The 144,179-nt window shown below is 32.5% G+C and overlaps 5 protein-coding genes across 5 annotated transcripts; 2 read left to right on the top strand and 3 right to left on the bottom strand.

Moving 5' to 3' along the window:
• Positions 1–3,195: 3,195 nt before the first annotated feature.
• On the top strand, positions 3,196–30,039 carry LOC127734585 (asparagine--tRNA ligase, cytoplasmic-like). Its single transcript, XM_052244536.1, has 18 exons — positions 3,196–3,313; positions 4,710–4,792; positions 5,659–5,727; positions 7,471–7,563; positions 8,178–8,267; positions 9,140–9,218; positions 10,193–10,263; positions 10,764–10,850; positions 11,155–11,241; positions 13,055–13,111; positions 13,653–13,730; positions 15,001–15,078; positions 19,804–19,925; positions 20,438–20,573; positions 23,454–23,567; positions 26,401–26,532; positions 28,952–29,083; positions 29,621–30,039. Exons 1-18 carry the CDS (start codon positions 3,298–3,300, stop codon positions 29,750–29,752), a joined length of 1,656 nt encoding a protein of 551 aa, XP_052100496.1. The 5' UTR covers positions 3,196–3,297; the 3' UTR covers positions 29,753–30,039.
• Positions 30,040–35,456: 5,417 nt separating this feature from the next.
• Positions 35,457–64,272, bottom strand: LOC127734583 (recQ-like DNA helicase BLM). Its single transcript, XM_052244533.1, has 25 exons — positions 64,170–64,272; positions 61,666–61,954; positions 61,155–61,234; positions 58,725–58,891; positions 58,029–58,075; positions 57,357–57,534; positions 57,051–57,115; positions 56,209–56,357; positions 55,131–55,834; positions 53,766–53,837; positions 52,990–53,193; positions 51,849–51,967; positions 50,234–50,347; positions 48,169–48,267; positions 47,462–47,610; positions 46,186–46,323; positions 45,442–45,571; positions 44,830–45,025; positions 44,165–44,352; positions 43,153–43,282; positions 42,367–42,584; positions 39,559–39,688; positions 38,587–38,778; positions 37,299–37,423; positions 35,457–36,080 (listed from the first exon to the last, which is right to left on the bottom strand). Exons 1-25 carry the CDS (start codon positions 64,190–64,192, stop codon positions 35,811–35,813), a joined length of 4,176 nt encoding a protein of 1,391 aa, XP_052100493.1. The 5' UTR covers positions 64,193–64,272; the 3' UTR covers positions 35,457–35,810.
• Positions 64,273–70,936: 6,664 nt separating this feature from the next.
• Positions 70,937–77,170, top strand: LOC127734592 (60S ribosomal protein L36-like). The gene is made up of 3 exons (XM_052244548.1): positions 70,937–71,069; positions 75,958–76,092; positions 77,057–77,170. The coding sequence occupies exons 1-3, from the start codon at positions 70,968–70,970 to the stop codon at positions 77,141–77,143; spliced, it is 324 nt and encodes a 107-aa protein (XP_052100508.1). The 5' UTR covers positions 70,937–70,967; the 3' UTR covers positions 77,144–77,170.
• Positions 77,171–90,845: 13,675 nt separating this feature from the next.
• Positions 90,846–93,033, bottom strand: LOC127734589 (uncharacterized). The gene is made up of 2 exons (XM_052244545.1): positions 92,901–93,033; positions 90,846–91,841 (listed from the first exon to the last, which is right to left on the bottom strand). The coding sequence occupies exon 2, from the start codon at positions 91,806–91,808 to the stop codon at positions 90,894–90,896; it is 915 nt and encodes a 304-aa protein (XP_052100505.1). The 5' UTR covers positions 91,809–91,841; positions 92,901–93,033; the 3' UTR covers positions 90,846–90,893.
• Positions 93,034–100,893: 7,860 nt separating this feature from the next.
• Positions 100,894–109,088, bottom strand: LOC127734591 (homeobox protein orthopedia-like). Its single transcript, XM_052244547.1, has 3 exons — positions 109,011–109,088; positions 107,452–107,699; positions 100,894–102,428 (listed from the first exon to the last, which is right to left on the bottom strand). The coding sequence occupies exons 1-3, from the start codon at positions 109,072–109,074 to the stop codon at positions 101,883–101,885; spliced, it is 858 nt and encodes a 285-aa protein (XP_052100507.1). The 5' UTR covers positions 109,075–109,088; the 3' UTR covers positions 100,894–101,882.
• Between the last annotated feature and the right edge of the window lie 35,091 nt (positions 109,089–144,179).

The raw sequence follows: 144,179 nt of genomic DNA on the forward strand, positions 1-144,179 counted from the left end.
TAGAATCAGATGAGCGACACAGGCTCTTGAGAGCCTCTAGTTTTTATTGCAACACATTTAAGGATGATAGAAATGATATGTTGTCTAGAATTACAAAATTTAATATTTAGTTTAAGAACTTAGACATTCAAAACAAAGTCACTTGGCTGTTTAGTATAGAAAACGTTGATTTACTTAAAATCGGAATGATGTATTTTTTTTTACAGATAAACATCTCCCTTAAGATTATCAAAGAAAATTCATACAGCAAATCATCATACTTTTGATATAAAATTGAGAATGGAAATGGGGAATGTGTCAAAGAGACAACAACTCGACCAAAGAGCCGAAGGCTACCAATGGGTCTTCAACACAGCGAGAAAATCCCGCGGAGGCGGGCTTCAGTTGGTCCCTAAATAAAAATGTGTACTAGTTCAGGGAAAATGGACGTCACACTAAACTCCAAAACATATAAATGAACTAAAATTAAAAAAAAACAAGACTAACAAAGGCCAGAGGCTCCTGACTTGGGACAGACGCAAAAATGCGGCGGGGTTAAACATGTTTTGTGAGATCTCAACCCTCCCCCTATACCTCTAGCCAATGTAGAATAAACAAACACACAGCAATACGCACAGTAACACTAAGTTTAAAAGAAGTCCGAGTTTACATCTCTTGCATTACTTATGAAGTAACCTAGTTGAGAAATAAAATGTCTTTGCCTAATCACTCATTGGAATAAGTTTATTGGATATTTTTCAAGATGACATGTGTATCTCTGCGAATGAGATGAAATATATTTGTGCTATGAGCGATTAATTAATTAAAAAATTGTAAGTAAAGTTATTGAAAGTCAACAACAATGATATGAATAAAGATGTCAACATACTAGCCACAATAATAAACTGTGGTGTATCACACCGTAGCAATGGTGATTCGGACGATCCTCCTGTTTTTACTTTGGAATAAAAATTACTATTAAAGACTTCTCAAGTCGAGATTCAAATGAAGTTTGAATATTAAAGTCAGATCGACCTGGCCCCTTCAGAGATATCCTGGCTTCGGACCTGTCTATACAATGTCAAGCTGTACATCCTCCTGTGTCTGAAACAAAGTTGTTAAAAATTGAAAAAAAAAATCTGCCATCATCACCAATTCTCCCTAAAAAAAATCAACAACATTATTTTGTGACATGAGACAAACACTGACGAGGTTCCTAACTTGGGACAGGCACATGAATTGGTGTCGTGGTTTAACTATGTTAGCTCACTTGGCAATAAACGCCAATTCACCGTTTCAGAATCTAATGCATTCAGTCTGGGTAATATTTAAAAAGCGTACACCAAAACGTTGTGATTGGTTTAAAACGTACTAAACAATGGAAATGCAACCATGCAATGACATACCGTTATTTTCATTTTGGTGTACGAACAATGAGATCACCCATACGGTCCTTTAGATTCTGAAAAGGTGAATTGAGCGTTGCCATCACCTCGCCTCCGTTACCGTAAACTTCTTTAAAAATCGTCTTTTCTGAAACAACAAAACCAATTTCAACCAAACGTTGGTTTGAATTATCCTTAGAGTATGTAATATATAAAGCTAGTGTTTTTTTATTTTATTTTCTGGCAGTCAACCAACATGCCGGCCGCCATGGCTAATATAGCACACAAGGGCTAAATGCATTTATTGTCTTATATCTTGAAAACCATAATAGATGAAAATCTGACAGCCGGGTAAAAGTTCACAAAATGGCTTGCTTCCTATTTTCATCGAAATATTACCAGCTGACCCCTTACGGGGCTATTGCGCTTAAATGACGATTATTTACTTATTTTCGTGTTTCTTGTCTATTATCTTAAATACTATATAAGATAGACAAAAATTGTTAAATCAGCAATACAGCTAGGATCTACAAATATCCTATACTACCGAAGCCAGTCAATGATTCCTTATTTATAAACGGTATTGACCTTAAATTAAATTGTTTGACTAATTTTCATAGTTTTGCCAAAGTTTCTTGAAAACTATAAAAGATACGCAGAAACTGTAAATAGAAGAAATGATCAGCAACACCTGGGACTAATAGATAAAAAAAATCGTCATGGCATATTTTATCCACGTGAGAGACTGGTGGCTCTTAGCTTATGAACCTCTTGTTTTAGACTTTTAACCGCGTTAAATCTAGATCGGTAGAACATGTGTGAGTTATGTGTATTGAGCATGAATATACAATACAAACCAGTCCAGGATCAAATCAAAATCAAAATCAAATAAAATGTATTCAAAGTCGGTAATAAGCATACAATAAGTAAAACTTAAGCTCTTTAGAGCTCTTAAAACCGACATACTAAAAGTACAAACATAACAAATAACATCAGACAAACATGCAAGAACACAGATATAAGTTTATCAATGCATATACACATGCCAATCAAAGCCATAATAGCAGACATAAAACATAAATTAGCCGGCAAAGCTAAAAACTAATAAGCACTAGTTTGTAATAAGTACATATATATTAATTAATCTCGTATGGGTCTAAAAAATATAATGCAGAATACATGGAATATTAAAAGTGATATAAAATGAAAGCACTAGTCATGCTAGTAGGACATATTCAAGTTAACATAATAAAATTATTTACCTATTTAAACTATTCTCTGTTAAGGGATCCGAACAAGAGTCCACATGTCAATGAGTCCTGTTCAGGGTCCCACAACAAGGAAATCTCAAATTTAAACAGATCGTTAGTATAAATATAAATATAAATTTAGGAATATGACAGTTAAAATTGTTTTCCATTCGTTTGAGGATATTTATTTTTATGCCACGTTGTTTGAGCTTTTGATTTTGTCATTTGATAAAGGACTTTCCGTTTTGAATTTTCCTGGAGTTCGGTTTTTTTGTTATTTTACTTTTTAGTCTGCATTTAATTATTATCAAGCTGTTTCTCGACTGACTACTACATTTTGTTCATTGAACTAAGCGTTGAATACAAGCGGATTCCAGTTTATTTAATTATCTGCATGATAAAAACCTTAATTTCTCTTACTTAATTATATTATATAAAAAGATAACTTGGCAGAAGAAAAGGCAATTAAATATATTATAATATTGCAACGAATGTTAATGCACCACCACACCCCTAACCCCAACCCCAACTTATTTTTAAAATGTTGAGTGGTTTAAGGGAAGTAATCTCTTTTTTGTTCACACCGGAAGTGAATTGCATGTGGTTTCATCATCATACGGGACCGGTTAAAAAGGTAGACATACGGGCGTAAAAAGTAATAACAAACGTCAAGGAAGGCGATCATGGCTTCAGCAGGTGGTGAGTGATGAAAGCAATAGTTTCAGATTACAAATTATTTGTTTGTTTTTATGAAGTTAAGAATAAAAATCGCTCGTATCACTTATAAACAAGCCCTAAATAATTTTATTCAGATATGTCAGATGAATATTAATGAATTTTAATTTAAATAATTACTAATGCATTTAATCAACAGACTGACAGGTTGGAAACAACCTTCCAATTGGGGAATAGTTCCCCAAATGAGTTAACTATTCCTCAAGCATTATCAAAAACAAAGTTCTAGCTAGAATTTCAGGGGACCTGGGACTAATTCATGTACATGGTGCCATTGGCATTGATGGGACTTTACACTTCTAATAATTTTGAACAATAACTGATTGGTTCCTTGTCCTGAAGCTACTTATTTACATAACTTTTGATCTGCACAGAAACAGGTTGATTAAAGTACATGTGACATGGGATGTACATTTCACTACACAATAAATGAATGAACATTCCATAGTAAATGTGTATTTAATAGTTAGAGTAACAGTGTATATATGGTATTATCATGATTATGTTTTGTTTAAACTGAATTATAATTGTCTGTGTTATAATATATGCATAAGATTTTCTCTGTTATACTGGACTATTGTTTATTGTTATTGAACTAATGTTTATAACTTAGTTATTTCAGAGTTTTGTCAACTCTGGTAATATAACTATCAGCATATCAGAACCCTAGAATGTCTCATCTGTTTATTTATACACCAGAGAGACCCCTTTCACACTACATGCAATTATTCTGTAAAAAATATGTCTCAAAGATTAATACAGGTGTTACATGTACATGTGAAAAAAGATGAATAAAATTGAGAATGGAAATGGGGAATGTGTCAAAGAGACAACAACCCGACCATAGGACAGACAACAGCAGAAGGTCACCAACAGGTCTTCAATGCAGCGAGAAATTCCCGCACCCGCAGGCGTCCTTCAACTGGCCCCTAAACAAATATATATACTAGTTCAGTGATAATGAACGCCATACTAAACTCCAAATTGTACACAAGAAACTAAAATTAAAAATAATACAAGACTAACAAAGGCTAGAGGCTCCTGACTTGGGACAGGCGCAAAAATGCGGCGGGGTTAAACATAGAAGTCTATTATAATGTGCTATTAGAAGATTATTAAGTATGTTGAAATATCTAGAGGGTGTATCAATTTAGCTAACTATTTGACTTTACCTAAAAAGGGAAATGGTCACATTCTAGTATATTTTATGAATTTTTGACCATTTTAACATTTCTAACAAACCACCTGCAGCCAAAAGGTGAAATCTATGCAGCTCTAGACAAAACTCTGTCCATAAACCATGTACCTATATATACATTTGGTGACCCAGAACATGAATTAAATCTCTTTTTAATTTTAGAGGCAATTTATACATCTGAGAATTTAGGTAATGATGAATCTGGTGATGGAACAGAGAGTAAGCCATTCAAGACAGTAATACAGGTAATAATAATATTTATAAAAACAAGTTTTTATACGACAGCAAACAAATTTTGGGGTCGTATATTGCTATCATGTCGTCGTCCGAAGACAATTGGTTTCCGGACAATAACTTTAGTTTAAGTGTATGGATCTCTATGAAATTTAATCAAAAAGTTCAATACCACAAAAGGAAGGTTGGGATTGTTTTTGGGGATGATGGTCCCAACCGTTAAGGAAATTGGGGCCAAAAAGGGGCCCAAAAGAAGCATTTTTCTAGTTTCAGGACAATAACTGGTGTATAAGTATTTTGATTGCTCTGAAATTGTACCACAAGGTTTAATACTACAAGTAGAAGTTTGGGATTCATTTGGGGGGGGGGGGGGCATTTTTTTTCCTTAAGATTTCAGAAATTGTCAATTTTCCAAAGAAAAATTGGGGGTCACAATTTATTTGCTAATTCTTTGCATAAAGTCTGAAAACAGATTTACTAAGTATTGCACAACAGCAAGAAATCTTTAATTGAATATAAATTCAATTCATATATTAAACCAATTTCAAGTTCTTTGACTACATTTATTCAGAAACCTATAAAATGTCAAATATTTAATTACAATCCAAATTCAGACCTGTATCAAGCTTAAATATTGTGTCCATTTTTGCCCCAACTGTTCAGGGTTGGACCTCGAGGTCGTATCCAGCTGCGCTCGGCGAAGCAGTTTTTTGTTTTTTGTGTTTTGTTTTTATTTTTTGGAGGACAAGGTATTAGTAATTTTCACTTACTGTCAGTTTGGCCATTCCTTCACCAAAATCTACAAGCGCTTATTACTTCAGTGATATTCCAAAAATGTTGTACCTGAATGTTGATAGTAATGTTTGTGTATTTTCAGGCAATGAGGCATACTGGTGTGGAACCATTCCCAACAATAATGGCTGATTGTGTGAAAGCAGAGGGAAAGGTAAGTTGATTGTCAGTTATAATGCTGTAAAATTACTTAATTCTTAGTTACTGTGGTACCCAAGATCTTTACATTTCAAAGCAAAGTAAAATAAATTTGTATGTTTCCTTATACCCAATACATGTAGTCATTTATTTTAAGTCTACTCTTCACTTTAAAGGTAAATTCTAAAAAATGGAAATATTATTAGAATTAATTTCTCTCAGTCTGTCTATATCAGACATTATGAAATATGATAACTTGAGTTTAGGACATGTCTGGTATAATGCACATCACTCCAGCATGTTTTTCTCAAACAATCTGTTGTTTTACATGTACATTTTGTCCGTACAACAAAATGACATTTGGTCAGACATTATTTGTTAGTTTGTCAGGGTTTCAGCTAGGATTTTGAGGGCTTTAGTCACTTGCGCGAAATGAAAATCAACCTTATTTTGGGTAACAATAAGGGACCAAAGATATGTATTACTAGCTATACTTCTTTGAAGTACTTAGGCATGCTCAGACTGTTATTGCATAATTTGATAGATGTGGTGCTTAAATATGAAGATTATAATTAGATCTAATAAGGATCCAGATTTATAGTTTACAATTTTACTTAAGTTATTTTCAGGGGACATTCCTGATCAACAAAAGTTTGTTTTCTTTTTTTAAACCAGGAATCACAGCATAAATGAACTAACTGTAACAACTTTTTCACTGCATAATCATTATCCTTGCAAAAACGGTTAAATCGATATTTGGCATTCCTTTCTATATATAAACTTGGAAGCAAGGATTTGTACAAATCCTTGTTGGAACGATTCTAATGGCTGCACATTGTAAATTTATCAAGAATAGATCACGTTTACTTTAGATTTTTAAACAAAACAAAAACGAGAAATGACAAGAGAATAATAAATTCAGAATGAATCCGGATTCATCTACAGATTGGTTCGTGTTTAACAAAAGGCAGGAAATTATCATATTTCTAAAGCAAGTTGCTTAGTAAGAAATATATTTGTGTCCTTCGTTATGTCTAAATTATAAGAATACTTTCACAAATGCGCAGTACATAGTAAAGGAAGCACCTGTTTGACTCGTGGAAATATTTCTGAACGTTTTGAATAAAGTTCTTTCTCTTTCATCGAAATTGTTGAAAGTTTTTGATGAAAATTTATATAAAATATGACAAAAATTCGATCAGATTGTAAATGACGAGCACTAGCAAAATCACTGTAGTTTGTTGAACTTATTGTCAGATAACATACACTGTACCTGTATAATATTTTGAAAAGTTTGTTTACTTATATATGAATACAGTGAGGTATGGGGTAAATGTTAATAAGACAGCAAGCCAGTAGCAAATAAATTAATTCCCTCAGACTGAGTCTGTAATAATAGTTTTCTCAACAAAAGATGTTGTGTGCTTAAGTTGCCAATTTGTTAGGCTTAAAGTAAGGTTTGCCATAATAATTTCAAATGGAGCTTGAATACAATGAGGCATTTGGATATACAGCCTATTTAGGGGATACATATATATTTGATGTGGACAAATGACAGTTTTGATTACAGTGTATTAGCAAATTATAACAATCTTGAGAAGCAAAATAACAACAATTTTATTGGACATTCATAATTTCTTATTTAGATTGGCAATAAATTCCAGAAATTAATATTTCACTCATATTCAGGACCAGCCATTTAAAACAAAAAAAGTATTGAATATTGTAAAAGAGTAATTTCTTTTCATTATTCTAACAGCAGTTTGAGCCAGTATCAAAATCCCAGTTGAAGAAAGTAACAAAGATATGGCAAAGAGAACAGAACAAGTCTTCAGACAAGGAGAAAAGAGAGGTTTGTATGACTGGTTTATTATCTAGTTGTAATTTTATCACGGTTCATGTATGGAATCCAGCTAACATTATTTGTAAACTTTATGATAATTATGTTCAACAATGGTCTTGACAGGTAGCCAGCATAATCTTTTTCATTAATAGTTGTTATAATTACAGATCTGGCAACTATTCCTCAAGGAGTAAAACAATACATAAAAGGGATATCAAAAATAACAAAATCTATTGGACAGAACAACAGCACATGTGCACCAACCATCAACATGATCAACACACAACTCTGGGGGATAAATAGAGGTACCAACAAAGACAAACAACAACAGACAACTCATGGTACAAATAGCTTGACTTGGTTCACACACAAAATGTGGTAGAATTTCACAAGTTTTACCTTCACCCAAACCTCTCCCTTTCCCTATCTAAAACTGTCAGAGGATTTTGTTTAAACTACTGATTGCAGGTATTTGTAAACTGTCTTTTTCTAAGAAATGTCATGTAAGTAATTGTTGCTTCTGTAAAGTATGAAAACAACACTGCTGCTTCTTTTTGTCAGCAAGTCTTATTTTATTTGTCTAAATATTGTCATAACACATGTAAATGTAAATCCTTTTTTAGAAAGAAGATATGGAAAAAAGAATGAAGAATTTAGAGGAAGCTAAAGACATCAAAATTGCTCAAGATGAAAGTTTGCCAGCCCCAAAAAAGGTACTTTTTATTTCAGTTTTGTAAGCTGTTTTTGACAAGTCTGTGTTACTTGTACATGTTAAGATGGTAGTTTTGGTGTAATCTATGTATTTTGTTGGTTACGCTGTAGGTAAATTTGTTTTGTTGCTTTTTAGCTAACCTTTCCAAAAGGGACAAGTGAGCTTTTATCATACTTGAAGTCCCTCGTAGTCTTTGTCGTCCATTAACTTTTACAAAAATCTTCTCCTCTGAAACTACTGGACCAAATTTAACCAAACTCGCCTGCCAACCAATATGGCCCACATGGCTTAAAATAGAACATGGGGGAAAATGCAAGCTTTGTGTATTATTTTGTAAAGGGCTATAAATAGAGAAAGTCTGACAGGTGCAGAAATGGCTGAAATCGTCAGAGGACTCGTTATTGGAGTTATTGCTCTTTAATGATGGTTTTTACCAATTTTTTGAATTTTTGCCTATTATTTTGAAAATTATAATAGATACATAGAAACTTTTAAAAGCAAAAATGATAAGTAGGACAAGATCTACAATTATGTCATCTTGACTGAAATATTCAGTTAAATCTTTATATAGCTATTGCCCTTTCATGATGATTTTTACGAAAAAGTGGCTATTGTTGAAGATACAGGTGAGTGACACCTCTTTGAAGCCTCTAGTTTATTGTCATTTGCTTGCTGGCTCTAAGGGTCAAACTTTGCAATTTATTTCGTAGATTTTTTTAATATCTGTGTATGAATGTTCCTGTTGCTGATTAAAAATATCTGGTTAAACAATATTATTGTTTGGTTGCTTAATTTGTGTTGTTTGGATGTTGGATAATTTGGGTTAAGTAAAATACTTTTTATTATTTAAATTTTTTGTGATTTTTTTTCCAGATAAAGATTAGAGATACTGTTACAAACAGAAATACAAGAGTAAAAATTAGTGGCTGGGTACATCGATGTAGAAGACAAGGTAAATATGTTTGTTGGTGGTGGTCTTTTCTTTCAGTAAATCACATCTTTCTACCTAGTAAGGAGTCAAAAAAGGGTTCAAATTTTGCAAGACACTTAATATTTTAGAATATTTATATGTTACCTGAGTATTGTTGTTATATTCCACAGATCTACTATTGGTGCATTATAGCATGAATGAAAATTTGTCAATCTTTAAAAATTAACTGTAGATATACTTAGCTCAATAAAAATGAGCTGCCAATCAATAAGCTCTCTCTCTCATCTCAAACTTACAAACCAGTAATAAATTTAATGCAGAATACAGTCAAACATATGAACAGAAATTCTCTCTCAAACTTACAAACCAGTAACAAATTTAATGCAGAATACTGTCAAGCATATGAACAGAAATTAGCATATTATATATTTTGATACCGAGCATTAAGACTTCTCTTTAGCTTCAATTATATGGGTCAGATGTCATCATAAATGAGTAGTTATGAATATTTCTTTGTTTTTTATTTTGATTTATAATAATTAATTAATTTGGTTTGTTCTCTATTGATTTGCTGTCTCAGAAGTAATGATGCTCATCCTTTACCTGTTGCTGATCATGGTCCATAATTTATAACAAGAAAATCAGTTTTTAACTGAGAAATTCTTATTCCAAATAGTCTTACTGGCGCAAAGAATGTGTTATGAATTCATATAGTATAACTTGTAAAAAATAAACTGTATTTATGAATCTGTGAAGTCAATGCTTTTTACTTGACTTTTGGTGTTGTGATTAGTCAAAAAGGGAAAATTTCAGGTCTCATGTTGCTTTGGTTGTTTATAAAATTGTTTAAAAGATTATTGCAAAACATTGAAGGAACACCAAGTTTGAGCTATATGATGATCTGCCTGTGGATGATATACCTTAATATAAGTTTAATAACTCTTTAGAATGGGGTAAAAGTATATATGTATCAGATATTTACTGTTTTTTTTTAGGAAAAAATCTAATGTTTATAGTTTTAAGAGATGGTACAGGGTTTCTACAGTGCGTTTTATCTGATACATTGGTAAGAATAATTGTACATATACTTTTTAGAATTGGTTCACCTTTTTTTGCTTTTGCCTTTTAAAGATTGTAAGTATGATTGTTATTTTTGATAATTTTTAAAAAGAAAAGAATTTGGATAAACACCAATGAGAGGAAGCAGACAAACAGCAGAAGGCACAAACTATATCATACATGTATTATATTTAATGAAAAAGCAATTAAATATTTTTCTGTCTTATTTGTGGTGAAATGATCTTTTTATGTAATGCTTAAACACTTCTATGCCATATAAAATATCAAAGGTTTTAACAAGAATCTGAGAAAATATAAATATGACTGTTCTGTCCTTAATGGAGACTAATTCTTAATTTTTGAGAAATACATCATGTATATAACACTGTGTAGACTATGATAAGTAGAGAATTTTAATCTGAACACAAAAGACTAATTATCAAACATCAAAGATTACTTTCTTGAAGATAATTTTTTAAATATAATAAGTCTATTCTTATATTACAGTGTCAAACTTATGATGCATTACTTCTTGCCACAGAGGCAGCTATTACTGTTTGGGGTGTTGTTCAAGAAGTTCCAGAAGGAAAGAATGTGAGTTCGAATCATAATAGAAAGATTAAAAAGGTTGAATATGAATAGAAAAAATGACAAACTAGTTTAAGTTGTTTGTCCTGTGTGTTAGATCCTTTTTGTGTTAATGCAATGTGAACAAATATTAATCAAGTGGTTTGAAGTATATAAGAAACTTATCTTTAAATTGCAAGGCTATGCTATGAGATGTTTTTCAAGTCATCAAAATCATTAACTTTTTTTATTGTGACAAAGCTGAAAAGTTATACATGTTTGTCCAAATTATTTTTGTGTTCATTCTGAAATAAGACACTAACTATTTTAGGCTCCAGATGGACATGAATTGACAGCAGACTATTGGGAATTAGTTGGAGCTTCACCACCAGGTGGTGCTGATAACATACTCAATGAGGTATATCTTTCTCTTTTCTGATAATGTAAAATAGTAATTATCAGTAGTATAACTATCATAGAAGGATTGTATCGGCAAGAAGTACCGTAAGGCTGTTCATTCAAATGGAACTTTGAAAGTACTTTAAACATTGGTATTTATAACATTTTTTATTCCTTCAGGGGTGTGGAAATGCTATTCCCGACTGTCCTGACTCGTACATTTGACTGACTGGACAAGCAATTTTATGGGTCTTTGTTGCCCTTGGACAAGTAAAAAAAATGTTGCTTGACAATGTTAATTTATATAATCATATAGAAAAGTCCTCCAAATTTATTCATCGAAGTAGAAAAAAATTGAATAACAAGGCGAAAGCAACATGTTTAAGTAAAACAACATCAATAGGCTATGATTAAGAAATAGATTGATTATCAAACAACAAAAAATAAGTATGCGGACCTGGGTTTCATTAATATTCTGCGATTTTTTTTCCCTTAACCTGGGATCGTCGATCAGGTTATAGCAACGATACACCGTAAATGGTCATTATTAATTTCGAGCTCTGATTTCTCAAGAATGAAAACTAAATGACCGGTCGAGTTGGATAAGCATCTTTAGATAGGTAAACGCTCGGAAGTTGACCAACAGGGAAGAGGCGCCTAATAAAAAATAAAATTGTTGAGCAAAGAACTTGGTTTTGACGAAATCAGAAGCGGCAAAGGACAAATAGTATGAAAATAAACGGAATAACGGATTTTTTAAGTTCTGTAATGTTTTGATTTTGCTTAATTATCTAAAAAAATCTCAAATTTACAATTGGTCTACCAAAAGTTTTTTTTGGGGAAAAGGTTGGGGGTGCAAACAACAATTCTATAATTTATCAATTATTTGGTTTTCATCTCTTCATTAACTTTAAAACTTTGCACTTGCCTACAGTGAATAGAATATAAGTCATGATATAATCTCCCAGGTTCATGTAAGCTAGCATTGAAAAACATAGCAAAATTGGCCTCTAGATTCTTGTTGTTTTTTGGTTGGTTTCTATTTCATTGTTGTATACTTACTTACATTTTTATCATTCTAACATACAAACAAAGACCATGAATACCATTTTCATTGTATTTTTAAAACTGTTTTAGACACATACATGTTTAGAGTAAAATACATCTTTTTCATTCCAAAAATCATTCAGAAATCAGGGCAAGTTGATTTCTCCCGACAAGTAAAATTTACAATTTCACTTTCCCGGGGACAAGTGGTCACAACAAATATTTCAACACCCTGTCCTTACAATATATACCTTTGTGCTGACAGTAGCAGCCGCAGGTGAGAAACTGGATTCCACAGAACCCTTTTACAATTTTTTTCCATTTTACCTTTTGTTAATTCCATCAAGATAATAAAAGAATTGTTGAGCTTTCATAAAACTGGTGTAACCCCTTCACATTTTTATGTGCCTACATTCACTTCAGTTAAATGATAAAAAAATTCAGTTGATGATTTATATGCCCTCATCGCTAGGTGAAGGGGGCATTAAGGTTTACCCTTGTCCGTACTACATCCTAAAATTGGTTTTCATTCTCAAACTTTTAGTTTGCCTCAACCAAAAGTTATGAAACTTATACACAATGCTTATTAACACCACATACAGATAAAGTTCTAATTTTGTTTGCTTCTGAATCACTTGCACCATTCTCCAGTTATGTCTCTTAATAGATTGACCAATTGCTAAATTTGCCATTTCCACAAACAAGTGGGGCATCTGAGTCCGATGGACACAATCTTCTTTTATTTGAATACAGTATAATGAATTATCAACAATTTATAATTATAGGAAGCTCATGTAGATGTACAGTTAGACAACAGACATATGATGATTAGGGGAGAAAATGTAAGTATTTCAAATTCTCTGCACCATATGAATTTTGAACACAGTTTTATTTTTCAAGTAAGTTTTCATCCAAAGATATTAAATTGTCTTGAAATTGAAATAAACTGTTCTTACTGTCAAATAAAAAAATGTGAAAAAGCAAATTGATATCTCATATGTGTCTCCAATAGAATTTAGTTAACGTGAAATTTTCCCAGTATTCAATTATATAGGATGAAATGGTTAGCTGAGGATCATTGAAAAAATAATTGCACATTTACCTTAAAAACAAATAGTAACTGAAAAGCTTTTTTGTTTGAAAAAGATAGGAAATTATATGAAATCATGTAATAATTCTCTTCAGAAGTCCATTCAGTGGATTTTTCCAGTTAAAATACACGGTTATGTTTTATGTTTTCTGAGATATAAGGTAAACTAGGAATTTAAATGTTACAGACTTCTGTTTTATATATTTTATGGGCAGCTATACATTGAAATGACTACAGTTTGTCTTGTTTAAATGAAATAGTCCCAACATAGAAGTTTTTGATTCTATTTACAGACGTCACGAGTGCTACGAATGCGATCTGTGATAATGCATTGTTTTAGAGAATTTTATTTTGAGAAAGGATTTGTTGAGGTAAGCTAAGCCATGTCGTAATACTCTGCTCTGACATTTTATTTTGAGAAAGAGTTTTTTGATGTAGTGTAATAGTTCAGTTCTAATTGACAGTATCGTAACCAACTATATGTACATGTAGGTAGGATAAAGGTATATGATACCAAATATTAATGTAACGTGAGGGTACTCAAATTACACCTACTTTGACAGTTTTCACCTACGTTTAAGATCCAGACAAAAGTTTCCATTATGTGTTTATTTTGTAGATGTATCCTTAATTACTATATAGTTTCACTAATTTAATTTGGAATCCATACTGAATCATAGAGTTTTGCATCCATGCTTAAATTCACATCCTTGAAAATCGAATAACTGATGATCAAATAACTGTCAAGAAATAAATGCCTCTGACATATTTTAATTGATAATCTTTAAAAGTTGACTTTTTGTGAACATTTTCGTAAATTTTACTTTTTCTCAGGATTCATCACCTGTTGATATATAATGTGACCGTTTTGTGCATATTTTAATATATTTAGCTATGTTGAAAGACGTGTCAAATGGCAAATTATAAAAATACAAATACTTAGTCTCTTAAGAAAACTTGTAAGATTTCTACTGCTTTTTTTTAAAATGGGGGCAATTTGGGTACTGTAATTTTAAATCTGCTAATCAAGAATCTCTTGTTTCTAAAGTAGATATGTCTGGTTGGTACAAATCCAGACACAGTTACTCCCACCTGCCAAATGGTTTTATGTACCATTTTTCTGGCAATTCATGTGAGGAGACAATCTTTATAGCCGAAAAAGATAGGAAAAGTTAATAAAAACTTTAAAATTTTGTCAGCCAAAATGTAAAAATTCTGTGAAAACTATGTCATCAAAAACGAATCACAAACATGATCTGTAACTTGCACACTTATAAATAAAAAATCAGCTACAGGTAAAACAAAAATATCTATAAAAAATGCCATAAGGGGGAGGTAATTGAAATTACTTACTTCAATATTGCAATATATTGTAAAAGTCTCTCATTGGTGCAACTCTTCCTAAACAACTAGACAAATATTGATGAAACTTTCCACACTTGTAGAAAACTACATGAGAATATAAATGAAGGAATATAATTCCCAGTCCCACATGTTTAACCAGGTTTAAAGGGAGATATCAAAACTATTTACATCAATATTGCAATATGTGGTTATAGTCTCCTAAAAGGGGGTAGGTATTCTTATGTGAGTTCACGCACAGTTGTAGCTATATATATATAGTTTATTATATATTTTTAGGTAACGCCTCCATCCCTTGTACAGACACAAGTAGAAGGAGGATCAACATTGTTCAAACTAGATTATTTTGGTGAAGAGGTAAGTTATTAAACAGAACCACCATTTTTAGCTCACCTGGCCCAAAGGGCCAAGTGAGCTTTTCTCATCATTTGGCTTCCGGCGTCCTGTGTCCTGTGTCCGTAAACTTTTACAAAAATCTTCTCCTCTGAAACCACTGGGCCAAATTTAACCAAACTTGGCCACAATCATCAATAGGGTATCTAGTTTAAAAATGTGTCCGATGACCCTGCCAACCAACCAAGATGGCCGCCATGGCTAAAAATAGAACATAGGGGTAAAATGTAGATTTTGGCTTATATATCTGAAACCAAAGCTTTAAGAGTAAATCTGACATGGGTAAAACTGATTATCAGGTCAAGATCTATCCGCCCTGAAATTTTCAGACAAATCTGACAACCCGTTGTTAGGTTGCTGCCCCTGAATTGGTAATTTTAAGGAAATTTTGCAGTTTTTATACGACCGCAAAAAAATTTTGTGGTCGTATATTGGTATGACGTTGGCGTCGTCGTCGTCGTCGTCCGGCGTCGTCGTCGTCCGGCGTCGTCGTCCGAATACATATTGGTTTTCGCACTCTAACTTTAGTTTAAGTGAATGGATCTTTTTGAAATTTGACCATAAGGTTAAATACCACAAAAGGAAGGTTGGGATTGATTTTGGGGGTTATGGTACCAACAGTTAAGGAATTAGGGGCCAAAAAGGGGCCAAAAATAAGCATTTTCTAGTTTCCAGACAATAACTGTGCAACGGTGTATGGATCTCTCTGAAATTATACTACAAGTTTCCATACCACAAAGGGATGGTTAGGATTTGCTTTGGGGGGTTATGGCTCAAACTGTTTAGGAATTAGGGGCAAAAAAGGGGGAAAAACAAGGTTGTCCTGGTTAATGGACAAATACTTTAGTACAAAACATAATTTAAAGCAGTGTAAGGGAGATAAATCAAATACATCATTGAGATTATCTCCCTTACACTGCTTTTAAATTATGTATAAAGTAATGGTTAATGAACAATAAAGATAATCTAAAACAGTGTAAGGGAGGTAATCCAAATACAACGTTTTGGTTACTTCCCTTACACTGCTTTCAAATTATGTTTAAAGAAATGCATATTTATAAAGGAAGACCAGTAAAAATATCTGCAAATGTTTTCATCTTTTTTTTTTACAAAAAAATCCATATGAAAGATTTGACACTATATTTTTATTAATTCTATTATAAAATAGATTAAGTTAGCACTATGGTAAATTTAAATGGGTAATTATGGTTGCCAACTCCATTGGAAATTTGAATTGAGATTATGACCATATCTTGAGGGAAAGAATTTTTTGGGGGGAAAAAGGGGGGGGGGGGGGATAAAAAGAAATTGTGGGGGGCCAATTTTTTCTCATTTCAGATTTCAGAAATTAAAAAGAATTATTCTTCAAATATTATTTTTTTTTCAAATTTCAAATATTGAAAAATTTCAAGAAGTAATCTTTAATTGCACAGTATGGCGCATTAGATTTGTAAAATCTTTGATCACATTTATTTATTTGTTATGCCGAATCTAACAGTGTATTTAGATTTTTAATTTTGGGTCCAGTTTTCAAATTGGTCTACATTAATGTCCAAAGGGTCCAAAATTAAACTTTGTTTGATTTTAGCAAAAATTGAATATATGAGGTTCTTTGATATGCTGAATCTAAACATGTATTTAGATTTTTGATTTTTGGCCCAGTTTTCAAGTTGGTCCAAATTGGGGTCCAAAATTAAACTTTGTTTGATTTCAACAAAAATTGAATATATGGGGTTCTTTGATATGCTGAATCTAACCATGTATTTAGATTTTTTATTTGTGGACCCCGTTATCTAATTGGTTCATATTGAGGTCAAAAGGGTCCAAAATTAAACTTTGTTTGATTTCATCTAAAATTGAATTATTGGGGTTCTTTGATATTCCAAATCTAACCGTGTATTTAGGTTTTTAATTTTGGGTCCTGTTTTTTAAATTGGTCTACATTGAGGTCCAAAGGGTCCAAATTAAACTTAGTTTGATTTTAACAAAAATTGAATTCTTGGGGTTCTTTGATTTGCTGAATCTAAACATGTGTTTAGATTTTTGATTATGGGCCCAGTTTTCAAGTTGGTCCAAGATAGGGTCCAGTATTTAAACTTTGTTTGATTTCAACAAAAATTGAATATATGGGGTTCTTTGATATGCTGAATCTAAACATGTATTTAGATTTTTGATTATGGGCCCAGTTTTCAAGTTGGTCCAAATTGGGGTCCAAAATTAAACTTTGTTTGATTTCAACAAAAATTGAATATATGAGGTTCTTTGATATGCTGAATCTAACCATGTATTTAGATTTTTTATTTGTAGGCCCCGCTATCAAATTGGTTCATATTGAGGTCAAAAGGGTCCAAAATTAAACTTTGTTTGATTTCATCGAAAATTGAATTATTGGGGTTCTTTGATATGCCAAATCTAACCGTGTTTTTAGATTTTTAATTTGGGTCCCGTTTTTTAAATTGGTCTTCATTGAGGTCCAAAGGGTCCAAAATTAAACTTAGTTTGATTTTAACAAAAATTGAATTCTTGGGGTTCTTTGATATGCTGAATCTAAACATGTGTTTAGATTTTTGATTATGGGCCCAGTTTTCAAGTTGGTCCAAGTTGGGGTCCAAAATTATACTTTTTTTGATTTCAACAAAAATTGAATATATGGGGTTCTTTGATATGCTGAATCTAACCATGAATTTAGATTTTTTATTTGTGGGCCCCGCTATCAAATTGGTTCATATTGAGGTCAAAAGGGTCCAAAATTAAACTTTGTTTGATTTCATCAAAAATTGAATTCTTGGGGTTCTTTGATATTCCAAATCTAACCGTGTATTTAGATTTTTAATTTTAAGTCCCGTTTTTTAAATTGGTCTACATTAAGGTCCAAAGGGTCCAAAATTAAACTTAGTTTGATTTTAGCAAAAATTGAATTCTTGGGGTTCTTTGATATGCTGAATCTAAGCATGTGTTTAGATTTTTGATTATGGGCCCAGTTTTCAAGTTTGTCCAAGTTGGGGTCCAAAATTAAACTTTGTTTGATTTTAACAAAAATTGAATATATGGGGTTCTTTGATATGCTGAATCTAACCATGTATTTTGATTTTGGACATTGGACCATAATAGGTAAATTAAAAAAATTCAAGTTCTTAGACCACATTCTTTCTGTGTCAGAAACCTATGCTGTGTCAAATATTTAATAACAATCCAAATTCAGAGCTGTATCAAGCTTGAATGTTGTGTCCATACTTGCCCCAACTGTTCAGGGTTCGACCTCTGCGGTCGTATCAAGCTGCGCCCCAGCGAAGCATTTTATTGGTTATTATCTTCAATATTATTATAGATAGAGATAAACAGTAAACAGCAATAATGTTCAGCAAAGTAAGATCTACAAATAAGTCGTCATGACCATAATTGTCAGTCAACCCCTTTAGGAGTTACTGCCCTTTATAGTCAATTTTTAACAATTTTTCGTAAATTTTTGTAATCTTTTACAAAAATTTTCTTCTCTGAAACTATTGAGACAAATTTAACCATACTTGGCCTTAATCAATAATAGGGCATCTAGTTTAAAAAATGTGTCTGATGACCCGGCCAACCAACCAAGATGGCTGCCATGGCTAAAAATAGAACATAGGGGTAAAATGTAGATTTTGGCTTATATCTCTGAAACCAAAGCATTAAGAGTAAATCTGACGTGGGTAAAACTGATTATCAGGTCAAGATCTATCTGCCCTGAAATTTTCAGACAAATCTGACAACCCGTTGTTAGGTTGCTGCCCCTGAATTGGTAATTTTAAGGAAATTTTGCAGTTTTTGGTTATCTTGAATATTATTATAGATAGAGATAAACTGTAAACAGCAATAATGTTCAGCAAAGTAAGATCTACAAATAAGTCGTCATGACCAAAATTGTCAGTCGACCCCTTTAGGAGTTATTGCCCTTTATAGTCAATTTTTAACAATTTTTCGTAAATTTTTGTAATCTTTTACAAAAATCTTCTTCTCTGAAACTACTGAGACAAATTTAACCATACTTGGCCTTAATCAATATTAGGGTATCTAGTTTAAAAAAATTGTCCGATGACCCCGCCTTCCAACCATCATGGCCGACATGGTTAAAAATAGAACATATTGGTAAAATGCAGTTTTTGGTTTATATCTCTGAAACTAAAGTATTTAGAGCAAATCTGACAGGTGGCAAAAATGTTCATCAGATTTAGATTTATCTGCCCTGAAATTCTCAGACGAATCTGACAACCCTTGTTGGGTTGCTGCCCCTGAGTTAGTAATTTTACAGAAATTTTGCAGTTTTTTGTTATTATCTTAGATATCATTATAATGTCTAATATCTAATACTATTAATTATGATTTTAACCTTATTTTGCATGATTTCCAAAGCATCAGTAAATACAGGTGAGCGACACAGGCTCATGAGAGCCTCTAGTTATCTGCATCACTGATTTCTGATACTTAGATATGACATATTGCTTTGACAAACTATGTACAATAGCATGGATGAGCTGATCAAGCTTGTAGGATGTGTGTGTATATGCCTGTTGAAAGTGTCTGAAGATGTAACCAGATTAAACCTATATCACCAAGGAGTTTTATTTGTAATAAAAATTGTTGATTTGTGAAACTATTTTATCTCAAAAGGTATTTACAATAAGTGATGGCTGTAGATAGTGTTTTTACTTTTAGGCATATCTTACACAGTCATCACAGTTATATTTAGAAACAGCTATACCAGCGTTGGGTGATTGTTTCTGTATCATGTCATCATTTAGAGCAGAACATTCTAGAACCAGAAGACATTTATCAGAGTAAGTCATAATACTGAAATATTTTATTAACTGATATTTGAATGTTGTTTTACCATTGATATGCCCATTTTTGTCTTTGTAAAATGACTGGAATGAAACATGTCCTGTCATCAGATGCAGTATTATGAAAAGTGAAACAGAATAATAATTATTATCTTTCTTAGGTTTGATAATTTTAGGTTGGGATACCTATATTGTATATTTGGAAATAATATATGACTGATTGATTTATTGATGGTAGCTTAACGTCCAGTGGCAAATATTTCATGCATGTTCAGGAGGAGAAATAATTTATGACACTAAAAGAATGGTTTACAGTTTTGCAGTTGTTTGAGTCCATTTATTGAACTTTTTGGCTAGATAGGCGTATGCTATTCTCAATGAGCTTTAATGTTGATACAAGAAAAAATGGCTGATATGACCGTCCCTTGTAAGATTTGAAAAAAAAATTCCACATTAAGAATGCTTTCTCGGCAGATAAAGAGTTTTTCATGTTAACTGTTTCTTTACAGGTACACTCATATAGAAGGGGAATTACCTTTCATAGATTTTGAGGATTTATTACAACATATAGAAGATTTGATCTGTGGTGTGGTTGACAGAGTGATGGCATCACCCTATGGAAAGATAGTCAGAGAACTTAACCCTGTAAGTCTCATGTCAAACTTTTCGATGATGAGTATTTTTATACGACCGCAAAAAAATTTTTGTGGTCGTATATTGGTATGACGTTGGCGTCGTCGTCGTCGTCGTCCGAAGACACATTGGTTTTCGCACTCTAACTTTAGTTTAAGTGAATGGATCTCTATGAAATTTTACCACAAGGTTCAATACCACAAAAGGAAGGTTGGGATTGATTTTGGGGGTTATGGTACCAACAGTAAAGGAATTAGGGGCCAAAAAGGGGCCAAAAATAAGCATTTTTGTAATTTCCAGACATAACTTGTGTGTTAGTGTATGGATCTCTCTGACATTGTACCACAAGGTTCCATATCACAAAAGGAATCCTGGGATTGATTTTGGGGGTAATTGCCTCAAAATTTTAGGAATAAGGGGCCAAAAAAGGGGCAAAAAACAAGCATTTTTCTAGTTTCATGACAATAACTTGTGTGTAAGTGTATGGATCTTTCTGAAATTGTACTGCAAGGTACCATACCACAAAGGGAAGGCTGGGATTGATGATGGGGGTAATTGCCTCAATACTTTAGGAATTAGGGGCAAAAAAGGGGCAAAAAACAAGCATTTTTCTAGTTTCAGGACAATAACTTGTGTGTAAGTGTATGGATCTTTCTGAAATTGTACTACAAGGTTCCATATCACAAAGGGAAAGCTGGGTTTGGGTTTGGGGGTAATTGCCCTAAAAGTTTAGGAATTTGGGGCCAAAAAGGGGCCAAAAAACACATTTTTCTAGTTTCCAGACAATAACTTGTGTTCAAGTGTATGGATCTCTCTGAAATTGTACTGCAAGGTACCATACCACAAAGGGAAGGCTGGGACTGAGTTTGGGAGTGATGAATCATAAGGGGGTTCAAAATATTTGGGGGGGATTTTTTTCTTTTAAAATTTTCCATTTTAAGTTGGTTATTTCTGATTTATATTTAAAAGCAAATAATAATATATGGTAGGAGATACACACTAAACAGGATGTGTAAATTATTATATAATAAGTATTGTGCAATAGCAAGAAATTTTTAAATTGCACAGTATTGCACAATAGCAAGAAATCTTCAATTGCACAGTATTGCGCAATAGCAAGAAATCTTCAGTTGCACAGTATTGCGCAATAGCAAGAAATATCCAATAGCACAATATTGCGCAATAGCAAGAAATTGTCAATTGTACAGTATTGCGCAATAGCAAGAAATATTTAATTGCACAGTATTGTGCAAAAGAAGATACTTCGTATAAATTGCTTATTTCTTGACCAATTTCAATGGGGTTTTATTCTTGAATTCTTGGGGTTCTTTAATATGCTGAATCTAACCGTGTATTTAGTTTTTGGATTTTGGGCCCCGTTTTTAAATTGGTCCACATTGAGGTCCAAAGGGTCCAAAATTAAACTTTGTTTGATTTCATCAAAAATTGAATTATTGGGGTTCTTTGATATGCCTAATCTAACCGTGTATTTAGATTCTTAATTTTTGGTTCCGTTTTCAAATTGGTCTACATTAAGGTCCAAAGGGTCCAAAATTAAACTTAGTTTGATTTTAACAAAAATTGAATTCTTGGGGTTCTTTGATATGCTGAATCTAAACATTTATTTAGATTTTTGATTTTTGATTCAGTTTTCAAGTTGGTCCAAATCGGGGTCCAAAATTAAACATTGTTTGATTTCAACAAAAATTGAATATATGGGGTTCTTTGATATGCTGAATCTAACCATGTATTTAGATTTTTGATTTTTGGGCCCCATTATCAACTTTGTCCACATTGAGGTCAAAAGGGTCCAAAATTAAACTTTGTTTGATTTCATCAAAAATTGAATTCTTGGGGTTCTTTGATATGCTGAATCTAACCATGTATTTAGATTTTGGATATTGGACCATAATAGGTGAATGTCCAATTTAAAATTTTTAAGTTCTTAGACCACATTCATTCTGTGTCAGAAACCTATGCTGTGTCAAATATTTAATCACAATCCAAATGCAAACTGTATCAAGCTTGAATGTTGTGTCCATACTTGCCCCAACTGTTCAGGGTTCGACCTCTGCGGTCGTATCAAGCTGCGCCCTGCGGAGCATTTTATTTTTTTATATGTAGGGTCTAAGTAGCTGTGGAACCGCAGCTCATAGGTCCTTATGATATTTTTTGACAATTTGCGGACCATAGAGCTACGGATTTTTCCTATTTCAAAACGTTCAGAATTGCGACCCAGGTTCAGGTCGCACTTATTTTCTCAAAAATTTATTGTTTATCTTTTCTTGTTTTTGGTGACGTCACGATGAGATTCAAAATGGCTGAACAAAATAGGTGGAGAATGTATACAAAAGGAAATAATTAAATGATAGTGTCAAGGAAATGAATATTCAAACATAAATAAATAGGTCATATCCTAGAAAAATATCTAACGAAACAAACTATATACATTGACAAGCTATGCAGAGGCGATGAACAATAAATTTTTGGGAAATAAGTGCAATTCCGAACGCTTTGAAATAGGAAAAATCCGTAGCTCTATGGTCCGCAAATTGTCAAAAAATATCATAAGGACCTATGAGCTACGGTTCCACAGCTAGGGTCTTAAGATAATAGTATTATAAAAATTAATTATCTTCATCAAAGATTAAAGTGGAATGACAAATTTAAAACAAAATTATTTGCAATGTTAAAATGAGTAACATTTGAAATTATGAATGCATGACATGTAGATCAAGATGATTCAGAACATTATTAACATGAACTTTAGCCAGATAAAAATACATTTCACTGCAATTAGAAGGGTTTATTTAAATACTCTAGCTACATGTGTTGCAAGTCATAGATTTTTATGTGAAGTAAATTTGTAGTTCCAGATAATATATTTTTCAGAACTTTCAACCACCTAAGAGACCATTTATGAGAATGAAATATGCTGATGCTATAGAATACTTGAGGAACAACAACATAAAGAAAGATGATGACACATTTTATGAATTTGGAGATGTAAGATTTGAATTTTTAAAACATTTTTTTTTAGTAAAAGCAGACATAAGGTTCGAGCAAAGAATTACAGAAAAATTCTGAGACCAAATGATGTAGAAGCTAGTAACTATAGGTCACAGTACAGTAGTTGTTTTTACAGAAATAACAAATTTCTGCATGCTTTAAAATTTGACATTTGTAGACAATTTTAATAATTTCATTTCCAACTTTGGCACATTTTTGTCGAGCCTGCAACATTTATGTCATGAAAGAGAGACATAGCGATCCTAGATTCCGTCGTCAAGGTTTTTTTTTTACATCAATAACTTTGTCAAACCTTTGTGGAATTTTTCGAAATTTATTTTCATTTTTCCGTATTTTACTGATACATGTACTTAGTTTTTTTTGCAGTTAACATTCAGATTTAGTCTTAGGTTAAAGTTTTTCAGACGTCAATAACTTTGTCAAACCTTTATGGAATTTTATGATAATTAGATAGAAGCTTGTTTCTGACCAAAAGACAGTATCAAGAGCGAAATTTTGAAATATTTATTTTAATTTTTTCGTATTTTACTGATAAAATGGAGTTAAAAAGGAGATACAGTCTGGGGCTGTTTTTTTTACAGTTAAAAAGGAGATACAGTCTGGGGCTAGAGTTTGTTACACATCTTTTGCTTTGTCAAACCTTCATAGAATTTTATGAAACTTTGGCAGAAGTTTTTTTATGATTAATAGTTTGTGTGAAGCAAACTTTTGAAAATATATGTTTTTCATTTTCAGTATTTTTTTTGATAGATTTTTTACAGTTGACATTTACAGACAGAATGGGATTCCACTTTTTTGACATGATTAATTTGTAAACTTTCATGAATTGTTATGAAACTTGGACAGAAGCTAGTCTTAAAGACCAAGAAATAGCATCTAAAGAAAAAGTTTGAATTTTTTTTTAAATTCTGTAGTTTACTGATAAATGGACTCACTTTTTAAGTCAACATTACACTTTTACACCAACAGCAGCAATTGCAGCCGAGACACAGTGTTCAGCGGAACTCCTTATGCATTTTTTATTAGGAAAATTTTGTTGCATACCTGACGGCTGTTCTATAAAAACAAACAAAGGACCAAGGGAAGGCAACTTCAATTTGCTAGTATGGATGAGTGTGAAATATTGCTGTAGAAACAATAATTTTTGTGGGGTTAGAATATCATACTTTTCACCAAAATAAACAAACTCAAATCCCCAGGTAAATTTCTGCTCTTACAGTATTTTGTACACATTTAAAATGTATGCAGGTCTATAAAACTGTTTCTATGGGTAATTCATCAATTTTCAAAGTGCCTTCCGTGGGTACCATGTATGGTTTAATCAGCTTCATATTTTCTTAAAATATATGAATATTAGAAATTTATCTTTTATTATGCCCCCGCCGTACCGGATGGGGCATTAAGTTTTACCCTTGTCCGTCTGGTACGGCGGGGGCATTAAGTTTTACCCTTGTCCGTCTGTACGTACGTACGTCCCGAAATTGGTTTCCGTTCTCTAACTTGAGTTTGCCTCAACCAAATATGAAACTTATACACAATGCTTATTACCACAAAACACAGATCAAGTTTGAATTTTGGTGGTGTCACTTTAACCGATCTAGAGTTATGCCCCTTTATAAAAGGAAATATTGCAAAATTTTTAGTTTCCGTTCTCTAACTTAAGTTTGCCTCAACCAAATGTTATGAAACTTATACACAATGCTTATTACCACAAAACACAGATCAAGTTTGAATTTTGGTGGTGTCACTTCAACTGATCTAGAGTTATGCCCCTTTATAAAAGGAAAAATTGCAAAAATTTTATTTTCTTCTAAATATCAAGTTTATATAATATATTTTTAAAATTGGAGTTATCTTCCTTTGACCATGATTATAGTTGAATCAACTACAATCAATGCTTTATACAATGCAATGTTTAATTTTGACTACCACTGATAAAACACAGATCAAGTTGAATTTGGGTAGTGTCACTTTAACCATTATTGAGTTATGCCCCTTTATAAATAGAAAGATTGCAAAATTTTTTAGTTTCCATTCTGTAACTGAAGTTTTCCCCAGCCAAACATTGTGAAACCTATACACAATATTCATTCCAACAAAACTCAGTAAAGATCAAGTACATTTTTTTTGTTTCAGTTCTCTAACTTGAGTTTGCCTCAACCAAATGTTATGAAACTTATACACAATGCTAATTACTACATAATACAGATTAAGTACGAAATTAGGTGGCAACACTTTTACCATTCTAGAGTTATGTCCCATTATAAACATAAAAATTGCTGAATTTTTTAGTTTGTCTCAACCAAATGTTGTAAAACTTATACACAACCGTTCTAGAGTTATGCGTCATTACAAATAGAAAAATTGCTGAATTTTTAGTTTCTGTTCTCTACTTAAGTTAGCCTCAACCAAATGTTATGAGACTTACACACAATGCTTATTACCACAAAACTCAGATCAAGTTCAAATTTGGGTAGTGTCACTTTTACCGTTCTTCAGTTATGTCCCTTTATAACTATATGATATGCAAGCGGGGGCATCATCTGTGTCCACATGTGGACACTATCCACATTTATTTATCCTAATATGGCGGAAAGGTTGTGTTGTGTTGGGTAGTGTAATTTATAAATATCTTTCAAAATAAAAGACAATAGACAAAATTTCCCCTTGTCAACATTTGCAGTTAAGATTTCAGTGCTCAAAACAGGTATTGATGCCCATACTCCTGTTCATAAGGCTGTTAAACATACCAATAGTTAATCTACTTAATACTGACCACAGAACTGTACATAACATATATATTTTACAGGATATCCCAGAAGCACCTGAGAGAAAGATGACAGATAAGATAAATCTACCTATTTTCCTGACACATTTCCCAACTGAAATTAAATCATTTTATATGCAGCGTTGTAAAGATGACCCTAGAGTTACTGAATCTGTAAGTAATTCATTACTCTTGTTTGAATGGAGAAGGTATAACACCTCTTATTAAACTTGTCGGGGCCAAATAGTTTTACCCTAGTTCGTCATTCTGCAACAAACCATTATACGCAATTTTTAACTCTAACCGTTCTAGAGTTATGCCCCTTTTGTAAATGGAAAAATTACAAAATTTTTAGTTTCCGTTCTCTAAGTTAAGTTTGCCTCAACCAAATGTTATGAAACTTATACACAAAGCTTATTACCACCAAATACAGATCACTTTTGAATTTTGGTGGGGTCGCTTTAACCATTCTCAAGTTATGCCCCTTTATAAATGGAAAAAAATGCAAAATTTCTAGTTTCTGTTCTCTTACTTAAGTTGCCTCAACCAAATGTTATGAAACTTATACACAATGCTTTTTACCACAAAATACAGATCAAGTTGAATATTGGTAGCATCACTTTAATCATTATCAAGTTATGCCCCTTTATAAATCGAAAAATTGCAAAATTTTTAGTTTCCGTTCTGTAACTTAAGTTTGCCCCAACCAAACATTCTGAAACCTATACACAATACTTATTACCTTAAAACTCAGATCAAGTACAAATTTGGGTAGCATCACTTTTATCGTTCTTTAGTTATGTCCCTTTATAATGTTGTTTGCAAGCGGGGGCATCATCTGTGTCCCATCTGTGTCCATGGGGACACATTCTCCATTTATTTTCTTAATGCCTCCAGATATTGAGCTGATTTTTGGTATGCGAGTTAACCATGATGAGTTGCAGATCAAGTTTCAGTTTTGTTCCGCTCTGCTAATTTTTGCAAAATTATGGGCTTTGGCCTCTTGATAAATTGTTGAAAATCACAGTTAGACAGATTTTTTTTCTATACGCCTTCAGATATTGGGCTGATTTTTTGGTATGTGAATTAACCATGATGAGTTACAGATCAAGTTTTAGTTTCGTATGCTCTGCTGATTTTTGCAGAAATTACGGGTTTTGGACTTTGATGAATTGTTAAAAATCACAGTTATACTTTTTTTCTATACGCCTTCAGATTTTGTGCTGATTTTTGATATGTGAGTCTACCATGATGAGTTACAGATCAAGTTTATGTTTCGTTCCAATCTGCTGATTTTCATGTCGTTTCAACACATCTTGTTAGATCTGCAGTACATCAACTTCCTGTTTGCTGATAGTTTGAAATTTAACTTCTCATTGATCAAGGAAATTTTTCATCAAACTAGTATTGGTCTTGAGAGCTGGATACTATCAATGCATTTTTGTGTCCACATGTGTTGTTGAAATTGCAGATTGTTCAACTTTTTGAGACAGGGCCATTCGTGTCGGGTGTTTTACTTTTCTATTAAAAATCACAAAGCATAACAAGTCCACCAAACAGCATTCTTCATATGTTTACAATACATCAGTTTGTTAGATGTCAGTAATATATATGTATTTTATTTTACAAATTTGCTTATTGCCTCCAAACTTCTTCAGTTAAGAAAAAAAAATTCACATTAAGAATCCAGCTTAGCATATTGGTCTAATAAAAAGCAGGAATCATATGCATATCTCATTAACATGCTCTAGTTCTGATACACATGTACTAATTGCCACTGAAAACTTAACACCAATCCATCATCCAAGTATTCCATGATCTTTTTTTTATATGTTAAAATTCTTTGATGTACATGGTTGTGGTTTTATTGAAAAAACCTCATTCCAAAACCATTTGAATAGAAAAAAAGAGTTTTCAGAACCTCTGCCTATACCAAGATTTTATCTATTTATATAATAGAATTCCATGTAATAGATTATAGTGACAGTGATCTTATATTTTGAATCGATCTGCTTTGGTAGTCTTATGGTAGAAATGCTTGGTTGAAAAGTATATTTAATTAGAGCTTGACTAATGTATATACACTGATATATAAATAAACTCATCATTGATACCAGGATTAAATTTAGGTCACCAGCCGTGCGTTTCATCTACAAAAGACTTAAAAATATCAAAAAAGTGAAAAAGCCAAATAAAGTACAAAGTTGAAGAGCATTGAGGACCTAAAATTCTGACAGGTTTTGCCAAATATTGTTGGACTGTATGTTGTCCTAGGTGTGTTTTAGTTTTTTATGTCAATTGGTTGTTGTCTCACTGTTTTGGTTCCAAGCCCTGCCAGGTCAAACCAATGACTTTAACTTGGCATTAACTGCTGCTCTGCTTAGCTTGCAGTGTTTAGGTGTAGGTCTTTACAGTGTAAAAAATTTTCTTTGTGATTGATCTCAGAGCTTAAAAAAACTTTATTTTAAACTATTTAAATGTACCAGAAAGATTTGTTGTAAAACTTGATCCATTGAATAATTTTTTAAAAGAAATAGTTTTGTGTAATAACAGAAGATGCAGTAAAGTAACTAGTACTGTTTTTATTATACAGGTAGATGTATTAATGCCTGGAGTAGGGGAGATAACTGGAGGTTCTATGAGGATTTGGCATGAACAAGAACTTCATGAGGGTTTCAAACGAGAAGGAATAGATCCTAAACCCTACTATTGGTACCTAGACCAGGTAATAACTTTAAAATTTTCTGACAATTGCATGCAAGGCAGAAATTGATATTTTTTTTTTCACAAAGAAATAAATGAAGGAAGCAAAGAGTATAATGGTTGGATTTATTTATTTTTCCATCATTACACATCACATTTAATAATAAATGCATAACAGAAAAACTCAATGAAGTCTCTTTACATCCATGAAATGTGAGAGAATAAAAGGACACCATTTATTATTTGTTTATGTTACTTACCACTGTCCATTCTTAAATAATGCACAGCTGAAGGTAGCTTTGTTTTTTCTCACCTGTTACTTGCCTGCAAAGTAAGACATTTCTCGCAATGTAACACATTGAAAAACATTTTTTTTTTTCTTGGCAACCTCTGGTTAGAGGTACCAAAATAACAAGATCAAATTTAGTGTACTATGTGATGCATTTTCAGACCTTTCGCTTAACTAACTGCATTTTTTTCTATGAATGTAATAAAACATGTATACAATAGCGTGTTTTATTTCTACAGTCACAAAAAGTACATGATTTTTTTTTTTCAGAGAAAATATGGAACATGTCCTCATGGTGGTTATGGATTAGGATTGGAGAGATTTATTTGTTGGTTGCTCAAAATAGACCACATTAGAGATGTTGTACTATACCCTAGGTTTACAGAGAGATGTAAACCTTGAAGAAACTTGGACTTAACTAGTAGACTTAGAATACATTTATTTATTTGTCAAAATGGTGCAAGTTTTTAAATCACTGACATACTTTTACCTGTAATGATCTGTACTGTCTTAAGTATATAAAAAAAGAACTTAAAGGCATTTAGTTATTATTAAAGACTTAAACTTACCTTACATATGTTAAGCAAATTTTGCTTCCATTTTTATTTTAAATGATTTCAGTACAGGAAATAAAATTGGCAATTAAGATTGAGTCTCAGGAATCATGTAAATAAAAATATTATTTTAGATACTGATGTTCTTAATAGATAGAAAAAGGAACTTTGGGGCTTGTATGCCAATTCCTTCTTATCTTCTCTAATGGACTCCAGCCTTTAATTAAAAGACCAAATCATTTAAGGTGGATCATCAGTATATATTTCCTCAGATAGAATTTTCTTATATTTTGCTAAAATGAAGATTTTACTGTGCTTTTTTCAAAATAAAATAAAAAGAAAAAATGGTGTCACCGAACTTGTTTTCTTGCTACAGGTAAAAAATGAAAATTTCACTATCATTACAGTATAAAATTTTGACTATAAGAGTTATCTCCCCGTAAATGGCTAAGTTAAAGAATTGATTCTAAAACACACAAATATTTGGTATTTGTTTAAACAGTTTGGATAATGCAATAAATCACTTATTTTTCTTTTTACAAATAAACAGTCTTATACATATATCGCAAATCTGTCTCAAAATTTGCAGATTTAGGCAAAGAACTAGACCGATTGTGTACTGCTATTGTACAATCCAAGATGGCGGTATGCAGTGAATCTACTTTAACTAGAACTTCAACTGTAACAGGGTAAATTAAATTGCATCAAAGAACCTAGATAGTTTTTATATGTCCGTCAAAGACGGGACCTATTATGGTATACCAATGTTGGTCTATCCATCCAGCTATTACACCGACTTACGATAACTCAAATTTTTATCCAATTCTCGTATAACTTTTAACACAATATTAGAATTGATGGATGCTCCTTTTCGATTTTTTTTTATTTTTGAGTTTGTCATTCCAGAGTTACGGAACTTTGACCTTTAGATTTAAGACAATTTTTACAAATTGTGTACTTACTCCAGTATTCCTTAATTGGTTTCCTCCAAACTTCATTATTATGAGGATTGATGAAAAGAAGCTCCCTTTTGATTTTTTCAATTTGTCGTTCCAGAGTTACAGAACTTTAACTTTCACATTTAAGGCAATTTTGCACAAATCGCGCTCTTACTCCAGTATTCATGGATTGATTTCCTCCAAACTTGATTTTATTGTGGAGATTAATGAAAAGGAAGCTCCCTTTATATTTTTTAAATTTTCAAGTTTGTCATTCCAGAGTTATGGAACTTTAATTGTCAGATTTTAGTACATTTTTCACATATTGTACTTGAGTTTGCCTGGATTGATTTAATGGAAACTTAACATAATTGTTGGAATTGGTGAACATAACAATTGCATATCTCAGCTATTTATTACTCCATCAAGGGGTGAAACTGAGAAATTACAAAGGCAAAACCATAGTTAACTGGTCGGTAATATAACAGTTTTAAAGGAACTGAATGTTTTTACACAGCTAGTTGTCTAGGTAGTTCAACATCATTTACCAAGAGCATGTGATATATTTGTTATTTACTAATCAAAGAGTAATGGCTTATCCAGGAACTAGTTGTAATTCATAATAAAACTGACAAGAGAGAGAGTCAGCTGCCACAAAATAATTTATGTATCCAATATCTAGTCACTTGGAAGTAGATCACAATGAATAAATATGTTCTCAACATTTTTCTGTTGAATGCAATTTGACAAATGACCATTACTTCAGTTGACATCTTTACAATAAATCTGTTAGAAGTGTACTGATTGATATTTTAGTCTTGGAAACCATGGTTTATTTAGTAGGAACGATTGTTGGTGTTAAAACCACTTTCTTTGCTAAATTATCTTGGAAGTTTTTATTGCTGCAACAAGTTAGGTTCTAACTCTCAACCTCAGTGTCGACAGGCTAGTGATCAACATAGATAAACTACTTAAACAACAGCCACAGATGCTCTATAAGTTAAAATTTGGCTTTGAAGTAGACTTCAGTTACAGCTAATACTTTTAAATCAGTTCTTTGTATCTTGTCTTTTTGTTAGATGCTGTTATTCCACCATAAAAATCCTCCATAAAATTGAGATGTTCCAATGCTCAAACAAATGTTGAAAGTCTGTAATATTAAGATTTTACTACAAGTATCACAAAATCTTAACATTGATCACTGAACCATAAAATGAGGTAAAGGTCATATGAACCATGCCAGACATACATGTACAAAATCATTCCATTCACCAAATATAGTTGACTTATTACTTATAGCATCTGATAAACTGACATAACCATGAAAACTTAACATTGACCAATGAACCTTGAAAATGAGGTCAAGGCCATATGAACCCTGCCAGACAGACCTGTACACCTTATAATCATTATATACACCAAATATAATTGACCTTTTGCTTATAGTATCCAATAAACTGACAAACCCATTAAAATTAACATTGACCAAAAAAACATGAAATCAGAATGAGGTCAAGGTCATATAAAACCTGCCAGACAAATATGTATATACACCTTACAATCATTCCTTACACAAAATATAGCAGCCCTATTGCTTATAGTATCTGAGAAATAGACCAAACCACAAAAACAAAAAATTGTTCAATTAACCATGAAAATGAGGTCAATGTTTGATGAGATCTGCCAGTCGGACATGTTCACCTACTAATCTTTCCATACACTTAATATAGAGGCCCTAGTGCTTATAGTATCTGAGAAATAGACAAAACCACAAAAACTGAACATTGTCCTCTGAACTATGAAAATGATGTCAAGGTCAGGTTGAATCTACCAGTCAGACATGTACACCTTACAATCATTCCATACACCAAATATAGTTTACCTATTGCTTATTGTATCTGAGATACGGACTTGACCAAGTAAACTTAACCTTGATCACGGATCTTTAAAATGGGGTTGAGGTCAGGTGAACCCAGTTGGACAGACCTGTAGAACTTGCAAGGAAGCCATTACCAAATATACATATCCTATTACTTATGATAAGTGATTATTTCACATGACAAACAAGAATGTGTCCATAGTACACAGATGCCCCACTTGCACTGTCATTTTTATACCCCCACAATAGCGGTGGAGGCATTAAGTTGTACCCTTGTCCGTCTGTACGTCCCAAATTTGGTTTCCGTTCTCTTAACTTGAGTTTGCCTCAACCAAATGTTATGAAACTTATAAACAATGCTTATTACCACAAAACACAGATCAAGTTTGAATTTTGGTGGCGTCACTTTAACCGTTCTAGAGTTATGCCCCTTTATAAATGGAAAAATTGCAAAATTTTTATTTTCTTCTAAATATCAAGTAATTTTTTAAATTGGAGTTATCTTCCTTTGTCCATGATTATAGTTATATTCATTACCACAAAACTAAGATCAAGTACAAATTTTCTAACTTTAGTTTGCCTCAACCAAATGTTATGAATCTTATACAAAATGCTTATTACTACATAATACAGATTAAGTACGAAATTTGGTGGCGACACTTTTACCATTCTTGAGTTATGTCCCTTTATAAACATAAAAATTGCTGAATTTTTCGTTTCCGTTCTCAAACTTTAGTTTGTCTCAACCAAATGTAATAAAACTTATACACAACCGTTCTAGAGTTATGCGTGTTTACAAATAGAAAAATTGCTGAATTTTTAGTTTCTGTTCTCTACTTAAGTTAGCCTCAACCAAATGTTATGAGACTTACACACAATGTTTTTACAACAAAACTCAGATCAAGTTCAAATTTGGGTAGCGTCACTTTTATCGTTCTTCAGTTATGTCCCTTTATAACTATATGATATGCAAGCAGGGGCATCATCTGTGTCCACATGTGGACACTATACACATTTATTTATGTTCAGTGGATTGTGAAATTTGGGGCCAAACTCAAATTTGGCATTAAAATTAGAAAGATCATATCATAGGGAACATGTGTACTAAGTTTCAAGTTGATTGGACTTCAACTTCATAAAAAACTACCTTGACCAAAAACCAAAAACTTTAACCTGAAGAGGGACAGACGGACGAACGGAGGCACAGACCGAAAACATAATGCCCCTCTACTATCGTAGGTGGGGCATAAAAAAGTATATTTTTTTTTTCAAGCAGACACTTAATCATGAAATGGGCAATGGACATATGACAGACAGAAACTTCTTAACATAAGGTATCTGCATACAAGGTACAAAACATCCAGGTCTTCTACCTTCCGAAATATAAAGCTTTAAACAAATAGTTTTAATACAGCGTCCCCACTGCCAGTTTGTAATCCCTATGTCTTGCATTCTGCAACTTTCATTGCAGGCGAGACAAAAACTGCATACCAAATACCATTGACTTATCATAAGTGGTTCATCTTAAACAGATCTAATTACAAACTTTAACATGTAAGCTATGGAAATTATTCAGTCAATAGACCCTGACTGAGCCAAAAAATCTCCATGGAAATGAGATGTGCTAGTGCTAAAACATCTGCATTCCAAATATCATTGACCTACCAATAATGGTAACCTTTTTAAATAAAACTGACCTAATCACAAAATAATACATATAAACTAGGCAAAAGTTTGAAAGTCAGTACACCATAACTGAGAAGGTGAGGCCAAATAATCTCCATGAAAATGAGTTGTGCTAATGCTAATACAACTGCATACAAAATACCATTGATATACCACTAGTGGAACCCCAAAGACTGACCTAATCACAAACTAAAAGATGTAAACTAAGCAAAAGTATGAAGTCAATAGACCATGACTGAGGGGCAGGGCCAAACGATTTCCATGAAAATGAGATGTGCCAATGCTTATACAACTGCATACCAAATATCATTGACCTATCACTAGTGGTTCCACATAAACTGACCTAATCACAAACTAATTAAATTTTCCCACGCTTCAAAGAATTACGGGAAACATTTGTATTAATGATGCATATGAATTTTCTAATTTAGTCAAGTGAAAAATCCAATATTCAACAATCCCAGTTTCTAGCTGTCTGGGTTATTGGCAATATGAATATATTGTTTGTTTTGTTTAAGCCTATATATTTAAGGGAAAGAAGTTAAGGTAATACTACATTGTTGACAATGCCTAAGTCTCGCTTTTTCGACTTTGATGAAGCAAATCAGAAACAGGCAAATGTATCCCTTTTTTCGAGCAATGGACAGGGTAAAATGTAGTGGAAGTTGTCTTTTTAGAAAGAGAATGAGATTTTAATAACTAGTGAGAATATAAAGTTTATTCCTCTAGTATTTCACAAATTAAGGGGTAAAATATTTCTTATAATCAGAATAAGGAAATTTCTCGAAAAAGTGGTGATCCGAAAAGTCCTGACCACTAAAAGTTTGTAGAGGACAGACACAATTTTGGTATTTTTGAAATAGAAATAAAAGTGAGGACAAGCAAATTTTTTTCAAGGATCACCAAGGAAAAAAAGATTTTGAGAACTCTGCAGGAACACAAATGACAAATGTTTCACTTCAATATAAGTTACATTGCTGTTGTTTTTATGACAAAATAGAGAACTGACAATTTTGATGTTTTGTTGTCATTGACGAGTAAAACAAACAGACAAAGAAACATTTAATAAATAAAATAACCAACAAGAATTACAAAATTTCTTTTGAACCAATTCATTTATACAGCTGACAACTGCTAAAAATATCAAAGTTGCATGTAATCTCAAATGACCCCTTATCGCAAAATCCCATTATGTACTGTGAACAAAAATTATTAAGCGTTCATACAGTAATCAGAAAATCCAGATTTTTTCAAGCTTTCAATGTTCCTTGCACACATGTATTTTTCATTTAACTCTATGAAGAACTTCTTCCATGTCTAGTACATATAGAGTAAAAATCCTCTGTGATGGAGTAACTATCTGGCAGTGATGGAGTAGCTATCTGACAGGTGTTGGTTTTAATTCACATGAAGCTGTAAGCAGCACCTCCTAAGAAAGATCGTTTTGGAGCAGGTACAGGCATCATACCAGGCATGCCTCCTCCTCCTCCTTTGTTTACTGCACCTCCACGAGTTGATGAAGCAGCACCTGCAGATTTCTTTTTGGCTGATTTACCTCCCTTGTTAAACTTCCACTGACTAAAGCCACCAGATTTAGCTGCTGTAGAAGCACCTGTTGCTTTACCCCTTCCCCTTCCACTAGCTCCTCCACCTCTCTTCTTTCCAAATTTACCCTGAAAATATTTTGTTTTCTAATTATATACATGAATAATAATATTAACGCCCATAAAATAATTTGCATGCTAATTATTAATTTTGACTTCAGAGTAAAACTTTCTTGACATCTAATGAATAAATATTTGTTGTAAATGAACTTTGAAATTCTAGTATCATTCTAAGTCAAGAAGTTTAAGAATTAAATGGGGGAATAAAATATTTTATCATATATTTCTTTTTTTTCTTTACTGAATAAGTGATTTAAAATTTGAACCATTTCTCATGCATTTTCACTCTTAAATAAGCCCCAAAAATGCAACATTTTACGTTCTTCCCATTACCTCCAGTGGTTATTAATTGAATAATTTAAAGTATTAGCCAACAGATAGTAGCTGCTGACAGATCCTTAAAGCTCTCTCACATCAAAACTCATCACTGTCAAGCTGCAAACCAAATATTAAAAGTCATTTTGTTTAGTACCCCAGTAGTTCCATGGAAAAAAATATTTGTTTCATTTAACACATTGTTAAATTCAAAGTATCGGTAAACAAGAAGTTGGAGTCTGACAGATCATTAAAGCACTCACATCATAACTCATCATTGTCAAGCTGTGAACCATATATGAAGTCATTCTGTTTATAAATTTCATGTTATACAATCAATAACAATTGCTAAGCTCTCTCCATTATATTGATGTCAGGTTGATACAAGTGTGATATTGAAATATTCATATAATCTCTATATACAAAAAAAATGTATATATCCATTAATACAAGTTTATGCGAAATAAAAATGCACTGCTGTGTACTAGATTTACTAGAAAAATTCACATTGCTTTTATTCCTATAAGAAGTGAATAGTATTTTTAAAACCATCAGTATGACCTGACAGTAATTGAAACCAATACCTTAATCTTACACATTTAAAGGATGCAGATTGGAGTCAAATCAAGCTCATGGCCATATGATAAATGTGTATGAAGATATACTAGTTACAATGAACGGGATAGAGACCAGAAACCAACAGAATCATCATAAACTTGGAAAATGAGGTCAAGGTCAGATGACAATTGCTGGCCAACATAGTCTCAACATAATCTTAAAGCTTATTTTGATTAAATTTAAGCTGTGACATGATATAAATGTTTTTTAATTATCGCTTCAGCCACAAGAAATAAATAAACTTCAACAGACAAAAATTTTTCACTTCATTTGAAAAATGTTTACAATATTTACCTTTTTGAAACCACCTTTCTTTTTTGATGATTGTGAATTTGATTCATCAACAAAATATGGGGAAGACCACTCTGGAGGTAATTCCTCCTCCTCCTGCCTTGCTGAATATATTGTTTCTTCAATACCTGAAAGAAAATTTTATCTCCTGTTTAATTCAAACATTAAATCACAATTTTTATTTCATGGTTCTTAAAATAAACAGCTGTGACAAGAAAGCAAGATATACCTGTCCACTGTTAATTGTTTCAAGAATAAAATAGAATATTGAAGAAGGCTTTAAATCAAGTTATAAAAAGGCCCTCCTGAACAACATGAAGGAAAACAGCCAAAAGATCTTTGTTTGACCATCAATTTATTAGTATTTCAAACAATCAAAAGGGAGCTTTCTTCCTTAGGGACACCATTCTTTGCCCAGTCTATGACAGGCATATAAAATTTGTCTAAAATTTGTCAGCTGAGTTCCATAACACCAAGAATACTGCAATTGCAAATCATAATTTTTTTTTACTAATTCCAACAGCATAAAGTTTGAGGTAACTTGATCAAATAACTTGATCAAATAACTTGATGCTAGTTTCTGACATGTGTAAAATTACCATTAATCTGACAGTATAAGTCCTTTAAGGGCTGTTTCATTGATGACGAAATTGACATTCCTAGTAAAAGTTCATCTCAAATTTTGGTTGGATTTCATGTTGCAAGTTCCAAGACCAACCTAAATCTTACCCACTTGACCAATTGACGAATGCTAAACAAACACTTTTGGTCTGTGACATTATATTATTTTGTTGTGATTCTAAAAACATACAGTCGACTCTTGTTATCTCTAAGTCAGCTGGACCATAGAAATATTTCGACTCAAACGAATACCGCAAGTTTGACAGACCAAGGGACACAACTCTTTCATGGCTTGGTCCAGCTAAAATAAATCCAGATGAATATGGATTGGTAGGGGATCAATATTCTGGTCTGAGACCATTCTATCTGCATGTAATCCATTTAAATCCCCGAGGTCATGTTATGACACTAGTACTGGTTCGAGATAAATAAGTCAATTAAAATGCTTTTGTTAACCTTAGGATTATAAATTTGGTTCAAGTCAACCGAAATTTCGACACATCAGGAGTCGAAATACATATATTTATATTGTCCACAGGAAATTTTCACTCATTCATTTGACACAAATGTTAACAGCCTGATCTATTGGATCATTACCAAAATCATTCAAACTATGGAAATATGAGACATTATTTTGTAGTCAAAAAGGATAATTGAACAAAAAACTTACTGTCAATCATGTACTTATAATTCCTTGTGACATCTAAGAATCTCTCTGCTTTGTATTTGGTGACCTTTGCCCTTGGCATATTGTCTATTCCGGTCACCATTTCATCAACTGTTGTGGGTGTTCTCTCCGCCATTTGTCTTAAACAATTTGTTGGAAATATCATCACAAAGTTCCGAACTCCATATTCAGCAGCTGAAAAACAAAACAAAATAATTTAACCATACAATTTTTAGATGATGCTTTTTATATGGTAATAAAATATAACTTTTAGAATGCTTTGGCCAATAAAAATTACAGAATTGTATGAAACTTCTATGTCGTGTAAAAATGAAGGTGTGCATCTCAAATTCTGGCAGAGAATGACAAATTCTTGCCCGTTCCTGAATTTAAAACTCCTTGATTCATACACACAGAATGTTTGTATTGGAAAACACTTACAGCAAAGACAAGTCAAGATAGGGTAATTATCATTCCTATTTGGCAATGTGTAGTTTGTAAGATAATATCATTTTACAATTTAGATTAATTATTGTTTTGTTTTAACTTACACATCTTAGTGTTTTGATTTCAATTTCATGTGACTTTCCTTTAAAATTAAGATAAACTTTCATAACTAGCAAAACTCACAACAATGTGTTGATTAATGACATGTGACTAAAAATGTATAATCTGTTTAATTTTAAGGTGTGGCTGAATTTCAACCATATAAGGATATCCATTTAGTTCTACCATATGAGAATCATATATATGGTATATTCTGTACATGTATGGCCTAAATATTTATACTGTCATTAACACTTAATAGTCATTCTCTGTAAGCATCAAATTGAGTTGGCTATGACTATCCAGATTCCCTTCATTTTTTGTTGTTCTAATGATTTTTTTATTAAAAGTTCTGAAATATTTCCATTTATGTATAGCATAGCAACCATGAAAAAAAAACATTTAGGAGAAATTTGACAAAAGACATACCAATTTCTTTAGCCATTTCAACTAATTCATCATAACACTTGTCAATCAAGTTCTGTTTCTCACTGACTGGTTCTCTGCCAATCTTAGCCACCTCAGTTCTTCTACCGCCTCCCTGGATAGGTAGCTCTACCTGTCAATACCAAAGCATAAATTTACTTCTAGCTAATAAGAGTATAAATATCCAGATATTCAAAGAACTTACAAAAAATTTAATCAGCAGCTAAGTTTAAAATCCATTGAAAACATAAAATATCTGTTGCAATCTCTTTGTTTCACCCATGTAACACGACTGTCAATAAAGACAATCAACCACTACTAAAGATATCGTTTTAATAGCGTTAGTCTAATTCAATGATCAATCGATATGATTATGTATTCTTGCTGAATAAGTTGACTGCTATAAAATAAACTCTATAAATAACAACCTACAATGAAACTGCAGTACATATTCATGCATTTATATAATTAAAGCAATATCAATCTAAACAAGAAATGATTGTAACAGGATGCTGTTACGAAGTCTCCCAAACGAAGCTCCCATAATTCATAATTCCCAGGGTCGACTGACATTGGGCAACGTCCAGTGAAAATTGGTTTGGTCCAGTAAAGTTATATGCATTAGTGATGCCTGGGGACTAACCTTGTATATCATTCAAATCATCTTGGCATGACAAACCAGAATATATATGGTTTAGGGGTGGGGATCTCAACCATTTACAAGATACTAGAATATTGGGGGTGGGGAGGAACCCCTGGGGACTGGCACTATACGTCATTCAAATGTTCATTACATGACGAACAGGAATATATATGGTTTAGGGGTGGCGATCTCAACCATTTACAAGATATTAGAACATTGGGGGTGGGGGAAACCCCTGGGGACTGACCGTATGCGTCATTCAAATGTTCGAGACATGACAAATAGGAATATATATGGTTTAGGGGTGGGGATCTCAACCATTTACAAGATATTAGAACTTTCTCAAATGGCAGGGGGTCGGGATGACCCCTGGGGACTAACCCTGTCTATCATTCAAACCATCTTCGCATGACAAACCAGAATATATATGGTTTAGGGGTGGGGATCTTGACCACTTAGAAGATATTAGAACTTTCTTAAATGGCAGGGGGTGGGGATGACCCCTGGAGACTAACCCTGTATAACATTTGATGTGCTTTATCATGACAAACCAGAATATATATGGTTTAGGGGTGGGGATCTCGACCATTTACAAGATATTAGAACTTTCTCAAATGGCAGGGGGTCGGGATGACCCCTGGGGACTTACCCTGTATATCATTCAAACCATCTCAGCATGACAAACCAGAATATATATGGTTTAGGGGTGGGGATCTTGACCACTGAGAAGATATTAGAACTTTCTTAAATGGCAGGGGGTGGGGGTGATCCCTGGAGACTAACCCTGTATTTCATTTGATGTGCTTTATCATGACAAACCAGAATATATATGGTTTAGGGGTGGGGATCTGGACCATTTACAAGATATTAGAACTTTCTCAAATGGCAAGGGGTGGGGGTGACCGCTGGGGACTAACCCTGTATAACATTTGATGTGCTTTATCATGACAAACCAGAATATATATGGTTTAGGGGTGGGGATCTCAACCATTTACAAGATATTAGAACTTTCTCAAATGGCAGGGGGTCGGGATGACCCCTGGGGACTTATCCTGTATATCATTCAAACCATCTTAGCATGACAAACCAGAATATATATGGTTTAGGGGTGGGGATCTTGACAACTTAGAAGATATTAGAACTTTCTTAAATGGCAGGGGGTGGGGGTGACCCCTGGGGACTAACCCTGTATTACATTTGATGTGCTTTATCATGACAAACCAGAATATAAATGGTTTAGGGGTGGGGATCTCGACCATTTACAAGATATTAGAACTTTCTCAAATGACAGGGGGTGGGGATGACCCCTGGGGACTAACCCTGTATATCATTCAAACCATCTTAGCATGACAGACCAGAATATATATGGTTTAGGGGTGGGGATCTTGACCACTTACAAGGTATTAGAACTTTCTTAAATGGCAGGGGGTGGGGGTGACCCCTGGGGACTAACCCTGTATTTCATTTAATGGGCTTTATCATTTAGAACATTTTCAATTAAAAAGTTTGTGTCTATCACGAACGGTTTTCAATTTATAATCATTTGAAAATTTTTAAAAATAAAATCCCATAGGGTTCTATAGTAAAACCCTCTTTTCTTTTTGCCCCTCAAAGTACCCCTTTATAAACCCCATTGCAAAAACAAAACCCTGATTGCACCACTAGACATGTTAGTCTAACATATTGTGAAACCCTAAGTTAATCCGACAAGCGGTTTTGGAGAACGGGTGCGGACAAGTTCAAATTTAAAAGTGGCGGAAGAAGAAGAAGAAGAAGAAGAAGAAGAAGAATAATAATAATAATAAGAACTGAGCAAAAACAATAAGTCTTCCCAAACTTCGTTTGGGAGACTTAACAAGACCGGGTGTGGACCTGCGTTGCTGCATTCATGTGATTGTGATCAGCAAACTGAAAGTGGATACATCGCAGATGTAAAAATTGCTTAATCGCTACAACTCAACATTATAAAGCTGCAGACCAAATATCAAATCATTCCCTTTCAAAGAAGCCCAGAAAACTTTGACAAAAGTCTTTTTTGGAAGGACAGAGCAGAGCAGTTACTAGACCTGATTCCACTTTCGGCGAAGCAGGGGGAACACAATATACCCTGTTCAAGTAAGCAGAGATATCAAAAATAATTTTTTTTTTTAATTTTCAAATGTGAGTACCTTTATCTTATTATACATGACATCATTAGCTTTCTTTCCCATCCTGATATAACAGGCAGCAGTGTCAGCGGCAGTGATCTGTAGATCCTCAGCCAGTATAGATTCTATCACTAGTTTCCTCAATAATCTCTCTGCATCACCTCTGCTGTAACTTTTACCACGACCATGTAAACTTATCTTGTCGTGTCCAGCATCACAAATTCTTGACGTCTTTGCTCCTGTAAATTCAACAAAAGGTTATTGTTTACCTTATATTATTTTAATACCAGATGTAAAATTCAATAAGTTGCACAATTATCTATTAAAGCACCTCAAATGAAATCTAGGATAATTTATTGTGTCATTGTTTACCCGTTAGATAAAGTGTGTCACTCAATCTTCTTTTTCATGCTTTTGTGCAGAGGAATTATTGCTATAAAGTATTGCTCCTTTCAATGTTGACATGTGGAATGAGACAAAGTACTAAGACGCAGTTTTTCAACAAAATACTTCTGGGATCAAATTTTCAGACTGGATTTACATTTTACACCGCATCTATTTGCAATAAGGTTTAAGCATTTTTGTAGCAGTTCTTTTCCTGTGGTTGTCCTTGGTTGCTGTCTATCATAATTGTTTAGTTTAAAACAGGTCATTGGTTTTTTTTCTCTTTTGAAACATAGTCACTCATCTAAGAGGAGTTTGGGGAACAAAGAGCAGACAGATTAACAAAAAAATTTACAGACACAACTGTAACTACATGCCATCTACCTCACTAAGAGGTTGTCATAAGAATGAAACAGTCCATACCTCTAAATATCTCCACAAAATGTAACAATGTATAATTATTAGATCTCCTGTTTCCTCCACTTGTTAGGTCTTTCACAGCTTTAATGATTTCTTTCACATCTTCTGTTACATCTCTTATTGTAAATGTACCCTATTAAAAAATTAATGAAATAAAAAATGACTACGACTAAATCCTTAATGAAAATAAATCCAGAATGACCGCTGACCCAATTTTCATTGTAAGCTTTCATTAATGAATTGGCTGTTGTTTCTGTTACACATACCTTCTTACTCAATTATTTTTTTTTCCAATTATTTTTTTAAAGAACTATTTCTTAAAAGTTGTCTTTTTCTAAAGGACTTTGAAAAATATAGAATATATGTTGAAGTGCTATTTTCTTAGTTGGTGGAGTTTGGTTACCTTGACCTTTGACTGTTGACCCTCAAATGAATAAAATTTTAATCCTCCCACCATTTTCTAGTATTATACATGTATTGTGGCAGATGTTAACTGATCAGATAAAAAAACAAACTGCAACAGACTTGACTGTGCATAGATTTTTCTATTAAATCACAGGGTGATACCTATTTTTAAAGTTAAAATAAATAAAGTATATGCATATATATTCTTGACTTTTTGTATTAAATTAAACTCTCCATTACTGTTAGTCAGTTTTGTACCATGAATGAATTTTAGGCAAATTTTAGGCAAAATTCAAGTAATGCTCTCTGAGTCAATGTGACTGGATTTAAAACAAGAGTAATATCATTTAAACAGCCTTATATATTGTGTTATTCTATGACATTGCAATTAAAGATGGTTCAGTCTAGTTAAGATAAAGTATTGTATCAAGTTTCATGAAGACAGTTTGTGAAACTTACATTGTATTGTGTTAATACAGGGTTGTGACACGGACAAAGACAAATAAGTTTCATGCCCATGACAGCCTGATACGTATGCCCACTGTTTATGAAAAAATGTCTTCATTCTATGCTGATTAAATGTTATTATTAATATATTTGCACATCTTACTTTAGATACACAATTATCACAGATGGATCCTCTAAAGCTATCACAAGTATCTGTGTCAAAGTCATGTTCTCCAAAGTAATGGAGGAGCTGAGCTCTCCTACAATCAGCAACGTTCTCACAATACTGAACCATCCTGAACAAGTTATCTATATGGACCTTCTTGGAATCCCAGTTAGCATTTTTATCCACTAAAAGTAAAGGAGTCATCATTATGATTATACTGCATCAAAATTAATGATAATTAAGTCTTGTAATGCTATGAGAAACATCTAATTACTTAAAATATGAAACAAATGACCAAAAAATTTGTAAAGGGTTCCACGGACCCCTGGGTTTCACTGTGATTGCTGCTGTCAGTGTAAAAGTGCAATGTTGAGTGTCAATAGTGAGTTGATTTATCAGCAGAATACAGACTTTATTTTAAATCAATCTTTTTCTTTAGACGATGCAACTTTCTGATTTAGAAGATTTATACATTTGTAAAATTCTATGAAGGTTTGAAAAGTAATTGATGTGTAACAAGCTTTCTCAGACTGTATCTTCTTGTTAACTACAAACAACTGAGCCTCTTTTTATCAGTAAAATAATCCTGAATAAGTTTTTTAAAAGGAGACAAAGATGTTTCATTAATTTGAATACAAATTTGTTATTGAGTAAATACTTACTGTCCATAATCCTCCTGAGTCTTTTCACATCCTGATAATTATAGTACAGTATACAATGAGCCATCAGTCCATCTCTACCAGCTCTACCTGCTTCTTGATAGTACCCCTCTACAGACTTGGGGAGGGAGTAGTGGATGACAAATCTAACATCTGATTTATCTATACCCATACCAAAGGCAATGGTGGCACATATAACCTTCAAAATCAAATCATTGCATCATAGCATCTGTTTATAAATAGCTTTGAGTCGGGTGAGCTAAAATCAGTATTACTCATGTTTAACTTCTGCTGTACAGCTTTTAAAAAACAGATACACAGTGAATTCAATAACTTACATTGCCATCTGGGCAAGATAAGCTAACACAGTTAATACTTTTACAGTATTTCACTTGTAAATAAAGGATTTGTTTAAATGGTCTATATTGTTGATTTTTTTATATCTTATTTAAATTTGAAAATATGTATCTGGGCTACAGTCCTTCATTTGTTATACATTGTGAGATCTAGAATTTTTCAAAATATGATAACTGAAAATTTGTGATTAGTATTAGTATAAAAGGATTTGCTGTTTTGATTTTGCCAAAACAGTAACTTTATACATGTATAAAATACCTTGCATCTGTACCCTTTAAGCCAAGACTCCTGTACTGTAATACGTTCTCCATCACTCAAACCAGCATGATAAGAAACAGCCTGTATCCCTGCTTTCATTAAGTTACCAGCTACTGTATCACACTCATTTCTGAAATTATTTGTTACCACATCCATTCAAAATCAGCATCTAGCAACATCAACTCAAGTGCTGCCAAATAATAATATTAACACAATTAACATACTGTGAATTCATTTATTTTTGTGGGTATCAATTTTCGTGGATTGAGGAAAACTTGCATTTTCCATGATATTTGATTTCGTGGTTTTCCCGATCTCTGCATACAAAGCCAATAGAAAATTTGTAATTCGTTTAACATTTGAATTCGTGGTTCACCTGTACCCACGAAACCCACGAAAATTGGTATCCAACGAATAATAATGAATCCACAGTAATCATTTTTTCCTTATCTCATGGTGTCTACTGTTGAGTTCAAAGGTCTCCATTAACCAATATCAACATGAAATTCATAGCTTTAATAGTGAGCTATATATCTGTTTGAATGGAGTTGGAAAATATATTTCTAAATAAAGAGGAAACTTTAAACCTAAAATGTCGTCTCCCTTAATGTATCAATAATATTATGCTCTTACCCATTCAAAGATCATCCCTGAAAATACTTTCCTTAACAAATAAAACTGGCAATACACATTATAACACATTTCTTATGAAAGATGTCACAAATATAACCTCAATGCAATTACCTTGATAAACAATAAACAATTCCACATTTTCCAGGAAACCTTTCTTTGATGTTTTTAATTATATCAGCAGTCAATGTGGATGGTTTCTTTGGCATCACAGAGAACTTTAAATTTGGTCTGTTGAAACTCTGAACAAACCTTTAAAAATGATAACTACAACAGTCAATGCAAGAAAAGTTTTGTGAATGTGAAAACCTTCTCTAAAGCTAGTATATCAATTTCAAAAGATTTCAATTTTATAGGTGCTATAATACTTGATAAAAGTACAGGGATTTGGATAATTCACTGCCTGTAAAAATCTCACACACCTAGCTTCTATAAAACATAATAACAGAAAAAAAGTGTTAATTCTCAAGACATTAAAGACTTGTTTAATAAGATGACACAATATATTTACTAATTAAAAGCAACACAGGCTAGAAAGTTCATTTAGAGCTATTTTCCTAATGCTTGTAGTTTAAAGGTTTTGGTAGGCTTGCTTGCTTTGTTTGTATAAATGCTTGCTCAAGCATTGAAGTTAAAATTTACATCTGCAATCAATAGATAGGAGGGGCTTCAGCTTGTATACATTATACTTAAATGTTATTGGATGTTAAGTATAATGCAGAGTATAATGTATACAACCTGAAGCCCCGCCTATCTATTGATTTCAGATGTCAATCTTAATTACAATGCTTGAGCAATCATTTATACAAACAAAGCAAGCAAGCCAACCAAACCTTTAAACTACAAGCATTAGGAAAATAGCTCTAATGCAAATTAAATGTAGTTCTTTTCAAGAGGGTATAATACAAATAAAAAAAACGTTAAAAGCTTCCTTTCTTCATGCAAGATGTGCTACATTACTTGCAATCATATCGCTTTAAACTATCAAAATCTCGATTAATTTCATAAAAAATATCTTGGTTGTATGATTAAGTGTTACAAAAGGATAGTCATATATGTATTTTATTCAAAGATCATTTCTATTCCTTTTCATTACATTTTTAATAGTGTGTGTTCCTTTTCATTACATTTTAATAGTGTGTGTTCCTTTTCATTACATTTTAATAGTGTGTGTTCCTTTTCATTACATTTTAATAGTGTGTGTTCCTTTTCATTACATTTTAATAGTGTGTGTTCCTTTTCATTACATTTTAATAGTTTCTGTGCCTTTTCGTTACATTTGTAATAATTTCTGTTCCTTTTCATTAAATTTTTAATAGTTTCCATTCCTTTTATTACATTTTTACTAAATGACTACATGTTTTCTATCTGGAGTAAAAATCTCCCTCACCATTTAGGATTTCTCATTCCCAGTTGATGTATGATGTCCTTTCTAACTCTAGGAGTAGCTGTGGCTGTCAACGCCATGACTGGAACTCCAGGAAATTTCAGTTTTAACAAATTCAGTTTCTTGTAATCAGGACGAAAGTCATGTCCCCACTGTCAATATAACAAACAAATAGGAAATGTTCATATTATAGCACTTGATCAAAAACATTTTGATATTAAAATATCTGACTTTTGTTTCTTTGTTTGTTCTGCGGTTCAAGGGACAGACAATAAAGCATTTGTTTTTTTATTCATATGGTTACTGTATCATTGACATATATCCCACTTTTCCTTTTGATCATAAAAGACTTAACTTTGATAACACCTTTGCTATAAAAGATTCCCTCTTGAGTATCAATGTTGATCTTTAGGTGGATTGGAATTCTTTGATCTGATTAAAGCTAACTTTTTAATAAGATGGAATCTTAAGAGAACTAGAATCATAGAAATGGATTAACTCTGAATAAATTTTTCAAGAGCGAATCAAAGTAAATAAAAGAAGATTTGTTTGTTTGCACTTGAGGTATTCTTCCAACCTTTAACAAATTCATAATCTTGTTATGAGTAATAAATTAGTGCATGGTATCTTTAACCTTCATATTCATGATATTTAAATCAAATTTATTCATTCATTAAGTAAATATATTCATTGTGAATATTTTAGTATACCTGACTGACACAGTGAGCTTCATCAATTACAAATCTGGCCAACTGTCCCCTCTGGTGAAGACTCTCAAAACAGCTCAAAAGTTTATTGCTGGCAGATATCTGCGAAAATAAAAATAACCGATATAAATATGTGTAACAGTGTGTATAAATACACAATGATTGAACATATTCATTTATACCAACGTTGACTTTCCTTCAAAATTTAAATGTTTTTAATTTGTTAATAAAACAAAAGTGCACATGCTGAAATGTCTTACCTACTTTACTGAAAATGATGGAATTTGATGTTGTCTTAATAAAGGTACAACAGAAACTTAACATTATCCATTATCAATGAAAATAAGGTCAAGGTCAGATAAACCCTGTCAGGTAAACATCTACAACTTAAAGTAAATATTGAATGATGAACCATGAAATTGAGGTCCAGGCAGGCCATAATCTTGCTGGCGAAATGACGATTTAAGTCGCCAAGGAATTTTGAAAATTGCTAAAACTCTCCGGCTGACTGACTTCATGGCGAAGTCAAATCGCTATCAAAATCGGTAAAAGGGAGACAACTTGAATTTTACAAGTTTCATTGGTAACAAAAATGGTGGCGACAAGGAAAATCGAAATTTTCGAAGCGACCCAGGACTAATCTTTCGACGTTTAAATGAAATTAATACAACAGCGACTTTGAGCATCCATGGATTTAACATTCAAAACTATTGAAACGAGAAACAGAGCGTCTGTTTGAGTTATCATTTTCCGATGATTTTCATCACTCAGCTGATTTGTTTTCTTTTTATTTATTACGAGACGATCAATTTTACTATTCGGTAGGTCAAGGGTGGGAATGAACAGAAGATTTTTTACATTCTTTGATCAAAAATTGAAATATAAAAGGTAGAAAGACAGCTAATGGATAAGTTGACTGCAAACGTACAACAAATGGCCAGCTTGTGACCAATTTGTTAATTAGGGCTCATAAATTAGGGAGATATCTTTTATAACAAAATGATAAAAATTAGCTCTTTATCGACTTATTAAAATGTGATTGCTAAATATTTTCATTTATATATAGGCTTACAATCTTTCACGAGATTCTCAACTTACAGCTGACACGATGTCCTGGACAGTCAATATTTTTTAAAATTATGACATGTGATGATAAACATTAAATTGCCCAGTCATTTAAAAGTCATCACATAAACTGGGAGCCATATTTTTCTGGACTTATCGAAGCAGATGCACATGGGATTAATGCATGATAATATTACTTGGCAAGCAACAAACTTAATTTCAAGTTGACAGCACAAAAGGTTGAATGAATAAATAACAACTACATTGTCTAAACCTTTTTATTAAGAATTTTCAATTCATACATTTTATACAATATCATATAAAACACTGCAAGTATATTTGTTATTGCATAAATAAAACAATTTTCCCTTAATGATGTACACGAAAACACTATGCAAACGAAACGGTAATGGAATTTCACTTCGATCTCCATGAAATTGATCACTTCTCCCAATTCTCTCATGGAAGGAGAAGTCACTTCTCCCTCTCAAAAATCCTAGATTAGGCCCTGGGTCCAGGTCAGATAAACCATGTCAGACTGACATGCACATCTGAGAGTCTATCTATAGGTCCAATGTTGTTGACCTATTACTATAGTATCTGAGAAATAGACCTAAATTGCAAAACTTAACAATGACCGATGCACCATTAAAATGAGGTCAATGTCAGATGAAGGACATGTTCACCTTACAATCATTCTATATACAGAACATAGTTGATGTATTGCTTATAGTATCTGAAAAGCAGATCCAATCATGAAAATTTAATGTGGGTCACTGAACCATAAAAATGAGGTCAGTCAGGTGAGCCCTGTATGCTGGACAGGTATACCCTGCAATGAGTCTATATGCCAGATATAGTTGTCCTGTTACTCAGAACTACTGAAAAATCACATTATTCAAAGACCCCAAAATTACTATGTTTAATTGTTTTGTTAGACCTCTGTGATGATAGAAATAAATTTCTCATTTTTCCTTCATTAATTAACATAACTTAACCCAACCTTTTCAGGAGTAACATACAACAATGTAAGCTCTGGTTTTCTACAATGAAGTTTCTTGTACATAAAGGCTGTTTGTTGTTCGTCTAAGTCTGATGATAACTGTCCAGCAGGAATCTGGAATATTTGAAATACAACTCATATAAACAAATATAAAGTAAGTCTATATGAATCAAATGATACCTGTCCTGCAGGCATTTGAAACATGATAAAGAACAAATCAGACATATATTTTCAGATATACCTTTGTTATAATATATTTAACACACAATTTAGATAAATATTTATAACTATATGTATTTTGAAATGTTGTAACTGCACTGTTTTTGTATTATACCTTCCTAATGTAACTTTGCTTGTATGTATGAGTAACTCTTGTGAAAAAATACTGAATTACAGAACTGTTCATAAATGATTAAACTCACACTTGAACTTCAAAATAGGCAGGAATGACAGTTAAAGGCATTTTACCTAATTAAAACAATCAATATGCACTGATAGATTGCCCATTAATGATACCCCTCTTTACATATTTGGTAAACAGAAAGTTGAAGAGAAACTAATCTGAAACACCATCACACAGTATATCATGCTGACATGAAGCCTGACAAAAATTTTCAGGAAGCTCTGTAGTTGCAGAGAAAAATGCAACAGAACTTTCATGAGACTGATGGTCACACATACAAATAAGGCAACTGACAGACAGGGGTAAAATAGTATACAGTATACTCCCGCCATATATATTATTCTAACACAAACTGGCCATAGTATTAAATTTTTGTCACCTTTTTCTAGGAAATTAAAAAATATAAGCTTTCTAAAAATTTCATGCATGACCATTATGTTTAGAATATATAAGTATTCTGTAAGCAGGAAGTTGATGACTGATTTCTGAAACTGTGTGTATTTCCTGAACATGGGAAGGATGGATGGACAGACAAGGGTAAAACAGTCATCTTCGCTAGCCAAGGGTTATGATCCAGTACCCTACTCTCCACCCTTGGCAGATTAAGCCAACATTTGTGATTAAAATGCTGCGCCATCTACCAGTAGATAAAAGTCGCACTCATTCCGACTACATCATTCTTGACCAATGGTAGTTCTTGAACTCTCTTCAGTATGGTGGTGTAAAAAAGGTTGTGTGTAGTGTTTACAAATTTTGCAAAGCAGAAACTGAAAATATATGTTGACATTTTCGTGAGAAATATACACAGGAACTCTTAATTAGTTCATTCAAATTGTCACTAAATATCGTCCTATGATTTGGGGGTAAAGACTTGTTGCACAATCAGCATGTGTGGTAATTGTTTATTTACATTTTCTACATTTACACATGATCACCTTAAAGGAGCTTTTTGATTGGATGCAGCCAGCTACAACTGCAACCAATGGGAATCATTACCTCATGGATCTGATATTATATCTTAATCCACCAAGGGTGGAGAGGAGGGGACTGGATCGTAACCCTTGGCTAGCAAAGATGTAAAACAGTATACCCCTCCCCTTTCAAACAGAGGTATAATGATAATAATCTAATCTAATTTTTTTCACAGATCATTCCTGGTAACATTTCAAGAACCTACAACAATAAATATATTTTTTGACTTATTTTACAAACCTCCATTGAGTTGAGACGTGTAACCTGATCCTGTATCAAGGCTTTAAGTGGGGATATGATTATAGACACACCACCAGTGACTAGAGCTGGTAACTGGTAACATAGACTTTTACCACCACCTGTAATGTAAACAAGAACAGAAATGAACAGGTTATTAGTGATTTCCAATCCTATTCAAGTATTTGTAGATATGCAAATCATAAAAGAATTATTGTAATGTAAACAAGAGCTGGTAACTTGTAACATAGACTTTTACTACCGCCTGTAATATAACTGGATACAATCAACAACTAAAGGACCACAATACTTGTTTTATGAAACAAACTAGATCTATTGGAAACAACATGAATAGCCCTGCTCGCAAAAAAAGCTTGAAGCCATTTTTAGGAGTGGAAATTTGTGAATGAAAGTCTGTATAACTGGTATTTTCACAAAATTTTTTAAGTCCAAAGCTTGTAATTTCATCAAAAACAGCAGAGCGAAACCAAACATATACTAGATCTGTAACTCATCATAGTAGAATCACATACTGAAAATCAGCTTAATATGTGAAGGAGCTTGAAAAAAAAGTCCGTATAACTGTAATTTTCACAAAATTTTCAATGTCCAAAGCCTGTTATTTCCGCAAAAATCAGCCGAGCAGAACCAAACTTAAACTCAATCTGTAACTCATCATAGAAAACTCAAATACTAAAATTCAGCTCAATATGTGAAGGCTGTATAACTGTTCGTTGCTTCAACTTACCTGCCAGGTGACACAATAATGTTGCTTCAGCTTAGCTGTCAGGTGAGACAATGTTGCTTCAGCTTAGCTGTCAGGTGAGACAATGTTGCTTCAGCTTAGCTGTCATGTGATACAATAATGTTGCTTCAGCTTATCTGTCATGAGAAACAATAATGTTGTTTCAGCTTATCTGTCATGTGACACAATAATGTTGCTTCAGCTTATCTGTCATGTGACACAATAATGTTGCTTCAGCTTAGCTGTCACGTGACACAATAATGTTGCTTCAGCTAAGCTGTCATATGACACAATAGTGTTGCTTCAGGTTTGCTGTCAGGTGACCCAATAATATTGCTTAAGCTTAGTTGTCATGCGACACAATAATGTCAAACAATGAAATTTACATTTATATCATACCTGTTGGCATAAGTATAAAACAATCGTTTCCCAGTAGTGCAGCATTGATGGCAGCCAGCTGATTTTGTCTGAAGGATCTTAGACCAAACACAGTAGTGAATATCTTCATCATGTCCTTACAATGAGGGAAGTTAAAATTATCAAAAACTTTGTTTTCATCATCTCTTTTCTCCTGTGCACTCTTCTGTACTGGAATTGGTGGAGCTGTTGAGAGATAAAGAAAGTGAACACTCAAGAATGATTCTATTTAAGTCTGTGTAGAATAAATACCATATGGTTAGGACTGGTCAGCCCATAAATTTATATAGTATTACCCAATTAAGTTTAAGCCAAAGTAATGCAAGATTAGTATACATGTAGTACTCCTTTGTGGCTCTTGCATATGTAATATTAGATGAATCAAATAAGAATAACTAACAAGAATGTGTCCATAGTACACGGATTTCCCACTCACACTATCATTTTCTATGTTCAGTGGACCGTGAAATTGGGGTAAAAACTCTAATTTGGCATCAAAATTAGAAAGATCATATCATAGGGAACATTTGTACTAAGTTTAAAGTTGATTGGACTTCAACTTCAGCAAAAACTACCTTGACCAAAAACTTTAACCTGACTTGACCAAAAACTTTAACCTGAAGCGGGACAGATGGAGGGACGAACAGACAGAAAAACATAATGCCCCTAGGTGGGGAATAAAAAGAACCCATCTTAACACATAAAAAAGTGCACATTCAGTAAAACATTTTTGTCACTTTAAACTGAAATAAACTTACTTTCATATTTTGATGATGTAGAGGTATTAGGTGAAATTCTATTTGGAAAGTTTGGTGTTACATCCAATAAACCTGAAAGTGGAAAAGACATAAGATTGACAATCAAAATAAGTAACTTGTATATTGTATACAATATTGATAACTTTCTTCATATACTGTGGATTCATTATTATTCGTTGGATACCAATTTTCGTGGTTTTCGTGGGTACAGGTGAACCATGAATTCAGATGTTTAACGAATTACAAATTTTCTATAGGCTTAATATGCAGAGATTGGCAAAACCACGAAATCAAATATCCACGAAAATGCTAATTTACCTCAATCCACGAAAATAAAATAATCCACAGTACATTGTAGCTGGTACATGATATGTATTTTTCTTTATTATCTCACTTAGCAAGCTTTTCTCATTGGCAATCATACCACATCTTCTTATTTTTATTTTGTAATGTTTATTGGTCGTTATGGTTACAAATAAGAAGGATCTTATTGTAGCAATACATGGTTTACGCTGGAGAAAGCGTTACGCAGATTTAGACGTTTGGCAGGAAAGTCAGTGGCCGGGTCGAAGGGTATGGGGGTGTTTGTGAGGGATTCTCGTGTTCAGTAAGGGGAACATAAAGGGAACACCCCCTATCCAGGTAATATTGTATTCGCCCAGGAGTATATAAGCGGGTGAGGAATACAATTCGGGTTCTGTCGATGTTCTTATAAAGAAGACCAGTGTACAAGCAGAGGTACATTACGTAGCTGTAAGTTATATAGAAGAGCTATAACATTGCTAGGACAACTTGTACTGGATACAAGTTGGTCTAACATAGGAAGTTGGCAGAGCAGTCTGTCCCACTCGGAGGACAGGCTGTACCAGTCCACACTGTCTGGTAGTAACATACTGCACCTGCCCGCACTGTCTTATAGTGACAGATTGTCCCATTCGGAGGACAGACTGTTTAATAATTATATTTGTGTATATATAATTGTTCATTGTTCATGTTGTTACTTTATATAGGCAAAGAGCTAGTGTATTTTAGCTCATTGTGCATAACATAGATAGATATATAGTTTTTAGTATTGCCGTATTGTTTATGGACAGCTTGAATCCAACTATTTACTGGAACGTTCGTTTAAGATATAAACGCCTTACTGGTTACATGTTACAATATTAACACTCAATGAAAAGATTGAAGTCTTCTTCCAAAAAAAGGTAAAAAGTGTGACAAATATAAATGTTGGACAAACAGATGGTATAGATGAACAATTACAGCCTCAATTCTAGAATGGGTCTATAATAAATGTACTATGAAGATACATAATGACAAAAAAGACTGGGTGGTCCCCTAAGAATGCCTGACTATATTACATACCAGGTTTGTTTTGTCTGCTAGGTGTTGCTATTCTTGGTAAATCCATTTCTTCTGTGAATTCATCATCAAAGTCTTCTACCGCAAACAAATCATCATCAGAAAAATTTGTATCAAAGTTATTATTATTCTTGATCATTGGTTCCACTGAACAATTCTTTTTACTTGGCACATTTTCTGATATCCTGTACCCAAAATCTATGTCATCATCCATTGGCTGAGGTTGAGAAGAATGAAACAAAGCAGAGCTTTCAAAATCTGAGGTATTTGATTTCAAAACACTAGCAGCATTTTTGTTAAAATTGAACACAGGACTAGCAAAGTTACTTCCCTTTGTGTGGTTTCCTGTTAGATGTGAGAAGCTTGTGATAGGCGAGTTCTTACTGACAGAAGAAATATAACTTGCATGTGATTGCGTCATTGGAGCATCGGCCTCAAAGAAACTCTCACCACAAGTAAAAGGTGAAGTTATCACAGACGAACAAATACCAGACACCTTTTTGGACTGAATTGATTTTATAGACGATTGATTTAATGAGTTATATGGAGTCGAGGTAGATGATATGTTTCTAGGTGAAAGTAATGATGGACTAGTTGATCTCTGAAAAGATGGACTTTTCTTCAAATTTCTATTTCCAGACAGACTAGACTTCTGGGTAACAAATTTACAAGCATCTTCCACAGTCGACTGGTCCGTTATCTTCTTCCTACAAAATAAATTTCAGTTATATAAATCTTCTGTTACAGATGGTATCATGTCGTGAGATATTTTTTCATGATGGGAGATACTATGAATTCATTTATTTTCATGGGTACCGATTTTCGTGGATTAAGGAAAAATTGTCTTTTGGTGGATATTTGATTTTCGTGGTTTTACAAAAGTGTACATACAAGCCTATAGAAAACTTGTACTTCGTTGAACATTTCAATTAATGGCTCACCTCTATCTATGGAAAATAAATTGATGTTTTCACTTGGGAGTTGTTTTCAAAGTGCTATTATTCATGCACTATAAATAAATCAGTTTTGTAGAAAATACAAGGCTGCCAAGAGTCTTTATACTTAACGATTAGATTCCTACCTTAATGCTAACAAGGTTTGGAGCCTGGAATAATCCTGCCATACAACAGACATCAGATCATTGGTACTAACTTTTCCTATTATACTACAGATCTCATCCATGGTTTTTAATAGCACTGTTACCCTTTCAACTTTTTCTTCTTCTGATGGCTAAAAGATAGGAAATCAGACCCTAAGTTTAACATTGTGTATCAGCATAATATCAAACAGAAAACTCATTTCTTTCAAGACAATAGGTCTGTAAGATACTGACACCATATATGTTCCAAAATTCATGTTTTTGGTAATTTTTAAATATTAATCATATTGCCCTATATCAACCAGATTTGAATTGAACTGTCCTATATATATATATAGAAGAAGACAACTGTTGAAATTATTGATACTATCAATCACCTGAACTTGCATGTAACCTTTAACAAAGTGACTGTAGTATTAAATGATGGTCTCATATGCGTCTTCAAATATTTCTTGAAATGTCAATAAGACTGAAGTTTTACAGTTTTTATCAGATGTCTATATAGAAATATATATAATAACACAAATCTGGGACTCAATTCATTACAATAAATTACATTTAAAAAGGGTGTTTATAAAGTTTCCCAAACCTTTATTTTATTTGTTTGATGTGATGTTTTTTTCCCCATTGTATTCATGCAAATAGGTATTAATTCACCCTTCAAGGCCTATACAAAATTTTCATAGTTATTTCAAACTTTCATTTTACAACCTTCCATTCTAATAACTTTGTAAACAACATTCTCAAATGTTGACATGTTTTTTTTCTATATATTACACCAAATTTTAACAATATCTTTGTCACTGCACAATGAATCTACTTACTTCTGACTTATTCTTGTACTGGACAGGATAGTTTGATGTAACTTCATTTTTTGGTTTATCCTGTCCTACAATCAAATTTGAATAAATTATTCTTTCACACGCATATGTGTATTAATATATATATAAACAAATAATCCTCAAAGTTATCAACATGTGTTGTGTTGATAACTAATGTCGATAGCACCACTAATGACCTTAACCTTTGTCAAAAGTTACATTTAATTGATTTAACTCCCCCCAGAATCTAATATCTACTAAATAAAACAGCCTTTATAACTTTATAGATACAATTAATTTCATGAATACCATTTATCACATGATGGTCGTTGATTCCTGAGCTAAGATCTTCCATCACATGATGGTCGTTGATTTCTGAGGTTAAATCTTCCATCTGTGTTTCTTCATCACTATCTGCAATTGGTAGTGTCCGTCTTCTCTTTGTCTGTTGTTCACCACTATTTGTTCTCTTTTCTGTGGAGGCTCTCTAAACAATGAGAAAGACTTCAAAATATAAATAAGGATAATAATAATGCTTATCTGTATAGCTGGAGAAACGCATATTACAATGCTGAATTGTGCTCTATTAGAGAATTAGCTTGTTATATATTGAGATATGAAAGTGGCAAAGCTTACAAATTTTTCTCTGATCCTTTCCAAACCAAATTACACAATACAAATTAATGTTAATTTTATGCACATACTGTATGAACATTTTTAGAATTAGTCTCTAGTGAATGGTCCTTGAACCAATCATTAAATATTTGAAACAATTTGTGCATCTTGTTCCAACAATTATGAACAAGAATAAATGAGCATATTATTAACATTGTGACCCACCATTGGAAATGATTTTCATGAGATTCAAGATTCCTGAAGAGTGTATTTATGTCATGATATAACTCTAAATTAACCATGATAAAAAAACTTCACATTTTTACTTAAATTTTTCAAAATAATGCTGATAAAAAAATGTTTTACCTGTGATGACGATATTCCATCACTTTTCCTTGTCAAAGTTGGAGATACTGGAAAATAAAACTCACTAAATTAGTTTACAGGTATAAAAGTGTTTTCTAAGTATTAAGAATTTAACTACAAGCCTGAATTGCTAGTTGAAATATTCAACCCTGAATTGCCCTAGAAATGATGTTAGCTTGATTTGGCTTTGTTTTCCAATGGGAAGGCAGGATTTACATATAAAAACTTGCATATTCTATCACTGCTAATTTGATATTGCATTGGCCAAGCAGTGTTTGCGATTAAAGTCTTCCAAGTGTAAATGCAGTAATGTTTCAAAACTATTTAGTAGTTTCAGAGAAAAGATTTTAGAAAATTGGTCAATCCTATGAATGCCTCTACAGCCGTGTTTTCCATTAAACAAGAATCAAATGAAGAGGCTTGTAGAAGAACTTTCGTATAAAATCTCTCCAAATTTGGTTATTGGTCCAGCAGTTTTAGAGAAGACAAAAACAGATCTATCTTCCAGAATCTCATGTCATATATGTAAAAAAATGTGATTTCAACAGGCCAGCAGAAACATTCTTAAATTTACTATGACATGTAAAAATTTTGAGAAAAAAGACAAAGACTCATAGAAACTCTCTCCAAAATTATAATTTCTACACAATTAATATCACCAAAAGCTTCATGACAATCAAATTCCAATGTACAAACCTGGCATATCAAAGTCTGTGAGGTCATCATCATCATCATCAGATACTCCAAACATACTTATGACTGTATTTTCATGTGCCACATTCTGATTGGTCAATAACAATGGAGATATCTCTTTCCTTTTAGTTCCCATGCATGGAGCAATAGGTGCAACTTTTACAGGAGCACTGAACAATTATAAATATAAGAGTTATCTGGATTAGTTAATATGTACCAAATCATTCAGTTAGGAAATTAGACAGGAGTTATACATACGTGTATGATCAAAGTCAAGGAATTTCATTCATGGCCATGACATTTGATACACTTAATAATTCATAGGTAACTTACAATTGTCCTAGTGATAAATCATAATGAATAACATCATGAAACTAGAGGCTCTAAAGAGCCTGTGTCCCTCACCTTGGTCTACATGAATGTATGTGCATATCAAACAAAGGACACTCTCCAACAATGTAAATCTCTATTTTGTTGATCTTGTATTACTGATCTTTTAGTCTGTTTAGTCTCTCTTTATCTTCTTTAGTTTTTGATCAAAACACAAAAGAGGGTTAAAAAAATCCTCATTTAAGGGCAACCACTCCTATGAAAAGTGACAATCTACTAACTATATCGGCAAAATTTGACTTTTTAATAGATCTTGCCTTGCTGATCATTTATGTGATTTAAAGTGTTTATTTATCTATTACAATTTAAATCATATAAGGCATAACAGAAAAAAAATGTTTCTCTCTAAATATCATAGTCATGATAGATTTCATGATAATAGGCAAAAATGAAAAAAATGGTAAAATTTGTCATTTATGGGCAAAAACTCCTATAAGAATTTGTCTAACAGTTTTGACATAAGGACAATTGGTAGAGCTCATTATTTTGAACATTTTTGCCCCTTTCAGATTTTCTCTACTTATAATGGTTCAAAAAATAATAGACAAAACTTGCATTTTACCCCTATGTTCTATTTTTAGCCATGTTGGCCATGTTGGTTGGTAGGCGGGGTCATCAGACACATTTTTTAAACTAGATACCCAAATGATGATTGTGGTCCAAGTTTGGTTAAATTTGTCTCAGTAGTTTCAGAGGAGAAAATTTTTGTAAAAGATTACAAAAATTTACGAAAAATTGTTAAAAATTGACTATAAAGGGCAGTAACTCCTAAAGGGGTTGACTGACAATTATGGTCATGACGACTTATTTGTAGATCTTACTTTGCTGAACATTATTGCTGTTTACAGTTTATCTCTATCTATAATAATATTCAAGATAATAACCAAAAACTGCAAAATTTTCTTAAAATTACCAAATCATGGGCAGCAACCCAACAATAGGTTGTCTGATTTGTCTGAAAATTTCAGGGCAGATAGATCTTAACCTGATGAAAAATTTAACCCCATCAGATTTGCCCAAAATTCTTTGATTCAGAGATATAAGCAAAAATCTACGTTTTACCCCTATGTTCTATTTTTAGCCATGGCAGCCATCTTGGTTGGCAAGCCGGGTCATCGGACAATTTTTTAAAACTAGATACCCCAATGATGATTGTGGCCAAGTTTGGTTAAATTTGATCCAGTAGTTTCAGAGGAGAAGATTTTTGTAAAAGTGAACGACGACGGACGCCGGACCCCAAGTGATGAGAAAAGCTCAATTTGCCTTTTAGGCCAGGTGAGCTAAAAAAGTAAAATAATCTCCATGGAAATTAAAATTTTAACAAAAGTCCAGTGACAAGTATATAGGTATATGAGATATGATTATACCCTGTTTATACCAGACTGACAACTTGAGTTGAATTTCTAATGTACTAGCTCACATGTTTAAACTGTCCACAAGAAGACATGTCACCCTACCCAGACACATGACACATTATTCCAACTCAGAACCAACCAGTCTTAGCTCTTTCTCCTAAATGCAAAGAAGTAGCTAGCACCAATGATTTGGTTTGAAACTGATGAGGTTTACTCCCAGGACCTCTCACACTGTAGGCGAGCATGCTATCACTAGACCACTGATGTAGAATGAAAATTAAATGTCAAAATACATTTTGCATTAATTGCATCAATTATTATCGATTCTAATTTCAATAATGTTCATTAACTTATACAGTTTTTTTTATGATACAAATAAATTTTACATGAAACTTGTAAGCTTTTAACATCTTTTGTACCTAATTCACAAGGTTAAACATATAACTTAAGCCGTTAGTTTTCTCGTTTGAATTGTTTCACATTTTTCATGTCAGGTCCTTTTAAAGCCAAGCGTAAGGTATGGGTTTTCTATCATTGTTGAAGGTCGTATGGTTGCCTATAATTGCTTACATTCACTTCTTGAACTCTGGTTGATATTTGTCTCATTGGCAATCATACTACATCTACGTTTTTTTATATATATATATCTTTACACGGTAGCAGCTAAAAATAATGAAGAAATGTATACCTGTGAGGGGCAACTGTTGCAACAGGTTTATCTGGCTTACTCTTGGCAAAACTTGTTATAGATGTCTGTAATTTATTTTTCTGAAAAATAATATATTCAACTTTAAAACTTTAAATCTAAGCATGGGAGTGCAGGAAAGGCAGTTTCTTTCACAACTCAAAAAAGTTTGTGACTTCTAATTTTCCATCCTTGATTTGAAAAAAAAAACAATTTGTGAATTTAATGATGCAGAAAAAACTTTTGCTTTTATTTCCTTTGTAATACACAAGCATGCAAGAGTCCTTTCTTTTTATAACATGAAAAAGACAAGATCATTATAACAGCAAGTCACGAAATAATTACATCATAACAACTGAGAACTGAGTGAACTTACAAAGGAATACCCCTGACCTGCAAAACTATTAGTATTATTGAAGTAAATAAATTCAATGATCTTCCCTTTAACATGTAGGACCAGGACTATATTCCTTTAAGCACATCCTCAGGCAGTGTTCTATTGATTACAACCTACCAAGGATTTGCTTTGGACAGCTGTGTTATGAACTCCTTCATTCTGCTTGGATGATCTGAAGGATAAAGGTATATCAAAGTCATCATCAATATCATTAACTGTGATTGGATAATCCTTCAGTGGCTCTGGTGGTACACTGTAGAAACTTTTTGATTGGTTGTTTGAAGCCACTGGTGGTACTTTTGCAGATATATCAGATGCCACATGACTGGAGGTTTTAGAGAAAGTGGCTGCATCAGTTCTCTTGTTCAGACTCAAAGCAGTTCCAGGTTTTTTAAACTTGAAACTTCTGTAAATAAAAATACAAAATATTATAATCCAGGGCAGGTCTTTTGATTATAATCTCAGAATGCATGAATGTTCATATTCAATTCATTGTATTTTAAGGTAAAATACATACAAAATTTGGCTTTTATTTTCCAACCAAAAAGAGTGCATGAGAAAGAGAAAGACTGGATAACTACAGTCAGTTTTCAAATCATGAAGAATGATTCTTTTTAATCTAATGAATAAACAAATGTGAGTAGGTTTACTAGGGTCAAGTAGAATACCTAAAGTGCAATATTATATTATATAATACATGTATATATAATTTTTTCAGAGTAAATTAATATATCACAGGATCTAATCTCTCACAAAATGATATTTCCTTTGTTTGTGAATTTTGTCAAGTAAACACATCAATTAAAACAAAATATCGATTCTAAATCCTTACTAGCCCAAATTAGAGGGATGCCTTGCCCCAATCCTTTCTGGCTGTGCCCCTCTGCCCTCGGGTCTATAATTTGTAAATCATCTCAGACTAGAAGTTCTAATAATGATGATGTAATCACATGTAAAACATTTCAAACTGTACAGCTTTCAGGCTTTATAATCATCTTCTTCTTGTTCGCTCTATTTCTTATTTAATTCAAAAAGTTTTCAAAGTATACCTTTATTTGAAGAGTCATTGTACAAGAAATTGAAACAACATTGAAAAACAATTGGTTTGTGAGGAAAAGTACTTTAAATATATCCATTTCCTTAAGGAAGTCCACATGTATGTTGCATCTCAAACTGATGATATGACTACAGAACCCTTTTCTACATGTACAACTGACAAAAGTGGAGTAAATGTGATTGTGGTATCAGATAAAAATAAGAAGATGTGGTATGATTGCCAATGAGACAACTCTCCACAAGAGACCAATTGACATAGATATTAACAACTATAGGTCATTGTATGGCCTTCAACAATGAGGGAAATCCCATACCGCATAGTCAGATATAATAGGCCCCCAAATGACAAATGTAAAACAATTCTACGGCCTGATTTATGAACAAAACAATGATGAAAAACAAATATGATATATAGCAACAAACGACAACTACTGAATTACAGGATGCTGACTTGGGACAGGCACATACAGAATGTGGCGGGGTTAAACTATGCATAGATAAGTACTTCATGTTTTATATAAAGAACTGGTAACAGATAACGATCAAATTATTTATCAAAAACCATTTTTTATCAATTGAAGATTTTATTTTTTTTCAGATAGAACTGAGTTATTTAAAAGCATTTTTTTTTTAAACCTTGAATTTACTAATTCCTGGTAAAAAGCTTTTTGATCAATAACCTCTACAACCTCTACTGCAAATTCAATTATGGGTAGTCTGTTGACCATCCGGTATCTGACAAGTTTGACATTCATAGCATTTGACATTTTTTTTAAAAGTTTATCAAGGTTGTATGATTGATTAAACAAAAACAAAATAAAGATAAATATTTGTAGTGAGAGCCAAGCTGTGGAAAACATATATTGTAAAACTGTAATGGAAAAAATACAATTTATCAAAAGTCCTTTATACACAATGTTCTAGCTTGGCAACTTTAAGATAGGGCAGCGCCCCCAATTTTTTGACATCCAATGTTCTTTTCTTTTCGCTGTCAAATAGTGGAGCCATGGCTCTTTAATGAGCTACGATCCCACTTTTTTATAACAAAAAAAAACAACTAATTGATCAACAACAAGGACATTTAAAACCGTAATCGAGGATCTTCTATTTAAGCATCAGGTCACCACTGCACCATAATAATCCTGAAAATTTACTATGGTGAAGGGTCTCTGCATCAAGAAATTATGAAGGAAAAGCCTGATTAAATTAAAATCAACAGTAAAGGTATGACATGAAAAAAATTCTTTTAAGACCTGAATACAAGTAAAAAGCTGTATTTTATCACTGCAGTTGATAGAGGGTAATAAATATACACTATAATGTATTTACTTTTCCTCAACCTACATAGATATAGGAAGATGTGGTATGAGTGCCAATGAGACAACTCTCCATCCAAGTTACAATTTATAAAAGTAAACCATTATAGGTCAAGGTACGGCCTTCAACACAGAGCATTGGCTCACACCGAACAGCAAGCTATAAAGGGCCCCAAAAAATTACTAGTGTAAAACCATTCAAACAGAAAAACCAACGGTCTAATCTATATAAAAACGAGTATCATGTACCTTTTTGTAGCTTCAGCGCTCATCTTCTTCTAATATTTTTTTTCTTCATCTGATTCTCTGCAACAAAAAAATGAAACTAGTTACTCCTTCATTCCTTACTTTTCAAAAGAAATTTAAAAGAGAACATTTGAATACATCTATGACTAATTTATATAAATTCCTCACTTCTGGTGGTACTTATCAGTGGTTTAAAAGTACTGAACACTGACTTTAAATGAAAGGCCTGCCTGATTCTCAAACAAAACACCCCAAAAAGTGTATATTTTTCTGAAGAAAAATGTATTTAACTTCTATGTTTCTAGGTCCTGCCATCCCTATAAGCTTTCCCAGTTGCACAGGTTTGTCTTTATACATGTATGTTATACTCAGATTAAATTGTGTTGTGTAAACTTGCCATTTTTTCCAAAAGGATGTGATGAACCTTAAATTATACATGAAGTAACACAATAATACATGTATGTAGATTTAATGATGAATTGCTGTTAAACGTCCTGTGCAGATTTCCTGCATATTGGGCTTTTAGAGGATTCCAGTTGCTGATTGGCTGTCACAGAAGATTTCAAACTTTTCAAACATTTGTTTCTTATTCTACCGATATAGCTACATGCATAAGATCATACATAATTCTACCGATATAGCTACATGCATAAGATCATACATAATTTTATGTATCATTTAAGATTTTCTATCTTACCTGCCTTGTGGAAAAATATAAATTGACATATTTATACTTGTATGCAAATTTGTCCACCATTACTTAAAACCACACAACATGCACGAGTTCCCACAAAATATTGCATCACAACTTTATTATAAGTACAAAAATGTAGCAATCGATTTACATCCACAATCAAATAATTCTATTTATTCACTCCTCCCCTATATACAGAAATATTATTTCATTCTTTAATAAACACTCTCATTTTTCTAAAACACCTTTCACCCCTTTCCTTTGCTATTTTTTTTTTTTATATATAAAAAAAATTTGAAATGAACTTTCTTTATGTTATTGTATTCATTGACTGTATTTTGTTACGTACATATTCATTTGCTATTCAGCATGTAATCAAAGCTTGTAATTTTAGGGAGACGGATTTATAAAAGAGCACTGCTCTTGTTTCCTAATCCCAATTATTGAATCACTTGTATATTTCGTATTTCCTTGTAGCTTTATATATAACGATTTCTTTAATAAAATATGTTTACACTCAATAAGGTGTATTCAAAACATTTGATGTCATAATTAAAAAATGATTGTTGCATGACATCAGGTTATTTGGAGACAGACTATGGTCATTCAGAGACAAAATTCAGCTAAATACTTGTACCCGAAAGTGTAGTCCAAATAATTATGACGTCTTGAAACTATTTTAATTTTTTTCTGTGTTGCCTTCCTACGACGTCATAACGCTGAAGCCATTTTTTACGTCTGGACTTTGAGAGAGAATTTAGGGGGGAACTTTGAGACCCAATTTTGGCATGAAATCTTCATTGCCGGCTAGAATTTTTTGCATAGTAACAAAGTCTTACCTTTTTTTGTGCTTATTGATTCAAAATATTTCCAGAAATATCCAAAAGAAATGATAAAATAAGATACGATTCCATTTGAGGTGAGCAAATATTTAATTTAATTTCGAAATGGTTTCCCAGAATTTCCAAAATACGTCATTTCTGGAGAGTATAAAATATCAAAATCAGTAAAATTTGAAGGACCTGAATTTCCGGATAATACAAATCGAACGTTCTGGAAATTCGGGTCCATCCAATTTTACCGATTTTAATATTTTATACTCTTCAGAAGTGAAATTCTGGGAAACCATATTGAAATTAAAATAAATATTTGCTCACCTCAAATGGAATTGTATCTTATTTTATCATTTCTTTTAGATATTTCTGGAAATATTTTGAATCAATAAGCACAAAAAAGGTAAGACTTTGTAACTATGCAAAAATTTCTAGCCGGCAATGAAGATTTCATGCCAAAATTGGGTCTCAAAGTTCCCCCCAAAATTCTCTCTCAAAGTCCAGACGTAAAAAATGGCTTCAGCGTTATGACGTCGTAGGAAGGCAACACAGAAAAAAATTAAAATAGCCTTGCAAGACGTCATAATTATTTGGACTACCAAAAGTGTATAGAGGGTCATCTGACATATATAAACTACTGTTATAATTTGTAATAACGTATGAATAAGAGAAATAACACATTAAGTTAATGAAAATAGGTTAAAGTATAAAAGAATATTTCCTAAATAAAATTAAAACACAAAAAAAAATATTTAGAAAAAAGGGGGATCCATTCCCCAAGTGCCTGTGTCAGTGTCCGACTACAGTATCAAAGTGTGTTACTATGTCAAACGACTTCTTAAATTGTAGATTTACCGAAACCAAAATATATTCTAAAGTCATTAATGGAAAGTTTTTCCCTGTGCAATCAAAAAGAATGAATATACTAGCGATTGATTGACTTCTCTTTGCTGTTCTGATGTTTATTTCTCGCGCCGTTCATTTATGCAAAATATAAAGCTCTTGTCAGATTGTTTCTTCTGTGGCTCGTTTTGACTAAAGACACAATTAAAAATCACCAACAACAACATACAAATAAAAATAATATAGTAAAAGTAAACTTTAGTTATAACTTGGAATAGTATACTAGCAATATACATTATTGTCCAAGGTTAATAAAAAGTATTTTTATAGTAGGAATATACCAATATCTTACTTTTAAAATCCTTGTTTATAATAGGTAGACCTATATAAGGTGTATGTTGATAAATTAACATGCTGGTTTGGTAAGAACTGAAAAGTAATAACGGCCGACCAAACACTTTAACAGGTCAAAATTTTTTTAACATAGGCAATGCCTTTAACATAAGCTCTGTAGAGCTTTTATAACGGACACACATAATCACAATACATATAATCAGAATAATGAATACATCGAAATATCACTGATTCCATCAATCAAATACTAATTACATTCTCGTGCCTTTTTCACACCTGAAACATGCCGGTGATTCCTTTAGAATCAACAAATTTTCACACCAGAGTTAGTATATATATTGTAAATAAGAGATTAAAACAAAGCTTATTAAAGTATACAAGGCTATGTTACAAAAACATAATTTCGCAGTGCTAACGATGCATATCTAAGGGTCTGGATGGGGTGCTTCATTTCTGTCTTAAATTTTTGGGGAATTTTTCTTTATCGTTCAGTAAAAATAACGCTGATACTGTAAAATTCTCCAAGAATATTAGTTTACTATTAAATTTATCTGTAATTATATGATTTCTTTATTCTGTACATAGTTTATTTCCGTAGTCAGTTTTCTGTATTCTTTTGCACCCCATTATTCTCTATTCATAATTTTTTTTCTTCTCATTTTTATCTATTTATTATTTTTTGTTGGCCATTATTCAGTCTAATCTGTAAACCCCAACCAGACCCTCATATCAATACGGCTTGATAAAAATAACTTGAATCGACGTTTGTTAAAATGTCAACACTGTATGAACTAAAGGCTCTAAAGAGCCTGCATGTGTCCTCATCTTCAACAATGACCAATTCTCCGACATTATAGACGGAATAGAATATGATTTATGACTAAGATCTCTTTTTTTAATCGTGTGCTGATTAATTTTTATGTTAAAAGTCTATTAAAACGCAACAAAAGAAAATAGATAAAAATGTCATTTAAGGGCAAAACTCTTACGAGGTATATACTGACAATTGTGACTATGTTGACTTATTTGTAGAACTTATCTCTGTTTATCTACTATAGATTTCGCTAAAAATGCAAAAAATGTGTCATCATTAAGGGCTGAGACTACTATAACACGCCAATAACTCATATAAGTAGTAGTTTGTGACAATTTCAGCTATGTAACCTACTTGTAAATCTTTTTTTTTTTCTGATAATTTTTGCTGTTTACAGTTTCTCTCTATCTACTTAAAAATTGTTACCAAAAAAGCAAATCAAATGGAGAAAAAAATATTGACAGGCAAAACCCCCTGTAAGTAGTCGAACGACGTACAATTTCAGCTATAATCTTTTAACTTGTTTTAAATAGAGTTTGTCTTGCTTATTGTTTTTTTTCTGTTTAAAGTTTGACTTACACTTTATTATAGTTTTCAAGATAATGGACTAAAATCCCTCAGAAAGTAAAAATTGTCATTTTGGGGCAATAATTCGTAAAGAAGTCCGAGTCGCTTGGCGATTTCGGCGGCAATTTGGCGTTTTTGTAGATCTTGTCTTGCTGATTATTCTTGCTGTTCTAAGTTTCTCTCAGTCTAGGCCATAAAAAAGAATCTGTTTGTTTGCCCTAACCCTACCTACCCATGCAGAAAATAGCTGCCTACTCAAATTCTTTTATTGTCCTGATGTGAAAAAGTTTTTTTTAATCAGATAGGCATGAAGACTAAAAAACATCTGACACTTCAATTTCTCTTTGCCGAAAAAAAGAACATGCCTACCTACCTACCCGCTGTCTCTACCTTTGGGTAGGGTTTGGGCAAACCAAAATATTTTTTAAGTGTGGCCCTATTATATTTTTAAAGATAATAGGCAAAACAAACAACTGGGAACAAATCGTATTGAAGGTAATATCTTCTATAAGGAGTCGTATGACGATTTTGTTAACAAAAACAATAAGTAGATCTTGACATTCTGATTATTTTGCTCTGTCAGACTTTCTATTTATATCTTTAACGGTTTTTCATAATCTTATAAACTTTTTACTTGTATCATAACTAGGGTAACTTTTATTTGCGGCAATTTACTTAAATGTTTCAATTTCGGAAACTTAATTGAACTGTTTTTATCTTTTTCCATTTCCTGAAAATGATTGTTATAGATTACTATTGTATAGTTGGAAAGACGAAATTCCAAAAGGTGGCTTTGTGTATATTTCATCGTAAAATTTTACTCCATATATTTCCAAAAGAGACGGTCTTTGATAAATGTACTATTTCCATGATAGTTAAACTATTTTTTTTATCGAAATGGGAATCATTCATTATTCATACATCGTATTTAAATGTTGTTTCATTTTATCAAGTCATCATTCAGTCTTTAAAAAAATCAGTTACATCTGACTTTGATAATTTACAGAATACTTTTATGTTATACTTTTATGTTATGTTAAGTTATAACATGGAAGTAAAAGTCAATATAATACTTCCATGGTTATACATAGAAAGGTGGCATTAAAATATTGTTGAATAAGACTAGAAGTGTCGAGTCTTTTTATGTATTAGACTTTGGAAATACTGATTATTTTCTTCCCAGAAGTTAGACCCTGTCATAAGTTGGTACCAGTTTAATTTGCAGGGTTCTTGTTTCATAATGTGAGTTTACAGTTGGACGAGTTTGCAAAGATGTGAGTTGAATTTGTGTGGAACAGGTCGAAAATGGTTCGAGTTTCACTTTGCAATGGTACGAGGTGACTATAATTCGTTAAACTTTGCATTCAAACTCGTTTCAGTTAAGAGTATTGCTATTGGTTTGTTTAACTGTTCAAACCACACGAGGCAACTGCTTGGGTTAATAGGGGGAAAAAAATATACAACCCGTTTAAAAGGAAAAAAAAGGAGGTTCATTTATCATTAAGCATACCACAAACCGAAACCAGTAGTACGACCTTAGTGTGTCACTTCGTTATTTTCCGATGAATTAGTTTCTTGTTGTATTATAGACAGTTCTCTGGAAGAACAAGCGGACGATAGCTTTATCCATTGGCACGGATCAACTTCCTTTTCCGGTTAAGAATCCATCGGTTCGTAATGTCTTCATGCCTATATTTTCAAATCTGAAGTAATCCTTGCAAACAAAGCAGACGTATTAAATTATCTTCTTCAAACGAAACAATGATTCTCAAGCGAAAGCGTTCATTAAATGTAACAATGATTGGAAAGACACTTTTACAGTAGGAAGGCCAAACAACACGATAAGCCTTCACTTATTTGTTGAGATAGAGTACCATTTGGGGACAGAAACTTGTGTTTATTATTGCATGTCTAAACATTTTGCCTAATGCTTTTGTCTGTCCGTTTGAAATTTACTAGCCAGAACAATAAATGACATTGAATGAGGGGAGTATGGCCGTATTTATACATAAATGTTTATTCCAAGTTCTAAAAATGAACACCAAAATGCCCATAGTTTTTTATGTTCTGAATCAAATAATTCATACCATTTGTGTATGATTATCGAAGTCGACCATGTCTAAAACCTTGTCCAGGTCAGGTGCATAGGTTTGAGTAAATTTTGTGGTGCTTAATGGGCTTTTCATGGGTAGTGTGTTCTAGTCTCATTAATAGAATATCTTCAGGAGTGATATTTGTAAGAAAAGGTTCCCAAGGTTATTGATGAACTGAGAAAGTAATCTCAAAGTACATGTAACATTTTTTTATGCCCCGGCCATCACTGAGGGGAATTAAGTGTTGCCCGTGTCTGTCCGTATGTAGTCCCAAAATTGGTTTCCATTCTCTTACTTCGAGTTTGACTCAACCAAATGCTAGGAAACTTATACACAATGCTTATTACCACTAAACACAGACCAAGTTTGAATTTGGGTAGCGTATTTTTGTACCTTTCTCGAGTTACTTCTCTTTATAATGTTATATGCAAATGGGGGCATCATCTGTGTCCCATTAATACATTCTCCATTTATTTTATATACTTCAGTTTAGTGTCAAGACTCGTGACCATTAAGAGACCGTGAATTATATAGTAGAATCATCCCTGAATTTATTAACAGTCATTACTTTTGGTAATTACACTTTGATAATTTATTTCAGAAATGGCTGTTCGATACCAGATGGCCATTGGCCTTAACAAAGGCCATAAAGTAACTAAAGTTGACAGCAACCCAAGAAAGGCTAAACCTTCATACAGAAAAGGTGTAAGTACATTCTGAATATGATTTAATTTGAAGCAATAATTATTATACTTAAAAAAATGCTATCAAATCTTCACCATTTAGGGAATAAATGCAATTTTAAAGAAGGAAGATGGAATTGCAAGATCTTAATATATTTTACATCACTTTTCGATAAAATATGTTCTAATTTAAAGTAAAGAATTTGTGTGTATGCATTTGATCTGTTAGGGGACCTGAATAGTCTTAACCACACCAGTGCCTCCAGTTTCCAGCTGATTTTCACAGGCTTCCCATACATGTAATTCGATTTCTTTAAAGAAGTGTCAAACAGACTGCAATGACATGAAGGACCTAGCTAACTCAGGCAAACAAAAAATAGGTGCGTTTCTGGTCTACCGACTAATTTAAATGACAGGATCTGACCCTAACGGAAAACAAAAAGAAATAATTTGCAATTTTCGGTGTGATAGGTAAAAAAGCTCTTTTTTTTTAAGCAAATTCCAAAATCAATGATGGGAAATAAGCTCTTCCTCTGGCATGTCCCTAAATAATCTGTGTCTAATTTGCGCTATTTGTAAAAGCGCTTTTGTGACCGTGAATGATAATAAACAAATGGCCTTCTATAACTAGTGTGCATGCAGTTCATTTGATGCAACGATAAACCTGATATACAGTTTCACACTCAAAAACATTCGAAAAACGGTCCAAAGAACTTCTTGATGTTGGAGATCTATTAAACACACCTATTATTATACGACCGCAAAAAAATTTTGTGGTCGTATATTGGTATGACGTTGGCTCCGGCGTCGTCGTCGTCCGGCGTCGTCGTCGTCCGGCTTCGTCGTCCGAATACACACTGGTTTTCGCACTCTAACTTTAGTTTAAGTGAATGGATCTTTTTGAAATTTGACCATAAGGTTAAATACCACAAAAGGAAGGTTGGGATTGATTTTGGGGGTTATTGTACCAACAGTTAAGGAATTAGGGGCCAAAAAGGGGCCAAAAATCAGCATTTTCTAGTTTCCAGACAATAACTGTGGAACAGTGTATGGATCTCTCTGAAATTATACTACAAGTTTCCATACCACAAAGGGATTGTTAGGATTTGCTTTGGGGGGTTATGGCTCAAACCGTTTAGGAATTAGGGGCAAAAAAGGGGGAAAAACAAGGTTGTCCTGGTTAATGGACAAATACTTTAGTACAAAACATAATTTAAAGCAGTGTAAGGGAGATAAATCAAATTCATCATTGAAATTATCTCCCTTACACTGCTTTAAAATTATGTATAAAGTAATGGTTAATGAACAATAAAGATAATTTAAAACAGTGTAAGGGAGGTAATCCAAATACAACGTTTTGGTTACTTCCCTTACACTGCTTTTAAATTATGTTTAAAGAAATGCATATTTATAAAGGAAGACCAGTAAAAATATCTGCAAATGTTGCATCTTTTTTTTTTACAAAAAAATCCATATGAAAGATTTGACACTATATTTTTAATTCTATTATAAAATAGATTAAGTTAGCACTATGGTAAATTTAAATGGGTAATTATGGTTGCCAACTCCATTGGAAATTTGAATTGAGATTATGACCATATCTTGAGGGAAAGAATTTTTTTGGGGAAAAAAGGGGGGGGGGGATAAAAAGAAATTGTGGGGGGTCAATTTTTTCTTATTTCAGATTTCAGAAATTAAAAAGAATTATTCTTCAAATATTGTTTTTTTTTCAAATTTCAAATATTGAAAAATTTCAAGAAGTAATCTTTAATTGCACAGTATGGCGCATTAGATTTGTAAAATCTTTGATCACATTTATTTATTTGTTATGCCGAATCTAACAGTGTATTTAGATTTTTAATTTTGGGTCCAGTTTTCAAATTGGTCTACATTAATGTCCAAAGGGTCCAAAATTAAACTTTTGTTTGATTTTAGCAAAAATTGAATATATGAGGTTCTTTGATATGCTGAATCTAAACATGTATTTAGATTTTGATTTTTGGCCCAGTTTTCAAGTTGGTCCAAATTGGGGTCCAAAATTAAACTTTGTTTGATTTCAACAAAAATTGAATATGTGGGGTTCTTTGATATGCTGAATCTAACCATGTATTTAGATTTTTTATTTGTGGACCCCGTTATCAAATTGGTTCATATTGAGGTCAAAAGGGTCCAAAATTAAACTTTGTTTGATTTCATCTAAAATTGAATTATTGGGGTTCTTTGATATGCCAAATCTAACTGTGTATTTAGATTTTTAATTTTGGGTCCTGTTTTTTAAATTGGTCTACATTAAGGTCCAAAGGGTCCAAAATTAAACTAAGTTTGATTTTAACAAAAATTGAATTCTTGGGGTTCTTTGATATGCTGAATCTAAACATGTGTTTAGATTTTTGATTATGGGCCCAGTTTTCAAGTTGGTCCAAGATAGGGTCAAGTATCTAAACTTTGTTTGATTTCAACAAAAATTGAAAATATGGGGTTCTTTGATATGCTGAATCTAAACATGTATTTAGATTTTTGATTATGGGCCCAGTTTTCAAGTTGGTCCAAATTGGGGTCCAAAATTAAACTTTTTTTGATTTCAACAAAAATTGAATATTTGTGGTTCTTTGATATGCTGAATCTAACCATGTATTTAGATTTTTTATTTGTGGACCCCGTTATCAAATGGGTTCATATTGAGGTCAAAAGGGTCCAAAATTAAACTTTGTTTGATTTCATCAAAAATTGAATTATTGGGGTTCTTTGATATGCCAAATCTAACCGTGTTTTTAGATTTTTAATTTGGGTCCCGTTTTTTAAATTGGTCTTCATTGAGGTCCAAAGGGTTCAAAATGAAACTTAGTTTGATTTTAACAAAAATTGAATTCTTGGGGTTCTTTGATATGCTGAATCTAAACATGTGTTTAGATTTTTGTTATGGGCCCAGTTTTCAAGTTGGGGTCCAAAATTAATTTTTTTTTGATTTCAACAAAAATTGAATATATGGGGTTCTTTGATATGCTGAATCTAACCATGTATTTAGATTTTTTATTTGTGGGCCCCGCTATCAAATTGGTTCATATTGAGGTCAAAAGGGTCCAAAATTAAACTTTCTTTGATTTCATCAAAAATTGAATTATTAGGGTTCTTTGATATTCCAAATCTAACTGTATATTCTAGATTTTTAATTTTAAGTCCCGTTTTTTAAATTGGTCTACATTAAGGTCCAAAGGGTCCAAAATTAAACTTAGTTTGATTTTAGCAAAAATTGAATTCTTGGGGTTCTTTGATATGCTGAATCTAAACATGTGTTTAGATTTTTGATTATGGGCCCAGTTTTCAAGTTTGTCCAAGTTGGGGTCCAAAATTAAACTTTGTTTGATTTTAACAAAAATTGAATATATGGGGTTCTTTGATATGCTGAATCTAACCATGTATTTTGATTTTGGACATTGGACCATAATAGGTAAATTAAAAAAATTCAAGTTCTTAGACCACATTCTTTCTGTGTCAGAAACCTATGCTGTGTCAAATATTTAATAACAATCCAAATTCAGAGCTGTATCAAGCTTGAATGTTGTGTCCATACTTGCCCCAACTGTTCAGGGTTCGACCTCTGCGGTCGTATCAAGCTGCGCCCTAGCGAAGCATTTTATTTTTTTTGGCCTGACCTAAAATATGTCTGATCGAAATATTTTTTACAAATTGAAAAATTGCTGAATTTTTCGTTTCCGTTCTCTAACTTAAGTTTGCCTCAACCAAAGGTTATGAATCTTTTACACACGGCTTATTACTACAAAACACAGATCATGTTTGAATTTGGGTGCCGTCACTTTTACCGTTCTAGAGTAATGCTCCTCTACAAATGGAAAAATTGCTGAATATTTCGTTACCGTTTTCTAACTTAAGTGGGGCCTCGGTGGCCGAGTGGTCTAAGTAGTCGAACTACTGTATCACTAGCCAGTCAACACTGAGGTTGTGAGTTCGAATCCCGCACGGGGCAGGTGCAGTCTACTCTGATCTTAATTGACTAGGATTGTCAGTTCCTACCGAAGATTGGTGGTTCTCTCTGGGCACTCCAGCTTCCTCCACCAAAAAAACTGACCGCCACGAAATAGCACAATAGTGTTGAAAGTGGCGTTAAACACCAATCAATCACTCAATCTAACTCAGATCAAATAGCAATTTAGGTAGCGTCACTTTATCTTACAGAAAACGTATATAAATATGATTTGATGAAAATTTAAAGAGGTAGTAATAAAGGTTTTAAGTGAAAAATCGTCAGAACCAGGTTGTTTGAACTAGTACACTTGTGCGCATGTACGCAGGTGTGAGATTAAATAATGCATCTGAATTTTCAAAAATGCTAAAAATATCATTGATACCTATATCTCACATTCATTTCGAGTCTTTTCCTGTAGAAATAATGCGTAAAGAGCTACTTAAACTCAAACGTGCTTTGTAAACGTACACAGATTTTATGTAACCTTCTCTGGTCTGTGTTTTACCATTGTCAAGTCAACATCCGGTAATAGGAAAAGTACTTTTTAAAAACGAAAGTGAAGTTATTGACAGCGTAATATTGCACAAATAAAGAGTTTTAGGCAGATATTAATACGCTGATGTTGCACACTTGAATGGTGCACTGTCAATTCAACAGTTAGTGCCAGAACATCGAATTTATATTAAAAATTAAGTCAAATACCGCTTTTGTGTCAATCATAATTTATATGATGCCAAACTGATTACTATGGTTGCCTTTTGTTACTAAGTATTAAGGGATTAAAATCGAGATGACCAAAAAATGTCCGGCTGTCTCAAATATTTTTTGGAAGCCCTGGTTATGTCCCTTTATAACATTATATGCAAGCGGGGGCATCATCTATGTCCCATGGACACATTCCTCATTTATTTAATATCTATTTCAGAGAGCCACAAAGCATGCCAAATTTGTAAGAGATTTAGTCAGAGAAATTGCTGGTTTTGCCCCATATGAAAAAAGAATGCAGGAATTGTTGAGAATTTCAAAAGATAAAAGGGCACTGAAATTTGCAAAAAGGAGGGTAGGTTTATATAAATATACACTTAATAAGAAGTTCATAATTTTACACTGTATTAAAAATTTAGTATCAATTATGTTTGAACATGTAAGTATAAATGAAAAGAGATGTATACATTACAGACAACGGGATACAGTTAAAAAGCTCTCCGGTTGGTAATGAGTAATTTGACATGTTACAACTGTGATTGACAGGGAAATACGATGATTGCTGAACTTTGATTAAATCCTGTCATACCCAACTGGTTTCAAAGGGGAAGTGAAAAAAAAAGGAAAAAATAAATTAAATTCAACACTCGAGTTTAAAAAAAATGTTGGTAACTGTATGTTAAAAAGTGGTTGGTATATAATTGAAGTTGAAAAAATGTTTATCTCGAGAAAAAAATACCCCCCTCACTAAAGATGAATGGTCGGTAGAATATTTGCTTATAGTTCCTCATGTTTATGTGGGGTTGTCAGTCTTATTTCGGGCGTATTTCTTTAAACTTTGTAAACTGAAAACATTTACTAGTTCTGTCTGGTTACTGACAAACATTGTACTATGTAGACTGGTAATTTTTTTTAGTGAAAAGCCGTGTTTACACATCATTATACTCCTTAGAAACCTTTATTACTTACAATTCCAATAAAATGCTCTACAAATTATGTCAATATAAAAAAAGTTCACCAAAACAAATTTACACTTGTCAAGTTGTCCAACTACTTTTGAATGTATTGCAAAAAGTCCTGTTAAAATTGGGATTTTTATTTGTTTTGTAAAAGCAGATTGAATTGATAAATATAACCAAAAAGAAACAAGGCTGGGAGTATAGGTAGGTCCAAGCAAAAGGACCTAAGTGGTTGCTTCTTCCCTATTTTTTCCAATGAGCCTATAGACCTGAGCAAACTTTTAAAATTGGGCGATTTGATTCTTTGTAGGCGAAAAATAGAAGTAACATATAGTTTAATTATATGCTTAATTTTTACAGCTCGGAACACACTTTAGAGGAAAGAAGAAGAGGGAAGAAATGCAATCAGTCTTACAGAAGATGAGGAAAGCTCAACAACATAAATAAACTGCAAATAAATTAATAGAAAAAATCTGATGGTTTTGTTGCAAATGCTGAAAAAGACGTGTAGCATCCCTTTTATCCCTTGATTGTCTAACTATGCCATTGTTTACAGCTCCCCTCCCCAAAATACACATTTTGGTGTAGGTTTGGGTTAAAACTGACTTGTTTCAACGTCTTTCATGATTATATTGTCTTGCTTTTGACATAGGTGTTGCTTTTATGGCAACAGGCGTTGTTGGCGTCAATAATGGTTTAGTTTTCTGCTTAAGTTCGTTTGATAGGAACTTCTCATGATAGACAATATTTCTAAAAAGTTGCATTACTATCAGTATATATCAGTTTGACGACTATTTCGAGGCCATGGTCAAGCGATTTCAATTAATCAGCAATTTTCAATGTTAAGTTTTCTGCTTAAGTCCGTTTGATAGGAACTTCTCATGATAGACAATGATATTTCTAAAAAGTTGCATTACTATCGGTACATCTCAGTTTGACAACCATTTCGAGGCCCTGCCCCCTTGGTCATGGTCCAGTGACTTCACTTTGAAATAATTAGCATTATTGCTGTTAATCAGATTGTCTTTTCTGAATTTTCAGGTGATAGGCTAGACATATCTCTTTTTCAACAGTTTATTTGTCAATTATTGGAATTGTAACTGCTAAACAATGTAAATGTCTGTAGTAAGCACTTTTTTATGATCCACCTAACAAACACTTTGTACAACCAATCTCTAGCATTTTTTGAAAACCCCCTCAAAAGGCTACTTTGCATATGCTACACTATGCTAAATACCAAAACTTGCAGACAGAGTTCGAATTTGGGCAGTAAGTCCAGGGGTGTGGAAATATTTGTTGTGACCAGTTGTCCCCAGGCAAGTGAAATTGTAAATTTGACTTGTCCTGAAGTAAAGTTACTTACCCTGATTTCTTAATGAATTTTGGAATGAATAAAACGTATTTAACTGTAAACGTGTATGTTTCTAAAACAGTTTTGAAACACCATGAAAATGGTCCATGTTTGTATGTTAAAATGATGAAAAGATAAGTAGAGTATACATTAATGAGATAAAAACCACCCAAAAAACAACTTGAAACTAAGGAATCTAGAGGTCAATTTTGCAATGTTTTTCGATGCTAGCTTACTTGAACCTGGGAGATTGTATCATGACTTATATTTTCTTAACTGTGAGTCTGTGCAAAGTTTTAAAGTTAACGAAGAGATGAAAACCAAAAAGTTGATGAATTGTTGTTTGCACCCACCCACCCTTTCCCCTTCCCCCAAAAAAATTTTGGTAGGCCAATTGTAAAATGAGAATTTGTTTAGATAACTAAGCGAAATCAAAACATTATAGAACTTTAAAATCCTCTATTCAATTTATTTTAATACCATTTGTCCATTGCCACTTCTGATTTCCGTTTCTAGTAAAAACCAAGGCACCTCTTCTCCTTTGGTCAACTTCTGAGCGATGACCTATCTAAAGATGCTTATCCATTGAACTTGACTGGTCGTTTACTTTTTATTCTTGAGAAATCAGAGCTTGAAATTAATAATGACCATTTCCAGTGTATCGTTGCTATAACCTGATCGATGATCCAGGATCAATGGAAAAAAAATGGCAGATTATTAATGAAACCCGGGTCTGCATACTTATTAGTCCCCTACCGACGAAGTCGAAGGGGACTTTAGGTTTGCACTCTGTCCGTCTGTCTGTCCATCCATCAGTCCGGCACCTCAGCTTTCCACACTTTTTTTCTTCGTTCTTAAAGATATTGATTTGATATTTGGTATATAGTTTTATCATGACAAGTTATAGATCAAGTTCGAATTTTGTTCCGGTCTGATGATTTAGTCCAGAGTTATGGTCCATAAAAAAACTCCACAACTAATGTTAGAGTACTATGTTAAACCATATATCTGTACAAAGGGAGATAACTCATTTTTATACGACCGCAAAAAAATTTTGTGGTCGTATATTGGTATGACGTTGGCGTCGTCCGAATACGTATTGGTTTTCGCACTCTAACTTTAGTTTAAGTGAATGGATCTTTTTGAAATTTGACCATAAGGTTAAATACCACAAAAGGAAGGTTGGGATTGATTTTGGGGGTTATGGTACCAACAGTTAAGGAATTAGGGGCCAAAAATGAGCATTTTCTAGTTTCCAGACAATAACTGTGGAACGGTGTATGGATCTCTCTGAAATTATACTACAAGTTTCCATACCACAAAGGAATGGTTAGGATTTGCTTTGGGGGGTTATGGCTCAAACCGTTTAGGAATTAGGGGGAAAAACAAGGTTGTCCTGGTTAATGGACAAATACTTTAGTACAAAACATAATTTAAAGCAGTGTAAGGGAGATAAATCAAATACATCATTGAAATTATCTCCCTTACACTGCTTTTAAATTATGTATAAAGTAATGGTTAATGAACAATAAAGATAATCTAAAACAGTGTAAGGGAGGTAATCCAAATACAACGTTTTGGTTACTTCCCTTACACTGCTTTTAAATTATGTTTAAAGAAATGCATATTTATAAAGGAAGACCAGTAAAAATATCTGCAAATGTTTTCATCTTTTTTTTTTACAAAAAAATCCATATGAAAGATTTGACACTATATTTTTATTAATTCTATTATAAAATAGATTAAGTTAGCACTATGGTAAATTTAAATGGGTAATTATGGTTGCCAACTCCATTGGAAATTTGAATTGAGATTATGACCATATCTTGAGGGAAAGAATTTTTTTGGGGGAAAAAGGGGGGGGGGGGGATAAAAAGAAATTGTGGGGGGCCAATTTTTTCTCATTTCAGATTTCAGAAATTAAAAAGAATTATTCTTCAAATATTATTTTTTTTTCAAATTTCAAATATTGAAAAATTTCAAGAAGTAATCTTTAATTGCACAGTATGGCGCATTAGATTTGTAAAATCTTTGATCACATTTATTTATTTGTTATGCCGAATCTAACAGTGTATTTAGATTTTTAATTTTGGGTCCAGTTTTCAAATTGGTCTACATTAATGTCCAAAGGGTCCAAAATTAAACTTTGTTTGATTTTAGCAAAAATTGAATTTATGAGGTTCTTTGATATGCTGAATCTAAACATGTATTTAGATTTTTGATTTTTGGCCCAGTTTTCAAGTTGGTCCAAATTGGGGTCCAAAATTAAACTTTGTTTGATTTCAACAAAAATTGAATATATGGGGTTCTTTGATATGCTGAATCTAACCATGTATTTAGATTTTTTATTTGTGGACCCCGTTATCTAATTGGTTCATATTGAGGTCAAAAGGGTCCAAAATTAAACTTTGTTTGATTTCATCTAAAATTGAATTATTGGGGTTCTTTGATATTCCAAATCTAACCGTGTATTTAGGTTTTTAATTTTGGGTCCTGTTTTTTAAATTGATCTACATTGAGGTCCAAAGGGTCCAAAATTAAACTTAGTTTGATTTTGACAAAAATTGAATTCTTGGGGTTCTTTGATTTGCTGAATCTAAACATGTGTTTAGATTTTTGATTATGGGCCCAGTTTTCAAGTTGGTCCAAGATAGGGTCCAGTATTTAAACTTTGTTTGATTTCAACAAAAATTGAATATATGGGGTTCTTTGATATGCTGAATCTAAACATGTATTTAGATTTTTGATTATGGGCCCAGTTTTCAAGTTGGTCCAAATTGGGGTCCAAAATTAAACTTTGTTTGATTTCAACAAAAATTGAATATATGAGGTTCTTTGATATGCTGAATCTAACCATGTATTTAGATTTTTTATTTGTAGGCCCCGCTATCAAATTGGTTCATATTGAGGTCAAAAGGGTCCAAAATTAAACTTTGTTTGATTTCATCGAAAATTGAATTATTGGGGTTCTTTGATATGCCAAATCTAACCGTATTTTTAATTTGGGTCCCGTTTTTTAAATTGGTCTTCATTGAGGTCCGAAGGGTCCAAAATTAAACTTAGTTTGATTTTAACAAAAATTGAATTCTTGGGGTTCTTTGATATGCTGAATCTAAACATGTGTTTAGATTTTTGATTGTGGGCCCAGTTTTCAAGTTGGTCCAAGTTGGGGTCCAAAATTAAACTTTTTTTGATTTCAACAAAAATTGAATATATGGGGTTCTTTGATATGCTGAATCTAACCATGTATTTAGATTTTTTATTAGTGGGCCCCACTATCAAATTGCTTCATATTGAGGTCAAAAGGGTCCAAAATTAAACTTTGTTTGATTTCATCAAAAATTGAATTATTGGGGTTCTTTGATATTCCAAATCTAACCGTGTATTTAGATTTTTAATTTTAAGTCATGTTTTTAAATTGGTCTACATTAAGGTCCAAAGGGTCCAAAATTAAACTTAGTTTGATTTTAGCAAAAATTGAATTCTTGGGGTTCTTTGATATGCTGAATCTAAACATGTGTTTAGATTTTTGATTATGGGCCCAGTTTTCAAGTTTGTCCAAGTTGGGGTCCAAAATTAAACTTTGTTTGATTTTAACAAAAATTGAATATATGGGGTTCTTTGATATGCTGAATCTAACCATGTATTTTGATTTTGGACATTGGACCATAATAGGTAAATTAAAAAAATTCAAGTTCTTAGACCACATTCTTTCTGTGTCAGAAACCTATGCTGTGTCAAATATTTAATAACAATCCAAATTCAGAGCTGTATCAAGCTTGAATGTTGTGTCCATACTTGCCCCAACTGTTCAGGGTTCGACCTCTGCGGTCGTATCAAGCTGCGCCCCAGCGAAGCATTTTATTTTAAAAGACATTCTTTGGTAAATTGATTGAGGAATTTTGTGGCAGGTTTATATGTTATTTTGTATAAACTATTTTTCTGAATGTTACATGTATATATATATATATATATATATATTTTGTTAAGTGAAATCCTTTAATTAGATGATAATCTATTTATATTAAGGTATATATTTCATTACATTACATTGTGTAGATAAAAGTTGTTGACATTTTATAGATAAGTTACAAATCTATATTAGTTTGTGACAAATGAAAGAAAAAATATTTGGAACTATTAATTATATTTGATTGTAATTTGAAATTAGATATACATTGTATTACATCATATCTAATTTTAGAGAACTATTAATCATATCTAATGTTAAAGTGTTATAGGTTTTCCACACTTTTTTTCATCATGCTTGAAGATATTGATTGACAATTGGTCTATAGTTTTATCATGACAAGTTACAGATCAAGTTCAAATTTTGTTTCGGTCTGATAATTTGGTGCAGAGTTATGTTCCTTGGACTTGAAAAAATTCACTCATATACAGTTTTCCACACTGTTTTTAGTAATGCTTGAAGATATTGACAGTAATTGACTTGATATTTTCTTTTTTGTTTACACCATGACAAGTTATAGAACAAGTTAGCATTTTGTTCCAGTATAATGAATTTTTACCTGGTAGGGGACTATGTATTGCCATGCAATACTCTCAGAATGCTTGTTTTTTGTTGTTTGATAATCGATTTATTTCTTGGTCATTGATATTGTTTTACTTAACATGTTGCTTTTGTCTTGTTATTTGATATTTTCTACTTTGATAAATAAATTTTGAGGACTTTTCTATATGGTTACATGAATAAACAGTCAAGCAATATTTTTTTTTACATGTCCACAGGCAACAAAGACACAATAAACTGCTTGTCCGGTCTGTCAAATGTACTAGTCGGGCGAGTTGGGCATATCATTTCTACACCCCTGAAGTCACTTACAGTTCTAGAGTTATGCCCCTTTATATATTGGAAAATTGCTAATTTTGTCATTTCTGCACTTAAACTTGAGTTCCCCTCATCAAATTTTCTGAAACTCGTACACAATGCTAAGAACCACAACACGCAGACAGAGTTCGAATTTGGGTTGTGAGTCAGTTACCGTTCTAGAAGTATGTCCCTTATTGTCCCCCACGCAATGCGTTGCGGGGGACATAGAAACACTGGGCATCCGTCTGTGCATCCGTCCGTCCGGTCTTATTAGCGCTCTAATGTGTACAAATCTTGCCAGATTTTTATGAAACTTGTATCATAGGTTTATATCAGCAGTCTTTGACGAGTTCAAAAATCAGTGCTGATCAATTATTTTTAAATTTCCCTTGGAAACATTAAATATATGGAAAATTACATTGTTAGCGCTCTCATGTGTTCAATTCTTGCCAGAATTTGATGAAACTTAAATCATAGGTTTATATTAGCAATGTCTGACAAGTTCGAAAATCAGTGACGATAAAAATTCTAAAAGAATTATGCCCCTTGGAAATATTAATTATATGGACAATTGCCTTATGAGTGCTCTAATGTGTATAATCTGGCCAGATTTTTATAAAACTTATATTATAGGTTTATATCATCAATGTCTTTGACGAGTTCCAAAAAAATCAGTGCCGATCAATTATTTTTAAAAGAGTTGGGGGGGGGGGGCCCTTGGAAATATTGATTACATGGAAAATTGCATTGTCAGCGTTCTCGTGTGTACAATTACTGCCAGAATTTTATGAAACTTATATCATAGGTTTATATCAGCAATGTCTTTTGACACTTCGAAAAATTAGTGCTGATCAACTATTTTTAACGAGTTATGCCCCTTGGAAATATTAACTATAATGGAAATCACATTGCATTTGCTGTGAAGCCTTCATTTCTCTAAGATATTAATAAAAAGTTTTAAAGAACAAAAAAAAAGTGCTTATTTTAGTTATTGCCCTTGTACCTTGGATAGATAAAATATGTGCAACGTGGGGGACATTGGAACTCTGTTTTTTTATTAACTTGGAAACAATTGCAAAGCTTGAGCAGGGACATAAATGTCCTCAGAAACATTCTTCTTTTATTAGTCTCCTATCGACAAAGTCGAAGGGGACTTTAGGTTTGCACTCCGTCCGTCTGTCTGTTCATCCGTCAGTCCGGCAAATCAGTTTTCCACACTTTTTTTCTTCGTGCTTGAAGATATTGATTTGATATTTGGTGTATTGTTTTATCATGACAAGTTACAGATCAAGTTCGAATTTTGTTCGATTCTGACGATTTTGTGCAGAGTTATGGTCCTTGAACTTAGAAAATTCACTCAAATAATCAATTTTCCATATTATTTTTCGTCGTGCTTGAAGATATTGACTTGATATTTGTTATAAAGTTTACACCATGACAAGTTATAGATCAAGTTAGCATTTTGTTCCAGTACAATGAATTTTTAACCGGTAGGGGACTATGTATTGCCAGGCAATAGTCACAGAAGGCTTGTTTTTAAAAGAGTTGTGCCCCTTGGAAATATTGATTATATTGGAAATTGCATTGCATTTGCTCTCAAGCCTTCATTTCTCCCAAGATATTTATAAAAAGTTTTAAAAAAGGAGGGGAAAAAAAGTGTTTTTAGTAGTTGTTGCCCTTTGACAGATCAAATATGTGCAACGTGGGGGACATTGAAAATCTGTTCTTTTATTAAGTCTCCCAAACGAAGTTTGGGAAGACTTCTTCTTCTTCTTCTTCTTCTTCTTCCGCCGCTTTTAAATTTGAACTTGTCCGCACCCGTTCTCCAAAACCGCTTGTCAGATTAACTTAGGGTTTCACAATATGTTAGACTAACATGTCTAGTGGTGCAATCAGGGTTTTGTTTGTGCAATGGGGTTTATAAAGGGGTACTTTGAGGGGCAAAAAGAAAAGAGGGTTTTACTATAGAACCCTATGGGATTTTATTTTTTTAAATTTTCAAATGATTATAAATTGAAAACCGTTTGTGATAGACACAATCTTTTTAATTGAAAATGTTCTAAATGATAAAGCCCATTAAATGAAATACAGGGTTAGTCCCCAGGGGTCACCCCCACCCCCTGCCATTTAAGAAAGTTCTAATACCTTGTAAGTGGTAAAGATCCCCACCCCTAAACCATTTATATTCTGGTTTGTCATGCTAAGATGGTTTGAATGATATACAGGGTTAGTCCCCAGGGGTCATCCCGACCCCCTGCCATTTGAGAAAGTTCTTATATCTTGTAAATGGTCGAGATCCCCACCCCTAAACCATATATATTCTGGTTTGTCATGATAAAGCACATCAAATGTAATACAGGGTTAGTCCCCAGGGGTCACCCCCACCCCCTGTCATTTAAGAAAGTTCTAATATCTTCAAAGTGGTCAAGATCCCCACCCCTAAACCATATATATTCTGGTTTGTCATGCTAAGATGGTTTGAATGATATACAGGGTAAGTCCCCAGGGGTCATCCAGACCCCCTGCCATTTGAGAAAGTTCTAATATCTTGTAAATGGTTGAGATCCCCACCCCTAAACCATATATATTCTGGTTTGTCATGATAAAGCACATCAAATGAAATACAGGGTTAGTCCCCAGGGGTCACCCCCACCCCCTGCCATTTAAGAAAGTTCTAATATCTTGTAAGTGGACAAGACCCCCACCCCTAAACCATATATATTCTGGTTTGTCATGCTAAGATGGTTTGAATGATATACAGGGTTAGTCCCCAGGGGTCATCCCGACCCCCTGCCATTTGAGAAAGTTCTAATATCTTGTAAATGGTCGAGATCCCCACCCCTAAACCATATATATTCTGGTTTGTCATGATAAAGCACATCAAATGTTATACAGGGTTAGTCCCCAGGGGTCACCCCCACCACCCGCCATTTAAGAAAGTTCTAATATCTTGTAAGTGGTCAAGATCCCCACCCCTAAATCATATATATTCTGGTTTGTCATGCTAAGATGGTTTGAATGATATACAGGGTTAGTCCCCAGGGGTCATCCCAACCCCCTGCCATTTGAGAAAGTTTCTAATATCTTGTAAATGGTCGAGATCCCCACCCATAAACCATATATATTCTGGTTTGTCATGATAAAGCACATCAAATGAAATACAGGGTTAGTCCCCAGGGGTCACACCCACCCCCTGCCATTTAAGAAAGTTTTAATATCTTGTAAGTGGTCAAGATTCCCACCCCTAAACCATATATATTCTGGTTTGTCATGCTAAGATGGTTTGAATGATATACAGGGTTAGTCCCCAGGGGTCATCCCGACCCCCTGCCATTTGAGAAAGTTCTAATATCTTGTAAATGGTCGAGATCCCCACCCCTAAACCATATATATATTCTGGTTTGTCATGATAAAGCACATCAAATGAAATACAGGGTTAGTCCCCAGGGGTCACCCCCACCCCCTGCCATTTAAGAAAGTTCTAATATCTTCTAAGTGGTCAAGATCCCCACCCCTAAACCATATATATTCTGGTTTGTCATGCGAAGATGGTTTGAATGATATACAGGGTTAGTCCCAGGGGTCATCCCGACCCCCTGCCATTTGAGAAAGTTCTAATATCTTGTAAATGGTTGAGATCCCCACCCCTAAACCATATATATTCCTATTTGTCATGTCTCGAACATTTGAATGATGTATACGGTCAGTCCCCAGGGGTTCCCCCCACCCCCAATGTTCTAATATCTTGTAAATGGTTGAGATCCCCACCCCTAAAACATATATATTCCTGTTCGTCATGTTATGAACATTTGAATGACGTATAGGGCCAGTCCCCAGGGGTAACTCCCCACCCCCAATGTTCTAGTATCTTGTAAATGGTCGAGATCCCCACCCCTAAACCATATATATTCTGGTTTGTCATGCCAAGATGATTTGAATGATATACAAGGTTAGTCCCCAGGCATCACTAATGCATATAACTTTACTGGACCAAACCAATTTTCACTGGACGTTGCCCAATGTCAGGCGACCCTGGGAATTACGAATTATGGGAGCTTCGTTTGGGAGACTTCGTAACAGCATCCTGTTACAATCATTTCTTGTTAATCTAAAAATTATAACAAATTTGTAACGATTGAAGGACCTGTTTTCATCACACAATCAGCATTCCTATGGGAACCAACTGTGCTCGTCTTGATGACTTTTTATACGAAGTCATGGTCGTCCGAAGACATTTGGTTTCCAGAAAATAACTTGGATATAAGTGTAGGGATCTCTATGAAATTGTACCACAAGGTTCCATACCAAAAAAGAAAGGTTGTGATTGATTTTTGGGGTTATGGCCCTATCCGTTTACGAATTTGGGGCCGAAAACGATACTTTTCTAATACTTTGTATAAATTGCTTATTTCTTCACCAATTTCAAAGTCTTGAATTCTTGGGGTTCTTTAATATGCTGAATCTAATCGTGTATTTAGCTATTGGATTTTGGGCCCCGCTTTTTAAATTGCTCCACATCGAGGTCCATAGGGTCTAAAATTAAACTTTTCATCAAAAATTGAATTATTTGAGTTCTTTGATATGCCAAATGTAACCGTAAATTTAGATTTTTAATTTTGGGCCCTGTTTTCAAATTGATCCACGTTAAGGTCCGAAGGGTCCAAACTTGATTTCAATAAAAATTGAATTCTTGGAGTCCTTTGAAATGCAGAATCTAAACATGTATTTAGAGATATTTGATTTTGGGCTCAGTTTTCAAGTTGGTCCATATGTGGGTCCAAAATTAAACTTAGTTTGATTTCAACAAATATTGAATATATGGGGATCTTTGATATGATGAATCTAACCGGGTAGTTAGATTTAGGATTTTGTGTCTCGTTATCAAATTGGTCCAAAGGGTCCAAAATTAAACTTTTGTTTGATTTATTTGGGATCAGAAATTGAATTCTTGGGGTTCTTTGATATGCTGAATCTATCAATCTATTTAGAGTTTGAATATTGGACCATAATAGGTAAATGTCCAATTTCAAATTTTTAAGTTCTTGGACCACATTCATTCCGTGTCCTAAACCTATGCTGTGTCAAATATTTAATCAGAATCCAAATTCAGAGCTGTATCAAGCTTTAATGTTGTGTCCATACTTGCCCCAACTGTTCAGAGTTCATCCTTTGCGGCTGTATCAATCTGCGTCTTGTGGAGCATTTCATTACCTATTATCTATTATAATAGGTAGAGAGAAACTTCAAAAGCAAAAATGATCAGCAAGACGAGATCTTCAAATAAATTTTACATACGTTTTTGCCATATGTCAGAAAAACTTTAATAGATCGATAGAAACTTAAACAAGCAAAAATTATCTACAAGACGAGAACAAACAAGTTTCATAGCCAACTCCTAATTGGAGTTATTGCCCTTTAATGACGATTTTTACATTTTTGCCTTATTTAAAATTAATGATGGATAGGTATAACTTAAATAAAACAAAAATGATGAGCAAGACATCTACAAATCAGTTTAAAGCCCGAAATCGTGAGTCGGCTCCTTATTGGAGTTCTTGCTCTTTAATGACATTTTTTTGCGTTTTTGCCCATTATGTTGAAAACTATAAAAGATAGACTTTTAAAAGCAAGACAATATTTACAAATAAGTCAAATGTTGCTGAAATCATTAGTAAACTTTAAAGGAATGATTGCCAAAATTAAAGAAGATAGAGAGAAACTAAATAAAAAAGAGATTCTTGTGATGGATTCTAATAAAGTCCACAATGTTGGTGAGTGTCCCGTGTTGAAGATGCACATAGACCTAGGAAAGCGACACCGGTTCTTCAGAGTCTATGGGATCATTGTAAGGTTTACATGTCTTTCAGACAGGGTTGACTTTACCATATTTCATGGATCAATAATTAAGATTGAGTTTCTGCTGTCAAGTCCACTTCTCGGATATTAGTATAAGCAGAAGGTCAACTATGTTTGTTATATGGAATGACTATAAGGTGAACACGTCCGTCTGGTAGGGTTCATCAGACATTGACCTCATTCTCGTGGTCCATTGTTCAATGTTAAGTTTTCGTGGTTTAGTCCGTTTCTTAGATTAATAAGCAGTATGTCAATCATATTTGGTATATGGAGTGATTGTAAGGTCTACACATATATAAGAATAAGGAGATGTGGTATGATTGCTAATGAGAAAAGTCACAATTATCCATATCGGACCAAATGACATTGATGTAACTATAGGCCAGCGTACGGCTTTCAAGAATAAACAAAACCAATTCCGTATAGTAAGCTCTAAAAGACCACGACATGACAAAAGGAAAAACAATTCAAACGAGAAAACCAACGACCGACTTTTAAGTACAAAACAATTTATCATTTATTTTTGCATTATTACTAAATGTTCCTGGGACCAATAGATAATGTATTAGTTCTTAATGTATTAAGTCTCAACCAAGTGAAGTGATCGTGACATTAGTGGTTATCATATTGTTTTTTTTCGAAATCCCATTATTTATGGCATTCTGGAATTTATATATATTAAATAGATATGCTTTTATAATCATAAATCTAAGCTTCTAAAATGCTCGAAGCTGTCAATGGTAGTGACCACATACATTCAGACAGCAACTGCTAAGGGAGATTTGGATTATTTCTTGTGTTGTAGTCTAAGATCGATATTATAGAGTTAAATATTTTTCTTGACTTATTTTTATTGTAAGTTTATACCAGTACGTTTATATTATACTGACCAAATAAATCGGGGATGGATGTGTACTCGGAAATAACGGCGTAACATAGAACAAGAAGTCTTTACAGTACATCCGTAACTCGGACCGTCTATAAGAAGTTTGTCGCCGCGATGTTACTAGATCTGTCATTTTAGTCATAGTTCCTATTTGGTTTGTAAGAGAGCTGGTATCTCCTGTGGTTGTCATGCATTTTATACATAAAAGGAGACGTAGGGTATATGTCTATGAGTTGGCACCTTACAACACAAAAAATAAAGGACATCAATAATAGGTCAACATAGGGTAATCCGCAACATGTCAAGCTCTCTGTCTCCTAGTCCGAGGTTGCTCTGACGTCCGTCTTTCTTGTGACTTGCTAGGTCGGTGGATTATCTAGATTACTATGACGTCTGATGGTATTTTGGGGGACTTTCCTCTGTTGTGGGAACGACCCAAACAAGTCTAAAAAAAAGACCGTCAGACGTCATTGCAATCACGGACTATGTGTCGCCTAGAGTCGAAAAAAGTTGTTAGTAAGATGCAATCAAAAACACTTAATTCCAACCAGTATAAAATAAAATTAAGATATAACTAAAGACAACTTCTGGTGATGTTCCTAGCTTGGTTCATGTGGCGGGGTTAACCACGTTTTTTATAAACTGCATAATGTAACCATCCCGCTTTTATTTTTTGGTCAATGGAATAACAAAATCAACATAAAAGTATTCCACACAGGAAATCACTGGACTCTTATATGGTTATATACCAAAACAAAAATTCTACAAAACAAAAACTCAAGGTCAAGTAAATTACTAGTATTCGTTTCCTTCGGATTTTTTTCAGGATATCTTTCAAAGCGAATTTGCAAAAATGTTTTGTAACATATTGTAAAAATAGCCTTCAACAGCAATACGTTTAAATGACAGAGTATAAATATTTATGGATAAAGAATAGAGAATAATGTACGACAAAAAATAAATAGAGAAAAATGGCCTAACAAATAATAGAATACAGCAATTAATACCTCCATCTAGACCCTAATACAGGCAAAACTTCCAGAAAAAAATGTACACCTTATAAATTAATCAGTCTCCTAGTTTGACTCTCTATCAGGGGAAATTGGCAATACCTATTCCATGGTTCAGAAGTTGTGTATATTTTATATGTATGATGCTACAATGTACATCCTTTTAATCCTTGTAAACGTTATGGACGTATTTGCTTATGTTTTTGAAATTGTAATGTTGATAAAATATTTAATAAATAATTAAACAAAAAAATGTTATGTTATCAGTGTTTAATGCCTTGTTCATTTTGAATAACCTTGTTTATAAGTTCCCACCATCTAACGAGATATTCTTCCTTGTGAAACTTCAGATGAGCTGCATGTACAGATTCCTCCCAAGACTTGACAGTCACATCGAACTGTGGAAACTTGTTATTCCAGTCTGATACCATCTCTGTCATAGTCGGCACGTGACACATTGGGTCATTGTGAGAGAAGTACATCAGTGTAGGAACAACTACTGGATCTTCTTTAAAATTTTGAACCAGTTTATCGTAAACTTCTTTAGTCTTTTTATTAGTAGTTTTGTAGTAAGCATCCATTACAGCAATTATTGGTTTTGTCAGAGCGCCACTGTCATGAAGGGCAGCAGCTATTCCCGTAGACATATTCTCGTACGTTCCGATAACAATGCTATCAAAAACTTGACCTATGACCTTATCTCTAAAGGACCCGAATTGTGTATAACTTTCTAGTGCTAGCGTTTCACATATAGTATAATTGTAAGCCCCCACTGAAAATGCATGAATAAATATTTGTTCGTCTCTTGGCCTTTCATTTAAAAGATAGTTAAGTAGTGTCCTTGCAAATATCTCTCCTCTGGGTGGCCATAAAAAATGAACAAGTTTTCCACGTACTGTTAACACATCAAGTCCAATATCGTGATAAAGATCACAATATTTATTTAAAGCATTCTGATTTGCATACAACCATTCGAAAACAACAACAAGAGGTTTGTTTTTAGGTATGAACTTTGCAGAATTATGGGTTAAACTTTCTTTGTCAACTTCCCTTAGGGTCAGCAGTGGCGCGAGCTTTGTCCTTTTGACTGGAATCTTAGAGCAATGTCTAACAATAAGACCAACCGTAGTAAATAAGGTCTTTGTCGAAGTTACTTGCTTTGCCAAGTAAAAGGACATGTTCACTTAAATCTCTCTTTTCGAGATGCTTTTCTACAACAAAAAATAAATCGGTTACCTATAAAAATGATATAAAACAAAAGCGAAATTATTATAATGTTTGAAATCAGCGTAACGGTAGACATAAAAGTTTGAAGTCTTTGAAAAAAATGCATTGGTCTACGTCAACTTAAACATGAGGACAAACAAATACTGTCCATATAATTACTAGTAATAAATATATGGAATATTAACGAAAAGGTGTTTCTAAATTCTACAAGTTATTATCATACAATCAACAAGAATCCAGATTCCTTATAATCTCGATGTTACAATTTCATACCGATTTTTTAACAAATAGTTATCAACTATAGCTGCAGTCTTATCAATTTCCACATGTTCCTATCTAAACAAAAAGTCGTGTATTTTCAAAATAGTCCATAAATCATAATTTTTAACATCATGAATTTAGTCTTAAATAAAATTAAGTTCTTCATGCACTCAAGTTCAAGAGTTTTACTCTTTTTTAAATAGCACCACGTTCAGGGCATTATATGGCCTATTTGTATAAAATGAACACACAATATTTTTTCAGACTTTCATAAAAATCGACAGCACCACTTTCGTTTATTTCCAAAAGTATTAATATTCATAGGCTCGCGACTCACGATCAGCTATTATCTAAGGAATTGACCAGTGCTTTGGAATGGTCAAATTAATCAAATCTCTAGTTGCGTTTTGGTTATTTCGAGTCATTTGGTCTCGGTCTCTTTAACGTTAACCCCATGTGCGGCACGTCATACTTTATTCATATGTCCTTCATTTAAAAGCGGCATTATTTTCCAAAATAAATCCATATCAACGTTTGGAGTTGAACATTTTAAAAGTATATTTATTAACCATATAATAATATGTAGCTCCATAAGAAGTGGCCGGGCCCCCTGTCCCCTAAATCCACCTCTGGATACAAGAGTTGAACATTTTAAAATGTTGCGTTATTAAAACTCTTAGTATATACCATTTAATATGCTAAGGGAAGTAACCCAGATTTATTATTATGTCTGAACCATTATAATATTACTAACATACAAATATATCTGAACGATTACTTACAGATAATACTAAATTTGTCAAATGTAAGTGTAAATGATATTCTTCTTTGTCATTTAGTTGACAATGTCTGATCTGTCCACGGTACAAAAGTTAGACATTGTGATTTTGTCAATAGTGATAATTGTAAAACTAAAATCGTCGTGGGCTGGCGGTGTTAAAAAATTCGGAAAAAAATTTTCTTCAGATATTTTATATTTTGGCCCAGAGACATAATATACACATATATATATATATGTGTATATATGTCTCTGTTTGGCCTTTTTAGAAAACGCAATTCGTCGCATTAAATACGAAAGTATTTAAATGGATTGTTGAGAAGTTGTGTGGATCCAGCGATATTTTAAATCAGGGATTTATATGATATAAAAATAAGAAAATGTAGTATGATTGCCAATGAGACAACTCTCTGCGAGAGACCAAATGACGTAGAAGTTAACAGATAAAGATCACCGCACGGCTTTGAAACATGAACAAAACCCATACCACATAGTAAGCTATAAAATGCCCCGAGATGACGAATGTTAAATTAACAATTTAAACGAAAACACTAACGGCCTGATTTATGTACAAAACAATAAACGAAAAACAAAACTGATATACAGCAAAAAATGACAAAAGTCAACCATTGAATTACAGGCTTCTGACTTGTGACAGGCACATACATGGCGGGGTTAATCATGTTTGCTGGCGACAAACCCTCCCCCTAATCTAATTATATTTCATGCATGTTTATAGGACGAGAACATATTAACAATAAATACAATATGTAGGTCCTATAATTGGGGTCAACCAGGATGAAAGGCAGGAAATTTGGAATGTTACTGAAAAATGCGGGTACAAACTGAAAATAACAACAAAGATCGGATTAAATAGCCCAATAACCAAAACAAGCCGTGTACATGAAAATCTTGAAATCTTTTAAATTGTTTAGCAGAAATTGTACAAATCAAGTTATTTTTGTACGTCATTTCTGAATATTCATGCAATGCTGAATACCATTCGAAACGGTACGGGACCAATTTCCATGGTATTAAAATGTTTAAACTCATTTCTTAATACAAAACCTAAGAGGTAGGAATGGAAGCATACATTGATACACATTTCAAGAAAAAGGACAAATTTCCATAGTATTGATTTCACCAGCGCGATCATTTTTAAAAATCACGGGATCTTCAATGAATTTCACTTATCATAGTGTGTATTAAGGATTTCATGTCACACTTCTGAACATTGGCTTAAACTGTAGTTATGATTTATATGTATGTGCAAATTTTGAATAAAAGTCTCAAAAATTTGAAATTATAAACCCAAATTTTCTTACAGTAAAGCTATTTAAAAAGGGACATTAACAAAATTCTTTACATTATTTTCCATGTTATAATTATTTGATCAAGTTTAAATAAAATTCCTTTCCTGTATAAAATTATTTTCCTTCTATTTCACGCGTTATTGTTCATATAAATTACTCAATATCCACAGACACCTGTCAGAGACATTAAGTGCCTGTGACAATATCATATGAAAACAATTTTACATGCACCGAATTTGTATTCAAAATCTCATAAAAACCTGTAACATCATTCATTTAAAAACTGTATATTATATATCATAACACGAGGTGTTAACTTCTATGTCATTTGGTCTCGGGTGGAGAGTTGTCTTACTGTCAATCATACCACACCTTCTTATTTTTATATTAGCTGTGATTTTCTTTAGATATGTGTTTGAAGTTTTGAATTTTCTCTTACATAGCTACAAACAAATTCTGGTCAGTAATAAACTATATTCTCGGGTAGTACATGTTTTATTGTGAATTATTGCATTAACTTCACTGTGCATATGCACCTCATTATTATTTACAAGACAATTTCATATTGTCGATAAATTACATGCATCAACATATGAATATGATTTTATATAATGCACAGGAGGCTTATCTGTCATCCCTCCTTGAATTTGTCATATTCCAAAACGAGGCATTTTCAGCACCTTTTTTTCAAGTTAAACAAACCGCTTTGTGCTCAATTTCCAGATCGGCACTTGTTTTCATACTTCTCACATCGTTTCCATTGCACTGTACCAATATACTAAAGAAAGTTTGGTACACAAATGCTACTTCAGAAAGATGGCAAAAACATGATAATTTGGCTACGTTCTCTTATAACATTCAAAATATTGGAGGCGTCTTATAGTTTAGTCAGCCAAGGATTACTAGACATGTTTTATAAATTACAACCTCAGAACCAAAATGTATACAAAAATATTTTAATGCAGTACGAGTATATGCATTTCGCCAGATTGTTCATTTCATTCACAGCATGTGTTCTGTTCTCTTTTTTTCTGTATGGGTATGAAAAAATCGAAGATCTATTTCTATAAATAAAACACTTTTTTGAAATAAAATGTGATTTAGAATATCTAGGGATATTCAGAGGTGAGTCAGAAGGTTTGGGCAGCTGATTTAAGTCCCATTTCAAGGCTTGGTAGAGCAGTCAATACTTTTTAAGGTGTATGATTAAAGACTAACGTATGTTTATATCCTGTTTTTCAAATCTAGTAACAGGAGTCAGGATATAAATACCAAGTTTTGACTCTGAACTAAGACATACATGTGTCATGTGTCATAAGTACCCGTGTAGGTTGTATTAAGGATCAGTTTGGAGAACAGTTTCATAAAATGGCTATGTTTTTCATGTCGCAGCATTTTTAGCCACCTATACGGTATGGGTTTTTTTCTCATTGTTGAAGGCCGTACGGTTGCCTATAGTTGCTTACGTCCACTTCATTAGAACTTTGGTGAATAGTTGTCTCATTGGAAATCATACCACATCTTCTTATTTTCATATGTATATGAAGAGAGTACTAGTATTGCAAAACCCCAACACGTTCCATACAGTAAGACAATTCATGATAATCTTTTTAATTCATTTTAGTTCTAAATAGCTTATATATTTAATTCGATGTCATTTAAAAGGTTGGTTAAAATGTGAAGACTGTCCTTTTCCTAGCAGTACATGCAGGGGGGATGGTTCGAAGCGACATATTACTATACGTACCTTATTATAATTGGAACTCTGTCAAATAAACGATTCAGAATGAACTTAATATACCAAGTTTGATGTGTAGTTCTTTTATAGTCGACAATGAAAAGGACTGATTTTTAGGATATCATTTAATAATGCAACTTTTTCTGTATGTAAGCACGTAGATGTATATTTGAAGAAATACTATTTCAATAAAAAAAAATACAAATAAAAATGAACGGAAGCAGTAACAATATTTTCTTCAAATAAATCAGTCATACGGGAACTTCCAGCTAGGAACAGTTGAACGTGAAAGTATTGATGCGATTGATTTACGAATATAACAATCTTAAATAAAAAAAAGTTGAAAAATGAGACGAGGCATCTGCTGGGTTTGTCTCTATTCTAGAGTTCAGACTTTAAATATCGTATAAATCATAAACGGGTGCTTTTTCACCAGTTGTTAAAAATATACAAAAAATATGCATATGCAACTTTTCGTAATTCTTTCATGAAATCGATTCTTCAGTTTATTGAACTGTTCTATGAAAACATAGTTTTATACACGAATATGAAGTTGAAGCTATCGAGCACTTAGGCGTACGATGAAAAGGGCAAGTATCTAACCCGAATAATTCTGGCCTTGCGGTCATAAAAATTTGGAGCACGATTATCGTACTCAAGACTCATCAATCAACCAATCAAAATACTGAAATTAGTGTTTCGAGCACAAGTTTTGTACTCCGAGTACTGAGTAAAGTTTTATGACTGAGAGCGTCTAGTCTTCATATTCCGTTCACTACAATAACATTCCATTGGAAGCGGGTGATTGTTATTTGGGAGGGGGGATTTTTTGTTTTTCTTTTTTTTTTTTTTTTTCCTTTTTTTTTTTCTTTTAAAATTTTCCATTTTAAGTTGGTTATTTCTGATTAATATTTAAAAGCAAATAATATGGAAATGCAGTATTCGAATGTCAATCAATTACATTTATTTTTAAATTTCCAAATCATTCAATTAAACTGTTAGATATTCCAGACTTCATGCAGACCAACTAAACAGAAATAGTTCATTTTTAGATTTTTTTCTTTATTTACAATTAATCTTTTCAAAATATATCCAATATATAAAATAAGTTTTAAAGATTACATATATAACATGTTAATAAAACACTTTTCGTTAAAATGTTCTTAAAACATCCTACTATTTTAACTGCAGTCTTCCTTCCAACTATAATTGAAAATATTTGAAGACCGAGGATGTCCACATTTCTGCAATACAACTTCTGTCCTTTTTGCTATGCTTTCTGAAAATAATAATTTTTCGAAGAAAAAATAACCAAAGAATCACGAGTAGTAATTTGATAAATAAGCACGTGCAGGACGACATCAGAATTGATTAAGATGTGTTTTTGATTCATTCGCTCGACACTTAGATATGTCTGCCACGACACAAAGTGCTAAGAATACACTCTAGCCAATAAAATATTATTAGTAAAGTTATTATCGTAATAATGGTCCAGGAATCGACTTTTAAGAGCTTCTAAGATTAATTACGACAGCAACTTATAGCTCACATAAAACAGTTAATATCATTTCACGACCCAAAATATTTAAATGGATATTTGTCAGAGACTATTAAAGTTTGATGAATTGCACCGGAAATCAGGGATTTATCGCATTTAGAATTCCGGTATTAATTATCGAACCGTGAGCGATTTCAACTTGTGCATGCCGTACCTTACAACTGATGGGCCATTGCAAATAATGTTTAAAGAGACATGTAGATTTTGATTTACAAAGCTGCTCAAACAAAGGTTCTCACTTGAGAATGAAATATTTCTATAAAAATAAAGTTTGCCTTACGGTTTTTTTGCAGGTCTAAAAATGTTTGCTTCAAATTTATGCTTCAAACTACTGAAAGTATAATTTTTTTATTTATCGAAATTAAATGTTAAAAGTAAAATTAACGGGGTGGCAGCTTTTTTTGGACCGATATTGTCAGGAGTGTTTCAGTAGGTTTAGAGTATACTTCAATGGATATCATACCCTCCGTTAGAGAGCAACAGAAGACATCCACTCAATCTGGGCTATTGGTTCTTGGCTTTGTGTATACCGAATATATGACGAGAATAAACATGTTTACATGTGAATAGTGTTGTATCAAGTTACAAACTGCGAACTGTTTTAAATATCAAACCACAGTTTTTTTCATTGGTGTAAAAAGCAAACCACAGATTGTCCATTGATGTTTAAAAAAACCTGCATATTGTGTATTGAAGTAAATATCAATTATATACCATCTGTATACCTAAAATCAATAATTAACGCAGATGTACTGTTTGTAGGTTATTCCTTTTTTGTATGACAGGTGTAAAAAGAGTTTAAAATAAATTGAACAGAAAACATCAAAGATCTGACATCACAAAATTCTCAATAAAGTAAAGACAATTCCTGACAAAGTTTCAAACATGAATTGGTCGGCTTATATAGACAAATTGTAGATAAGGTGTGCTTGCCAATGAGACGTCTGACCACCAAAGACCAACGGACAATGATGTAAATGTCTTGTTCAAATGTGAAGTATCTGAATAGAAAGAGTTGTTGAGTATACTCGTCAACATACGTGGTTTACAACACAAGATAGGTGTCTAAGGCTTGGGAATAGAAATTACAGCGACTTTTAAAAATCTGCATCAACACCAAATTCCCTAAACGAAAAAACAAATAAAAAACCTAAAACATTGCTGGGGACAAGGTATCTGACTTATTCGGGTACATGAACATGTTGCGGGAATAAACAAATATATTTATGCAGTAATTTTTCTCTAGCCACATGATACGCTGCAGATAAGACAAACCGATTAAAACCGTAGAAGTATACTTTCCTTAAATTGTATTGCAATATTCACTTTTGTACTTAGTGTCTAATTCAATAAATGTTAAAATCTTTTCAAGAAAAGTCAATTAAAGCGAATGAACTACATTAAACGATGGTTTGATTTTAAATAAGGCGATGTTTTGTAATATCTTCAGGTACTCTGGAAAATTAATATTAACTTCATTCATTCAACAATCTTTTCGATGCTTATACTAAATTCGTTTGAAATGGTTTATTACTCTAATTTGAGATTTCTAGACTTTTGTCCTATAGTTTATACATATATATAAAGGCTGTGTAGAAAGAAAGTATTGCTTTATACTTTCAATGGACTTTATTAAGGTCCCATCTTTTTGAAAATCATTTTTTCTATACGATATGATTTTTGCTCATTGACGAAATCCGTGCAGTCACTTACAATTATTTACATATTCTTATTTTATAATGTTCTCAGTTACGTAAAACTTGCCACAACAGTCTTTTTACTGAAATTTTAAAAATCGTATGCTCATCCAACAACCAATCCTTTTTGTCGAAAATCGAAGATCCGCTCTGCCAATGTTGAACACCAAGTAATAGAGTATAGAGTATAGAATGTAAATTCTAAATAGTCAAGGAGGACTGGAGATCGCAAGCAAGCAAGCACAGGTCTTGGCTATCACAATTCTACCCAATATATTAGTCTGGCTTAAAATACGACCTTTTTTCCAAGTTATTTTAACTCTGTAGATATTATGTAACGTAGACAGCAGGGTATAAGTATTTTCCCAAGTTATTTTAACTCGGTAGATACTATGTAACGTAGACAGCAGGGTAAAAGTATTTTCCCAAGTTATTTTAACTCGGTAGATATTATGTAACGTAGACAGCAGGGTAAAAGTATTTTCCCAAGTTATTTTAACTCGGTAGATATTATGTAACGTAGACAGCAGGGTAAAAGTATTTTCCCAAGTTATTTTAACTCGGTAGATATTATGTAACGTAGACAGCAGGGTAAAAGTATTTTCCCAAGTTATTTTAACTCGGTAGATACTATGTAACGTAGACAGCAGGGTAAAAGTATTTTCCCAAGTTATTTTAACTCGGTAGATATTATGTAACGTAGACAGCAGGGTAAAAGTATTTTCCCAAGTTATCTTAACTCGGTAGATACTATGTAACGTAGACAGCAGGGTAAAAGTATTTTCCAAGTTATTTTAACTCGGTAGATATTATGTAACGTAGACAGCAGGGTAAAAGTATGACATTTGTGTTTATGGTCATCCTGTTTGTGAGGTTTTTTTTTCTTGTTTTTTTTTTCTTTTACGACATATGGCAGGTATAGGTTTGTGCGCACATGAAACTGGTTTATCCATTCTACATTTCGTGCCCGTACCAGTTCCCGCCAAACACGAGAAAGGTGGAAGTGCAGCTTTCGGTAGATTTCTACACATACAGGCGATGTAAGAAACAAAGCAGTGCATACTTTACAGTCACTCCCTCTCGTTACAGGTATGCCAGTGTACAAATTTAAGGATGTTCAAACCCCAAGAGATCTTTTTTGTGTATTTGTTTTTGTAACACTAAGATGGCTTTTGTCAAAGTTGAACACCTAGTGATTATCATATTTAAAGAAAGTTAAATATCCTTTTCTTTTCTGAAACTACTAGACAAAGATTGATTGCATTGAATGGAAGGATTTTAACAAAGATTTGTCTACTCCTCCATCTTGAAAACCCTCATCCAGCTGAAAACATTTTACTCTATCATACTATAAAAAGGGAAAGCAAGAAGTTCCCGGGCGCAATAGATTAATGTACGGAGTTTGCAATAAGATGGGACCCGGAGAAACGGATTATCATGGAACTTCGGTATGGATGCAAAATACGAGATTCCAAGGGAGTTTATAATAAAACCATTCACAAAGAAATAACACGAACGAACTAAAACCTAGGCAAGGACTGGAGTTTTCCCGTATTGTAAATATATCCTTGGTCCATAAAAATGTAATAGCCAATATAATACTGCAACAGTTCTCCGTACGTACCAATTCTAGTTAAGGGAAACCTACATTCATATTTATGCATAGGCAATTATTTCAGACACAGAACACATTTTTTCTATAGTCAATTGTTTATTACAGTTTTACACAGTAGAAAACAATTATTTAAACAATGATCCTACTGAGTAAATTACAAATATCGTTTTAAACAAGATATACACAAAACCTCATGGCACAGATATAAACAGAAATATATATCGGAAATGTGAAAATATTCTAAGAGTTTTTATGTTCTCCAAAATGTACACAAATATTTGCTTTATTCCACTGTTAGCCCTAAACAGCTTTCCTATGGACAAACTGTGAATATTGCAAAACAATATATCTTTACAACAAAGAAGACAATAGTGTAAGTGTCATTAGTGATGGTAAAAATGATATTTGGTAAAAACATAATGTATATAACACTTCTTTATCTCTTTAAGTGTATTTTCTCAATTTGGTTTAAATGGAAATTTTCACCTGCTTGCGTTTTTATCACTTCTCGTGTATTATATCTATCTAAATATCCGCTATTACCATTTATTGCATTAAATAATTAATAAATAAATACCGAAATTATATGGCAATAAATTACAGGACGCAAATGTATGCAGATATATTTTCTGCTTATTTGACTGTCATTGATAAAGAATTTTACAATACCTTTAGCACATACATTGAACGACAAACATATTAATAGCACTACAATTCATTTGTAAGAGTCATCTCAAAAGATGTACCCTTTACATCACAAAAATGATAACCTCTACTATGTCGGCAAGATCGCTAAAAGTTGCACCATTATTTTTTATATCAATCTTAACTAAATGTTTTACAACTATTGTAGTCAAATACTTTATACTCTTGTATTTTTAAGTTCAATTCCGTAAATTACAAATAAAAGGGAATTTGTGAACAGAAAAATAAACCACAAAATCTTGAGTAATTTCGACTCAAATTTCACTGTTATATTCCTTAGCAATACGAAAGAAGTCATTTGAATCTATGGATATATACAGAAATAAAATGTTACGGTAATATTTATGGAAAGTTGAGATTTCACCGGAATCCTGATAAGGTAACAGTGTGTTCTAATGCTTTCCGACGTAATGACGCTATACTTGATCCTCGCCAAGCCTCTCCTATCTCTTGCATTCCACACGTCATCTGTGTATTTGACATCGCCGGTGGCGAGTTTGAATTTGACTGTAGGGGAGAAGAACAACTCGCAACTTGGACTCCATAGTTGGAATTATAAATAGAACTTGCATTAGGCATGAGGTTATTACCAAGTGACACATTAACAGCATCAGCCAGGCCTGCTATTGATACTTGTGATCCAAATCCTTGTCCAAGTCCTTGTCTCTGTAAGGATGACGGAAAAGTAAGGGGATTTCCGTTGATAGATCCTCCTAAATTTGTCATTCCGGACATACTTGACATTCCAGACCAGCGAGTATCTGATGGATGAAAACCACAAAGACCATCATTCATAGAACCAAAGTGAGGTAATCCGGGTGATGGTAGTAGAGCCCCAGGTGTTCGGAACACGTTTGTGGTCTTCTTCCTCTTCTTCCATTTAGCTCTTCGGTTTTGAAACCAAACCTGAAAAGATCATAGATTTAATGTGTGATGTTTTTTACGTCTATATCGTACATGTACTAACTTGACAACCAATGAGTTTCCAGTTAAAATTAATATTAAATTAAATAAAGTGTATCTCTATTACATATGTATAAAATTTGAAAATACAATTTATTACTCCTTTTTGCAAGATTTCTTTATATAAACTTTATTCAAAAACCTAAAAGCAAGTCACCTGCTAACGACACAGGGGTACACACAATAAATCTTATTAATACTGCTTTACTTGCATAAAAATAATAGTACATAGTAAATAGTCTTCATTCATAATTATCTATAATTCTAATATTCGCCATATCATTTTGCTCTATTATAAACAAAATAGTGATCGAAAGAGGTCAAGAAAGTATTTAAAAATCCATACTAGGGTGAGCTTCTATTAATTCAAATACAAGACCAACGAAAATAAGAAACTGGCGACATGAGGTTGATTCATTTGGTCAAACGTTTAACCATTTTTTTAATTCTATGCGCGTAGCATTAATCTACCTTAACATCATAAAAACACATTTACATTGACTGGCCATACCTAAAAACTCATGTATAGGTGTAAATAATTATAAAAACCTTTGTAACATAAACCAATAAATTGTCTTCCTACGCAATGCAGTCTAACTATCTGGAACCGTTTCACAGACGTCACATAATCTTACTATTATTGGAATCTTTAATGTGCTAATGACACCCTCGTTCTTTGGCAAAAACACCTAAACCCAAAACAAAACAAAACAAAAAACGCACGGAAGCATCTAGATAATGTAACTTCCATGTGTTTTTTTTTTGTTTTATTTTGTTTTGGGGTTGGGTGTTTTAAATTTTATCCTTTCCGGTTGTTACCGATCCATGCAGTGACGCCATATTGTTTTATAAACATCATTTATGACCTTTGCTTCAATTCGTGTCAAGATGTAGTTTCGGACAGACATAAAGTTGTCTAAAATTGATAACAATGGAGACACGTTATGATTCTGTCTCCATGGTATTGTTTTTCTTTCCAATCTGCACATGGTCTTAAAACACGCAAAAGAATTCTAATTAGACTCATATAGAGTGAATGATGACGCTTAAGACGGTTGCGATTTTGGCTGACATTTGGGACGTTTATCCTTCACTATTGTAAATTTATGCAAATTTTCGTTCCCGTTTGGAATTTCCTGCTTCCATTATTCATGTTGTTATATTTTTTCGGGTAATCCATTTCATGTATTTTTCCAACTCGCCATTCTTTTATAGCTTATGTATGCATGCATGCATACTTTAAATCGTAAAATTCTTAAAACAGAAACATTATAGTATCTCCTATTTTAACATACAAAATTACAGTGTGTTACGATGCTGATAATAGACGTTTTTCCTTTATAATTAATTAAAAAAAAACATTTTTTGGTAAATAAAATTGAGAATGGAAATGGGGAATGTGTCAAAGAGACAACAACCCGTACATTTTTGTGTGTGTACATAATTCATCAGGTTCCGCTGCTGTTTGACAATTGGCCCTTAAGGGAACATTTTGTCCAGTAAACAGTGCTTAAGTATTCGCTGTAAATCTTAAGTTCATAAAATTGTGTAATTTCATAATTCTAAGATTGCAAGTTCATCACGCGAATTTTATTATTGTTTTCCATGTTCTGTTTTGATCATTGTGAATTTTATGGTCTTTATTTTGTCTTCCGGGCGTAGCTGATGACGGTAAAACCAAAAACAGCTGTTGTGTATACGCCGGAAAATATATCATACGATTTATTTTAATATAGATCACAATCAGATTATTTGAGAACTGAAATAACGATTGATTGTTGGTTGCTTTACTAAAATTACGTCAACTTAACCTCTTTCTCCTTTTTAATATCAAATGAAGAAGGAAAAAAAATAGCGAATTTCTGCGACAAGGCTTACAATAAAATAGTTTTAGTGTGAACTTTCGTTTTGCTTTGTTTTATCATTTAGCTCTATCTGTACTACTAGTAATATACTTCTTACTCTTCGTGTTCTAAATGAGTGTAACCCATCAAGTTACTTCGAACGAATCAAAGCCGGTATTTTAGAACATTGAATTGTATAAAATGTTATCTTCATAACTAACGGTGAGTTCGGTTTATTTTTATCCGTAAACCTACGCATTTAAGGAACACAAAAATTATTTGACCAATGTCGGCATTTAAAAAGACTATCGTTTTCTGTAACATTTTCCTGAATGTGGCCATGTTTGTTTTTGTCCATTCCATTAGTTAATAGATGGTCAATAAACGGCTTTTAATATTGGTTAGTAAGTGTTGAAATCAAAAATCAAATATAACATACCTACAATAGATTTAAATGCTAATACAATTAATTGTAATGTGTGTAAATAGTCAATATCAATACCAAGCTTTGAAGTTTAAGGTCTCATTGAGATAAATGTCATCAATTTTTGCTAAAAGTTGGACACGATCCCTGAAAGCGAGAATTTCCAAAATAAAAAAGGTTACAAAATTATCTTCTTGTTATTCATAAAACTCTTTGAATTCCATTGTTATAGATAACCAATTATTTTTCCTTCGTTTTTGTTTTAAAAATATGTAAGTTTAATCGCTGAGTTCTCGTGTCATTTCATTCAAACATGTAAAGTCATCAATTTCTGTACAGTGCGACCATCGAGGGACAAGCGCTGACGTACCCGCATTGCATTTTTCACTGACAATCGAATATACTCGCACGCAATGCTACAACCTAGAGGATTCCAGCTAATATTTCAGTCCACACGCGGATGAAATTGGAGATCCTCGTGTGTATTTCGTTATGGGAAGAAGCTGAGAAAAGTTAATAGTGTAATTATCTGGGTGTCAAATGTAAATGAAGTCCGCTTCTTTTAAGGATATAATATAATCTGTATGTTAATTATGGTGTCTAATTTGCGTGTGACGGTTATATATCAAAACCCTATTTAGACAAACAGGAGACAAATGATAGTGCTATACAAATCAATTTTAACAGGTGTGTTATAATTAAATAATGTTATTATATTCATTACAAATAAAAGATATCGGTCAAAATTATTCTAGATCATGAAAATACGCCGAAAAAAATAAATATCCATCTTATTTATTAGACTGTTCCCTGAGGTATATTTTAAAGAAGTCGGGTTTGTCTCAGACCAATTTTCAAGACTGTTTCCATACATATAACGAAACTAAATGTCATCATCGGCATAAACAAATAAGTATATATACTTCTTGAAATTTCCGGCTGGAATATCATCTGACAAGCCTTAAAATAATTCTTTTGAACCAATGGTTCGAGTTACGGTAGATATTTTTAATCTATTTTATATGGATAATGCACTTATAAAACCTTTTATAAGGTCCGAATCGGTTAATGTCAAATAAACTGAAACGGACAAAGTCTCGAGCATAATAATAGATACTGTTGGCATGTTTAAATATTGATGTACTTTTATTTGTGGTCATTTTTGTTTAAAACGATACGAAATGTGTCGGTATACTTCAAAGAAATGTTTTCTATATTGTTTAACTGAAATAAACAAGGCTTTAGTCCAAAAATATTCACAATAAAGTGCAATAGACAGACAGTACATAATGATTTTTTTTTTCAAAACGTCGAAGTATTTAAAATAGTATATTTGCTTAAATATATTTCATTGTAAAAACTACTCGAGCCAAAGATAACAGGACACAGGGTACGAACCACTCATGTACTTAGGCTATCAAACTTCTGATTTTAAAGGATTTGGTTTACTAGAGTCTCTTGTTTAAAACGCTAAACGTTATTGTGCGTATTAAATGTCTCTAATTAAAATTGAAATATAGCAGTTATAGTTTAATAATAAATTTCCACAATGAATAATCAATAAAAAAATAAATAGGAAAAGTCAAGTTGAACTGGAACTAATAGATAAATGTATTACTCCCATAGTTGAATCATCAATTTAATGCTAGATTTATTTGCAGCAAGTTTGTAATGTAATTGTCTAAAAAGCATAAGTTGATAAATATTATACAACCGTTTCGTCATTTTCATTAGAAATTATTATTTGTAACGTAAAAGATGGCTGTTTAGTTCACACTTTTATGTTATAGTATACATGTATTATATTTTTACTATATTTTTATGTTATGTGTATTATATTTTTTGTTTTATTTTGTGTTCCTTTAAACAAAAAAGAAATTAATTTGATATCTTTGCCCTGTTTATCGTATTTTGTTATATCTTTCTTTTTTCATATATTTTTATGTTATTCACACGGCACGTAATGAATTATAATTCATATAGTATTTAGTACCATAACACCTTAATATTTGATCCTATCAAGTTAACTGAATAGATAAATATCATATATTGAAACAAAAACGCATTCATCAAGTTTATCAAAATAAATAAAATCTGATCGGAACATTTTTATTTGGTAAAATTTCCCTCCTATGCAAATACTCTCCAAAATTTGAAACCAATGTTTCTAACTCTGACACATATTAAATAGTTCGCCGCTAACAAAAATAACAGAATAAAAGACTAAATTCTTTTGATCAGATCATAAAAACAATGTTTATCATAAAAAAAAAAGTTCCTGTTCAAAATTTTGTGATCTAAAAAGACCATTCCGCTTACTATTAAAATTTACTGCAATTAATTAAGATTAGACTATAAAAAGTAAAGTTTTTAAATAACTTATATGGAACTTTGGACTTGTTTAACAACGTATGAAATTATTTTATTCAAATTAATGCACGAAAAAATTGGAAAAAAACCGTTACTTTTCCAGTTCTTACTTTCTTCAAAAAGATTTTAAAGCTCCATCAAAATGGGATTCATAGTATTACATATGTTTTATCATAATATTTATGCATTAATATATGAATGAACATACAGATATGCCCAAATTCCTCAAATGGTGTTAATGGAATTTGGAAATTAAAAAATAAATCTGTTTCTGAAATTAAAAAAATAAAACTGGATAAAATATAATTATTGATTTAAGGTGACATACCTGGACTCGTGATTCTGTTAAACCAATTCTCAAAGCTAGTTCTTCTCTCATGAAAATATCAGGATAGTGTGTTTTAGCAAAGTTTCTCTCCAGTTCATTCAGCTGGGCCGGTGTAAATCTTGTCCTATGACGTTTCTGTTTTGATCTCTCACTGTCTATTTCTGAACCACTGTCGGGCTCTTTGGAGGATCCGCTGTCACTATCCCCTCTGTTCAACATCTGAGAATTAGTCATTGTGGGCTTCAAGTCTGGAAAAGAAGGCGTGAAGCTTACTTTTAAAAGTTCGGATCCAACAAAATATTAAAATCCAAATACTGCCTCGAAAACAAGGAAATGTTGAACTCAGAAAAGTCATAAGATTCCGTCACATCTTTTTTCACGGTTTAAACGAAAGTTGAATAATCCGTCTTAAAAAATATGTTTAAAATTATAAATAGTTTTTTTTTACTATTATTTTGTAATTCTAACAGAAGTGAACAAAGTTAAAAAATATATATATGCAAATCACAGTATGTTCAAGCTGTCTTCTGTGTGCAAAAACTTTACATATTTAATGCATTTTTATGATGAAAAGCCCAATTTAGCTATTGAAAATATCATGACTATAAAATATGTCCATATTTATTTTTTTGCAATTCTATAACGTGCGCGTTTAAAATCTAAATTAAACACTGCATTTTATATAATTTAATATTTTAATTTTGATTACATTAAAGGTATAAGTATGCATATAACGGTAAATTAAACAAAGTGTAAATTAATATAAAATTCAATTCATATCAACATAACGTACATAAATACACGAATTCGTACTGTTTTGCAATTTTCAAACATTTTCAGCAATTATTCATACCGAAATCTGTCTAATCAATGATAAATAATGATAAAACTGTTTTGGTATGTTGATATGGTTTGGCTATCACAGTTTTCATTCAAAAGCAAACTAGCAAGGGTATTTTATTCTATTTCAATATTTAATATCAAAATAAAACTGTCAAAAAACTTTACTTACTATAACATGACTACTTTTGTTAATTATATTTCTTTGCAGAAAAAATACTTACTGTAGAATAAATCAAAGAACGGAACTCAAATAAATGGAAAGAAAAAATTAAAAAATCTTTAAAAAAATAATCTTTTTGGATGGTTGGCAATGAGAATATAGTAAATTATATAGTAGTGCCGCTGTTTGTCCTCAAAAACAATGTGTAAATTTACTCCACTGGAAATTAACAAGACATAGATCATGATTGAAAATCAATATAGTCACTAACGAGTAATAATTAATTATATTAGTTAGCTAAATCAGAATAATATATTGGCACAGCGCGCCTGAAATTTAATCAAATTTGGATGATTTAGTTCTAAACAATCTGGAAGAGAGAGCCAAAGATTTAATTTTCTTGCAAATAAATTGAATAAAAGCTGAACCAACCGCCTTACTGGGTCTAATTCTCCAATTAAACCTTTGATGTTTCACTGGTCACTTGCTATTGTACAGAAATATTAACCTGAAACCCGATTCCTATCAATAAATAAAAGAAAAAAGAGAAACTTACCTGTTTTTGGTGGCTTGGCAAGTGGCTCTTGAAAATATAAAGAGGAGTTGTTAACACCATCCATATCAGTCGAATCAAGAAATACGAGTTGCGCTTGATTTTTGGTTCCAATTGCTTTTTAACACTCTCTGTCAAGTGTCTTGAATGTGGCAAAACTCGTCATTTGATTGGCTAAGACCTTTCTTTGAAAATGAGTGGACAACGCTATCAGTTTCACGCTGGTTTTCCAATACTGTGAAAATTCTGTCGTTTTAAGGTAAATAACGACTTTATATTGCATTAAAGGAACAATATTTTCATATGAAATGAAATATGACAAGAAAAACTTACAGTTTTGTATACATGTGTTTGTTCAAGTACACAATAAATGTTGACAATAATACCAAACCGAGAAATGTCCTTTCAATTTCGTCCAATATCAATAGTAATGAACTATTGGAAAGTCAATCGACTTCTCTTAATGAAGATAAATATCCATAATTATTGTTAAGTATATGTTAATGCGACCTTTTTTTATATTAAGATGCGTGCTAATGATACTCGATATGCATAACATTTTAAACTAAAACACCTTACTCCAAAAGAATTCGTTTTGTCCTCTCTTTAGGATTTGTTCTAGATATTCTTTTAAAATCCTACAGTGTTATAGGATAGTTTAAAAAATTCTTATTTCAATAAATGTACGTATATTTATAATTCTAGAAATTAAGACTCGTACAACATTTCATGTACAATAAAGAATCTGTTAAATAAAGGAATACAAACTTTAAACTATATCTTAGAATTTATGCATTAGGAAAAGAATAGATGCTTTGTATTAAATTTATTTTCAACTGTAAAATTTCATCTTTAACATGTTGCCAAAATGTATTCTCGAATTCAATGCAATCATTTTAGATAAATGATTAGTATATATAGGAAATTGTAAAGGGATAATTGCAAAATTAAAGCAGCTTTGGAGTAAAATTATTGTATTGTTTGAAACAAATATTTATATTGTACTATAAGAATCCTGGTTTGAAAGCAAATATATTTTTATGTTCTTCATTTTTCAAGAACGGATGCATCTAAAATAAATATATTTAATCAAAAACAATGATTGTTTTATGGAAAAGATTTATTAAATCAAAATTTTCACATTTAATCCTTTTCAAAAATTATTGTTCATGTGATTTTTTAAGAAGAAAAAACTATCAATGTCGGTAAGGGTTTGGTTTCAAACCAGGGATTATAAATCTATTTAATTAAAACTGACAGTATTAATTATTAGAGTAATAAGGTGGAACTTTGTTAAATTTAATGCACAAATACTTCATTAAAGTGAATACACTGATATCATAATTTTTACAATAACATAAAATCGTTAAGCTGACGAGGTGAATGACAAGTTTTTCTCACTATTTTGTCGCGTGCGGCACCTTGCTTTTCGACAGGTGTTAATATCAAGCGGTTTTATGATTGTTAAAGAAAGAGATTAGATCGATAAGAATGTAACTCTCACCGCACATTTTATGATGGTATACAACAGTTTTGATGGACTAATAAAAGTATATTATTGGCATGCCGTACAAACTATTGTGGCATCCGTGTTTCTCTCGCCATTGTGCGAGAAATGTTCAAAGACACAGGTGCGCGTGTCACTATTGTGTTACATCTGTTTTCGGTTTTTCAAAAATTCCGAAGAAGAGAATTATGTAAAAGAAGAAACTTGAGAAATACAATTTTTCTCTCTCACCTGCTTGTAACAGACAGATTAAAAAAATAAACACTATGTATGTGAGTTGAAATATGACAACAAATATTATTATTATTATTATTATTATCAGAGACATATAATACATAATATTGTTTTATATGTCTCTGTTATTATTATTATTATTATTTATTCTTATTCTTATTCTTATTATTATTATTATTTATTCTTATTATTATTCTTATTCTTATTCTCATTTCTCAACAACAATAATAATTATAATAATACAAATTAGAAGTTAGAATAATGATAAAAATGAAATTACAAAGGAATAGAATATAATTTTGTTATTCCTGCTTTCATAATTCTTAAAAGAAAATATGAATTCAGAATAATATGAAAAAAGGATAAAAAAGAGTATGTTAAATAATATAATAACTACTTTATAGGCTCAAATTATGATATATTTCTGAGAAAATATTCGATTAATATGTCGCTTGGGTCATGGCGGCCCTGACGACTCGTGGATGGTCTATGGGGTTTTTTTTGTAGGGAAAGGGCTAGGTCAAGTAGTATTGTCGCTAAAAGTTACAAGCATAAGGAGGTAATACAAGGGTGCTCATTTTTCAAAAATCCCGCTTTTTTTGTAATTTTCCCCACTTCCCACTTGTTTGCCTTCTTTTCCCCCAGATCCGTCTTTTTCAGTTTACCCCTATATCCCACATCCCCACTTTTTTACCCCGTGTATTCAACACCCTAAAAGTGTGTCACCCCCTCAAGCATGTAAACACATCGCGTAAATACATTTTTTGGTAAATTCGACAATAAATGCTCAGGATGGGGTAACAATTAGACCCCAAAAAAAAAATTTTCTTCCGAGAATTACAGTGTGCCATTTTTAATAATTAATCATCACAAAATGCCTAAAACAAACGATTTATTTGTTACAATGAGGTCCTGCGTCATTAATTTGTTATTTTCTTATTTAATAAGGTTATTATACGTGAATGTGAAAAGTGTCTTACCCTAAAAACAATTCAATTCACAAACAGAACTATTATCAGATCAGTTTTCTTTGTAGAAAAATTAAGAATAAACCTAGAAATATAAAAACGAAATCCTTCTATTGTTAACAAATGTAGTGATCAGACGCACAACGTGTATCAGAGAAAGAATGAAGGAAACAATTTCTAACACGAATACAATAGCAAACAGAAAAAAAGTCTAATTCAGTCTTACATCAACTTATTAATTATTTAGCGAAGGTAGCTTTAAAGTAGAGAACTCGTTAACACTTGGGTTCCCTCAACAAAATATAACTAAACTTACATCTGTGGGAAAGAAAACTATATACTTCTCAAAAAACTTCCACTTGGAAAAGCAAAAATTGAAATGAGAACATCCTCACTATGTATGATACCAACGACAAACACTAGACAGCAATATCAGCCTTTAATTACCTTAGTATTAATTTATTTAATTTATTTATCATAACAAGACTAAATAAAGCGGTATAATTATATCAGGCTTGTTCATTGTATGTGACATTCATGCTTAAGGAAGAAAAAAACACAACAGATAGTGTAATTTCAGGAGCGAAGGCAAGGATCTCCAATTTCTTCGTTTCCCACTGTGTCTTAACATCAGCAATGAATGGCTGTTAAATATTTTATTTCTTTCATTAGATTCTCTGTGTGTTGATGACAAAATCTCCCGCCATTTTCATTATAAGATTGATATCCGGATTGGTGAGTCCGTACAATCACTTTCCCAAGAAAAGGATAGCGATTACAACAGGGGGTCGACGTACTGAACAAATATATTATACTAAAATTCCGTTTTCTTATAAACCCCCAATGAGTGAAAACGATGATTAAATAAAACACACGGCAGTACATGTTTTATGTGACTGCAAATTGGAGGGGCGTACAGTTAAATGGTTCATTAGTGAAACAAAATTGCTTAAATGAATAAAGATATTGGACTTAAATTTACTTTTTACGACCAAAATGATCCACTGATTGCATACTTAAGCTTAGATAAAGTATCCTATAGTATCTTTCCTATACTTTGGAATCAACTGTGATTATACATGAACATGATGAAAGACTAATTATAGTTTTCTAAAAAAATCAACATTGCTAATATAAACCCTGTATACCAACAAGTTATTATTTTTGTCCACCTTTTAATACAAAGTTTATCTTAGTTTTCGAATAAAAAAAACTTTAATAATTTATAGTTTATTATTTACATTTACTAATTTTCTAGCAAAAAGCGGATGAACTATACGTTATTAACTAGCATTTACATCGAGAAATCACAAAAATATCACAAAGCGTAATTTAGACTAAATAAAAACCGTGAGTAATTTACATTCCACATTTATACATATATATATATATATATATATATAATCCGCAAATTTTTCGTGATCTGAAAATATTATTGGTTATTCATGATAGTTCTATGATCTGCCGAGATCCAATAACTTTATTAAGATAAAGTACTCCGTTTACCAACTGGAAACATTCTGAAGGTAAGTGTATTATAAGAGTAATGGATTTAACCGATTTAAAAAGATATATTTCATATTCTATAGTAAAGAAACTTTTCTTACAAATGTGTAATGTGACACTAATTAGATCCATTAGCACGTACAATCTAGGAGGTTATGTTAGATATAACCTCTTTGGTACACATTTTGTATAGTACCAGAGTATGGTCACGTATACGATGGAATTATTATATATATTCTTTTCTTATTTTTGTCGGTAGTTTTTTCCGAAATTTCTTTTTTGGTTTCTTGTTGGAAATTAAGTACTTTGAAATTATCTAGAGCTTTGGAAATTATCTTAAACGTCTCAGAAATAAATCATGAGATTTCTGGTCTCGAAAATTTTTATTCTAAATTTACTTGAGAAGTAATCAACACAGAATGCAATATTTATCAGCAAACTGGAACGATGTATAGTTGGCTACCAAAAAGAAAAAAAGGCGGAGATGAAAAATGATTTAAAGCAGAATAAATAGGGACACGGAAAGATTTTTAAATTGTTTCCCATTTCTAATCTCTATAGACCCATTGATCAACAGAATTTAAAAATATGGTAATACCTGGATTTCTCTCATCCGGCATTCAGCTCATACTAAAAAGGGGCGTCCGTTTGGCTGAGTAGGATGTATAAATACACAGTCACGTCTTACCAGAAAGGGACGTTTTATCTGATGCCTTATGGAAATGGATGGATGCTAAATACCCTTGAAACAATTCTTTGATTATTGTTGCTCAATGTTTATTTCTGTGTAGTGTATTGTGGATTGCAGTTTGCCTTTTAATCGGTTTTCTTTAAGCTATAGTGTTGTCTTTTTTTGAATTCCGCTTGGTGTCATCTCAATCCTTTTTTTTCAGAGAGCTTTATTATAAAAATTTACCAATGAAACGTGAATTTACCTGCAGATGAAACAGTTTTCTTTGTGGATAAATACCCAAATTATTCCCTTCTGTGTAATGAGCGTCAAAATTAACCTCTTTCATGTATTTAGTAATTTGCAAATTTTATATGTACAAGTAAATTGCAGTTTTGTGTCGATAATAACTACGCCACTAGGTGCACGTTAACTCACAGGAATGTGTTTGGAGAACGTATTAATCTGTGCACGTTAAACAACCCGAATAACAGCTCTTTGGAACACAGCAAACTTGTCTTCAGTACTCAATGTAGTCGTTAAAAAGATTCGCCTAACATTTATACTGGTCAATAAAAAGGGAGCAGGCATCCGTGTTAATTAAACGTTCATGATAAAAAAAATCAAGATTACAATATCTGTTAAAAACTCAATTACGACCCAGGGAAAATAGAAATTGTCTATTTCCGTGTTTTTTTTCTGTAAAAGAGAGATTTTTAATTATTTAATTTAAACTTAATAATTCTTCTAAGATTCTGCTCCACATGTGGCACCCGTCGTGTTGCTCATGTTAGTACAAATCCGGTAATAAGTCTAATTCGGTAGGTCACATTCGGGGAAAGGGGAAAGGGGGACGGGATTGTAGTTCGGGCAATTGGAACATATCCGCTATCATCTGTGAAACGGATATTCCTTAACGGTCAACCAACTCGTGATGGCGTCCGTAAACATTTTATTTACGAAGGGAATATTGTATGAAAAAGAAAAAAATCAAGGGATCTAATTGAGATTTCATTGTCATGCAAAATGGAAGTAAAAGGAAGCTTAATTATTTAGATACAAAACATTGGACCTTGGGTTTAAAGGGTTAACTGCACGTGTAGATCATTTCATATTCTATATAGATATAGACAAAGTAACAGTTATAATCAATGTGCAACCTAAATGTTAAGCGAACAACGATCAGTATGCAACCCATAAAATTTGATGAGATATGATATTGCATTAGTATAAGAATAAGGAAATGATATGAATGCCAATGAGACAACTATGCACCAGAGTTCAAATGACGAAAATGTTAGTTGTTTCAAAGGCTACATGGGTGTTAATAAGTTGTATTAAGTTAACACTGTGAGGTCTCTGTAATATTTAGACTTTATGTACCATTTGACAAGTGAGAAAACGAAAAATTTCAAATATATTTTCTGATCAAACAAAATATTTTAAAAGCTTGTTAAGAATTTTACTATCATTTTGTATATTTACAAAATGCGTATTACCACTCCTTTAAGAGTAATTTCTGCATACAATAGGGCATTTGCAATAATTGCACATATTTCCAGGACTGCATGGTAAATCTAAATTTGATTTGAAGCAAGAAACAGATTAAGTTCCCCTTCGCTCAATATGCCCACAAACAAAAGGCCTGAGTGTCACCTCTCTGGTAGTGAGAAAAATGGTACACTTAATAGATGATCCAATGTCATACGAGAATCTTTCTGATGTTGCTTCATTAAGAATATGTAATGAGCTCTGGAGTAATCTGAATGCCAAATTTCTTTATGTAAGGAAACAAACAAAAATGTAATTCAGTTTAGATTTTCTGTTTGATTATATCATTTTTTATTATATATATGATTCATTCTTTACCGTTATTTGAACAATGGTATCGAAAAAAGGGAGGAAAACATAATTAAAAAAAATAACATGCAGGTACAAATATGAATAGAAGCGAAAAAACTATGTTTTTTTAATTTTTTTAAAAGTGATTTAAAAAAAGTCTATCCTATATTCCATTGACAAAATAATAAACGGTCGGCACTAAACCGCACGCAGTCTAATTATATCGAATGTTCAAAAGTTGTAACGTAGAGGACGCTGTTATTCCTGCCTTTTAAAATGAGCAGTATTAGATATTTTCCTCGTAGAATACATAAGTCTTCAAAATATGTCCTTTACCCCTTTACACAAAGAGTATACATTATTCACATATAAATGAATGTTAATTTTTCTCGATTTATTTATTGTTTTTCTATCATTTATCAAACATGACATTATATAAAACTTTACGAAACCCTTGGTGACATTTATATCTTCAAGAAATTGTCAATTAATCCTTACATTACTTTTTTACCAAAATCTTTCGATTTGCTCGTCATAAAATTAATCTTTTTGCGAAATTGAAGAATTAACAAGATGGGTCATAAAGTATTGTGACTAGGATTTACTGCATATTGGAAACAACAGTGAAAGCTATGCATAATCTGGTGAAAGTTGCTGGGAACATGAATAAGGATGTCAAATTTTATGGTGGCTTCTCATTGTCAGTTGTTAATGCAGCTCAATCAAACTAAAACACAAATTTATTGGATCAGAGATTCACATTTGATTTTCATCCGCTGCCATTAAATTAGTCGCTCGATTTGTTTGGTAATCAAACAAGATCAGCCATGGGATAATGATCTTGACTGGTGATCGTCCCATCGAAACGGAAATCGTTTTCTCTAATGCGCCACCATTAACTTCGCATTAATTAACTCAATAACGGGACAGCATTGTATACACCTGTGACTTTTGTTGTCATAAGCCAACAGAGTTGAGCTATTTACATCGAGATAATGACTGACACTGCAAATATTGGACCATTTAGTACAGCACGTGTCTCTACCTGTCTGTCCATAGCTAATAAGTTTACTGTAATTAAATAGTACGGGTCGGTATAACATTTCAAGTCGATACTTTTTATTTCCTTGAGAGAAATCTAACTTCCGGAGAAACAGGGTTCATATTTAAAAACGTGGTTGGTTGATGAAATATGACCTGTTAATGGAAAATTGGAATCTGTAAACATGTAATCATAATTAAAGATGTGTCCAGTGTCCACGTTCTTTCTCGTGTCGTGACAAAGGTTCATCAAACCACGTTTTACTGCATTATAATAGTGCCCTCTACATTTTTAAATGAGATTGCTATAGATAATTCTATATTTCCAAATCTTTCTGGTACTGAAATCTAGTGGTCCTTCTGAATCATTCAAATCTAAACAAAGTGAAAAAATCCGGCTTCTTTATAAAACAGTCTTTGAAACTGAGAACAGGGGACTCTTATAGGTTGCAGTCTTGTAATTGACTGCTCCATAGGCTTACATGCAAAACAGCTGATCTTTGAAAATAAAAAAATAAAAAATGCTACATAGAAAAAAAATTTCATGTTCATATCAGGTAACTAGTTTGAAATTGTGATTTAATCGAAAAAAAAGTGGGTCATGCCACGAAGAATAAAAAGTTACGTAACCCTGAAGTCAAAACATTTTTTTTTCTACTTTCTGTTTGCTGTTTTTACTAGGCCGCACCACTTCCGGTAAACATGATATCCTTCCACTTTCTTAGATTGATATCCCCAAAAAGATGCAAGATTTTTTTTAAATCTATATATATGTTTCAATTCAGCATAAACTTTTAATCAAACAGAAAAAAATTGAGTCCAGAAAAAAATTCAGAAAAAAATGGACGATTTTATTTCCCTCCATGTTTTGCAAGACTGGTACCTATAGTTATTTTTGCTTCTCTGTGTGTGTGTATATATATATATATAAATATGTGATAACTTTACGACAGACGTTTTCCATCGGATAACCTGTGTTTTCCATCGGATAACAGGGCTAACACAATAACGTATATCTACTTCATCTCAAATTTAGCCCAACAATGCAGATTTGCGTTATATATATATATATAAGAAAATTAATAAAAGATAATAAAGGTTTCAATTCACGCTTTCACTGCTTTAATGTGACTTGTATAAGTGTTTTTTTTTTATCTTTTATTAATTTTCTTATATGTTACGAGCATACAGATTCTTCTGAACTAGTAGGTTATATATATTCTACTGAAATATACAAGAAGGGATAATTCCACTTCAAATACAAGGGGTCATATTTTTTTAAAAACAGCAGGCCATCTACTGATTAAACTCGGGCTCTGCACGACCAAGGAGGTTTTACTAATACTCATTGGAACAACACACTTCCAACTGAAAGTAATTAGGTATTATGCCAATGACCACAACTATCGTTTTGTCCATTAACAAACTACTTTTCTAAATACATATACAATATTAGGTAACATCGAGGTGTCTATATATTAATATACACATAAGAAGATGTGGTATGATTGCCAATGAGACAGCTCTCCACCATAGACCGAATGATGTAGAAGTTAACAACTAGAGGTCACCGTACAGCATTCAACAATGAGCAAAATCCATACCGCATAGTAAGCTATAAAAGGCCCCGAACCTTAGTCGTCACTGAAAAACTTAAATTAATTTAGACCTGAAGTGAACATAAAGACATATTAAATGATTGTCGAAAGTCTGTTTTTTTATTGTGTAGTTAATTTAAAACCCTTTTCCTACTCCAAACACAGAGCTTCTTTCAAATTTGTAAATAATCGCTTAAATGTTGATAAACCAGTCTCTGAAAAATACAGAGGTGATGAGATAAAAATAGTAAATGCATGGAGCTTGATGTGTCACGGATATTTCGTCCAGAATGAAACACGTACTTTGCCATGAACACACGTTCATTGTACAGTGACCTCGATGCAAAGCGAAGACATACCAAAACGAATAGAATGAACACATTAACCTTTCCTTTGACAAAATTGTAATGGGTTTTCAGAATTCTTTTGGATCTTTTTCTAAAATTTATTTGAAAATTCCCATACTGAACTATTAGTTCGGTCAAGAAAGACAACTCGTACTCAAAAAAGGGAGGTAACTCAATGTTCTTATAAAGGGGAAACGAGTTTATCAGTATTTCCGAGGAACATGTTGATTTTTGCATGCCAACTTGTACATAAATAATTAAATATCGGATCACAACAGGTTTTGAATGTTTGATGATCGATATCCACGCTTTAATCCAATAGTATAATAATTTGTAACTTAATAAGAAACCGAGTTTAGAATCAAATTAGAATTATTAGGGTTTTAATATAATAATTTTAATTAGTTTTTTTATTATACATTTTTATATATGCGTATCTATTGAAAAAATTTCTTTCTTAATCTTCGAACATTTTTCTAAACATGCAAATTCTGTTAAGAAAAATAGAAGTATTTGATTTTATAAGACAAAATAAAAAAAAAACAGAGAAAAGAAAAAAAAAGAAATCTGTCCACCTAAAATACTGAATTTTGCCATGTCTGGTTGAATGACTATATATATTTTGATTCTCATACAGACAATGCATTACATCGGTACAGAGAAAAATTATAAACTCATATTAACTCAATTTAACTATTAACGAACTTAGTGAAATGTTTGCTTCTTTTTTTCACCTTTGAACTTCAAGATGGCGAAATGCATCTAAGTTTAAAATAGAGAACGATTTAAAACAAAATTGATTTCACTTCTTCAATACATGTGGTATACATAACTTTAGCCACTAATAATAAATAAAAAGTATTATGTAATCAAATTTGGTTAAATATCTATTTCAAATTTATGATCTTTACATGTAAAGGTAGTAAGATAAACATAAATAAACAGAATTAACACCTTTATGTTATTGCTTCGAAAACGATGATGTCCTACTGATTTTATGGCCATCATACTCATACTTATATTCCTTAGTTTCAAGAAGACACATTTAACCAATTAATTGTATGGTGTGTTATAACTTTGGATATCAAAATAAAGGTAAATACAGAAAAGCGCTTTGGACGCATCAAAATCATTAAAGAAGTGATATTGTCAATGTTAGACATGAATCCCAAAGTTTTTCATTTGGAAAAGTTTTTTTTCTAATTTCATTTTACATTTTAGCAGATATAATAAGTACAAGTTGATCCGAAAGACTGTGTCATGACTAAACAATTGCAGAGATTGTTTAAACACTCATTTTTTTTAGTTAGGCTAAATTCCTTTATAGAAGTTAAGCGGAACTTAACCTTTTTTCGCTTATATTTCAATATCTCAACATCTCGGGTAACTTTTCCCGTTTGTGCATCCAGATAGTACCACCGTGTCCTATAACTATTTTCTTGACTTAAAACACTCAGTATGTCCACATTCTATGACAACCACTAGCTCGTAGTCTTTATTCAATACCGTTTCAATTCAACTCTTTTTCTAACCTTCAGCGCACCCATCGCACATTCTTTGAAAGATCATGTTAAGCGTTTAGTGATGCTATTGATTTATTCAGTCGGTTGTCCATTGAATTAATACAAGCTTCCCATGAAGGGTTGAGACATAAAAAAGAATGAACAATTTTAGTGTGAATGCGCCTTGAAATACAAATGAGAAATTTTTTACATTCTACTGCAAAGTTTTCGGCATCTTAAGGTGCAAACGATTAATTTTATATCATGCGCGGATATGATTAACGGTTTTGCTTGGCGTCGAGTGACAAATAGTTCATGCATATTCGGAACGAGAACAAATCAGCAATAATTCAATAAGCATGATAAGAGGAACGACTAGGAAGAATACGATGAAGAACAGAAATTTCGAATGCAACTCGAAAATGAATTTTTTGCCATCAAACCCCTGAAAGAGTTGTTGCAAGGGTATATATATAACGTAAAGGAGATGTGGCATCGGACGTGGCTGCGTGTTTATACATTCAGCACAATGAAGCGAATATAAATAAGAAGATGTGGTATGAGTGCCAATGAGACAACTCTATAACCAAGTTAAAATTTGTAAAATAAAAAATTATAGGTCAAAGTACGGCCTTCAACATGGAGCATTGGCTTACACCGAACAGCACGCTATAAAGAATACCCATTTACTGCCAGATGGAAGAAGTCCATATATGTTATACTCCATTGCTTGGGATAATTTTTATACTGGATATGATAAATTAACTAGCCACACACTGGCACAAAAGTCTTGTCCATGCAAAATCATGATTTGTAGAATATTTGTCATACAATAATGGAATTTTCCAATGTACTTTAAAGCAATAGCTTTAAACATTAGCTTGGTTAAAAAAAGGGACATGTCGGTGAAAAGAGAACCACAATTATTTCTAATGGGATTGCATATGGTCTTAGTTGAAAATAAAACGTCAACCTAACATAATAATAAAAAAACATTTGGTCAATAAAAAAAAATCAAACATCATGTCAGTTTCACAGTTTCAACATTTTTGTCGAATTAAGAGTTTTTTTAAAATATGATTTGTCCGTTCCTAAAGCAAGACATTTGTTTTTACTATGGCCTCTTAAAAAAGATGGACTTATAAGTCTACTTAGACTTTAAATTGATAATGAGGAATACGTGTGTGTATCTTTTATTTGACACAGTAGATGTAAACCTCCATGCATGTTGCGAGACTTTATGATTTCGGTCGTTGTGTAATCAAGTAACAATCCATTATGCGATTTATTTTAATTAAAACTTTTCAAAATATGTAGCAGTTTCGAGTATTTTTTATTTATTTTCATATTCGTTTTAATTAATCATTTTAAAATTATGTTTATTTCTAAAGGAATATATGTAACGGATCTCCGTGAACTATGACAAAGTATTAAGTAAACACGGGGTATTTTCCAAATACATGTAGCTAACTTAGCAAAATCAAAAACTCGTCAAAGATAAAACTCTGAAAGATTTCAACTTGAAATGATAAGAAAAGTGTGAGAAATTAATAATATATATACGGTCAGATTACACGCATCACTCCCTGTGGAGAACAGTCTTAATTAGCTACTTGAATCACACAAATCAATGTTGGTATCCCGGGGTGTGTAGGTTTATGCAGTACATGTAGTTGAAAAAGTTAATTCGTAAATATTTTTGTTAAAAACATATTTTAAACTTTATCATAGTATTGGGAAGTTTATGTGTTTTTCAGGGAAGATAGTATTGTTAGTTAGCTTATGGTTATGGAAAAATTATGGAATAATAATTACTAGTATTGAAATTTTAATAATTAAAAAAAATCATGTCATTTGTTGTGTTAAAAATATAGCTGGTGCAACCAAAGAACCTAACCCAATTGATGTTTTATATGGTCACGATATATGGAATAACGATGAAGATTCTTCTTTTATGTCATAAATCCGAAGGATTTTAATTTCCACATGCATCCGCTACAATAACACCAGTCTAACCTAATAATAATACGTGTGTATTTTGTCAAAGATTTTCTTTGAAGCTTTTAGCAAATTTATTTTTGTCATAATAATGAAAAATATATTAAGATTGTTAATTGTTGGAAGTTCACTTTTCAACATAATGATTCCATTGTATACTTCATCCTCTCTCATGATTGAAAAGTGGAAAACACAGAAAAAAACAAAAACATATACCTTGTGTATTGCAAGTATTGCTACTTTAATGTAGAGTAAACATGTATACATTCACAATTATATTGTTTATCAAAGTCTTAAAGGATATAATCATACCGATTCATAAAAGTATAAGTGTTTGCCGATGACTTCGTAACCAAGCGTGTAAAATTCTCTATTCCATGACAAATTAAAGAATTTTCAATTTTCAACCATAAAAAGACGGGAGAATTACAAAAGTTAATTTTTAGGCAAAAATATCATTTTATTTCCCTGTCTTTGGAGATTATAAAAATATCGACGACAAAATAAGAAAATAACGAATACTATTTGTTATTGAAACAAATAGATGTCAGGGGTTCGCAAAACAATGCCTTCTCTGTATACATTAAACGGGCTACTTCGCTATTTGTGGTAGCAAATTTTAAATCAAAAGTGACGGATGTTTAAAATATCTTTTTTTCATAAAATTTACATCATTACACAGTTTAAACCTTTAATAAACTTTATTTAACGGCGCGAAGAAGATATTCAAAAGTTAGTATAAAGTAATACGGGTATAAAAGCTATTTGCCCATACAAATCTATAGTAAAATTAATCGCCGTCTGTGGACAATTACTAGCGCATGCGCATTAAAGACCGAACGAATTCTTGTACATGGTTAAATCAATATTAAAATTTTCACAGAAAGTTATAATTTGCATTCCTGTTACTCACAATTATCAAGTTTCATAGTGTCATAAAGTACAGTAGCTAATATTATGATTCGAGAGAGTTTGTCAATAAAAAGGGTTCATTATTTCTTTATGGTATAGAATAACGTTGGGTGATGCTAAAATTTGGTTCGAACCCATACGTGACTGGTCCTCTGTCATCAATAAACTAATCAGTTATGGGTACAAGACTAATGGCTGAACCAACGTGAACCAAGTAAAACAGACCAAAATTGGTTCATTCTAGATTACCTTCAACGAGAACTATCATCGCAAAAAGTATAGATCGCAAATGCATATTTTCAAAAAACACGATTACACATGAACAATCAGATTGATCCACCAGCCATAAAACCAAAACAAATCTCAACGGAACGGCCAAAACCGTATCCTTTTTTTTTTACCTTCGTCGAAATGAGCAAGGTTTATAAAACAAATTAAACTGAGAATAATTATGGTATTATTATTAAGCTAGTCATGATTGAAGAATTTCTGGTGATGAAATTGTTCTTTAAAGACCTTAGAAGAAACCCCATACAAACCAAACACCAGTTACGAAGCAATCATACTATCAACAATGAACATCAAGAGGTTATCATTCACGCAGTCGTCTCACACTTTTAAGCAATACCAAGACAGTTATGTATAAGTTATTCAGATTATGATACAGTTATCCACAGTTTGCAAAGATGCAGCTGTCAAGTGTGGTTATATTACTCAAACTGTGTACCCAACTACTTTTGCTTAAGTTTAAGGGTTTTTAGTTTTAATCTTATTTACTGAAAATATACCTAACTAATTTATAGTACTTTTAGTACTTCATAATTATTTTATTATTTAAGTTCCATTGTCATATAGTACTGGAGTTTCATCATAAGTAAATTAAGTACCTGCCTTGTACTTTAATCGTTTTGTACTATTCATTTACAAAAACACTATTTTTTACCAGCTCAATAGTCAAATATTATTGCACTTTTTGTGAAATGTCACATCAGTTTATAGTACTAAAAGGTATTAAACATTTATTGTACCTTTATAAGTACTACACAATTGAAGTGCAAAATTGGTACTTCAAAGTTTTCGTAGTAATCTAGAACTGTTTGTAATATTATGTTATATTTAAATTGTATAACAGTTCTGAAGTACACCATGAGTACCACATTACTTAATTTGTTTCGATATTTTGAAGCTGTAGTACTAAAAATTGTACCTACGAAAAACAAGATGTGTATAACTGCTTACATAATTTTTGGATTGTGATGCATGCACCTTTAACCTTGTATGCAATACAACTTCGAATTGTCGAGCCTCCAAAGACTATTGAATTTTTTTAGTTTAGGCTCGGTTACTCGGTGATACACCTAGCTTTTTTTTATAATTTTTCCATATTTTTTTACACTGCAAATGAAATTATTTAGTTCACTCCCAGTCCAAACAGATTCCTGAAACAGAAACAGAAACAGGAGCAAGAAGATGCCAGGTGAAATGATTATTCATTCTTTTGATAAACAGCTTAACAACAAGGAAAATAAAAAAAAAGCTGCTTATTCAATTAGAAAGTTTACAAAATACATTTATTTTTCTACAATCGTAAATTAACTTTTATGGAATAACTTGGATATTGAAATCAATATGTCGCAACATAGCCTGTTTATCATAGAGATAAAAATGGGCTATATCTGCTCTTTTCCCCCCAGTTTCATTTAAACGGAATTTAATGATTTTATATACTTTGTGTCTTTGCTTATTGAAAATAGTGACCTGTTTTAGCCACAAACTATGATCTTTGACTGGGCAGAGATATGCGGCTGCATGCACCTTGTGTCAAAGAATAGAACATTATAAAAATAATTCAGCTTAAAACTTTAAAAAAACTACACGGTACTGCATTGTGTTATTTTAACCATGACAGGGGCGGATTCAGACGGGGGCGTGCGCCCCCCTAAAATTTGCAAAGCATGGGTTGTCCTCAGCTAAATAAAGAATATTTCGATAATTATACCTCAAACAAATTTTAGTTTGCACCCCCCCCCCCCCCCCCCCCCCCCCCCCCCAAAACCAATCTGCACCAACCAGAAACGTTTGTTTAACGCATCGAGTAATGCAAACCTTCTAAAAAATGTGATGGACATAGTTTTTACAGCTTATTTCTTCCTTTGTAAAACTGTATACTAATATTTACATTTGATTAAAATATCATGAATATGTTGAATTTGCATGTATAAAAACATAATTAAGGAATCTGTAATACAAATTTCTTAGCATGTCTGAAAACGAGATAATTGCACGGTACGATACCAACATAATTTTACAATGTCATAATATTGAACAGGAACAAGCGATCGTAAATAAATCAATTCCAAACCGAAGACGGAAAGCACATTTATACGGGGCTTTTAACCAATTAGTACTATTGACATTGACACAAGTTTCTATGAAAATAAAATGTATTTTCCAGGATAATGCAGGCCAATTATCACGCCATCTTTATCCGTAGAAATTCAATTAGAAATTGTCAGCAAAACACGCAAACAATTTCTAATTGTAATTCAACCACAGAGTCACGATTGATGATTGCTGTGTCTGGAAACGTCAAACGTAAAAAGGAATTCGAAATGATAATTTCAAGATAAACAAAATGAACGAAACTTTAGTTTCTTTGTCTTACGAGTACAATTGTTTAATGTATATAGGCATTTTTAATTGACCTTCTTCATGTATATCAAATATGCTTGAAATATTGTCCACAGAACTTTTAGCATATAATCGAGTCTGGTATCAGTTGCAACTGGACCAATACGGAAACATCTATATGAAAATGACTTGAGGTAGGCCAAAATAATAAAGTTCAGATACTTGCATATTAAGTTTATTAATAAGTCATTTTGGTGAATTTTCAAAAAATTATATACTTTTTCGTATTTTTTATCCTGTTTAAGCTTATATTCTATACTTCATTCTATGACTAATCAGTTAATTGATTAATTATTATTTTTATTATTATTCTGTTTCAAGAGAGTCACACCTCAGAATCAGGATTTTTCTCGTTACTTTTTGAAAAAAATAGTGTATATTTTCTAGTGATGATGATGGGTGGGTTAACGACCTTGAACACACCCATCATCATCACTAGAAAATGAACACTATTTTTTTCAGAAGGTAACAAGAAATATTCTGATACGAGTGAGGTATGACTCTTTGGTAAAATATTGGCATCTTTAAATACTTTACTAATAATATTGATAATATTTAATCCAAAGCTTAATTCGTTTTAAACACTTGCAATTTTAAACGTATATGTAACTGTGGGGCAAACGTCAACCAGAAAGTCTATAAACGACATTAAACCATAGGACATATAAAAAAAAAAAAAAAACCATAGGACATCTAAAGGTGAAAAAGGTACATTTGTACCATGGTCTTAGCCAGTCTGACACATTTTGGGGGATTGTGCTATGGATTTGCTGGGACCAATATAGCAAGTATTTGTTCCAGAAATTGGATGGCGACAACCACTGACGATTAGGGACAGGCAAAAATAACATATAGAAAGGTAAATTTGTTGGGTTTTTTTTTTTGCGTAACAGCCTTCCCCTTTTTCAGCCATCATCTATATTAAGAGAATAAAAAAAGTGAATAAAAACGCAAGATAAAAATAAATGTTTATACCTTTTTTTCTATCCAAAACTGCCGAATTTTCCTTTTTGAAATGATAAATTTGTAACATGGCTGGTAGAATACTTGCAGATAAAGCTGGTTCGTAATTGAAATAATTGTATTCATACAACAATAATATAAAACCCATTAGCTGAGGCATTGATGATAAATTCCTGATTTTAAACACGTTCATCTTTTCTGAGAAGCATCACCTTCAAGTTATTAGACTTAATAGCATCAACACGACCTTTTGATCTCTTTACAAGTTATTCATAAGCGTTAAAATAAAATATTGATAACAATTTACAGTACCGCGCTCAGTAATAACTCAATTCTAAATTACATTTATGTTAGACAGCAAGATAGCTAAGAAAGGATGAATTGTAATTATGCAATACATTCTTTTCCGTCATTCGAGCTTTACATATTTTTTCTTTGAAAAGAATAAATTACAAATATACAGATATACGTATTATCCATTTTGTAGATGTCATTATTTTACGAAATAATTATCAAAGTAACATTATAGTTGACTGGGAATTTATTACTTTACATTTTAGTTCAAATCTTAAATTAAAATAAAGCCACGATATACATACACTGTGCTCACTGCAAATATTCGTTAAACTGTATATATGGTCGCTACGAAACAATGAAAAGTCCTCGACAGAGCCTCGCTATTCTTTTTGTTTCTAAACCTCAAACTAACTATTTATGTTTTCCAACAATGTTCATGGTATTGTATGTTTATCGTGTAAAGAACGCTAACGTGCGAATATTATAGACAATATCCATATGCTACTCACGATTACGAACACCGGAAAATTTACAAATAGAAATAAGAAGATGTGGTATGAGTGCCAATGAGACAACTCTCCATCCAAGTCACAATGTGTAAAAAGTAAACAATTATACCAAAGTACGGTCTTCAACACGGAGCCTTGGCTCACATCGAACAGTAAGCTATAAAGGGCCCCAAAATGATTAGTGTAAAACCATTCAAACAGGAAAACCAACGGTCTAATCTTTATAAAAAACGAGAAACGAGAAACACTTATGAACCACATCAACAAAAGACAACCACTGAACAACAGGTTCCTGACTTAGGACAGGTGCAAACAAATGCAGCGGGTTTAAACGTTTTAACAATGGCCAACCTTCACCCTAACCTGAAAAAGTAGTGTAATATTACAACATAGAAAGACACACTATAAAATATAAATTGAAATGGCTTAACTCAATCAAAAAGACATATTAACAAAAACAAGTAAACGTACACTGAACGAATAAATTTGATCTATAACACAATATAAATACATTTATATATTAAATAAAAAAGGGGAGATGTAAAATAATGTAAAAAAGACAACTATAACCTTGGACAAATAAATAAAATAACGTACACAGGTAAAGTTAAATATAATAATTTTGTTGTTAGGAGCACGGAAATATTTTTTACAAAATAAATAAATTTGTTGTTCATAGTACGAGAACAGAAGTGAAAATTTATCGTCATACTTAATACTTATCAAAGGTGGTACATATTAAAAATGGTGAGACGAGATATAAAACATTGAATAACAAAAATGCATTACAAATTGTGTCAACAGGTTAAATTAACACGAAACCACGATTTGAGAATACTCGCAGTTACTGAAAGCTAGTTAAAAGCCAAAAACAATTTATAATAAAAAATCATGCATCAGAGACTAAAATCAGGGGTTACAAAGCATGAAGTGGGAGGTAGTGTGGTTAGGGCTTATTGCGTAGTCATTCCACGCATGGGCTACGAAAGGATAAGCTGTTCCTATTCTACAGTAGTGCCAGTCGTTGACTTACTCTTGTGAAAATACATCGATGAATCATATGCAGTGAATAGGCAAAATATCGGATTGATTATTGTCTCTGACTAAGAAATCACCAAATTATAAAAAAAAAACATCCTAAATGTAAACCATCTCACCCTAAAATCTGACTGCATGGGAGAGTTGGAAATAAAAACACAGGGTTTTCAAGGACAAAGGACAAATAAGACTATTACGGGTAGACACAACACAGACATTAAGAAATAAAAAAAGGATGAAATAAACACTGAAAACTATAGCAAATGTAGTAACACGTGCCTCCTCAAAACAACACAAGGTATGAACTCAAAAGGCAATTAATATGAGAAAATCAGTAAGTGTAATATCTTGTGTTATAAGTGATGAATGAATTTCAATAAACTTTAGTTTGAATTTATAACACTTCTCATCTTGACTAATTTTTTTTTCTCGAAATACAGATTGACACTAGTTTTATCTTTTTTTTTAGGAAATCAACAATTACTGAACACCTATGCTACACTACGGACACACTCGTTTTGCAATTATATTAGATCGAAATGTATTAGTACTAATATTTTGTTGTTGTAATTCAATAATTGCTTAAATCAGATGATTTTTTTATATCTCTGAAATAGAAATGTTTTGATGCTACAAAATTTATGAATACAAACAAGAAAGCATCTTAAATATGGGAAAACAACTTTTCAGAAATGAAATTGACGAGAACACAATTTTTACAAAATGTTTAATCACAGACAAAAATGAGATTAAATAAACAATTTTATTAAGCGGAAGCGTGCAAATGTATCGACGTGATAGACGACGAGATTTATCGGCAAGTTCAATGCAATTTTACAGTGTTTAGTCAGACGGAATATAGAAGTCTTTCTCGGGTAAATTAACACTTAATTGTATAAAAGCTGGTATTTTCAGTTTATTAACTCCATTTATACGTAGAAAATCAAAATTGCAACACAGAAAACGCAGTAGTTATAATACTTCCGGTCTTAAGCTTAAATTGATCGTATTCTATTGAAGATGGATATTATTGATAAATCAGTGTCTTTATATCAAAAACCGATGACTTTTTATTAAAAATAAAAATTGTTTTGTATAAAACACGTGCAAGATTTTTCGCACGTGCACGCATTATAACAAGCGAAGTGGCAGCCAATTATTATTGAATTTTTCTGACGACTCAAGTTGAACTTCTCGATTATTAAAAGCAATAACAGTATTCTATTTTTTTTCACAAAAGAAACCACATTACAATTTCGAGGCAAGCACTTTAAAAAAATACATAGATAAAGATGAAAAGACGGAAAGCAATTATACATAATCTGGTTATTTTTGTTAATAAATTAAAATATCGTATACATACTTTTTCATTTATGATATGTATAAAAAAAAGACATGGGATACGGATTACACATTAAAAAATCAGCAACCTTCCCTTTTCAATATTGATAATTGGAATAACAGAAGCTAGATAAGAAAGTACAATGATAAACAGTTCCGAAGTAGCACATAACCCACATTCCCTTGAAAGTTTGTTGTAAAAAATTATCCAACATTTTATTACGAAAATATTAAAGATTTATAAATAACAAACTTTTGTTACATTTTACATAAAATTTATTTCAGTAAAAATTTGTATTTAACGAACAAAAATACAAGCAGTCTATGCTCTCCCGTCATGCTTCAGTGCAATAGACCGAGATACGGTCAGATAGGTTAAATAAGTCGAGTAATATCATTTTATTGGATACTAATAGACAAAAAAAAAACGTGTACAAGAGATTCAATAGTGAACAACAAGGTGTAAAAGGAGGCTCAACATTACTCATGATACGAGTAAGTTGAAAGTACCAAATTTGGTCAGACAAAATCATTTCGCCCTTTACTCTAAACACTCAGGGAAAGGCGGCTGGCTACTCGTAACTTAAGCTACTAGCATCTGCTGATGGAAAACGCTAGGGACTTTATAGGTCAGTTGTTTGCATAAGATATATAAATATACAAGTTTCAAAAATTTAAACTAGAAGACATTATCTAAAAACTGTCTTCGAAAATTCTTCAATCGATTTAGTAAACCTATTCTAGTTAAAATTACAGTGCATACTTTGTTTATCTGTTGATTCCATGAAAGACAATCATCATTTGAAATGCCAAGTTATTTTTCACTATTTACATTTTGTAAAAGAATTCCATTGTATTTTTCCATATCTTTGTAAGCTTTGTTTTTTTATCCAACTAACATAGATTTGGATTTTTTTATATTCCATACACGATATTGTTGAAGTGAGAGATCAAGAATATAGAATAAATAATAAAGGGCCTAGCTATACTACCCTGCGGTACACCATATTTTACTTCCTTTTCTGAAGATATGTTGTTGTTCATTTTTACTTTTTGAGACCCAGTTGATAAATATGATTTCAACTATTTTGATGATGATGATGGGAGTTTATAACGACCTTAACTGGGTATGCAGCCCTTGCACGGTCGGCTCGTGCCCGGAGGCGATTGTTGAACATTGAATATTTTCTGTTGCAGTTGGTTAGCAACAGGTGGGAGGCACCATTTTGGTAGGCGGCCATCTTGGTTTACGTGAGTTGTTTTGGTTTGGTTTTTAACTATTTTGATGTTTCTTTGCAGTATGGACTCCACAGCGGCTGCTTTCAGGGCCAGGTTGATCAGCTGAGAAGCCCGCTAACCACGACGATGTGTTGCTGGTAGATGAATAATTGACTCCGTAGTAGATGACTGCAAATTGCACTAAAACTACGATACAGCTAGCCCTCGGACTTCTGGGCAGCATATGACACTCACCTATCCACAATGGGTTTCAGAGTGTCGCTGACGCGGGTTTACTGTACGGGAGCCTCATAAACTAGTTTGTCGTTGAACCATCTGAGCAGCGTAACATGTTGTAGCTAACGGATAACCAGGAGCTGATCCAGCACATCCTTTCAGCCGAAAGGACTGAGACGTGACTAGGAATGAACTACTAGTATTTTAAAGAAAGAGTATCAAACTTATACATCTCTAATTTCGATAATAAAATTGAGTGATTTATAATATCAAAAGCTTTTTTTTAAATCTAAGAATACAACTCCATGCAGTGTAATTTGCTTGATCCATGGTAATCAACAGTTTTCGATGTCCGTTGTTATTCTGCGGATTACATGTTGTAATGTACTATTATATTATTTATTTATGCATTTCTTTGTACTGAGTGTTCTTGTATTCCTGTCACGTAGTGTTGTCATTTTAGCGATATTTTTTTAACATTGCGGGAGGTTTGGCTAGCCATAAAACCAGGTTCAACCCACAATTTTTCATAAAATGTCCTGTACCAAGTCAGGAATATGGCAGTTGTTATCAAATAGTCAGTTTCTATGTATGTTGGCGTTATTTAATTGTTTTTGTTGCAGTTCAGTGTTTCTGTTGTTCCGTTGTTTTCCTCTTATAGTTGATGTGTTTCCCTCAGTTTTAGTTTGTTATCCGGATTTGTTTTCTCTTAATCGATTTATGACTTTTGAACAGCGGTATACTACTGTTGCCTTTATTCATCAATTTTCGTTAGAGCTGAGTGACAAGAATGACCGTATCTTAACCCAGGTTGGTACTTATAAATTAAATCAAATTCTATCAAATATTTGCAAATTTTAGAGTTAATGATCTTTCCAAAAATCTTTGATAAAACTGGAAGTACAGTTATCGGTCTATTGTTGTTCATATCTTTTACGTCACCACTTTCATGGATTGGTGATACTATTGCACATTTAAGCGCAACAGATTCATAAATTATTGGAGCACTTATTTTAAGAATTTTCGAACCAACATTATCAAGACCCGTATATTTCTTCTATTGGAGATAATCAATAAAATTAAAAAAAAGTTGTCATAAACTTTTTTTTCAATAAACCCTTTTAACGTTGGAGATTCGAAGTGTTGACAATCCTGGATCATTGACATCATATCCTTCGAAAGTAACACGTTGGTTACACTTAATATTGGACATGTTGGTTTGATTGCCATTGAGACAACTCTCCACCAGAAATCTATAATGACGTAGAAGTTAACAACTAAAGGTCACCGTACGACAACTCACCGGTATTTGTTTAACTCATAGGATAGAAATCATAAAGTTGTTAACATTTACCTGATCTCGAATATTAGAAAGCCAAAACTATACACGTAAAAGATCTTACAACACTTATTGTTAGCACATAAAGCTATGGTTCATAAGTGTTTCTCGTTTCTCGTTTTTTTATATAGATTAGACCGTTGGTTTTCCTGTTTGAATTGTTTTACACTAGTCATTTTGGGGGGGAGGGGGAGGCTTTATATCTTGCTGTTCGGTGTGAGCCAAGGCTTCGTGTTGTAGGCCGTACTTTGACCTATAATAGTTGTCTCATTGGCACTCATACCACATCTTCTTATTTATATATACTCTGATCTAACTTTCAATCTAAAAGTAATGTTCATTTGTGAATGAAGGAGGGTGATTTGTAGATTGCAGATCTCTGATAATTGCTTTTCTAAAATTAATTTCGAATGTATCAGCGAATATTTCAAATATTCATGCAACTTTGAAATAAGAATCAAGTGTTTTTAACAGATTGTCCCGTTTACGCCATACTTTACAAAAGAACGAAAGAATATCTTTTAATAAACGATGTTGAGGTCCTCTATTGTGAAATCGCATATAGATATAATATCAAATCATCGATGTTTCACAGCCTTATTCTGAGGGAGAGGTATTTTTAATAGTGACTTTTGATGAAACTGACGTATAATAAGATATAGAACTCCTACTACGGTTTCAAGGATGATTAATACAAATTAAACAAGATTCTTATTAACCCGTAATTATGAAAACTGGGAGGGACAGGATTTCATATACTAAATTAACTTTTCCTGCTTTTTACATACATTTCTGTTTCTTAAATTAACATCTCTTTCAGATTGCAAAAAAAATAAACGAGAAATTTTATAAGAGTTTGAATAAACTGATGAAGGGAATGGCAATCTTGAAATCCATTTCAATTGATATTTTATTGTGTGTCTTTTTATGTTGTAATGTTATACCACTGTTTCAGGTTAGGGTGAAGGTTGGCGCCTGTTAAAATGTTTAAACCCGCTGAATTTTTATGCACCTGTCCTAAGTCAGGAGCCTGTTGTTCAGTGGTTGTCGTTTGTTGGTGTGGTTCATAAGTGTTTTCGTGCCGATAAATCTCGTCGTCTATCACGTCGATACATTTGCACGCTTCCGCTTAATAAAATTGTTTATTTAATCTCATTTTTGTCTGTGATTAAACATTTTGTAAAAATTGTGTTCTCGTCAATTTCATTTCTGAAAAGTATTTTTTCCCCTATTTAAGATGCTTTCTTATTTGTATTCATAAATTTTGTAGCATCAAAACATTTCTATTTCAGAAATATAAAAAAAATCATCTGATTTAAGCAATTCATGATTGAATTACAACAACAAAATATTAGTACTAATACATTTCGATCTAATATAATTGCAAAACGAGTGTGTCCGTAGTGTAGCATAGGTGTTCAGTCATTGTTGATTTCCTAAAAAAAAAAGATAAAACTAGTGTCAATCTATATTTCGAGAAAAAAAAATTAGTCAAGATGAGAAGTGTTATAAATTCAAACAAAAGTTTATTGAAATTCATTCATCACTTATAACACAAGATATTACACTTACTGATTTTCTCATATTAATTGCCTTTTGAGTTCATACCTTGTGTTGTTTTGAGGAGGCACGTGTTACTACATTTGCTATAGTTTTCAGTGTTTATTTCATCCTTTTTTTATTTCTTAATGTCTGTGTTGTGTCTACCTGTAATAGTCTTATTTGTCCTTTGTCCTTGAAAACCCTGTGTTTTTATTTCTAACTCTCCCAAGCAGTCAGATTTTAGGGTGAGATGGTTTACATTTAGGATGTTTTTTTTTATAATTTGGTGATTTCTTAGTAAGAGACATTAATCAATCCGATATTTGCCTATTCACTGCATATGATTCATCGATGTATTTTCACAAGAGTAAGTCAACGACTGGCACTACTGTAGAATAGGAACAGCTTATCCTTTCGTAGCCAATGCGTAGTAAGCCCTAACCACACTACCTCCCACTCCATGCTTTGTAACCCCTGATTTTAGTCTCTGATGCATGATTTTTTATTATAAATTGTTTTTGGCTTTTAACTAGCTTTCAGTAACTGCGAGTTCTCTCAAATCGTGGTTTCGTGTTAATTTGACCTGTTGACACAATTTGTAATGCATTTTTGTTATTCAATGTTTTATATCTCGTCTCACCATTTTTAATATGTACCATTTTTGATAAGTATTTAGTATGACGATAAATTTTCACTTCTGTTCTCGTACTATGAACAACAAATTTATTTATTTTGTAAAAAATATTTCCGTGCTCCTAACAACAAAATTATTATATTTAACTTTACCTGTGTACGTTATTTTATTTATTTATCCAAGGTTATAGTTGTCTTTTTTACATTATTTTACATCTCCCCTTTTTTTATTTAATATATAAATGTATTTATATTGTGTTATAAATCAAATTTATTCGTTCAGTGTATGTTTACTTGTTTTTGTTAATATGTCTTTTTGATTGAGTTAAGCCATTTCAATTAATATTTTATAGTGTGTCTTTCTATGTTGTAATATTACACTACTATTTGAGGTTAGGGTGAAGGTTGTTCATTGTTTAAAACGTTTAAACCCGCTGCATTTGTTTGCACCTTTCCTAAGTCAGGAACCTGTTGTTCAGTGGTTGTCGTTTGTTGATGTGGTTCATAAGTGTTTCTCGTTTCTCGTTTTTTATAAAGATTAGACCGTTGGTTTTCCTGTTTGAATTGTTTTACACTAGTCATTTTGGGGCCCTTGATAGCGTGCTGTTCGGTGTAAGCCAAGGCTCCGTGTTGAAGGCCGTACTTTGACCTATAATTGTTAACTTTTTATACATTGTGACTTGGATGGATAGTTGTCTCATTGGCAATCATACCACATCTTCTTTTTTATATATACTCTGATCTAACTTTAAATCTAAAAGTAATGTTCATTTGTGAATGATGGAGGGGGATTTGTAGATTGCAGATCTCTGATAATTGCTTTTCAATGTACATGTATTCACAACTTTTAAGACTCGATGCTTGTATAATTCGGCACTATTATTGAAGTCGTATTTTGACTTCTAGATATCTTTTTGTCGCTGGGTTGCTGTCTAAATGACGTATTCAGAGCATAATTTTTTTCCGTATCTAACTATAAAGTAAATGATATATCATGTGACACAAAAATATAAATACTGACTAGATCTCTTACAGCACTGTAAAAAAATAAAACAAATAGTAAACCAGTATAAAAGAAAGAAATTATATATACGGGCCACTGCAGAAGAAATCTTTCCCGTTATCTATATATATATATATATATATATATCTATATGCGTTTTGTTAAAATATACTTTGTCACTTTTTTGGTCTTTTGGAAAATGTTGTTTGTGCTGTATTTAGACCCTCTACCAAGAAATTTGTTTTGCATGCACACGTACAAAAATTGCGGTTTTTATCCAACACAATCATAGGTTTGAACGTTGTTTTCAATTTAGACTTATTTATATTTTTTCGTCTGAGCTTGTATTATATTTGCCTTCGGGTTTATATGATCCGTTCATCCTATTTCGACTCTTCAAAATTCAAGAGTCTATCCTAAATTCAGGTAATTATATGGCCTTCCAAATATCGTTTCGATTCCTAACATTACTGAAGAGACATTAATTGTCGAAATCCGGATATGGTGTACAAATTTTTGCACCTCATGTTTGCGGTATACCATCTTTTCCACAAGTTTATTGTTTTCTGTTTGGCATTAGATTAATATAAAGATCTATTTTGTTACATCTTGTGATCCGTTTATTTGGCAATCGCCAATGGCAGTCAGCAGGGTTTTTAAAAGAACATCCGTTGTTCGACCTGTTAGTCAAATGCGTTTTGTTAAAATATACTTTTTCACTTTTTTGGTTTTTTGGAAAATGTTGTTTGTGCTGTATTTAGACCCCTCTACCAAGAAATTTGTGTTGCATGCACACGTAAAAAAATTGCGGTTTTTATCCAACGCAATCATAGGTTTGAACATTGTTTTCAATTTAGACTTATATATATATATCTATATATACATCAAAAAAGAGTACAACAAAACATAAATTAAAACTAGTATAGAAACTGTTTAGTTTCTTTCTATTAACTAAAACACAAACATGGGTAAAATCATAATTCAAGGGCACTAACTCCTATAAGAAGTGGACTTACAATTTGAATTTGTTGCCACATTTGTTGATTGTGTCTTGCTGATAATTTTTACTGTTTAATACAGTTTCCCTCCATCTTCGATCATTTTGCCCAAAACGCAAACAAACGTAAACAATGTATATCATAAATCGTAAACCTTTCTTAATTATTCATTAAAAACTAAAGTTTCAACTCCCTCAGGCAAAGTTGACCTTAGATGTATTTGGGTACTATTTTAGGTCTCCTCTGGTTATATAGCTCGTAAACTGTTTCGGTTCTTATGCTTATCCTTGACTTTCAAATATTCGACTTTGAGCGTTTCTGATGAAGGTTAATCCAAGAAAATGCTTCGGATACATTTAATTAAAAAGCGTTATTTTTATTTTTTATATCACTGGGTCTATACCGCTGCAGGTGGACTAGCAGTCCCCGAGTGTATCATCAGCTCAGTCGTCAGAACTTCGGTACTGACATGATTTATAACAAACCTTTCTCAAATTGTCTGTGTATAAATTTAGAAATGATTAAGAAACTAATGTTCAACTCCTTCAGGCAAAGTTGACCTTAGATGGATTTGGATACTATTTTTAGGTTCTTTTTTTAGTCATATAGCTCTTAAATGTTTCGGTTCGCATGAAATTATAAAGTGTTATTTTCATATTTTACGGGCAGTAACCCTTTATTAACTGACCATTCCGTTTATGAGTCGTCTATGTTAGGTTACTTGTAGATCTTGCCCTGCTGATCCTTTTTGGTATTAAAGTTTCTCTATATCTATAATGGTTTTCAAGTTGATATGCGTAACTGCAATGATTGATAACAATCGTCATTTAAGGGCGATAATTTCCTATTTTCTAGGAGTCAACGCAACTGACAATTTCGGCTCTGTTGACTTATTTGTAGATCTTGTCTTTATTAAAATTTTGCCCTTAAAAGTTTCTCTCTATCTATTAAAGTTTTCCAGAAAATAGACAAACATTAACAAAAATTGGGAATATTCGTCATTTAAGGGTTACTGTTTTGATGTCGCGGAAAATGGACAGTAGGTAGATCGTATATCAATATTCAACACAATTTTGCCCCTTTCAAATGTTCGGTATCTATAGCAGTTTTCAAGATAATTGGCAACACTTGGAAATTACCCCTATGTCCTATTTTAGACATGTCGACCATGTTGGTTAGCATGCGTGATCATCCGACACATTTTTAAACGATATATCCCAATGATGATTGTGGCCAAAGTTTAGTTAAATGACCGATAGATTTAGCTTTGAGAAAGTGCATCATAAATTTTGAATAACTTATTTTGGAATTAAAACAAGAGTGCACACGCTGAAATGTCTCGCGTGCTTTACTGACCATTGATTTTATGTTGAAAGTCTTAAAGATAAAGGTTTTACTAAAAACAATACAGAAACTAAACATTTATGAAAATCTATAACAATGGGGACAAGGTCATATACATTGTGTCAGACAGACATATAAGCCTAACAAATTTTTTATACACCAAATATAGTTGACCTATTGTGTATGCTAATTGAAAAACAGACCGAAACACAAAAACTTAACATTGACCAATGAACCATGAAAATGAGGTCAAGGCCAGATTATACCTGCCAGACAGACAGACATGTGCACATTACAATCATTCCTTACACCAAATATTTTTGACCTATTGCTTATAGTAATTAAAAAATATACAAAAACACAAAAACTTAACATTGACCAATGAACCATGAAAATGAGGTCAAGGTCGGATGAAACCTGCCAGACTGACATGTACCCCTTATAATCATTCCGTACACTAAATATAGTTGACCTACTTCTTATAGTATTTGAAAAACGGACCTAATCATGTAACTTTAACCTTGATCACTGATCCATGAAATGAGGTCGAGGTCAGGTGAATTCTATCTGACGGACATGTAGACGTTGCAAGGAACTCATATACAAATATGTTTATCCTATTAGTCATAATAAGTGAGAAATTCACATGACAAAAACACTCAAACTTTTTTTTCAAGCAGTCGCTGAACCATGAAAATGAGGTCAAGGACAATGGACATATGATTGACGGAAACTTAGAGACATAAGGTACACGTATCTGCATACAACATATGAAGCATCCAGGTCTTCTACCCTCTGAAATATAAAGCTTTATACAAACTGTTTAAGTCGCCGCCGAATAGTAATACCTATGTCTCGCATACTGCGACGAAAAGGCGAGACAAAAACCTCATGTTATAACGCTGCAAAGTCTGACTCTTGACTCATTTATAAAACCTCAAGTTTTATAATATTTTTGTAGAACTAACTGTCAGGAAATAAACACTCTTGTTAAATTATAAGAAGTTTTATACTTGGTATACTTTTGCAAAGCACATTTTTACAGAATTTAATATTGATGAAGAAGAATATTTTGATTTTGATAAACCTTTTAAACTAATGAAAAATTCACTTAAAAAAACTATGAAACATATTGTTAAAGAAAAGTATGATAAAATCACTCTTGAACACTTTCAAATGTAGAAAACAGTTCAAAACTGTACCTTTGTAGACCGGTCCTTTGTAGTAAACTTAAAAACGAAATTATTGAAATTCTTCGTCAACTTTTAACACAATTCCGTACAAGTGACCATAACTTGGAATCGAAATAGGTCGATATAAGAAAATTCCAAGAGAACATAGAGTGTGTAAAGTTTGTAAAATTTTAGATGATGAGGAACACATTTTCCTTCATTGCCAATTCAGAAGTAATATTAGAAATCCCCTTATATATGCAATTAAAACCCATTATCCTAATTTTAACCAACTTGACTCGAACTCTAAACTTAAAACTATTTTAGATCCTAATAAAGATATTTTGTCTAATGTTGTAGGCTATATAAAGCAATCAATGGAGTTGCGAAAATTAGGTCCACATTGGTCAATTATCTATTATAGTATATATATAATATACTTATATATTATTAATATTAACTCGACTTGTTTAGAACTTTTTTCATGTGTTGTATGTTTCTTGTGTACATGTAATGTTTGCATTTTAACCTGTCAGGGGTTTACTTTTTTGCAATAAAGTTAAAATTGCACAGTAGTTTCAGGGTAGAATATTTCTGTAAAAGTTGAAACTCGACGACTGGCGACGGACGACAGACACCAAGTGATGAGAATAGTTCATTTGAACCTGCGATAGGCAGCCTCGTCTATTTTAAATACTTAATCTGCATGGACTTCCAGATTTTAGAATTATACAAGCATTGTTCGAATTTTCTTTTGTATCAAGTTCAAGATTTTTTTGGAAAATCAGCATAGATTGATAAGACTCCATTATTTGAAAATTTGAGAAAATTTGTATATCTTGAAAATGATTGAGATCCCAACCTCAAAACCATATATCTTCTGGTTTTACATGTTAGATTAAAATCATACTGATGAAGGATTTCTGTTAGCCAAAATATTCATTGACATTTGTATTTTATTTACTTTTTACTTTTTTTATTTTGGTGCTGTACACTTTTTATCCGTATATTTAATTGATTTTTTGTTTACATTATCGTTTTTCATAACGACACGACGCCCTCGTAAGAAAGATCTTGACTATTATCTATACGTCAGCAGGGTTTAAAAAACATCAGTTGTTCGACCTGTTAGTCAAATGCGATTTGTTAAAATATACTTTTCACTCATTTGGTCTTTTGGAAAATGTTGTTTGTGCTGTATTTAGACCCCTCTACCAAGATATTTGTTTTACATGCACACGTGTAAAAATTGCGGTTTTTATCCAACGCATTCATAGGTTTGAACGTTGTTTTCAATTTAGACTTGTTTATATTTTTTTCATTTGGGCTTGTATTATATTTTCCTTCGGGTTTATATGATCCGTTCATCCTATTTCGACTCCTTAAAATTCAAGTGTCTATCCTAAATTGAGGTAAATTATACGGCTTTCCAAATACCGTTTCGATTCCTAACATCACTGAAGAGACATTAATTGTCGAAATCCGGATATGGTGTACAAATTTTTGCACCTCATGTTTGCGGTATACCATCTTCTCCGCAAGTTTATTGTTTTCTGTTTGGTTTTAAAATAATAATTAAGATCCATGTTACATCTCGTGATCAATTTATTTGGCAATCGCCAATGGCAGTCAGCAGGGTTTAAGAACATCAGTTGTTCGACCTGTTAGCCAAATGCGATTTGTTAAAATATACTTTTCACTTTTTTGGTCTTTTGGAAAATGTTGTTTGTGCTGTATTTAGACCCCTCTACCAAGAAATTTGTTGTACATGCACACGTATAAAAATTGCGGTTTTTATCCAACGCAATCATAGGTTTGAAAGTTGTTTTCAATTTAGACTTGTATATAGAAAAGGTTAATCCTAATTAAAACAAATATATATATATATATATATATATATATATATATATATATATATATACAAGTCTAAATTGAAAACAACGTTCAAACCTATGATTGCGTTGGATAAAAACCGCAATTTTTATACGTGTGCATGTAAAACAAATTTCTTGGTAGAGGGGTCTAAATACAGCACAAACAACAATTTCCAAAAGACCAACAAAAGTGAAAAAGTCTATTTTAACAAAACGCATTTGACTAACAGGTCGAACAACTGATGTTCTTAAACCCTGCTGACTGCCATTGGCGATTGCCAAATAAATTGATCACCAGATCTAACAAAATGGATCTTAATATTAATTTATTACCAAACAGAAAACAATAAACTTGTGGAAAAGATAGTATACCACAAACATGAGATGCAAAAATTTGTACACCATATCCGGATTTCGACAATTAATGTCTCTTCAGTGATGTTAGGAATCGAAACGGTATTTGGAAGGCCATATAATTTACCTCAATTTATGATAGACTCTTTAATTTTGAAAGAGTCAAAATAGGATGAACGGATCATATAAACCCGAAGGCAAATATAATACAAGCCCAAACGAAAAAATATAAACAAGTCTAAATTAAAAACAACGTCCAAACCTATGATTGCGTTGGATAAAAATCGCAATTTTTATACGTGTGCATGCAAAACAAATTTCTTGGTAGAGGGGTCTAAATACAGCACAAACAACATTTTCCAAAAGACCAAATGAGTGAAAAAGTATATTTTAACGAAACGCATTTGACTAGCAGGTCGAACAACTGATGTTCTTAAACCCTGCTGACTGCCATTGGCGATTGCCAAATAAACGGATCACAAGATTTAACAAAATAGATCTTATCATTAATTTATTACCAAACAGAAAACAATAAACTTGCGGAAAAGATGATATACCGCAAACTTGAGGTGCAAAAATTTGTACACCATATCCGGATTTCGACAATTAATGTCTCTTCAGTGATGTTAGGAATCGAAACGGTATTTGGAAGGCCATATAATTTACCTCAATTTATGATAGACTCTTTAATTTTGAAAGAGTCAAAATAGGATGGACGGATCATATAAACCCGAAGGCAAATATAATACAAGCCCAAACGTAAAAATATAAACAAGTCTAAATTAAAAACAACGTCCAAACCTATGATTGCGTTGGATAAAAACCGCAATTTTTATACGTGTGCATGCAAAAAACAAATTTCTTGGTAGAGGGGTCTAAATACAGCACAAACAACATTTTCCAAAAGACCAAATGAGTGAAAAAGTATATTTTAACAAAACGCATTTGACTAGCAGGTCGAACAACTGATGTTCTTAAACCCTGCTGACTGCTATTGGCGATTGCCAAATAAACGGATCACAAGATGTAACAAAATAGATCTTATTATTAATTTATTACCAAACAGAAAACAATAAACTTGCGGAAAAGATGATATACCGCAAACTTGAGGTGCAAAAATTTGTACACCATATCCGGATTTCGACAATTAATGTCTCTTCAGTGATGTTAGGAATCGAAACGGTATTTGGAAGGCCATATAATTTACCTCAATTTAAGATAGACTCTTTAATTTTGAAAGAGTCAAAATAGGATGAACGGATCATATAAACCCGAAGGCAAATATAATACAAGCCCAAACGAAAAAATATAAACAAGTATAAATTAAAAACAACGTCCAAACCTATGATTGCGTTGGATAAAAACCGCAATTTTTATACGTGTGCATGTAAAACAAATTTCTTAGTAGAGGGGTCTAAATATATATATATATATATATATATAAACAAGTCTAAATTGAAAACAACGTCCAAACCTATGATTGCGTTGGATAAAAACCGCAATTTTTATACGTGTGCATGCAAAACAAATTTCTTGGTAGAGGGGTCTAAATACAGCACAAACAACATTTTCCAAAAGACCAAATGAGTGAAAAAGTATATTTTAACGAAACGCATTTGACTAGCAGGTCGAACAACTGATGTTCTTAAACCCTGCTGACTGCCATTGGCGATTGCCAAATAAACGGTTCACAAGATGTAACAAAATAGATCTATTCATTGATTTAAGTTGTATGTTACATTCTGTTACATTCTCTGTTGTTTTCAAGTGCAGCTATATTAATCTAATTTTTGTACTATACATCTGTTTGCTATTAAGACGTTAAAGTTACATTTTGTACTTTAAAACCCGTTTGCCATTTTCAAGTGGACTCCAAGAATTGACTGGAGTATAGAGATACGGTCATCCCTTGACTTCTCCAGTTCCTGCAGTGAAACCCTTGCTAAAGTAGCTCGTCCATTTGGATGTATATATTCCCTGTGCAATGTCTGATCAGAATACAGTACGCTCTCTGCCCTTCAAAGAACCCAATAACTCTCTGTTGGTTCGTACGTGGTCTGGTGCAAGCCAATATGTCTGCCCATATCCAACAGACAATTATTTTCCAGTGGCAATTTATCACCATTTACCCCGGTCATCAAGCCTTGAAATGATTGCCACTAGATATTAAATTAGCAACAATCAATCTATCAATCAATCAATAACTTTTCTATTCTCTACGTACTAAAACAATCAAATTCTTTTTTAATTTTTTCTGCGCTTCTGTATTTTGTTTGTTTCTACTTAATTTTGTTATATTTCATGTACTAGAGAATTCAAATAAGATCTGAAGATGTGAACGTTAGTTCACACCGTGGTCATTACAACTGAAAGGACGTGACAAATCAGCTTCTGATTATCCACCTACCAAACATGTTTTCTGGTAAGCCTTGTCTATGTACTCTTAAACTGGATACCTGGGTACTGGTGGGTGTATGTGCCAAGACGTTTTAGA

The sequence above is a fragment of the Mytilus californianus genome, unplaced genomic scaffold (assembly GCF_021869535.1).
Source record: "Mytilus californianus isolate M0D057914Y unplaced genomic scaffold, xbMytCali1.0.p SCAF_3, whole genome shotgun sequence".
Lineage (NCBI taxonomy): Eukaryota > Metazoa > Mollusca > Bivalvia > Mytilida > Mytilidae > Mytilus > Mytilus californianus.

Coding starts and splice junctions, on each gene's coding strand:
- LOC127734589 (XM_052244545.1), bottom strand. CDS start 91,808: ATGTCCTTTTACTTGGCAAAGCAAGTAACTTCGACAAAGACCTTATTT.
- LOC127734592 (XM_052244548.1), top strand. CDS start 70,968: ATGGCTGTTCGATACCAGATGGCCATTGGCCTTAACAAAGGCCATAAA. Junction 71,070..75,957: donor AACCTTCATACAGAAAAGGT/GTAAGTACATTC, acceptor TATCTATTTCAG/AGAGCCACAAAGCATGCCAA. Junction 76,093..77,056: donor TGAAATTTGCAAAAAGGAGG/GTAGGTTTATAT, acceptor TAATTTTTACAG/CTCGGAACACACTTTAGAGG.
- LOC127734591 (XM_052244547.1), bottom strand. CDS start 109,074: ATGGATGGTGTTAACAACTCCTCTTTATATTTTCAAGAGCCACTTGCC. Junction 107,700..109,010: donor TGCCAAGCCACCAAAAACAG/GTAAGTTTCTCT, acceptor CTTCTTTTCCAG/ACTTGAAGCCCACAATGACT. Junction 102,429..107,451: donor TAACAGAATCACGAGTCCAG/GTATGTCACCTT, acceptor TGATCTTTTCAG/GTTTGGTTTCAAAACCGAAG.
- LOC127734583 (XM_052244533.1), bottom strand. CDS start 64,192: ATGAGCGCTGAAGCTACAAAAAG. Junction 50,348..51,848: donor CACGTCTCAACTCAATGGAG/GTTTGTAAAATA, acceptor CAAATATTCCAG/ATTCCTGCTGGACAGTTATC. Junction 45,026..45,441: donor TTAAAGGGTACAGATGCAAG/GTATTTTATACA, acceptor TTGATTTTGAAG/GTTATATGTGCCACCATTGC.
- LOC127734585 (XM_052244536.1), top strand. Junction 10,851..11,154: donor AAGTTCCAGAAGGAAAGAAT/GTGAGTTCGAAT, acceptor TAACTATTTTAG/GCTCCAGATGGACATGAATT. Junction 23,568..26,400: donor CATTTTATGAATTTGGAGAT/GTAAGATTTGAA, acceptor TATATTTTACAG/GATATCCCAGAAGCACCTGA.